The sequence below is a fragment of the Podarcis cretensis genome (assembly GCF_951804945.1).
Source record: "Podarcis cretensis genome assembly, chromosome: 1".
NCBI lineage: Eukaryota > Metazoa > Chordata > Lepidosauria > Squamata > Lacertidae > Podarcis > Podarcis cretensis.
Genome location: NC_137170.1, coordinates 16120412 through 16229471, shown reverse-complemented (window position 1 = coordinate 16229471; position 109060 = coordinate 16120412). Strand labels below are relative to the sequence as shown.

At 45.5% G+C, this 109060-nt stretch overlaps 1 protein-coding gene across 4 annotated transcripts; it reads left to right on the top strand.

Annotated features, from left to right (window-relative positions):
• Window positions 1–23078: 23078 nt before the first annotated feature.
• On the top strand, window positions 23079–108591 carry AMN (amnion associated transmembrane protein). Of its 4 annotated transcripts, none has more exons than XM_079948111.1 (12): window positions 23079–23147; window positions 38505–38623; window positions 38724–38768; window positions 70328–70415; window positions 78426–78661; window positions 79953–80090; window positions 81596–81704; window positions 94289–94371; window positions 96995–97175; window positions 99754–99916; window positions 105965–106085; window positions 108165–108591. In XM_079948111.1, exons 1-12 carry the CDS (start codon window positions 23105–23107, stop codon window positions 108285–108287), a joined length of 1449 nt encoding a protein of 482 aa, XP_079804237.1. In that variant the 5' UTR covers window positions 23079–23104; the 3' UTR covers window positions 108288–108591. The 4 variants fall into 4 exon arrangements, with proteins under 4 accessions (XP_079804237.1, XP_079804239.1, XP_079804238.1 ...); XM_079948113.1 differs by lacking the exon at window positions 23079–23147 and adding an exon at window positions 24703–24852; XM_079948110.1 differs by lacking the exon at window positions 23079–23147 and adding an exon at window positions 24892–25170.
• The last annotated feature ends 469 nt before the right edge of the window (window positions 108592–109060 follow it).

Genomic DNA, 109060 nt, shown 5'->3' with positions numbered 1-109060 from the left:
CGGACAGCCTTGTCGTGTTCCTTTTTCAATTTTAAACTCTTCCGTGACCACATTGTTTACTATCAATTTAGCCTTTTGTTCTGAATATATTGCATCAATCCCATTCTCAAAACCCCGACCCACTCCCATTTCTTTTAAATTTCCCTTCATAAATTTCCAAGAGATATTATCAAAGGCCTTCTCTGCATCTATAAAGATTAGCACTGCTTTTGTATTTATATCAGTTTGCAAAAGTTCCAAAATGTCAATAATGTTCCTTGTATTAGCAAACATGTGTCTACCTGGGAGAAAGCCTGCCTGGTCTTTATGAATTACTTCATTTAAAACTTTTTTAAGTCTACTTGCCAAAACGTCTGCAAATATTTTGTAATCCACATTTAGAAGGGAGATGGGACGGTAGTTCTTAAGTTGTGTCTTTTCAGCTTCCGATTTTGGTATCAATGTGATGAAAGCTTCCTTCCACGACTCCGGCGCCCTCCTCCCCTCCATAATTTCATTGCTAACCTCCTTCAATGGTTGTATCAAATGGTCTTTTAATATCTTATAGTACTTGGAGGTTAGCCCATCTGGTCCTGGAGATTTGCCCAGTTTCATGTTTTGAATGGCTTGTTCAATTTCTTGGCATGTTATTTTACTATTCAGGAGAGATCTATTTTCTTGTGACAACTTTTTAAGTCCATTTTTCTCTAAAAATTGTTTGATCTCGACCTCATTCTGCGGCCCTTGAGTGTATAGTTTTTTGAAGTATTTCCAAAAACACTTTCTAATCTCCATGGGGTTCTGAATATTTCTTCCTTCAATTTCCAAATTTGTAACTGTATTCAATTTTTGTCTCTTCTTCAACTGCCAAGCTAGCAGTTTTCCACATTTATTTGCCGATTCAAAGGTTTTTTGTTTCATTAATTTAATCTTCCACTCTATTTCCTGATTTATCAATTTAGAATACTGTGCTTGGTAGAGTTTGATTTCTCTCAAGGTCGGCAAGGACTTCGGGTTTGATCTTAGCTTCTTCTCTAATTCTTTTATTTTCTCCAAAATCTTATCTTTTCTGTCATTTTGTGTCCTCTTCCTTGCAGCATTCTGTTGTATCAAGAACCCCCTCATCACAGCTTTACTTGCATCCCAAATAATTCTTTTTTCCACCGTAGTGTTCATATTTATCTCAAAGTAGTCCTTCAATGCTTTCTGGGCCTTCTTAATAATCTCCTGATCTCTGAACAAATTGTCATTCATCTTCCATCTAAAGGAGCCGGTTGGTAATAGTGTCATATCCATTCTCAGTGCATTATGGTCGGAGCAAGTTTTTGGGCAGATTTCCACCTTTCTGACCTTCGGTGCCAGACCTCTAGTTATCCATATTTGGTCGATTCTTGTCCACGTCAGCTGAGCTTCAGAGAAAAATGTTCCTTCTTTTCCCAAGGGGTTCTTCGTTCTCCAAATGTCAATCCAGTCCATATTGTCAGTCAGTTCAAAAAAGGTCTTTGGTAGTCTGCCATCTTTTGTAACATTCTGGCTTTGTGACTTATCCATGTTTGTTGATACGACCCCGTTCATATCTCCCATCATGATGATGTTGTCATAATCCAGATATTCCAGCATAGTCTCATGCAACTTCTTGAAAAATTCCGACTTCCCTTCATTTGGTGCATAAATTCCTAATATCAAAATCTTTTCTCCTTGATGTTGTATTTCGATTGCCAAAATTCTTCCATGTTCATCTTTAAATAAAAATTTAGGTGACAGGCTCTCTTTTGCATATATCACCACGCCTCTCTTCTTTACTTTGTCTGAAGATATAAATTCCTGACCAAGTCTTTTGTTTATTAATACTTTCCTGTGGAGCCTAGTCACATGTGTTTCTTGTAAGCAAATAATGTCCAATTGCTCCTTTTTCAATATATGAAAAATTTTCCTTCTTTTTTCCGGAATGTTACAGCCATTTATATTCCAACTCAAAAGTTGCAGAGACATCCTGGATAAGTCTGGTTATTTTTCTAGGGGTAGTACCTTGTTCGCTGGGTCTTCAGAGTCCGAGGGTGCAGGCACCTCTGGTACTACAGGCCCCGAGGGTAGTTCCAGTCCTTTTTGGAGGTCCTCTCCGTACGCAGTCAAAAATTTGTCTCTATCTTCCGGTGATCTAATTTTAATCTTCTTCCCTCTAAAAGTAAAAGATAATCCTTGAGGAAAATCCCACCTGAAGATAATTGTATTACTCCTTAACAATCTTGTTAGTTCCAAATAGTCAGATCTAAGGTCCAACAGTTGTTTAGGAATATCCTTGTAAATTTCGATTCTTTTGTCCAAAATATCCAGTGACTTTCCGTAATGTAGACCCAAAATCTTGTCCCTTTCCTCCTTTGATCTCAGTATTATTAAACAATCTCTGGGCTTCTCTCTCTTTATAAGTCTTCCAAGTCTAAAGGCTGATATGATTTTAAAGTCTTTTTCCTCTAAGTTCCAAAACTTGGAAAATTCTTTGGTCAAAAACTCAGCTAAGTTGCCTTCTTCCACCTCTGGTACCGATCTTATCCTTAAATTGGTCTGTCTATTCTGTAGTTCTATCATAGAAAGATAAGTCTGATGTTCACCTACTTGTTTGCTGAGTGGCCTTACCTCTTTCTCTAAATTTCCCAATCTTTGGCTGGTATCTTCAGCCAATTTCCGATTTTCACCTGCAGTCTCCTTCAATTCTCCAATTGCTTGCACATTCTGTGCAACTTGTCCAGTTAGTCTATTTAAACATTCAGTATTTTGATCAATTTTAGCTGTTTGCTGATCAGCTTTTTTATCCAAAGATTCCACTTTTTTATTCAAAGATTCCAATTTTTCAAGAATTTTCTCTAAAGTAGAACTAATTTCTCCTGAGGCCATCTCTTCCGATTGAAATTCCTCAGTTTCTGCCCGTGGCAGAAAAGCAGCTTCTTTCTCAGAAGTCTGAGTAGGCAGGGTAAGCACAGTAGGCACAGATGATCTGCGTGCCTGGGAGACTGCGGTTAGGGTTGTTTGTCTGGTTCTCAGTCCCTTTTTTCTTGCGCCACTCATTCCAGAGTTATCTAAAATTCAAGGTCAAGCTGAGTTGTTCCCATGAGAAAGCAGCGGCCCAGATGGTAATAGTCAAACAGGAGGCCGGGAAAAGGAAAGTAAAACAATGTCACTGCTATTAATCCCAAATCCTCTAGGAGGAGCTTAAAATGTCTTTAGGAAAGAAGACAATTCCAATAAAAATAATATAGTCCCATTTAATGTCCGAGAACCTTCTATAAGGTAACTTTTAGCAGAGTTAGCATTTAAAAAGTCACAGTATTTCAGACAGTGCTTGCTGGTATTCCAAAAGGTGCTTCAAAGTAACCAGTTCAAACTCCCTCAGATTGTTTCAAAGTTTAAGTTCAAAAGTATCCAGCCCTGCAAACTGGCTGCTCAATTGCTCAGGCAGTTCCAGCACCTGGGTTTCTTGTTTAAATTGTAATCCAAATAGAAGAAAGGTATCACAGTCCACATAAAAGTCATATAATCAATTGCTTAAAGTCCTTATTCTGCTTAAAAATAATTTCCATGGGTGTCCAGATCAGTTAAATTAAAAGTTCACTTTCTGCCTCCACTCCTCCAGCTCTTTGCTTGGTAATTCAATGACAGCGGAAGACGGACTTCCTATTTTTCGTCACTCCGCTTTCAGCCAAATTGAGTACTTTAAGTACTTTAAGTCCCGAAATTTTTAAAGTCCATTTACTCACGGGTTGTTATTTTCCGGGTCTGTAATTTAGGAAGAAAGGACAGCGCTCACCGGCAGCAGCAACGCGGCTTCACTCCGCCGATTGCGGAACGATCCACAGCGCCGCAACCCCCTCCGCGATCCGGAGCCCCTTACGGGGCTCCTTCAACGTTTTGGGGGCTGCTCCTGGCGCCCGCCGGACCCCAAGACCACAGGCTTCTGCTGCCTGTGGTTTTCCTGAATGGGTCCCCGCTTCGCCGCAGCGGGAGACCCTTTTTCGGCGGAGCTTCCCTTCCCCGGCTAGGAACGGGCATCCATTGCCGTTCGCGCCGCCTCCGGAAGTCCCAAACATTGCAAATAACTGACAAGATGGACTGTTTCAAGAAGTGGCAGAAAGATATTTCTAAATTTGTCTGGCAGGGCAAAAAGCCCAGAATAAAATTTAAGATTCTAACAGATGCAAAGGAAAGGGGGCGATTTGCCCTGCCAGACTTTAAATTATATTGAAAGACTGGCTACTTCTGGAAAATACAGACATTTTGGATTTAGAAGGTTTTAATAATGCTTTTGGGTGGCATGCATATTTGTGGTACAACAAGGTGAAAGTCCATAAAGTTTTTAAAAACCATGTTGTCAGGAAAGCATTATATAATGTTTGGGTCAAGTGCAAAGATTTGCTGGAAAATAAAACTCCAAGGTGGCTGTCTCCAATGGAGGCAAAAGCAGTAAAAAAACTTAATATGGAATCCAAATGGCCGAAATATGGGGAGATTCTGGAACAGGAAGGGGATAAATGGAAGTTGCAGAGTTATGAGAAACTGAAAGATAAAGTGCGAGACTGGCTCCATTATTATCAAATAATGGAGGTTTATAAGTTAGACAGGAAAATTGGCTTTCAGGTGGAAAAATCAAAACTGGAGACAGAACTGTTAGAACCCAATGCTAAAATATTATCAAGAATGTATAACTTGCTGTTGAAATGGAATACCCAGGATGAAACGGTTAAATCAACTATGATCAAGTGGGCTCAAGATATTGGTCATAACATTATGTTTGCTGACTGGGAACAGTTGTGGACCACCGGCATGAAATTTACGGCATGTAATGCCCTAAGAGAGAATATTATGAAAATGATTTATAGGTGGTACATGACCCCAGTCAAGCTTGCAAAAATTTACCACTTGTCTGATAATAAATGTTGGAAATGTAAAGAAACTGAAGGTACATTCTTTCACCTTTGGTGGACGTGCCCAAGGATTAAGGTTTTCTGGGAGATGATCTATAATGAAATGAAAAAGGTATTTAAGTATACCTTCTTGAAGAAACCAGAGGCCTTTCTCCTGGGCATGGTCGGCCAATTGGTGCCAAAGAAGGATAGAACATTCTTTATGTACGCTACAACAGCAGCAAGAATACTCATCGCAAAGTATTGGAAGACAGAAGATCTACCCACCGTTGAAGAATGGCAGATGAAAGTTATAGACTATATGGGACTGGCAGAAATGACTGGCAGAATCCGAGACCAGGGAAAAGAGACGGCGGAAGAAGAATGGAAGAAATTTAAGGACTATCTTAAGAAAAATTGTATTGAATGATAGAACGATGTTGATTTAGAAATTAAGGGGTTCTCAGCTGTAATGATTAGGTATCAAGAAAAGAATAGATTAAAAAATTAAATAGAGATTAGGGGAAGGATTTGCTGAATTGAATTAATTAGAGACTGGAGTACAGGAAGGGGAGGTATGAGGAGGTCGGGAAAGTAAGGTTTATGAATATAAGGGATTGAAATTATACTTGTTATTGTATGTGGTTTGTATGTTTTGTATGTATTTCTTCTTTTTTCTTTTTTCTCTTTTTTCTTGTTTTTTCTATCTTAGATAATTCTCTGAAAACTTTAATAAATATTTTATAAAAAAAAAAAAGAAAAGAAAAGAAAATGATTTAAAGGTGGTACATGACACCAGTCAAGCTTGCAAAAATTTACCATTTGCCCGATAATAAATGTTGGAAATGTAATGAGATTGAAGGTACATTCTTTCACCTTTGGTGGACATGCCCAAGGATTAAGACATTCTGGGAGATGATTTATAATGAAATGAAAAAGGTATTCAAATATACCTTCCTGAAGAAACCAGAGGCCTTTCTCCTCGGCATGGTCGGCCAATTGGTGCCAAAGAAGGATAGAACATTTTTTATGTATGCAACAACAGCAGCAAGAATACTCATCGCGAAGTATTGGAAGACACAAGATTTACCCACCCAGGAAGAATAGCAGATGAAGTTGATGGACTATATGGAACTGGCGGAAATGACTGGCAGAATCTGAGACCAGGGAGAAGAGTCGGTGGAAGAAGACTGGAAAAAGTTTAAAGATTATTTACGGAAATACTGTAAAATTAATGAATGCTAGAAAAATGTTGGAATGAAGTTATATGGCTTTAGTAGAAATGTTATAAGGAATTAAGTATAAATAGATTAATATAGTATTAAAGGAAAAAATAAGGTTAGAATGTGCTAAGATAATTATAGGATAGAAAACAGAGGAAGATGGAAAGGAATTGCTGAAACAATTAACAGAAGTGGAATACAAAAATGGAGGTGTGAGGAGGTCACGGAAATAAGTGAATGAAAGATAAGATACTGAAATTATTTGATGTGTTTTAAACTGTTTTTGTTTTGTTAGTTTAATGTGTTAGTGTTATGTAGTGTTTTTGTATTGTATTGTTCTTCTTTTTGTAGTGTTTAAATTGTTGGAAAAGTAATAAATATTATTTAAAAACAAACAAACAAAAGGACAATACGAGTGGACTCTCTGTGCCATTACTACAGCAAAAAGACTGATACTGATGAATTGGAAAAATAAAAATGCGGCTCCTTTCTACGATTGGATTGAAGACTTATACAAACTCACAACATATGAACAACTTGCATATAAATGCTGACTTGCCATGGACAAATTCAGTGATATTTGGAATCCATTCTTACAAATACTGTAATAGGTTAAAATTATTATTATTTTTATATTAATATTATCTGGTGAAGTACAATAACAACTTTGTAAAGTATACAGTTTTGTGTGTCCCCCTCCGGCCCTTTACTTTCCCTTCTACACTGGCGCTGTTTCTCTTTTTTCTCTCTCTCTTTTATTTACGTATAATTATGTACTTTTTAACTTTTAATAAAGATGTCGGGGGGGGGGGAATTAAAAACAACAACAAGCAAACAAATACATATATTGAATGTGTGCCATGAAATGGCTGACATTCTTTCCATGGAGAAAACGGGCAGCTGGTTTGCGCTGTCCTTCTCGGTGGGTGGCTGTCAATCCTGGGAAATAATAGTAGTTTTAAACAATTCATGTCCATTTGTGTCTCCAAGCTGTATCATTATCTCAAATCTTTTTTGCCTTGCTTTTGTTTTTATAGACAGGAAAGGTAAAATAAAGTGAGGTGAAGTGATTCACCTCGAGTCAAGAACAGCAGAGCTGAGCTGTCGCTGCCACACACCTCTCTGTCAGGGAACGACATTTCCATGTTCAGAAAAAAAGGAAAACAGTTGTGGTGGCTGCGGATGCTTGCGGCTCTCAAAGAAATGGTCATGGTGTTCTCCAAGCAAGTCATCTCTCTTTCATCTGTTGCCAGGGCCTTGGAGTCTCTGCTGGGAGGTCACTCTGGGCTGATTCTGCACTGGGGGTGGAGGGGGTGTGTGTGCCAGGATGCAACCTGGGTTTGCAGAAAACATCCAGGCACAGGGAGCAGCTACAGAGATTACAGTTGCGTGAATCGCAATCTCTGAGCGGTTCGTTTTCCTTGAAAGGAAGGTCAATGAAAACTATGGTGCCTGTAGGGTATGTGGTTCTGTTTACCCATATACACAACCAGGGCCATCTTTAGTATATGCACAAATAGCGAGGACTGGGCTTGTTACATCTACCTCCCTGAAGCTCAGCACTGGCACTCACCAGGGATGCGTGCTAAGTCCATACCTGTATTCGTTGTATACATATGATTGCATTTCATCTGACCCATCTACTGCAATTACAGTGGTACCTCAGGTTACATACGCTTCAGGTTACAGACTCCGCTAACCCAGAAATAGTACCTCAGATTAAGAACTTTGCTTCAGGGTGAGAACAGAAATCGTGCTCCGGCAGCGTGGCAGCAGCGGGAGGCCCCATTAGCTAAAGTGGTGCTTCAGGTTAAGAACAGTTTCAGGTTAAGAACGGACCTCCGGAACGAATTAAGTACATAACCAGAGGTACCACTGTATTAAGTTTGCTGATGACACCACCATAATGGGTTTAATTACAGGCGGAGACGAATCTGCGTACGGGGGGAGGTTCAAAAGGTGTCCACATGATGCTCAGAGAATAATCTGCACCTAAACATTGGCAAGACAAAGGAGATAGTGTTGGACTTTCGGAGGAAGAGAGGGGAGCAAGCCCCGTTGTATATCAGGGACGGCTGTGTGGAGAGAGTCTCTTCCTTTAAATTCCTGGGAGGCCATCTTAGTGAAGACCTTACTTGGAAGGTCAACACAGCCCAGGTGGTTAGGAAGGCCCAACAGAGACGTCATTTCCTTAGGGTCTTGCGAAAGAACAATGTTAGACAGCAACTGATGATTTCCTTCTATCGGTCCACGATAGAAAGCGTTCTCTCATACTGTATTACGGTGTGGTACGCTGGTTTGACAGCCATGGACAGAAAGTCCCTACAGAGGGTGGTGAAGACAGCACACGATATCATGGGCTGTCCCCTGAGTCCGCTAGATGTTATCGCAGGAGACCGTTGCCTCAGAAGAGCGAGGAACATTCTCAGGGATGACTCACACCCTGGCCAGCACCTTTTTAATCTCCTGCCCTCAGGCAGGAGATATAGAAGCATGATAAGTCACACCAAGAGGTTAAAGAACAGTTTCTACCCGTGGGCCATGAGGCTGCTGAATGGAAGACAGCAACATTGCAGCTGACGTTCGGGGCTGGTGGTCGTACGACAGCACACAGAGTGTAACAAGGACTGAGAAATTGTGGGGGGGAGGGGGGCTCGTTTAATCTCACTGTAAACAACTGGTACAGTGACAATACAGTATTTCTATTCTATTTCTATTTGCCAAGGTGCAAAGATCCGCCCAGCGCCCCCAAATTTTGTTTAGCCACCCTCAGATTTTTTTAGGGGAGATGAACTCAAAGTTGTTGTGCTTTTTTTTGGGAGGGGGGAAGCCAAAGTTGTTCTGGGGGAGGGAAATCGCTCACCTGTAACAACGACGCAGCGGAAATAACTGGCGATCACACAGGGTCCCTGGACGTTTCACCGTCTATTGATCCCTGTGCCACCACTTTATTTCTCGCTGCCACCACCCAGGCCCTACCTGGCACAATACTGAGTCCAGTCAGGGTTAAATTGGAACATAAACTTCTGTTTATTTATTGCAGTTTAACAAGCGTGTGGTTTCATAAACGGTTTCGGTCAATTACAATCATGGGGTGCCTATTCAGACCTATAACTTCCGCTACCTGCTCTCACTCACTAAACCACCTCTCAGATATTTACTTGTCTTCCTAGCCCCAACTGTTCCTGACTCAGCTTATTTCGCTACACTAACTCAACCTACCCACCGACTCTATCCCAATTCACTCCCACTCCAACCAACCACCCAACTCTCAACTATCTCCCCCCTTCGCCCCTTCCAGAGCTGGTTTTATAGTCCCTCTGACTCCACCCCCTGGGTTCTGATTGGGTAACTTGTTTAACTATTTCACCTCCAGCACTCTCATATGTTAACGTCGCAATAACTGCTTTTGTTTCGTGACTCGTCGGGAATATTTGACGCTACGGAGTAACAGAGCGGCGGTGGAGAGGGGCGGGGGCTTTTGCTCCATTGCTTTTCACTGCGGCCGATTGAGAGTAGGTATACAGTAGGTATACATTTGGCGCCCCCCCGAATTCAGCACCCGGATGCACCGCACCCCTTGCACCCCCGGGTAAAGACGGCCCTGTACACAACCTGAGCATAGGATGGAGAGGCTCACAGCATTAACACTCCTGAAAACCTTGCTTCCCCATTAAGTTTCCAGGGAAGCCCTAGGTCACAGCTTTGGATCCAGCACAGAGCTGGACAAGACAAGCTTCTGTGTCTCCAGCTTCCAGCCAAAACTCTAATGCACATATAAAAACTCATTGGCTTATTGTCCCCCACCCTGGGATGGCATGGCATCTAGCCAGGTCAGGGGCAGTGGAGAAAAGCTCTCCCATCTGCCTCTACGGCATTTGCTTAGGGTATGTAAATGACAGCACATAACTGGTCAGCCAATATCATTACTACCCTAAACAAAGGGACTGGGTTGGCTGGTTTCCTATTATTATTGGGAGTGGCTGCTGAGACCATATAACACCGGTCCTGAAAGACCTACATTGGCTCCCAGTATGTTTCCAAGCACAATTCAAAATGTTGGTGCTGACTTTTAAAACCCTAAATGGCCTCAACCCAGTATACCTGAAGTATACTGGTATACCTCTCCATCCTCATTGTTCAGCCCGGACACTGAGGTCCAGCTCCAAGGGCCTTCTGGCGGTTTCCTCACTGCGAGAAGTGAGGTTACAGGGAACCAGGCAGAGGGCCTTCTCGGTAGTGGCACCCACCCTGTGGAACGCCTTCCCATCAGATGTCAAGGAAATAAAGAACTCTCTGACTTTTAGAAGACATCTGAAGGCAGCCCTGTTCAGGGAAGTTTTTAATGTTCAATGTTTTATTGTGTTTTTAATATTCTGTTGGGAGCTGCCCAGAGTGGCTGGAGAGACCCAGCCAGATGGGCAGGGTATATATGTATGGTATTTATTTATGTATGTATACATAAATAAATAATTTCAGTTTATATGCCACCCCTTATCAGACGATCCCATTAAATGCACATTCCAGAACATCAATGATAAAAGCATAATAAAAAGCATGCTGAACGACAGCGTATTAATAAAGTAGTCATTATAATAACAGCCCTCTCCCCCACAGGCTGTAGATTATTTAATAGCCACAGGCCCCTGGGTAAAGAGGAATGTTTTTGCCTGGCATCTAAAGACATGTAATGATGGTGCCAGGTGAGCGTCTCTGGGGACAGCATTCCACAACCAGGGAGCCACTACAGAAAAGGCCCATTCTCTTTTTCTCTTATACACTGTACCCTCTCAGATACAGGATCGCAGGTTAGGAACTCACCAACATCATCCAGGCTGACCTCCTTGAATCTGCAATATTATGTAGCATATATGATTGCTCTGTCTATTAGGGTTGCCATATTTCAAACAGTGAAAACCCAGACAGAAAAGTTGTTGAGCTTTTTTGGCAAATTCACAAAGAAAATGGAAGTTTTTGAGCTTCTGACTCCTGTGTTCCGGATATGTCTGGGAAATCCTGAACGTATGGCAACCCTGCAGTCTATACCAATGTTTCCTACAGCACTGACACATAAATGAATGCATTTCTTTAAATATCCATACAGATGGTTTGGAGAAAACCCTGGTTTCTGCCTTCCTTATGCATTTGATTCATAAGGTCACTTGCCTTAATGTCAGGCCAACCAAGTGGTGGGAGAGACAACCCCTTTACTCTCTTAAGGCATGAGCTGGCGTCACCTGGGGTGTGAATTTGTGCGTTCCATCTTGTGTGGGAGCCTGAAGTTTTGCTGTTACTTGTTAGAAGCAGCAAGTGTTATATATAGTATTTGTGGAGTGAGGATGAAGCACATGAATTCACATGAATGTGAATTGAGTCCTGCCTGTGAAAGACCTGCATAATAATAATAATAATAATAATAATAATAATAATAATTTATTTATACCCCACCTATCTGGCTGGGTTTCCCTAGCCACTCTGGGCAACTTCCAACAGAATACAGTGGTACCTCGGGTTATATATGCTTCAGGTTACATACACTTCAGGTTACAGACTCAGCTAACCCAGAAATAGTACCTCGGGTTAAGAACTTTGCTTCAGGATGAGAACAGAAATCGTGCTCTAGCGGTGCAGTGGCAGCAGGAGGCCCCATTAGCTAAAGTGGTACCTCAGGTTAAGAACAGTTTCAGGTTAAGTACGGACCTCCGGAACGAATTAAGTACTTAACCCGAGGTACCACTGTATTAAAATACAATAATCTATTAAACATTAAAAGCTTCCCTAAACAGGGCTGCCTTCTTGTGCAACAGGGACCCCCCCCCAACCATTGCCTCCCCAATGCTCCACTTCTCGAGTAAAGCAGAAAATAGTCTGCTCCATTGATTCTGCCTTTCCAAATGGTTATTCCTCACCTGGAGACTTTTAGGACACTGAACCTTCAGCACTGGAAACTTTAATGCCAAAGATCTCAATGAGAAGTGGCGGTGAGACAGTGGAAACACAGCTTGGTGGTTTTTTTTTTATCAAGCTCCTTTATCCTGGTTTCATTAAAAGCAGCCGACTTGACACCAGTGGTTTGATTGCAGCATCCCTTGAGAAGATCTGTGGCCAAAGACAGCGGGGTACTAATAGCCTAGACAAGATATCCCAGCAATCTTCCATCTGAAATGTTCAGTTTGGCTTGCATCGCGTAGAAATAATAACAGCCTGTGTGTTCGTTAACAGGATGAAAGCAGTCAAAGCAAAACAGAAAAGAAATCACTTATGTCTCTCAGTTCTCATATTAAAGGGCCACTTAGGTTGATACACTTACTAATAAGAACAGAGAAATAGTAAATAGGTGGTAGAAGAGATGGGTGGATCTGTCGATTTCAGGTCTCTCAATTTCTCCTTTTTTCCAATCTTACATTCCAATCTCTACATTTCTACACCAAGTGGTGAATTTTCTTTTTTCTTTTTAAATCCTCATGAAAATTTATTCAGCATTTTGGTATGAGTTTCTCCTGATATAACACATTTGTGTTTGCAGTTTTGACCTATGTACACATTTTTTGCATAATACATTTTTGTTATTTTCACCAATTCATTCATTTCAATGCACCCTTTTACCTGATATATGCATTTTTGTGAACACTGGTTGAACGCTTGCAAAATTCAGATAAGTGGGGATTTCGAAGGATGAGCGTGCTTGGATTCCCATATTGTTTTGGAAAGTACAAATTTGATAAATTTGACTTTAAAAGTGAACTGGATTGCTTTCTTTCTCCTCCCATCCCTAATGGGTGGCAATGATTTCTCATGCCTATTTATTGGGGGGGGGCATTACCTGAGTGTGGTAGAGTGAGTACCCTGGCCCAGGTGACTGACTGTGGTCATAATTTAAAAGAAGAGCAAATGGCCAGCTATTTCATCATTTCATTTCTTCACCGGGTATGTCATTTATTAATTTATTATTAGATTGTTGGTGAGTGCAGTTTGCTCAAGCGGTGTTCTTGATGAGGAAGAGCAAGCTGCTAGATTTGGCTTCTGCAAGCCTTGTGTTCGACTCTGGAGGGTGTTGCTTTTGAAAACACTGCCATTTGCTTCTCAGGTGGTTTTTTTTAACAGCACAAGTTTCATAGCAGAAACTTCCCTTTTGGTTCGTGTTTGATTTGCACTCGCAACCCGCCAGTGGATGCAGGGACTTGGCGTTTGCTTTTATATGTGGATATTTGCTAAGATTTAAGGGTTTTCTGGAGAATGCCTAGCTGCACACCAGATACATTGCAGAATGGTAAAACTGGCCATTGTCTCACACTCCAGGCTATGCTGTTGTGATTGCCTCTGAATTAAGCCATTCTTCTTTCCTGAAGCTTTTATGAGCTAGCCTTCCTTTCCAGTGCAACCCACCAATTTCTATGGGCTTATGATAAGGCATACAATTTTACTGCAACCTAGCTCTGCCTTGCACACACAAGAGAGCCTGTCTTTTCACTGTTCATGAAAAGTGGAGCTTGTCCCCTGTTATATCCACCACCCTGAGTCCATGCATGGGAAATAAGTTCAAGGAATTATTCACTATACACTGTGTCCAGGCTAGCCTCCCCCGCTGCACTATTGCTAGCTATCAGCCAGTGGACTGAAGCTCAAGCCAGACAAGATGGATATACTATTGGTGTGGTTTGGTCAATCAGGTGAGCGTTCTTCAACCTGATGTGGACTCCCCTGGAAAGATCAGGTTTGTAGCTCAGAGTGAGTAGGTGGAGGCTCTTAAAACTGACCCTTCTTGGATTCCCATCTCAAACCACTGAACTAAGCAAACTTTTACTGCCTAAGCATTGTGTAACAGCTGTGGCCTCTCATTAACAGTGATAGACTTGTTTATGGATATAAAATTTACAGCATGTTATGGTTTAAGAGAAAATCATATGAAAATGATATATAGTTGGTATCTAACACCGAGTACACTGGCAAAAATGTATAAATCTAAAACAAGCGATGGAAATGTTAAGAGAAAGGAGGTTCTTTTTATCATATGTGTTGGTCTTGTAGTAAGGTTAAAGCATACTGGGAAATGATATACAATGAATTGAAAAGGGTGTTCAAATCAACTTTTCTTTAAAAAAAACCCAGAAGCTTTTCTTTTGGGAATTATAGGGACAGAACTACCTAAATTGTATAGAAATTTGTTTATGTATACTTCTACAGCAACAAGAATGCTACTTGCCTCAAAGTGGAAAGAAGAAGAAGTCCCAGCAAAAGAAGAATGGATACAAAAACTTATAGAATATGCAGAAATGGCGAAACTTACCAGAAGAATAAGAAAGCAAGATAAACAAACTTTTTATAAAAGAATGGAAATGGTTTATTGAATATTTACAGATAAATTGCAAATACATAAAAACATCAGCAGGATTATTGTAATAACCTGCAGTTTCATAAGAGTATATATTTAAAGTAGATAATTAAATGAGCAAATTAAATGAATTTGGATATACAGAAGATATTAAAAATAATAATTAAGGAACTGCAGAAAGAGGAGGAAGGAAGTCAAATTTGGAAATGTTAATGTTGGACAGAGGTAAAGAAAGATCTAGAAATATGGTCGAATTTGAAGCTTTCCTTGTTAGGCCGAATTGCAGTGATTAAAATGAATGTATTGCCTAGAATGTTATTTTTGTTTCAGACATTACAAATTGTGGATAAACTGGATTGCTTCAAGAAGTGGCAGAAAGATATATCTAAATTTATCTGGCAGGGCAAAAAGCCCAGAATAAAATTTAAGATACTTACTGACGTTAAAGAAAGAGGGGGGTTTGCCCTGCCGGATTTGAGACTGTATTATGAATCGGCAGCTTTCTGCTGGTTGAAAGATTGGCTACTTCTTGAGAATGCAGATATTCTGGATTTGGAAGGATTTGATAATAGGTTTGGTTGGCATGCATATTTATGGTACGACAAGGTCAAAGTACATAAGGGTTTTAAAAACCATACTGTTAGGAAAGCATTATATAATGTTTGGATTCGGTACAAAGATTTGTTGGAAAATAAAACTCCTAGGTGGTTATCACCTATGGAGGCTAAGGAGGTGAAGAAACTTAATATGGAATCCAAATGGCCAAAATACTCTGAAATTTTAGAACAAGAAAGCGGTGAATTTAAACTACAGAGTTTTGAGAAATTAAAGCCCAAGGTGCGAGATTGGCTTCATTATTATCAAATAATGGAAACTTTTAAACAAGACAGGAAAATTGGCTTCCAGGTGGAGAAATCGAAATTGGAAACAGAATTGTTAGAACCCAATACTAAGAATGTATCAAGAATGTATAACTTGCTGATGAAGTGGAATACAATAGATGAGACAGTTAAATCAGCCATGATTAAATGGGCACAGGACGTTGGACATGACATTATGTTTGCTGACTGGGAACAGTTATGGACCACCGGTATTAAATTTATGGCATGTAATGCCCTAAGAGAAAATATTATGAAAATGATTTACAGGTGGTACATGACCCCAGTTAAGCTTGCGAAGATTTATCATCTGCCCAACAATAAATGTTGGAAATGTAATGAGACTGAAGGTACCTTCTTTCACCTTTGGTGGACCTGCCCAAAGATTAAAGCCTTCTGGGAAATGATTTATAATGAAATTAAGAAGGTACTTAAATGTACTTTTCACAAGAAACCAGAGGCATTTCTCTTGGGCATGGTCGGCCAATTGGTGTCAAGGAAGGATAGGACTTTTTTTATGTATGCCACTACAGCAGCAAGGATTCTTCTAGCAAAGTATTGGAAGACACAAGAACTCCCCACACTGGAAGAATGGCAGACGAAAGTGATTGACTTTATGGGATTGGCGGAAATGACGGGCAGAATCCGTGACCAAGAGAAGGAGACGGTGGAGGAAGACTGGAAGAAGTTTAAAGCTTATCTCAAGAACTGTTATAATATTGATGAGTGCTAAAATGTCAAGGGGAAGGAAGATGCAGAATTGCAGCTGAAAATGTTATTTAAGGTGAAATTGAGAAAGATAACAAATTTAAATTTAATTGGCTAAAAGGGTTGCTGAAAAATTGTAAAACAAGGATGCAAAAAAGGTGAGGTATGGGGAAGTCCGAGAAAGGAGGCTTATGAAAATGAGGTTAAGAATTTATATTTGTGTGTTTGTTTGTATTGGTGGATGTTTTTATGTCGTTGTTATTGTTTTGTTTTAAAATTGGAAAATTAATAAAAATTATTATAAAAAATAATAATTTGGAAATGTTAAATTGATTGTAAAATTAATGAAATGTATAAACTTGAAAAAACTTTTTTTAAAAACAAAACAAAACATAGTGATAGACTTGCTGCTGTTGTCCTTTCAGGCTAGACTATTGCATTTGGATATATGCGTGGGATCAGTTTGGAGATGTCTTGAAAACTTCAGTTGGTCCAAAATTACTGCAGCATGGCTGCTGGAGCAAGTTGGGTCATACAGAACATATCTTCCTGTTGCTTAAACAGCTGCACTGAGAGCCAGTGTGGTGTAGTGGCTAAGAGCGATGGTCTCGTAATTTGGTGAACTGGGTTCGCTTTCCCGCTCCTCCACATGCAGCTGCTGGGTGACCTTGGGCTAGTCACACTTCTCTGAAGTCTCTCAGCCTCACTCACCTCACAGAGTGTTTGTTGTGGGGGAGGAAGGGAAAGGAGATTGTTAGCCGCTTGGAGACTCCTTCAGGTAGTGATAAAGCGGGATATCAAATCCAAACTCTTCTTCTTCTGCACTGGCTGCTGAGTGCAATTCAAAATGTCAAGAACGTAAGAGGAGTCTGCTGGGTCATGCCAAAGGCCCATCTATTGTGGCACCCTGTTCTCAATGAAGTCAACCCATGGGAAGCTCACAAATAGGACCTTAGTGCTACAGCACTCTGCTCACTTGCGATTCCCAGCAACTGATATTCAGATACAAACTGCCTTTGAAAGTGAAGCTACATGGCGATTGTAGCATGTCCTCCCTGGGTTTGTCTGTGGGGAGTGTGGCTCCTCCCTGGGGAGAGCATTCCACAAACAGGAGACCACTGCGGAAAAGGCCCATTCACAAAAGAGCATATGTTAGGGGAATAGGCGCAAATATATATATATGAATATATTGGTGAAAATAACATACAAGTGCATAGTATTAGAGGAAGTTTCTTGCAAAAATAATGTGTACATTAGTCAAAACTGTTTATTAGGAGAAATTCACACTAACAGGCTGAATAATTTTCTTGAGGGTTTTGGGTTTGTTTGTTTTAATTAAAGAAAATGTAAATTGCTGCAGAAATGTGGAGGACCTCATTTAAGACTGGACAAATAAAAACTGAAATTGGTAGATCTGCCCATCCCTATTCTCAGAACACCACTTTGGCTGTATTTATGCATCCTTTTCACAGTCAGCAAGAAAAAGGGATCAGCACGACTGCAGAAATAGACGCAGGCTGCTCTCCAGCTATAGACACACTCTGTAGCTGTGGCTTCAAATGTGAAACCCTCTTTGGGAATCAGTAGTCATGCTGGGAGGAGTAATTATTCTTCTGTACCCTTGTACCCCTTCCAAAGAACTGGTATGTGTGGCTACTTATTTTTAAAAGATGTCTCCATGTGCACAGCGCTGGCAGAAGGAACAGAAAGAAGCACTGCTCATTAAGCCAACATTTGTGCCTGTGGTCTCCTAGGGAGACATATGTGGAGGCCTGATTCCTCGTGAATTTAGGCCCTAGCTAGATGGCAAACTGGTGCAACCTCAATAAGAAACTGCTGTGATCTGGAATAGTGATTATTATTCTTAATAGTCCCTCTGTGTAATCTAGCTTTTTAGAAATAGAAGCAGATGCACTTGTCCTGGTCTCCCCCAGCTGGGCTCCAACTTGCATCCAGAGAACAAGTTATGTTTGTGGTACATCTTAGAGGAGGGGTAACGGATGCCTTGAGCCATGCTCAGGTGAGGCAAAGTGCCATTCAGGCAAGGGGAGGCAAGGCAAGACCTTTCAGGACCCTGGACAGAGGAATGCAAAAGACCATTGCCTTGTTCTGCCACCACTGACTCCTATGGTGTGGGGGTGATGGAAGCTGTTCTGGGAAAGAGTATTCCAGCAAAGCTATGCCTGGAAGGACTGGGGTGATGTTATGAATATTCTTCCTTTTGAAGAATGGCTGTGCCCGGTACCAGCCCCTCCTCCAACCTGGGGAATTGTAGTTGACCTATCAGCCAGCTATCTGGTCTGCGGCGGCTGTTGCTGAATGCCAGGTCGACTCTGAGTAAGACCTCCGTCATCTATGAGGAGGAGGCTGTGTTGGGATACTGCCAGGGAGACAAAGGCCATGGGGCAGCCTCATCAGGCAGGCCTCCATCGTTGTCTCTGGACGATCTCCAGATTCCCATCGGAACAGCATCAGTCAATTAGCGACACGAGCCTCAGACTAATTCCAGGACTCATGCATGCCCTTGCAGCAGACTCCGCAACAGAAGATGCACCCAGAAGAGCATATTTACAACTTTATTCAGCGTTGGTCAGAACAAAGGAAAAACATGCCTGCCTGCCTTCGTGTCAAGGCATCAGACCAAGAAAACAAAAGCTATATACAAAACAGAAACTTCCTGTGAGCAGGAAGTATGCAGGCTTGTGACACACAACAGCCTGCTCCCTTCTTAAGGAGGAATGGAAATATCCTAACAGGCTGATCTGGAGGCTGAGTAGGCTGATCTGGTGGTCTGTATCACTGAGACCTGGGTGGGTGAGCAGGGTGGAGCTGGTCTTACCCAGATGTGCCCCTGAGTACTCGGTGCATTATCAGGGCAGACTTTAGGGTTGGGAAGGAAGAGTTGCTGTGGTCTATAGATCTCTCTCTCTCTCTCTCTCTCTCTCTCTCTCTCTCTCTCTCTCTCTCTTTCTTTCCAGGCTCTCTCTGCAGTCAAACACTGCTGAGGGCACATCATGGAACCTAACTAGTGGCAGCGAAGGCAGCAAAGAAGGCATACTTTGCTGACTCCATTGCATCTGCATTGTGTCATCTGGTAGAGTTCTACAGGACCTCTTGCAATCTGGCCCAGAGGAGGTGGCAGAGCTGACTGTTTGCAAAGCATTTCGAGGATAAAATAACTTGCACCCACCGGGATCTTGATTCCATTGTTACAGCAGATGAATCTCAAGAGATGTCCAGAGCACCGTCTAGTCCTGTTGTGTTGGACGAGTTTCAGTTCATAAGGCTTGAGGATGTGGACAAGGTGCTTGGATTGGTCAAGGCAACCACTTGTGCTTGGGACTTTCGCCCCTCTGGTGGCTCCCTCTTTGCTGAATGCGCTTTCCAAGGAGGCTCACCTGATGCCTTCATTACAAATCTTTAGCGCCAGGTGAAAACGTTTCTCTATGACCAGTCCTTTGGCTGAATAACATCCTTTTTTAAAAAAAGTTTTTATTAACAATTTCAACATAACAAATCATCAAAACATATCATATTCATTATTTTCCCCCTTGCCCCTTCAAACCCTCCCCCCCAAGACTTCCCTCAGCTCCTCTCTCTGATTTGTGGTTCGAGGACCCGACCCCCGCAATGTGAAATGAATACACAAGGACATGAGATATAAGGTTAATGGGCAAGAAAAGGCCACAACTTTATTGATTACAGCAGTGAAAAAGGTATTGGCTTAGGCATTGGATGTCTAAAACAAGGGGGGTTTATTCACCAGTAGGTGGAGCCTGTTGATGCTCATCCAACTATAGGCTCTCCCCTGATGTCACCGAGGGTCGTGCCATGGCCTCCCGCCAAGCAGGCATCGGACAGAATACACGACCGCCAGATTCCTTTAACGGAATACCCCAAAAATTGAAGGCATAGGCGATGGCCACACCTAGCTCTTCGACTCCACAGCACATTTTTTCCAATGCCTAACCTACCCACCAATACCACGAAAGTTGTGACGATTGCTACGAGGTAGGTGAAAAAACCAAAAAGCCTAATGCCAAATGGAAAAATTCCTACCAGGCCCCCCGGACAACCAGGGCGACCAACCTAAGGTCCATAGCAAGGCCAAGGAAAATTTAAGACCCTGAGCTCAAAGGGAGTGGAGGGTGGGTGACTCGCGACAGGACGAAGGAGAATGAGGCCGAGGAGGGGCTGGCGCTGCAGCATTTAGGATGCTGACAACGCCCCCTCGGAGGCACCTGGTTGGGTGCCTGCCGATGGGGGTGGGCGCCAGCCAGGTGAGTGGGGGAGGCGGAGCTCAGGCTCCCGCCCACAACCACTCCCCTCTCTTTCAGGGAGGAGAGTCTTTCTCAGCACATATTATACTCTGCATGTTATAAAATTATACATATCCTTACATTATCTATTTACCATGTTATCAACCAATAAATTAGTGTATGTTTATTCAAAACCTGCCAAGGAGTCCAATTCATTTTGTTGTCTTTTTAGTATATTGTAAAAAGCTCTCATTCTTCCTTAAAGTCACAGTTGTCCTTGTCCCGCAATTTGTATGTCAATTTAGCTAGCTCTGCGTAGCTCATCAATTTTTCTTGCCACTGTTCTTTCGTTGGGATTTCCTCGTTCTTCCATCCTTGTGCTATCAAGACTCTTGCCGCTTTTGTAGCATACATAAATAAGTTCTTTGTTTTTCTTGGCAGGTCTTGTCCTACAATCCCTAGCAGAAATGCTTCTGTTTCTTTTTTTTTTTTACAAATGTCATTTGAAACATTTTTTTCAATTCATTATATATCATTTCCCAATTTTTTTAAACTTCTCTACATTCCCACCACATATGATAAAAAGTTCCTTCTTTTTCTTTACATTTCCAACATGTGTTTGACCCGGTTTTGTACATTTTTGCTATCTGTACTGGTGTAATATACCATCTATACATCATTTTCATATAATTTTCTTTCAGAAGAGAACGATCTGTAAATTTCAGATTTACTTTCCAGAATTTCCCCTCAAATTGTATATTATGTCCTATATCCTCTGTCCATTTGATCATGACTGATTTGACCTCCTGGCTGAATAACATTCTTTGGTCTTTTAAATGTGTTTGAGGGAGGGGAGTTATTGGTTTGTTCTTGATTTATTATATATTTTGTGTTCTCGTTTTGTATTTTTATGTTGTGAACTGCCCTGTGATATAATAATAATAATAATAATAATAATAATAATGTTGTACTTTGGAGCCTGAACTCCTTGTGAGTTGAACTTTTTGGCTCCCAAACACCGCAAACCCGGAAGTGAGTGTTCCAATTTGTGAATGTTCTTTGGAACCTGAACATCCAACGTGACTTCCGCAACTCCTGATTGGCTGCAGGGACTTCCTGCAGCCAATCGGAAGCCGCGCCCTGTTTTCTGAACATTTTGGAAGTCAAACAGACTTCCGGAATGGATTCTGTTCAACTTCCGAGGTACCACTGAAATGGTTTATCGAAGTAATAAAGATTTCTGTTATGAAATCTCTGTTTTATATAACCAGGAGATGTAGAGGGTAAGCACTCTTGCAGAAAATTGGTGGTATCAGTAAAGCGTTGCTATTTCTCACATGTTGAGAGATCAGGGAAAGTGTTACAAATTTTGCTTCTGAGACTCTGTCCTAATTTTGCCTCCAGGGAGAGAGGGGGGCAAAAACTACAAACAGACATGGTTCTCTTCCTTCTCCATTCGCTCATCTTTTGACCCATCCCTGCCTTGACGTCTCATATGTGGGGTTAGAAAAGGAGCCACAACTGAGTTTGTCGGATAAGAATGAAAAGCCACCCGCTGTCCAAAGGACAATGTGAAGCCATTTCTGCTAGTTGCTTTCTTTCAAGAGCATTAATTAGGAAAGAGAGAGAGTGCCATTTGGCACTATTATTAGTAATTATGAGATAACAAGCATTTCAGAGAAGGAATGAGCAGAAATGGATAAAGCGCGGCAGTTATATAGAATGCTACCATTGTGCAAGCAGGGAATAAAATCCAATTAATTAAGGCTCAAAGATATCTTCCAAATCGTTTTCAGAACTGGGCTCTCATAGTCCTAACCTACAACCCCATTTCCTGAGGAGCAGTTCCATTAATGTTAATAATGCTACTTCGGAGTAAGTGAATTTTGGATTGCAGTCTAACAGCAAGATCCTGGGACCAGCCGTGAAGTCAAATATGTGCTGAAAAGGGTACTAACCATTGCATTTTTTGCTATTTATTTCCTTGCATATGGATATGAGGATAAATGTGTGAAAATTAGGATAAATTCACACTAACATCCTGGTGAATTTTCATGAAGACTTAAAAAAATAAGTCACCAACTGGTGTGGAAATGTGGAAAAATGAGTAACCAAGAGAACTGAAATCGACATATTTGCTAACCCCTAGTTCCAAGGGTTAAAGGTAAAAAGCACCACCTTCTCTCCCCCCCCCCGATTTAGGGGTTCACATGTTGTACAAGCTTGCAATCGTACTCAGGTTCCTTTTCTTGAGGTGCAGGTGTGATTTTCTGAATTGTGGTTTTTTTTAAAAAAAATAATATTTATTACTTTTAAAGCTTACAAAAAAGAAAAGGAAGAAAGAAGACAAAAGAAAAAAAGAACAAAAAAGAGAAAAAACAATACAATACAAAACACAACCTTAACACATTAAACTAACACAATAAACTAAACCAAACCAAACAAAAACAATTTAAAAACATACATCATACCTTTTCCATATTCTATCTTTCATTCCCTTCTATCATTGACCTCCTCTCACCTCCCTCTTTGTATTCCCCTTCCATTAATTGTTTCAGCAATTCCTTTCCATCTTTCTCTGATTTTCTGAATTGTGTTTTGGATGCCACTCTTTTGGTGCAAGGAAACCATGACCCTGATCGTACTATTCATACGCAGCCTATTCTGACGCAAAGAGAAAACTCTGTGTCTTCCTCTCAGCTCCCTGAGACAGGAGCCTCTTCAGTCTCACAAAGTCCCCTTCAAGTTCCCAGGTGTCACGTGACGCTGGAACGCTCCAAAGTTCACTGGGAGTCCAAGAGGAGATAAAGTGCAAACCACAGGCTGCAGAATGAAGCGTCTGCTTTTCTTCTACATTTTCTTACATCTCCTTGGTAAGTAATAGATGGCGAGAGAAGCACCTAAGACTGAAGGATGAGGGAGAAACCAGTCCACCCACACACCCAACTTTTGTGATGAGCAATGGAACTATGAATCTGGTAGTTTTGTGAGTTATTTAAATTTCAAGCAGGGGGAAAAAATAATTTCCAGATGGACAAAGAGATAGCATTGGAGTGGCAATCTACATATCCAGAGCAGTGCAATTATGAAAGTTGGCTATTTTCTGAGTTTTTTGTTCTGTCTTCTACCCCTGAATTCCCGACACCCCACCCCCACCCCATGTAAGGCCTAAAGCGATGCACTGTAAAATGACTTCTGTTGAATATGCATGGCTATTTAGCATTCAAAGACCACAATTCCTTACTGCGGGAACTGAGTAAAGCAGAAGACAGAATATTTATAGAAATGGAAAACTGGAATCAAAACTGGACAGCAGCAGTCCATGCAAAATCAGCAGCAGTAGTAAATACTAGTACAAATAATAATGTAAACAGAAAACTTGATTAAAATCTAGCTCCTGGGGAAGAGGTTTTTAGAATATTTCTTTGAGCATTATTTTCCTTGTGAAAATTGCTTCCCCCTCCCCAGACTATTTTCCAAAACAATACACAAACTGTAACACGGCTATCATTTGAAATTCAGAGTTCTCAAATTCTGTTTTGCAGATCTCTAATGCAAACATGTGTCTGCTAGGGGGGAAATGTGCATATATTCATATAATTCACATATTTTTGAGCATAGCACTACAAAAATGCACTCTGTTAGGGGAAATTGCATAGAAGAGATTGCTTATGATGCCCTAAAACGCTGATGAGTTTACACTGTTGTTGGTCAGTCGTTTAGTCGTGTCTGACTTTTTGTGACCCCCTGGACCAGAGCACGCCAGGCACTCCTGTCTTCCACTGCCTCCCGCAGTTTGGCCAAACTCATGTTTGTCGCTTCAAGAACACTGTCCAACCATCTCGTCCTCTGTCGTCCCCTTCTCCTTGTGTGCCCTCAATCTTTCCCAACATCAGGGTCTTTTCCAGGGAGTCTTCTCTTCTCATGAGGTGGCCAAAGTCTTGGAGCCTCAGCTTCAGGATCTGTCCTTCCAGTGAGCACTCGGGGCTGATTTCCTTCAGAATGGAGAGGTTTGATCTTCTCGTGGACCATGGGACTCTCGAGAGTCTCCTCCAGCACCATAATTCCAAAGCATCATTAGGACTTAAAAAAACAACAACCAAAAAAACAACAACACACTCACAAACTGATGTGGAAATGTAGCAATCTGAGAGAAACCAAAAGTGACAGATTTTGTCCTTCCCTGCCTCCAACAAATATGCTCATCAAATAAATATCAAAGGCCCTGAGAGTATGGAACGACCATTGTTTGGAATCTACGCTGTTCTCTTAATCTCGAGCTGATTGTGAACCATAAAGACATCCCTTCTTACTCACGGCTGCCTCATTAGCCAAAAAGCCCACAATTTCTGTTGCTTCCTTGCTTCGGACAGGTGAGGAATGAAATAGAAGAAGCAGGATAATAAATTGTTCTAAGCTTTTATAGAATGTTCGCTCCAGTCAGATCTTTCATATTGGACGCATCTAAAACAAACCCAGTAACCTTCCTAGAGCCTCGGAGCTTGGAATCCAACTAATTAAACTTGCACCATCGTTGGCCCACAGGGCACCATTTCTTCAGAAAAAGGCTTTATTATCGTGAGCCGTGCTGCCGCCCCCTTATTCAGCCAGCAGCCTTCAGCTTGGTGTGACTTGGCCACTCACAACGCTTGCTAACTAACTCACAATCAATGGACCAAAGGCGCTTAAGTGCCTGGGGGGGGCTGGGGGGGGGGCTTCTCTGTTCAGCTTCAAGCAGGGCTTGGAAGTCATTTGCTCATTTTAGGCTCAGAGCAAGGTTGGGGCGAGAGAAGGATTATTCAAAGGAATTGGAGTCGTCCCCCGCCTGTGTTTTGTTTTGCTTGTTTCTGGCTAGAGCTTCTTGGCTGTTAATAAGCGATTTCTGGAGAGAGGCAGGTATATAGGGGATGCGAGGAACAGACTCTCTGTTTGTGCGTTCCTTTGCCACGTGTCTGTTCCCTACATACGGCCATTTGCCCCTACCCAGCCACCTCCAGCTTCTGCCCCCCAAGCTGGCTTCTTTGCTAGTTCTGAGGAAGGGAGGATGGGAACAGAAAATAAGTGATGGTTGCTTAGCAACCACCAGGCATGGCCTACAACTTGCGAGGGACTGAGAAGTATATCTGGAGATGGGCAGGCAACACTTGCTCCCTCTAAAAAGGCACCCCCCCACCCCCAAAGATACACACACGCCTGCAAGAGAAACTGGCCTTGGCAGAGAAACTGGTAAAGCAGACTTTCCCAAACTTGGGATGGTCGAGGGAACAGGCAGACGTGGGCAGTTCAGACAAGCACACATGCCCTCCTGAGTTTGGTGAGTGGGATATTAAGGTGTACTATTTTAGGGGGGTGATACTTAATTTTTTTGCTATTTTCTTAATGGGGCGGTTCTAAAAATATGTTTTGGGGTGTGAAGAATTCAAATCTGCTCTTATTTTTGTGATTGCACAACATCTCGTTGAGTAAGAAGCACATAAACTGCTTTCGGAAAGCCAAAGAATTTTAATGTTACCTTCTGAAAATGCCAGGTGACGGTAAACAAATAAACAAGCAAAATGAATATATAATATAACTGCAAGTACTCTGCAATCATTTTTCATGGTTTCTGAGCCATTTTACACGCATTTTACTCACCAAGCAAAACTAAATCATATTAATTTAATAAAAATAGCATTGGAATTACCAAGTCAGGCTACAACTTCTTCTTCTTCTTCTTCTTCAGTCGTTTAGTCATGTCCGACTCTTCGTGACCCCATGGACCAGAGCACACCAGGCACTCCTGTCTTCCACTGCCTCCCGCAGTTTGGTCAAACTCATGCTGGTAGCTTCGAGAACACTGTCCAACCATCTCGTCCTCTGTCGTCCCCTTCTCCTTAGCACCCCTCATTTTGGGTAGTTGAAAAATTCAACATGCCCTAGTGGGATATTGCCACTGCCGGCCATGCCCCCAGGCCCTGGAGAGGCCTCCTGGAAGTTGTACATGATTCGGCATGTATGAAAGCTGGCCTAAGTGTTTATTGGTACATGTGGGTACAGGTCCTCCATAGAATGGGAACCCTGATAAGGTGTTTTAACATGCTTCACCCCTCCTCCTTTCATACAGTGGTGCCTCGCAAGATGAAATTAATTCGTTCCGCAAGTTTTTTCTTCTTGCGAGTTTTTCGTCTTGCGAAGCATGGTTTCCCATAGGAATGCATTGAAAATCAATCAATGCGTTCCTATGGAGACCGTCCGGGGACAGAGGGGAAGCGCCGCGCGCCTTCCCCTCTGTCCCCGGACCTGTTTAAAGCAAGGGGCGGCGGGGAGAAGATTGCTTCTCCCCGTTGCCTGCCCCGCAATCTCCGGGGACAGAGGGGAAGGCGCGCGGCGGACCTGTCCCCGGACCTGTTTTAAAGCAAGGGAAGGGGCAGCGGGGAGAATCGCTTCTCCCCGTTGCCACCCCTTGGTTCAAAAGGGGTCCGGGGAGAGAGGGGAAGACGCGCTGTGCTTCCCCGCTATCCCTGGAGCTTGCGGGGCAAGCTTCGTTTTGCGAAGCAAGCCCATAGGGAGATGCGTCTTGCGAAGCGGCTAAGAAAACGAAAAACTCCTTCGTCTAGCGAGTTTTTCGTCTTCCGAGGTGTTCGTCTTGCGGGGCACCACTGTACTTAAGACAAACATATGACTGCATGGGCATGCTAGAAGGTATTGATGATGGATGCATTATTATTATTATTATTATTATTATTATTATTATTATTATCATATTTATATCTCACCTTCCCCCCTTATGGGACTCAAGGTATAAATGACCACTCCTAATGGCTCTGCACCTGGGAAAATACAAATACTGTGTAGGCTATCTTCCCCCTCCACCTTTTGTGGTGAATCAAAGCTTATGGGGCTTATAGCTTTCAAATGAATGGGTCAGGGCCCAATGGTGACCTATAGTGGTCTCCAGCAGTAAGACCACCACCATATAAAAATATGGTGAAAAATTCAAAAGTGGGCTTTGAATCCGTGTCTGGGCTAAATATGGGTCCCTGTTTGTGGGCAGTTGATTTAGATGAGGAGACTGGTGTGCAGAAGATTTAAGCAGCCTCTCCTCCAACGCCACTACTTAAATGGAAGTGAAACTATTGAGGCAACTGTAATTTAAAGAACACATTACAGTTTTGGTTGTTTTTAAAGCAACATATCAGGAGATCTGATCATGGTTGTACCATGTGGTTTTGCTCCCCCTCACCCCCATGACTTAAGAGAAATTCAGTACTTAGACTTACTTTTATAGACTCAAAAAGAAAATTTAAAAAGTAAGTGTGAAACTTGACGTGACATTCATGTCCCCAGGTTTCACCTTCTAAAATAACAGCCGTTGGAGGGGGGAACCCCCTTGGAGGAGACCATTTAGAAGAAGAAAAACTTTAGACGTCTTGAAATGTGTAACACCTTTAACATTATATCTAGTAATTTAGTTTTAAGAGGAGCTCGCCCCATTTTTGTTTAATCACAAGTATTACTATGAGTATTACTAGGGATGGGCGAATTGGTCAGTTTCATTTTCTCTCAGTTGCTCATTTTCCCAATCTTAAATTCAGTTCTCCACATTTCCACAGCACGGTTTACAGTATAAAGCCAGAAAAATACATAACACCATAACAAGCAAAACTATGCCACCACCACCCAACTTAAAAGGCCATAGATTGTTTAATTAATGCAATAATAATATAATAATAAATTTTTATTTATACCCCGCCCTTCCCGATTCAGAAAACCAGGCTCAGGGTAGCTAACAGCAAATTTAAAACACTTAATTGAGACAACAAAAAACAGCAAAAAATACAGTATAAAACGTGAATAACAATAAATTCAGAATTCAAAAATCAATTGGAGGGGGGAATCCATCCAATAAACATTAGATGATCACCAGGGCTAGCTGGCTAAATTAGTCCTATTTGGGCCAATGAGGAGACCAGGGGAGAATTAGCTGTGGGATCCCAGAGTGGGTAATCTTCATAAAAAGGGGAGGGGGAGAGAAGGAAGGGGAATAAAAGATCAGGCTAAGTTCAAATTGAAAGCCAGGCGGAATAGCTCTGTCTTACAGGCCCTGCGGAAGGAAGTTAAATCCCAAGGCCTGGGAGAAGAGGAATGCTTTTGCCTGGCACCTAGATATATGTACTGAAGGAGCCAGGCGAGTCTCCCTGGGGCGAGTGTCCCACCGGGGGGGCGGGCACCACAGAAAAGGCCAATTCTCATGTTATTTATTACATTTATATACCACCTTTTCTCCCAAGAAGGTCAAGGTGTAACACGGTCCTCCTCCTCCCCATTTCAATCACACAACAACCCTGTGAGGTAGGTTAGGCTGAGAGATGATGGCTGGCCCAAGGAGACTGGCCCATAGCCCACCACTCTAGACATCACACCACACTGCCTCTGTGTATCATTGGCTCTCACGCCACCTACTGTCTAGGCTCCCTACCTTCTGTTCAACCACTCCCCATGGGCGCCAGCCATCACTGCAAGCAGTAATATATATATTGGGTTTGTTTTGAGGGGTTGCTGGTGGGGAAAGGCATGGAGTGGATGTCTCTGGCTCGCCATGTTTATCGTCGTGTCCAATGAGGGCAGGTTGGGCAGAAGCAAACACAGGGATCAGAAGGGAGTTTTTGAAGCTGCAGGTTGCAGGGGGCAGGAGGAAGTTCCACCAGAGCAAGGAGCTTAATTGTTGTTGTTTAGTCGTGTCCGACTCTTCGTGACCCCATGGACCAGAGAATGCCAGGCACTCCTGTCTTCCGCTGCCTCCCGCAGCTTGGTCAAACTCATGTTATTAGCTTCGAGAACACTATCCAACCATCTCATCCTCTGTCATCCCCTTCTCCTTGCGCCCTCCATCTTTCCCAACATCAGGGTCTTTTCCAAGGAGTTTTCTCTTCTCATCAGGTGGCCAAAGTATTGGAGCCTCAGCTTCAGGATCTGTCCTTCCAGTGAGCACTCAGGGCTGATTTCCTTAAGAATGGAGAGGTTTGATCTTTTTGCAGTCCATGGGACTCTCAAGAGTCTCCTCCAGCACCATAATTCAAAAGCATCAATTCTTTGTTGATCAGCCTTCTTTATGGTCCAGCTCTCACTTCCATACATCACTACTGGGAAAACCCTAGTTTTAACTATACGGACCTTTGTTGGCAAGGTGATGTCTCTGCTTTTTAAGATGCTCCTCAAAGCAAGCCACACATTATTTGAGCATCAGCCACACAGACAAAAAAAGAAAGATCACATCGTTTGCAAAATTCACCCTACTGGCCCTTAGCGTCACTCACCAATGCAAGTGGGAAGGCAAAGAAGATTCTCAGGCCATGGAGATGACTTAGGCCTCCTAATAAGACATAGCAAGCTCTCTGTGAAGAAGCAAAATACCCTTGGAGGTTTAGAGTAAAGCTCGTGGTGCTCCAATCAGGAGCACTCAGCGTTGTTGCTGGGAAACTGATCGAAATGCATGTCAATACCACAGTCTAAAAGAGAAGGCTGTATGTGGCTGTACTTAAGCTACAGGTGTGATTTTTGGGTTTTGTTTGTCCACCCTAGACTCGCAGAGAACATGCCTAAAATCTGGAAGGGGCAGAAGTCCTGCCAGCATTTGTTATCTGTCATGTTATTATTATTATTTTTAATTAATTTTTATAATGAAATATTTTTAGAATGTGTGATTATTTGATTGTTTGGTTATTTGATTATTGTTAGCCGCCCTGAGCCCGGCTTCGGCTGGGGAGGGCGGGATATAAATAAAATGTATTATTATTATTATTATTATTATTATTATGTGTGCACACATACACACACTGCTTCAGGGGGAGGTAAATCCAGCAGAGACGGACATCTTGCCCAAATATGCTGGATTTTGCCTGTTCAGCAACTCCCTCACCCTCAAAGATGCTGCACCAACTGCCCTTCTGACAGTGATTACTGTAAACATCCTTTTTTGGTTTGGGATTTGTAATGGTTCTAGGGGTTGCTCGTGCGTAAGTCGTCACCACACCTGGCTGAGTTACCTGGGTGAACCCGATTCTGTCCGGACAGCCACTCACCCGTGGCTGTCTCAGTCGCTGGCAGAATCCGTCAGTGGGCGTTTCTTGAACTTCTTCCAGCAAAGAAGCTCTTTGATGCCTAGTCTTCGCCTACTCTCCCTGCGCGGAAGCCTTCTGCGCAGGGAGGGTGTGGGCAGCGGAGGACCCTTACTCTCCCCGCTGGTCCCCGGTGAGGAGTCATGGGACCGCCTCGCCGATTCCCCCATCTGCCCCCCTTCTCCACTGGTGCTACACTGATTTCCCTCCCCAATAGCTGGGCTGCTTCTCTCCCTCCTGGGACGCTCTCCGTAGTCCCTCTGGAGCCCTCCCTCTCCCTCTGGCTCTGATGGCAGTTCTCTGACATCCACCTCCCCCCCAGGACCCCCTCCCCCCGGCGCGATTTTCCGATTCAACCTCGTCTCCTTCCTCGGCCGACGATGCGGGGAATCCCCTGAAGGAGCTGTCACCATCCTCTGAGGATTCAAAACCAGCTTCCCACCCGCTCCGATCTCTTCCCGCAGGGTGGACCTCCCAGTATGATTCTTCTCCCTCTGACACCTCCCCTCCCTCCTCTTCGGAGGCAGGAAAACCCACAAAGTCCTCTTCATTGTCTGTTGTTCCAAATTCTTCCTCCCAGAATCTCGCTAGTGGTTTTGGTTTATCCGGGAACAAGCTGTGGAATTCTCCCACCAGATAGCCGTCATTGATCGACTCAGCGGGGACCCACGTGTTTTCTGACCTGGGTTCTCCCTCCCAAGCTACCAAGTACTCCACCTGGTGACCTCGCCACCTTGAATTGAGTATTTCCATGGCTTGGTTGCGGTGTTCCCTCTCCTCTACCCACAGGTGGGTGGTAACTCCTCCCTCCCACCCCGGAAATTCCCGCCCCTCCCTGTATGGTGAAAGTAGGGACCGGTGGAACACTGGATGTATCTTCATGCTTTCAGGCAACTTGAGCTTGAATGCCACGGGGTTCACCTGCTGTGTTACCTAAAAAGGCCCCAGCCGCCTCGGCTGCAACTTTTTGCACCCTCTCTTTAGGGGTAACCCTTGGGTTGACAACCACACCCGGTCCCCCACCCGTATGGCCTCCCCCTCCCGACGGTGCTTGTCCGCCTGCCTCTTGTAAATCTCCTTGGCCCGCTCCAAGTTCATCTTGAGTTGCTGGTGCAAGGCCTCCATTTCTTCTACAAACTGCTCTGCTGCGGGTACACTCCATCCTTCCTCCCCCCTCCCCGGGAAGGCCCTGGGGTGACACCCATAATTGGCCATGAACGGGCTCATTCCCGTGGACACATGTTCAGCGTTATTGTACGCAAATTCAGCCAACGCTAGTTTCTCTACCCAATCGTTCTGTCTCTTGCTGACGTAGCAGTGTAGGTATTGCTGGAGTATACTGTTTGCTCTTTCTGCTTGTCCGTTGGTCTCCGGGTGCCTCGCTGTTGAGAAGCCCACCTCGACCTGTAGCAAGCTCATGAGCTTCCTCCAGAACCAGGAAGTAAATTGTTTCCCGCGATCCGAGATGACCCTCGAGGGAGCCCCATGCAGCCTGAAGATGTGATCCACAAACAACCTGGCACATTTTGGTCAGTAGATCGACCACTACCATGGCTGCTGTCTTCCCCCTTGACTTGGGCAAATCCGTCATAAAATCAATGGACACCACCTCTCAGGGTCTACCCGGTGTAGGTAAGGGTTCCAATAATCCTGCGGGGGCAGCCCTCTCCCCCTTTGCCCTCTGGCATCGGTTGCACCCCCGTACATATTCCCGTACGTCTTCCCTCACCTTTGGCCACCAGAACTGCCGGGTGACGAGCAGCATGGTCTTGTGCTGTCCAAAGTGCCCAGCTGTTGGGTTGTCGTGGAGTTGTTTGAGTACCTTCCCCCTCAAGGTCTCCCCTGGTACATACAGTCCCCCTTATAGTACAGTAGCCCTTCTTTTTCCTCAAACCCTCCATGGTCTTCCCTTCCATCCCGGAGTTCCCTGATTTTCGCTTGAGCGAACGCATCGTCTCTAGTAAGCCCGGCCAGTTCTCGTTTCCCAACCAACACTCCCCCACACACCCATCGGTCCTCAGGAAACATGTGTCGGATCTCCGGCAGTCCCTCTCCTTCCATGTACTCCGGCTTCCTGGAGAGAGCATCTGCTCTTACATTTTCCTCTCCCGGCACATATCGTATCTCGAAGGAAAACTTGGAGAACTCCTGAGCCCATCGAATCTGTCTCTGGTTGAGTACTCACGCGGTCCGCCAGTATTCCAAGTTCTTGTGGTCAGTACAAACCTGGATCTTGTGCCGCGCCCCTATCAACAGATGTCTCCATTGCCGAAAAGTCGCATAGATCGCAAGCAGTTCGCGGTCATACACGGTATAGTTTTGCTCTGACTTGCTCAGCTTCCTTGAGAAAAAGGCACACGGCCTCCAGCTCTGCTTGGCCCCTGGCTGCAAAAGGACCGCTCCGACGGCTCGGTCAGACGCGTCCGTCTCCAGTCTCATGGGCTTCTCCAGATCAACGTGCAGGAGCTGCTCCTCCGAAGCAAACGCCTTCTTCAGTCTTTCAAAGGATTGCTGGGCACTTTCTGTCCACGCGAACTTCTTTTTGCTACTGAGACAATCTGTGATGGGTGCTGTCAAGTGAGCGAAGTTCTTTATGAACTTCCTGTAGAAGTTGCTGAATCCTAAGAACCTCTGCACATCCTTCCGGGTTTTGGGGGCCTTCCATTCCAGCACTGCCTTCACCTTGCTTGGGTCCATAGCTAGGCCCTTGTCTGACAACTTGTACCCCAGAAACTCGACCTCTCTGGCGTGAAATTGGCATTTTTCCAGCTTGACCCACAACTGGTGCTTCTGCAGTCTCTGTAGTACTTCCCTGACGTCTCTGACGTGTTGCTTCTCATTGTCCAAATAGATTAAGACGTCATCCAAAAAGGCTACGCAATTCTTGTACAACAGGGATCCCAACACGTGGTGCATGAAAGCTTGAAAGCAGGCGGAGCCCGATTGTAATCCAAATGGCATGACTAAGTACTCAAAAGCTCCTAGGGGGGTGAACATGGTAGTTTTCCATTCGTTCCCCCTCCCTTATCCTAATCAAATTGTACGCTCCCCTGAGGTCCAGCTTGGTAAAAAATTTCCCCTGCCTCACCCGTGTTAAAATGTCGTCAATCCTGGGCATTGGGAAGGTCACGAGTTCTGACACCAGATTTAACGCCCAGTAATCCACTACAAGTCTGGGCTGATTAGTCTCTTTTTTGTCCACAAAGAACACCGGACTGCCCCCGACAGCCTTTGATTCCCTTATGAACCCCTGCTTCAGGTTCTTGTCAATAAATTGCCGCAACTCCTGCATCTCCCGTGGGACATGGCATACAGCTTACCCACCAGCAGCTGAGCCCCTGGGAGTAAGTTGATTTGGCAATCAAAGGGCCTGTGGGGGGGTAGTCTATCTGCCTCCTTCTCGCTGAAGACTTCTTTCAGGTCAGCATATTGTGGTGGGACCTCCCCTCTTTGTTCCACGGCCAGCCCAGCCACCCTGGCCACCGTCATTCTTGGGTTCTCCCCTCCCAGACAGTGTTCTAAGCAGTAAGCTGACCCAAAGGTGACTGACCGCTGATGCCATGACACTACTGGATCATGCAGTGCCAGCCAGCTCATCCCCAGTATTATTGGGGGTCCTGCCAGTGTGGCCACGTGAAAGGCAATGGTCTCCATGTGCCTGGACACCCTCATTCGCATTGGCGGGGTCTGGTGTGTCACTTCCCCCCCAGAAGTTCCCTGCCATCGATGGTGGCCACTTGCAAGGGAAAATCTAGGGGCAGCAGGTGGAGTTGGTGCTCCAGAGCGAAGTCCCTGCTGAAGAAATTACATGAGCTGCCCGAATCCAGCAGCCCCTTAACTTTGATGGGGTGCCCATTTGGGAGTTCTAGCACCACTTCTATGGCTATAGCTGCCTTGGGAGGGTCCGGCTGGGGCACTTCTATTGGTTGCTGGCCTGGCTGCTGCCCCTGCTGGTTGGCAGCCAGGCGTTGTTGTTTCCCTGTGCCTGCCCTTCCTCCCCCTTCTCCTCACAGCCAGCAGCCCCCACCATCCCTTGCCAGGCTTTTCTTTGAGGGCAGACCTTAGCAAAATGTCCTGGGCGTTGACAGAGGAAACACTTCTTGGTAGTTTTCCACTCCTTTCCCTCCCTTTTGCAACCTTCACTGGAGTTTGAAACCTCGAGCGCACCATCAATTTCCATTGGCTCCGCCGCCTGGGAAGGCTGTCTCGGTATCTCAGGAATGCGGTAGTCATGGCAATGTTCCCCTCTCCCTTTGCACTTCTCCTGAGCCCGCGCTTCCTGGCGTACGCCAATAGCAAGCACAGCCTTTGTGAGCTCATCCATCGACCGTGGGCGGGGCGCGTGGGACAACTCGTCTTTCACTGCTGGGGACAGACCCTCCTCAAACAACATTTGTATCGGTTCAGAGTCCAGATCCCACCCGAGCCGGTGGATGAGCATCGCAAAACGCGACCAGTAGTCTCTGACAGACTGGCTCCCCTGCCTGCACCCCATCAGTTCCCGCCGAGTCACACTTTGCTCCACTTTGCTGGAGTACATCGCATCTATTGCCTGGAAGAATTTCTTAAGGTCCTTCAAGGCATCATTTTGCGTTGCCATTAGGGGCCTGATCCATTCGTGCGCCCCATCCTGCAGATGCCCCACTATGTAAGCCACCCTCTCCCCGTCATCAGCAAAGTCATCATTCTGCAGTTCCAAAGCTTACTGTACTTCCGTTCGGAAAGCATTGTAGTCCTGGGGTTTCCCACCAAACTTGTGTACCAGCCCCAAACTTGTGTACCAGTCCTTGCGATGGGAGTGGGTCTGACCTGTGCATCCTGAGCCCGTCTTTCGTCCAGCCGTGCTGTCAGGACAGCTACATGCTGTTCCAAGTCTCGGTTCCTCTCTACCAGACTCTGCATTGTAGCTGGTTGCTCCGTCTCTCCGGCTGTCCTTGTTCGGCTCATCGTGCTGCCTCTCTGGGGCTGCGCACAAGCAATGTAAGGGACTGACGGATTGCTGTAATGGTTCTAGGGGTTGCTCGTGCGTAAGTCGTCGCCACACCTGGCTGAGTTACCTGGGTGAACCCGATTCTGTCCGGACAGCCACTCACCCGTGGCTGTCTCAGTCGCTGGCAGAATCCGTCAGTGGGCGTTTCTTGAACTTCTTCCAGCAAAGAAGCTCTTTGATGCCTAGTCTCCGCCTACTCTCCCTGTGCGGAAGCCTTCTGTGCAGGGAGGGTGTGGGCAGCAGAGGACCCGTGCTCTCCCCGCTGGTCTCCGGCGAGGAGTCATGGAGCCACCTCGCCGATTCCCCCATCTGCCCCCCTTCTCCACTGGTGCTACGCTGATTTCCCTCCCCAATAGCTGGGCTGCTTCTCTCCCTCCTGGGACGCTCTCCGTAATCCCTCTGGAACCCTCCCTCTCCCTCTGGCTCCGATGGCAGTTCCCTGACAGGATTTAAGCAACAGGACTCAGGATGCTTCCTCAAGCGTGGCTCTTCTGTGGCCACATTTTGCTTTGTAGATTTTCTTCAACATTTCTAAATAATGGCAGTTGACGATCCTTCGCCATGATGAGCACAAAGCACTTTCTTGGCTGCCCTCTTCTCAGTAGATTGGGAACGGCTTCAGGTGTGAAAGAGGGCTGGGCGGGGGCGGGGGCGGGGGCGGGGAGCAATTGCCAGGCACCCCCTGTTTCTGCAGTTAACAGCTTGTTGCCGTTACCCCTCTGCCATTTCTGCTTTGGATGCTGCAGCGAAAGCAGGAACTGCCTGTCAATCTGTGTGCTGTAGTGCTTGCTGGAGTTTGCCAAAATATATGAAGCCATTCTCTGCCTAGAAATCGCCTGCAGACTCAGCTCTAGTCTTTTGTGAGCTGAACAGTAGAACATTGTGGGAACAGCAGGGCAATCTCTCTCTGGCAAACAGCCATAGTTCTGTGGTACAGTATAGCTCCTGGTTCCAATTCCCTGCATTTTCACTCAGGGCTAGGAATTCACCTAAGCTTCCTGGTGTATATGAGGCTTATTTTGATCAGAATCGAGTATATACTTCTAGAGTTAACACTAAATTTGTTTTTTTCTGGTAAATGAGCCACCGTAGTAGCTAGAGGGCCCTGAAAATTTGTGTCCTGGGCTTTTTAGACTTGTCTACCCATGTGCTATCTGAAACCAAAGGGGCACATTTCAGATGTGAAATATATTGGTATTATTTTCATTTCTCCTATCCCACTACCACTGTTAGCTTTTCCAGTGGGCTTGTTCCACAACAAATCAACACACCTTTACAACATCTGTGCTTTGTTGTTGTTGTTTAGTCATTTAGTCGTGTCTGACTCTTCGTGACCCCATGGACTAGAGCACGCCAGGCACTCCTGTCTTCCACTGCCTCCCGCAGTTTGGTTAAACTCATTGTCAGAGCTGCCCGAGGTCCCAGCTCACAAAGGACCAACGCCAGTCCGTTGTTATATATAAAAGTCTTTATTGAAGTGCAGTTTCGATTTCAAAGCCGCGGCGCGCAGCTCTACGTCTTAAACTCTAGACCGCTGAAGCTCCGTCTGAATCTCCTCCCCCCAGACACCAGTTTAAGACTCTAGCCTTGCTCCACCTCTTCCTTTGCTCTTTCCTCCCCTGGGTCCGCCTGTCCGCTGGGGTGTTGCCCTTTCTAGACTCTTCTGACCCTGAGTCCCCTGAGTCTTCCCCCTGCCTCCGGAGGGCTTTAGGACCTGGTTCCCAATCCGGGTTTTCTGCTGTCCCGCGCGCCTGTACATTCGAACTTGGCGCGCACGTCCAGCCGGCAACCTTTCTCCTGACTGTTACATTGCTCCTGTCACTGCTTCCCCCTTCGGGGAGGCTAGCTGGACCTGACTTCCCCTCCGTTCCCTCACTCTGCGATGGAGGCGTGGCCAGCCCTGATTCATCTTCTCTCCCTGCTGGAGGAGAAGCTGGCCCTGATACATGGGACTCTTCCCCCCCCCACTACGCACTGGTGGAGGAGCTGGTCCTGATCTCCCACTGCTGCTTTGGGAGTCCCCGCTGGCCCCTTGCTTCTGGTGTGTCCCCCCTGGGACCCCCCTTGCCCTGGCCATCGGCGCCCCCCTCTGGGAATCTTCTGATTCGCTGGAGAAGCTCATGGAATCTCTCGGGCCACTTTCATACTCTCCTACGCTGCCCTCAGATTCTTCCCCTTCGCTCTCCATTTCCTCTCTCCCCTGTGCCTCTGCTCCTGAGCCCCTGACACTCATGCTCGTAGTTTCAAGAACACTCCAGCCATCTCATCCTCTGTCGTCCCCTTCTCCTTGTGCCTTCCATCTTTCCCAGCATCAGGGTCTTTTTCAGGGAGTCTTCTCTTCTCATGAGGTGGCCAAAGTATTGGAGCCTCAGCTTCAGGATCTGTCCTTCCAGTGAGCACTCAGGGCTGATTTCCTTAAGAATGGATACGTTTGATCTTCTTGCAGTCCATGGGACTCTCAAGAGTCTCCTCCAGCACCATAATTCAAAGGCATCAATTCTTTGGTGATCAGCCTTCTTTACCGACTCTCAAACTTTGGGGTTGTTGAAATATACACAAGAAAATATACAAAAGAAAATCAATTTGACTCAAATCAATGTGACTCCAATTGGGTCTCTTAGATCCATTTTTTAAAAATAGCAACGTGGAGTAAAGTTGCTTCTGGACCCTCTCTGGGATTAGCTGAAGTTTCATTAGATTCATGGTAGATCTGCCTCTGGCTGAGAGAGACCCAGGCCTGAAGACCTGGAGAATTGCTGTCAGCCAGCAACATGTCTGCCTAACCAAGAAGCCATTTCTGCAACACTTCTGTCCACACAGGCACAGCAGTCCTGTCAAAGCTTATTGTTATTGGTGTTATGTACTGAAGTTCTCACCCTGGGCCAGCAGGGGGATACTGTAGATAGTTCAGGTCCACATATGCAAATAAGGGATCGAAAGTGACGTTCAGTGATTGGATAGTTACAGAAAATGGTTACTGTTGCATTCTAGTGGAGCTCTATATAAGCAGGCTGGCTGAACCTTCAGTTCAGTTCTGTTCTGGCCTGTGAATAAACAAGAGCTGTTTGAAGAATCGCTGTGTCATCTGATATGTTCACCCACAACTTAACAATTAGCTTCTGTGGTTTTTTGGTCATTCTCAGGGACTTCAAGCGCAGTGTACAAACAATGGATTCCAGACACCAATTTTGAAAATGCTTCCAACTGGGATAAGGGCCGAACCCCGTGCGGCAACGATGTCGTCCTTTTTCGGAGCAGTGAGGTACCTTATTTTGTTTCTTTAAAAACACACACACACACATAAAATTTACTGTGGCGAGTTTTTCTGGCAGTTGGTGAAACCATGTCCCTGTTTCTTCCAGGTTGTGTCAGTCTATGTCCAGTCATCCCACTCCTTGACAGACATGGTAAGTGCACCTGAAATCATGGCATGTAGAATCGAACGCAGGGCAGGTGGGGCTTGTCTACCTGGGAAAGGAGCCCGTCTAGGAGAAGGAAAACCCTGGTCCAAAACTCCGCTGCCTTGCAGGACATCTTTGGGAGAAAAAAGGCCAAGACGTAAACCCTACACAAATGCAGAGTGGAGTCCCTAAGACGTTTGGGTAGCTGACTGTATGCCTCCTTTTGGCAACTGCTGCAGCCAAGCTGGTGCCAAATCTAAATAATAATAATAATAATAATAATAATAATAATAATAATTTATTTATACCCCACCCTTCCCGGTTCAAAAACCGGCTCAGAGCGGCTAACAATAAATTTAAAACACTTAATTGATGCAACAAAAAACAGCATAAAATACAATATAAAACGTGAATAACAATAAATTCAGAATCAATTTAGGGGGAAAATCCATCCAATATACATTAGATGATCACCAGGGCTAGCTGGCTAAATTAATCCTATTTGGGCCAGCGAGGAGACTAGGGGAGAAATAGCTGTGGGATCCCAGAGCGGGTAATCTTTATAAAAAGGGGAGGGGAAGGGAAGGGAAGGGAAGGGAAAGAAGGGGAATAAAAGATCAGGCTAAGTTCAAGTTGAAAGCCAGGCGGAATAGCTCTGTCTTACAGGCCCTGCAGAAGGAAGTTAAATCCTGCAGGGCCCTGGTCTCGTGGGACAGAGCATTCCACCAGGTCGGAGCCATCACTGAGAAGGCCCTGGCCCTGGTGGAGGATAATCTAACTTCCTTAGGGCCTGGGACCTCTAAACTATGATTATTCATGGACCTTAAGGTCCTCTGCGGGGCAGACCATGAGAGGTGGTCCTGTAAATACAAGGGCCCTAAGCCCTACTTTCCTTTGGACCACATCAGAGAGGCCAAGAGGGGATGTCTTGTCAACTGGCCAGCCCAGGACCTCCATGCACACTGCCAGGGAGGTCACTTCAGTGCTGCTAACACCGAGGTTTTGACTTCACCCCCAGAGGCGCACTCCATTGTTTGTTGAGCCAGATGGATGAAATCAAATCTCAAACACACTAAGAAACAGGGTAAAGAGTGGGATGCAGGGATTATCTGAAGGAGGGGTGCATTAGGAGCCTAGGGGGCAGCAGGGGTCACTAAGAGGGAAGTGGGTCTCAGGAGGGTGTTGGAGGGAGGGCCTTTGGAGCACATTCACATCTTATTTACAATTGGCCAGGCTAGAGCTCAGAGCGAAACACCTTCCTTGTTTCATATTTAAAGTTTTGCTGCTTGTTTACCGTTCTGGGTCATCACCAGTCACAGGGGGAAGCAATTATTGGCAATAGCTACTAATTTTCTCATAGGTTAGTTACCTGCGAGAAGTGAGTTTTGTGCATGTGTGGTAAGTAGTTCTATATAAATATTTTATGCTATAAATTTCCTTCAGCCTCATGTTTTTGTTACTAAGAACGCATAAACATATTTTTCATGCAACATTCTTTGCTGAATTTTATTGCGTTATTATCTTCCATAGTGGGTTGTGCAAGCCGCTATCCTGAATAATGTTTTTTATAGGGTGGGGAGCCCTGGGGATGAGCTTATGGAACCAAGGGGACGGTGAACTGAAAAAATTTGAGAACCACTGGGTTAGATGAACTAGCTTGTTGACTATGTTGGAGTAGGACTAGGGGTCCATTTTTCTGTAGGTTCTTATTTTGTTGTATTTGTGAGGAGAATCAGAACTTACAGGGTTAAGCAGTTCTGAGTGACGTCTCACATTCTGAGGCATGGCTATGTTCACATAGGGGAGTGTTTCTCTGTGTGTGTGTCTTTCTTTCTTTCGCTTTTGACGGGAAAGCGGAGGGATGGCAGCAAATTCTCCTGGCTGATTTATGTTGTTATGCTACTCATTAAAAACTATTGAAGATAAGAAAAAAGTCTGCTTTGCAGTGCAATTTATTACCCACACAAAGCAACAGCTTTCCCCACTGTGTGATCTCTGCTAAAAGAGCTAAGGGAGCTGGAAGAAGTTTTTGACCGGCACGGACAGCCAGTGACGCAGCAAGGAAACGTGCCGGACGCCATTTTATCTAACAGTATTAGCTGCACGTTTTGCCATGTTGGGGGTATTGAAACAACAACAAAATCAACTTTACAGCCATTTGTTGGATGACATTGATGTCTAGTTTTATAAGAAAGGTATTTTTAAAAAGTAATTTGCATTCACCCTTTAAAAACCACCTGGTTGTTGTTGTTTAGTCGTTTAGTCATGTCCGACTCTTCGTGACCCCATGGACCAGAGCACGCCAGGCACTCCTGTCTTCCACTGCCTCCCGCAGTTTGGTCAAACTCATGTTAGTAGCTTCGAGAACACTGTCCAACCATCTCGTCCTCTGTCGTCCCCTTCTCCTTGTGCCCTCCATCTTTCCCAACATCAGGGTCTTTTCCAGGGAGTCTTTTCTTCTCATGAGGTGGCCAAAGTATTGGAGCCTCAGATTCACGATCTGCCCTTCCAGTGAGCACTCAGGGCTGATTTCCTTCAGAATGGATAGGTTTGATCTTCTTGCACTCCATGGGACTCTCAAAAGCATCCATTCTTTGGCGATCAGCCTTCTTTAAGGTCCAGCTCCCACTTCCATACATCACTACTGGGAAAACCATAGCTTTAACTATACGGAGCTGCCATCAAATAAATTTAATTCTGGTCCGGGAGTGATGTTTTTATAGCATTCATGCACGAATGTCAGTTTTTATAATGTAACAAGAAAGCAGGCTAAATACTAAAGCAGTGGCTTTGAAGCTTTCTACACTCACATTAATTTGTTTGCTAATGGACCTCTTTGTCTCTGATGCCAGGCTTTGTGGCTCACAGTTTGCACTGTGCTTTAATGTTGAGCCATTTACAAAGATATATAATAACTTAAATGTGGAAAGTTGGGAAAGGCTGTGGCTCGGTGATAGAACTTCTGCTTTGCATGTGAAAGGTCTCAGTTTGATCCCCAACATCTCCAGGTATTTGTGTATAGAATATTTGTATTTTTAAAATTTATATCCTGCTATTCTGCCAGTGCGGAACGCAAGGCATCTCAAAGCATAAAATAAAACAGATACAACAACAAACCACAATATAGAAAACCTCACGATTAAATAAATAACCCTGCTGGAATCTGCACTGGAAACACTCACTATTTAAAAGCATGCACACACACACACACACACACACACACCCTCAGAAGACCCTGCTGCTACGACAGCCAGTTCATAGCCAAAGGCCTACTATTTTGCCTGCCTGTGAAAGGAAAGCGGGAGGGGGGGGGAGTCTACCCTCTTGTGGAAGGGAGTTCCAAAATCTAGGAGCAGCCACCAAGAAGGCCCCTTCTGGTGTCCTCACCAAACTCGTCGGTGAAGGTGGCGGAACTGAGAGAAAGGCCTCTGCAGAAGATCTCAAAGCCCAGGCAGGTTCATTCAAGGAGATACAGTCCTTTGTTTCTCCTAAACTGCCAAACATTCAAACCTTAGCTGGAGAAAGCCGTGGCCCTTTCCAAGCTCTGATGGGCCTCTCGTTCAAAACACAAGAGAGACTCCCTGCTACCAGGAGACCATTGCCTAACCATGAACTCCCACTGATAAACAACAACAAACTTCCCAGACTGCTGGTCAGCAGTCCAGCCAAGAAAGAAAGAAGGCCACCCATCAGCCATAACATTTTAGCTGCCCTCCCTTGTCTTTCTTTTCAGTCTATGCTATCTCCGCAGGAGCCCATTTGCAACCATGCAATTAGGGTTGTCATATCCGGAATACTGCAGTTGGCAGCAGTGTCCAGGCAGAAATCGTCAATGTCCAGGAAAATACAGGCGTATGGCAGCCCATGTCGGCAGTGCTGCTTTTCCATAAAAAATAGCTCAAAAACAGCATTTGCCCAAAAAGCTCAACAACTTTGGCCAAAAAAACTCATCAGCTTTTCTGTCCAGATTTTCACTGTTTGAAATATGGCAACCCTGGACGCCACTGACTGAGCAGAGCCTGTTTTCGGGCATGTTCTGGAGGGAACAATTCCACATTTGTGAATCGCTACGTGACTGAGTGGTTTTCTCCTTTCTTCTGTATTTTGTTGCTTCATCCAGGCGCCCGAGCAAGAGAGCGTCTCGCAAGGATGGGAGATGCCGTTTCCCATCCAAGAATATCATTTTTGACTCCCATGCTCGGCCGTTCTCAGAGCACTTAAATAGCCAAGTGAGCACACAGAGACGAAGCAAAACTACTTTGCAGCAAGTAGCCCTTTGTTGCTGCTGTAAACAACGATTGTGTGAAAATATACACCTTTTAATTCTCCCCGCCCTTCTGCTTCCAACAGCGCTTGTTCTGGGAAATGGCAACTGAGGTTGCTACGGTGATTTGGTTTTTTCTCAGCCACTGACTTACCAGCCATTATCTAGCTGAATTCGGGAGTGTTTGTATTCTGCAGTGGCACAGGACAAAATGAAAGGGCTGTCTTGCCCACGCAGGATTCTTCCCACCCGCCCTGGACGTCGGCCCAGCTCTAGGTCCTAACTCCAATGCAAGAGCAGAAGAGCGGGGACATATGACAGGGTCTTGTCAGCTGCTACACCAGGCTGTCGTCCTTTCCACCCTGGGAGACCCAGTTGGCGGTGGAAGCTGGTCTATCGCGTACCCTCCAAGTGTCCTGATTTCTCCAAGGACAGTCCCGGAAATTATGAAAGCCATCCCAGCTTCTGATTTGATCCTGTTTCCCCCGCCACTGCTACCGCTGCTGAGCTCAGGGGTAGGATGTTTGTCCTTAGTGGCAGCTGCAAGGCTCTCCACAACTGCTGCTCCCAGCCTCCTCGTCTGGGCATCTCGTAGCGGCTACTGGAGAGTAGGCAAGGAGGAGGAGATGCTGTACCTGCTGAGACCCAGCCTTGAGTGAGGTGCCGGCTATGAGGTGCCGGCAAAGGGCTGCCCTGGGCAGGAAGAAAGGGGGAATGGAGCAGAGCACAAGGGGCCTTAATTATTATTATTATCAATGCTTTGTGGATTCACGTCTAATCTTGCCCCTTTCTCAAATTTATTTATTGGTGTGTGGCTTTGTCAGAGACTGGTCTGAGGGGGACTGGACTGAGGAGGGATGGTGGAGACCGGGCCCCCCTCCTCTTGAACCTTCCAATTTTGATTTACAGCAGTGGTTAGAGGAAGGGCACAGCCCAGAGACAGGTGAACAGAAGAGTTGGGGGAGACAGAGACAGAGAGCAGCCAGCTGACACGTTGTCACTGGAAAGCATTCCCAATCCCCCTTCTCCCAGAACCCGGCATGCATTGAAAGTGCAAGAGCAAAGAACTCAGAGAGAAATAGCCCCTGGTGGCTGGGGGGAAAGTGTTGTTGCTAGGAAGGGAGGCGGGAGGAGTTCAGTAGGTCCAACGCCATTATCCAATCGGATGCCTTTCTGTTTCTCTCTGTGAATCTTGAATAAATACATTGGCAAGAACGTCTTGTTTTCCCCATTTCTGGCATCCAGCCATGAGGGAGGAGGAACGGATTCCCTTGAAGTCTGACAGTATTGTAAGTCTACCAAAGAATAAAATAAAATAAAATCAGGCTTAAGAGGATTTCTCAGGACAGTGGAGGGTATGTGTGCCGTGTCCTATTGGTGTTGTGGTAGTGACAAATATATTCCGATTGGAAATGCTCTGCTGAGGGGGGGGGGGGACTGACAAGAAAATGGAGGGCCAATGAGGGTCAGTTGGTGGGGAGTGAATAATGTCCCTTCCGCCTGCCCTCAGCCAGTCTCCCCTGCACTTGCTTGCCTATCGATGGCTACAAGCCTTGTGAAGCCAGTGTGGTGTAGTGGTTAAGAGCAGTAGACTCGTAATCTGGTGAACCGGGTTCGCGTCCCCACTCCTCCACATGCGGCTGCTGGGTGACCTTGGGCCAGTCACACTTCTCTGAAGTCTCTCAACCCCACTCACCTCACAGAGTGTTTGTTGTGGGGGAGGAAGGGAAAGGAGATTGTTAGCCGCTTTGAGACTCCTTAGAATAGTGATAAAGCGGGATATCAAATCCAAACTCTTCTTCTTGATGGCTATGCCCGGCGTCTGTAGCTGGAAGCAGCCTTGCTTCTGAATATTTGCTTGTGGGTTACCCACTGGCGTCTGCTTGGTCGCTGTGAGAACAGGAGACTGAACTGGATGGGCCATCGGTCTGATCCAACAGGATTGGCTGTCGATGTGTTTGGAAGTTCTAAGGATCTGTTGTGTGGTCTATGATGAGCTCCTTCCTAGTGTCTGCCACAAATCTGCTCCAAAATACCTCTTTGCATCTTCCAGCAGAGCCTTGCGCAAGTTGAAAATGATTTCTCTTTCTGGGGAGGCAGGCTGCTCAGTCTCTTTCTTGGAAGTCTGGGTCACACCTAAATCACCGCTTCCCTAATTTTTTGCATACAGTGGTACCTTGGGATGCAAACGGGATCCATTCCGGAGCCCTGTTCGCATCCTGAATGGAATGTAAAACGCGATGGTGGGTCTGTGGGCCACATTTTGCCGCTTCCGCTCATCGCGTGATGTCATTTTGAGCATCTGCGCATGCGCGAACCGCAAAACCCGGGAGTAATGCACTCCGTTACTTCCAGGTTGCCGCAGAGCGCAACCCAAAAGTGCTAAACCTGAAGCACATTCAACCCGAGGTATGACTGTATACCGTTTCTCCAAGGCGTTCGGTGTACTAATCTTAGTCCCTTCCATGCCATTGGCTGGATAGCTCAGCTGGTTAGGGGGTGATGCTGGTAACATCAAGGTTGCAGGTTCGATCTCCATAAGGGATAGCTACATATTCCTGAATTGCAGCAGTTTGGATCAGATGTTCCTCAGGATCCCTTCCAACTCTATGATCCACACTTTTTCCTCGCAACAACCCTCTAGGCTAGGCTGACTGGCCCAAGTTCACCTAGTGTGCTTAACGGGAGAATCCTGCTCCCCCCTAGTCCATCAAATACTCTAACCATTAGTGCACGCTCCCCTTTGTTTTTCTCCCCTTTCCTAATGTCCACTGACAGGAAGCAGACAGAACTAAGCTGAAATAATACAGGAAAATTGCGTGGGGGAAGAAGGTCACTTGGCTTTTAGTCATTATGGGGTGTGTGTGTGTGTGTGTGTGTGTGTGTGTGTGTGTGTGGTTTTGCCTCTTACACTGTTTGGAGTGGGTGGGTTGTAAGAAGGTTTGTGTGCAAGTGCCTCTGTTCAAATAGCCACTATAATTTTATGTGCCATAATTTATCCAAGCTGCTTAAACTGCTAATTACTTGGATGTTTTAATAAGACAGCATGCTGTGTTTAACTGGTCTATAAACACCCACATGAGGAATTTTGTATCTCCCTGTGTATGCTCTAAAAAAAAGCAAGCATGAGGAATGTTAGCAGACAGGAAATGGACAGGTGGAATGTTTGGAAATGTGGGCCTTATTATAACGTTAAAGCTGAACAGTTCCAATTCCCGCAGAAGGTTTATGGCTTAATGGTTTGTGGTTATTTCTGGCAAAGCACTTCCCATTCAAAGAGAACTGCAAAGTATCTGATTAGGATGCTGATACAAAGTGTTGGGAATATAGAGACCTGCCATATGCAGAATCAGACCACTGCTCTGTTTAGCTCAGTAGAGTGGACCCTCGGGTTGCGAACGCGGCAAACCCGAAAGTGGGTTTGCTGCTCATGCATGCGCAGAAGCGCTCTGCGCACATGCGCAGAAGCGGTCCTCCGGTTACAAAATCTTTGGGATACGGCCAGGCCTCTGGAACGGATCCTGTTTGTAACCGGAGGTACCACTGTATTGTCAACACTGACTGGCAGCCGCTGTTCAGGGATTTAGGTATGGAACCAAATAACCCAGCCTGAAGCCCTGGAGAGCCAATGCCAGCCTGTGTAGGCAATATTGAGAGAGATGGAGCAATAGTCTGACTCAGTATAAGGGTGTGTCATGTGTCCTCCAGTGAATCTTAACAGTTTGGAGAATCGGGTCCAAACAGATGCAATTCAGTAGAGACAAATGTAAGGTTCTACACTTTATATGTCCAGCTGTCCTTTGTCAACAACAAATTGTCGCTGTTTTTTGTGTTCAATATATGCTACATGGTAATTTGCAACCAGTCCATGCAGAACGTAGGCACCCTATATATAGAAATGAGCAAAGCAGTGATATTTTGGGAGCAGGCTAGCAGGCGGGGCCCATGACTTACATCATAGGCGCCTACACAACACAAAACCCTGTTGCTGTATGTAGGTTTTATTTTATTTGTTTTTTATCTTATACTTTGGAAATGTACATCCAGTTTTTTCCTCTAATTTTTTTGGGGGCCCCCAAGAGAGGGGGGCCCTAAGCTATAGCTTGTTTAGCTTATACATAAATCCGGCACTGACTCAAATGCTCACAAGGGTTCCGAAAGGGTTTTTTCTCCCTGATGGAATTGGTGAGCTCCTTCGGACAACCTGATTATTCAACGTTCATACTGAATTGCTTGTGCAACACTTACGTAGAGATTAGAAAACCTCCAGCCTTTATTGGACATCTGTTCTAATCTGCTTGCTGGAGGGTTATACGACAATGAGCATTCACCCTGATTGCATCCTGATTTGCTTTAACAGTGGATGTGCATTTTCCTCTTAACTGGTCATCCCATATGTTGTAGTGCAATTCCCCATGATTTCCATAACCTCAGAAAGTCCTTTAAAAGAAAAGGGGAAAAAAAGATGATTTGTTGTGCCAGAATGCACAAACCTAAATTTCCAGTATCAGTTCTCAACCTGGGATTCTGGCACTTATAGTTCCATTTCTAGAAGGGAAAGATGATCTCATGGGACGTAGGCAGTGCCCACTGCCAGCACCTGCTCCAAGATAAGCTTTTAGGCCTTGGTATGGCGACAACAGAACATGGGTGGCGCTGTGGGTTAAACCACAGAGCCTAGGGCTTGCCGATCAGAAGGTTGGCGGTTCGAATCCCCGCAACGGGGTGAGCTCCCATTGCTCTGTCCCAGCTCCTGCCAACCTAGCAGTTCGAAAGCACGTCAAAGTGCAAGTAGAGAAATAGGTACCGCTCTGGCGGAAAGGTAAACGGCATTTCCGTGTGCTGCTCTGGTTCGCCAGAAGCGGCTTAGTCATGCTGGCCACATGACCCGAGTTGAGCGCCGCAACCCCAGAGTTGGTCACGACTGGACCTAACGGTCAGGGGTCCCTTTACCTTACTATGGTGACAGCAGAGGGTGCTTGCCCTTTGAGCTTTCTGTGAGCATTTGAATCGGATGCACATTCATGCCTTTGTGAGCATTTAATTGGAATTCTTGCTAGTACTCTGCAACTATGGAGCAAGCAGCAGAATGCTTATTCACCCCCATGTCTGGGTAAGTGTGGCTTGGATTGCAGCCTTAATCAGGCCTCATTAAAAATAATAATAATAATAATACTATTTTGAATTGTAAGTGCTTTGTATTTTATCTTTAAACCATGCTGAGAGCAAGCGCCATCTGAAAATATCCCCCCTTCCCTTTCCCACTGCAGAGACTGCCTTTCCTAAGGTGATCCTAACTGCAGCTCATGCAAACCTTGTCTAAAAGCAAATAATCATTTTTTTCCCTTCCGAACTACTGTTTTTATGCTCGCATGCAAATTGATGCAGACATAATAGATAGAATAATTGGCTAAGGCTCATTCAATTAAATACTTCTTTAACCGAGTGCTTTTATCAGACTTAGGAGAAGGAAACATGGACCATGATAATGGGAGTGTTTCGTGTTTTTGCATAGAAGTCTCTATTTAGGGATCATTAACTGGTCTCAGCTTCACCTCTGCTTACACTGGCTGCAAAAGCAGATATCATAAAGCTTGATGCCATGAGAAGCACAGCCATCAGGGCACACCTCTGGGGCAGATGTCAGACAGGAGCCCTATCTGGAAATGCCAGAAGGAGAGGCTAGTGACCAGGGGTCAGCAAACTTTTTCAGCAGGGGGCCGGTCCACTGTCCCTCAGACCTTGTGGGGGGCCGGACTATATTTTGAAAAACAAATAAATGAACGAATTCCTATGCCCCACAAATAACCCAGAGATGCATTTTAAATAAAATCACACATTCTACTCATGTAAAAACATACTTATCCCGGACCGTCCATGGGCCAGATTTAGAAGGCGATTGGGCTGCATCCGGCCCCCGGGCCTTAGTTTGCCTACCCATTGCCTATCCATAAGGGCAAATACAGGTGAAACTCAGAAAATTATTTCAGTAATTCATCTTAAAAGGTGAAACTAATATATGAGATAGACTCATGACATGTAAAGCGAGATATGTCAAGCCTTTATTTGTTATAATTGTGATGATCATGGGGTACAGCTGCTGAAAACCCCAAATTAACAATCTCAGAAAATTAGAATATTAAATGAAATCAGCAAAACAAGGACTGCAAATAGAGCAATATTGGACCTCTGAGAAGTAGAAGCATGCATATGTACTCAGTACTTGGTTTGGGCCCCTTTTGCATCAATTACTGCCTCAATGCAGCGTGGCATGGATGCTATCAGCCTGTGGCACTGCTGAGGTGTTATGGAAGACCAGGAAGCTTCAATAGTAGCCTTCAGCTCTTCTGCATTGCTTGGTCTCATGTCTCTCATCTTTCTCTTGGCAATGCCCCATAGATTCTCTATGGGGTTCAGGTCAGGTGAGTTCGCTGGCCAATCAAGCACAGTAATCCCATGGGCATTGAACCAGGTTTTGGTATTTTTGGCAGTGTGGGCAGATGCCAAAGTCCTGCTGGAAAATGAAGTCAGCATCCTCATAAAGCTCGTCTGTAGAAGGAAGCATGAAGTGCTCCAAAATCTCCTAGTAGACAGCTGCGTTGACCCTGGACTTAATGAAGCACAGTGGACCAAACCAGCTGATGACATGGCTCCCCAAATCTCTTTTTCTGATGAGAGCAGCTTTTGTATCTCATTTGGAAACCAAGGACCCAGAGTCTGGAGGAAGAATGGGGAGGCACACAATGCCAGATGCTTGAAGTCCAGTGTGAAGTTTCCACAGTCTGTGTTGATTTGGAGCACTTGATGCTGCTATTGAAGCATCCTGAGTACATATGCATGCTTCTGCTTCTCAGAGGTCCAATATTGCTCTATTTGCAATCCTTGTTTTGCTGATTTCATTTAATATTCTAATTTTCTTAGATTGTTAATTTGGGTGCTGTATGGTGCTGTTCCCATCAGCCTCTGTTTACTCTCAGGTAGCCCCCACCTGCCTACCTTCTTACCTGAACGCAGTCCAGAGGGCGGCACCACCTGTCTGCTTCCTTTTCCTTAGCCTCGGTGTTCTCCTTGTTTAACTCAGCAGAGAAGAGACGGGATGAAACGAGAATTAGCCAGCTCTGCTCCAACTGCTTCCACCCCTTCCCACTCCAATAGAAACTGGCCAGTTCTGCATTAAATTTGGGAGCTTCTGCATGGAAAACTCTGCCACTGAGCTGCAAAGTCGAGGGCCTTTGCCAAAGTCGAGGGCCACTCTGCAGAACGAACAGGAGTGCCCCCAAATTGAGCAGGGCTAGCTAACAAACCTTGTAAAATAATCCATGCGGATCGTCTAAACAGTCTCCTCACCCCGCCCCCAAAAGCTGATTAAATCCAGAGTCTAAAACTACCTCACTGCGCTGTTGCTGTCATGGGGCACTAGGTTTAAACTAACCATTGATTCAATTTAAGGTTAATATTATAAGCTAGAAGATGATCTGGAAACCAAATCTTATGAGGTGCAATTGAGGGAGCTGGAGTAGGTTTAGCCTGGAGAAGAAAAGACTGAGAGAAGATATATCCAAAGACAGTGCCGGATTTACGTATAAGCTCTCTTGGGGGGGCGCAAAAAAATTTAAAGGAAAAGAAAAACTGGATGTACATTTCCAAAATATAAGATAAAAAACAAATAAAATAAAACCTACATACAGCAACAGTGTTTTGTGTTGTGTAGGCTCCTATTTGTTATGTGCAAATGGCTTTAGATACCTATTAGGTCCATAAATTACCATATAGCATATATTCAACACAATAAAACAGTGACAATTGGTTGTTGACAAAGGACAGCTGGACATATAAAGGGCTCCATTACCTTCAGTAGCTTAGGGCCTCATCAAACCTAGAGCCAGTGTGGTGTAGTGGTTAAGAGCGGTAGACTCGTAATCTGGGGAACCGGGTTCGCTTCCCCGCTCCTCCACATGCAGCTGCTGGGTGACCTTGAGCCAGTCACACTTCTCTGAAGTCTCTCAGCCCCACTCACCTCACAGAGTGTTTGTTGTGGGGGAGGAAGGGAAAGGAGATTGTTAGCTGCTTTGAGACTCCTTTGGGTAGTGATAAAGCGGGATATCAAATCCAGACTCTTCTTCTTCTTCCTCTTCTAAATCCGGCCCTGTCCAAAGGGCTGTCACATTAAGATGGAGCAAGCTTGTTTTCTGCTGCTGAAGGGGTAGGACCTGAACCGATGGATTCAAATGGCAAGAAAAGAGATTCTAAACATTAGGAGAAACTTTATTATGGTAAGCGCTGTTCAGCAGTGGAATGAGCTCCCTCAGAAGGTGGTGGACTGTCCTCCATGGGAGGTTTTTAAACGGAATTTGGGTGGTCATCTGTCAGGGGTTCCTTAGTTGTTATTCCTCAATGGCCGGGGGTTGGACTAGATGGCTCTTGTGGCCCCTCCCAACCCTACAAGTCTTTGTTTCTATGATTCAAAAATCCTGGTCCCCAATGTGGCCAGGGGCAGCTCCTGATATCATAGACTCATAGAATAGAATTGTAGACTTGGAAGTGACTCCAAAGGTCAAAAATACATTTAAAAAAAAAAAAAAATCAAATGTGGACATTTGTATTCCAATGCCTCCATGCATATGATTTTGTTAAAAGGTGGCTTGGATGAAGCCCACAAGAATGTGTGTTGGGTGACTTTTCTCGTGCTATTTCCCCCCTCTCATTTGCTCATCTGTCATAGGTGCTTAAGCTGAGATTCCAGCATTGCAGGGCATTGGGACTAGATCGCTGTTTCGTACCCTTGGGTTCTCCAGCTTTTTTCGGACTACAACTCCCATCATCCCTAGCTAGCAAGACCAGTGGTGGTTGGGGATGATGGGAATTGTAGTCAAAAAACAGCTGAAGACCCAAGGTTGGGAAACAGTAGACCAGATTACCCTTGGGGTCCCTTCCAATGATTCTATGGTTTTGTACTTGGCCTTATGCCAAGTCCCTATAACAAGAGACAAAGGAAACTTCTACCAGGTTATCTAGTTGCCGTCAGGCGTAGTGTGCTGGGCCTAGGGGTAATCCGAGCAACGCGGTCCAGGTCTGGTCCCAAATCCAAGGGTTCCGCGAGGAGTCAGTCTGACAGGACCAAGGCAGGACACCAGGCTGGATCAGGCACAGGGTCTCAGGCAGGTTCTAGCAAACAGCAATGTTGCTCCCGCAACCTGGGGTGGGGTCCGACAGCCTTTTATCTCTGTTGGGGTAACGACCAGTCCTGATCCCCCAGTTACTCACCTCCCTGTCTCGCCCGAAGGTGAGCACTCCTCCTATGAGTACTCAAGTCTCTCCTTCTCTCAGACCTTAGTCTCTGCAGCTCGTGAGACGTCGGTGGGTTACTAGACCCAGAGGCCGCCTCAGCCTCCCCTGACCCAACTGGTAGTGGAGCAGCTGTAAGTGATTGCCCAGCTGGAGGCAACGAGGTAATCCCCACATCTGGAGCTAGGGCAGGCTCAGGCCCCTGACTCGGCCCAGCTGGTGCTTGGTGCAGGGGAACCTGTGCAGACTGGGACTCTTCAGGATCAGGCCCCAGACTTGGTTCAGACACCGCCTGAGGCAAAGGATCCGGTGCAGACTGAGACTCCTCTGGTTCTGAGTCTGAGTCCGAGTCCCAGGCCATCACACGAAGGGAACAGAGACCTGCATTTATCGCACTAGAATCCTCCGAACTGGAAATCTTTCAAGGTTAAAGTCAGATTTTGGGAGGAGGGGAGAGAATCAGGGCTCTGTTTGGAAGTCTCCTCAGTGCCGAGGCTCCTTTTAAAAATCTCGGCATGTTCACGCAACGCACATAATTCCGTACGCCTGCCACGCTTTCCTGTATTAATCTCGTTCCCATTTTAACAGTGGCCCATAAACCAGCTGCAAGTGGAAATCTAATAGGAACCGTGATGGAGGAACAGGCTGCCAGAACTTGCTTCCCAGCTGACTGGTTCACCCCTCACATTTCCAAGGAGGAGGCCTGGCATTAAACATTTAAACGGCCCTGGTAATTCTGTCCTCTCCTGCAGGGCTTCCTTTTAGAGCTTGAATCCTGCAAGGATTCCAAGTACCTACAGCTCCCCAATCGAACCTAATTTCTGAAACAGGCACAAAGGAGACAATGAGAGCAGCATTAGCCGCCCCCAACTCATTTATTTTTTTTAAGCGTTAAATGGATAGGGCAGGCCAGGAGCAGGGGAGAGTGAAAGAAGCCATTCTTGAAAACCCACACTTCTCTGAATTTTGCAATGCAAGTTCTCCTGCTCAAGTAATACGTACAGAAATGCACATGTTAGTATAAGGTCTGCATATAAGGTATATATTCTTGAAAATAGCATACAAACACTGCATTATATTAGAGAGCATTGCTTTGCAAAAAAAGAGGGAAAAGGTGTATATTAAGCCAAACTGCATACAAAAACGGGTATACGTATGAGCAGAAATCCGGAAAGAAATGCAAATGCAGGGGTTCCAAACTGTGGTCCGCGAGCTTCATCCAGGTGGTATGCAGCATGTCTGTAAGAATAAGCTTAAAAATCGTCCGGCATCCAGCACATTACAATTGCTATGACAGCAGCAAAATTATGAAATGGGTTGCCAAGATCCTCAACAAATTATTTCAAGGGGCAGGAGGGCAGGGGAGTTTGGGAACGACTGTGCAAACGAATTTTCATGAAAATTTCTTTAAAAATAAAATTTAAAAATCACAACCTGTGGAAATGTGGGTAATTGAATTTAAGACTGGAAAAACGAGAACCCGAGGGAAACCATGACTGGCAGATTCAACCACCCTAAGATAGGCTCACCATATATATTTGTTAGCAGATTACAAAGCAAAGCTAGAGTCTGACTTTTGTTTCTTTAGAGCCACAATAGGCAAATTTCAGGCTGGTGGGATCTTTTGGGTTTTGTTTTTTCAACCAACTCCTTCTGATCTGTTAGCTGGAGTGAGATGCAAAAGACATGAAGGAACTCATGAGAGATGGTTGGACAGTGTTCTTGAAGCTACCAGCATGAGTTTGACCAAACTGTGGGAGGCAGTGGAAGACAGGAGTGCCTGGCGTTCTCTGGTCCATGGGGTCACAAAGAGTCGGACACGACTAAACAGCAACAACAACATTCAGCATGTGCAAATGGCTTTAGATACCTATTAGGTCCATAAATTACCATATAGCATATATTCAACACAAAAAATGGCGACAATTTGTTGTTGACAAAGGACAGCTGGACATATAATAAAGGGCCCCATGACCTTCAGCAGCTTAGGGCCTCATCAAACCTAAATCTGGCCCTGGTTGACAACACTAAGTGGTCTGACTCAGTGTAAGGAGGCTTCCTAATAGTGATGCAGAGCATAAGGCATCTGAATGCTGTCCTCAGATTCCCATCGATGAACCTACTGATGTCTTACACTCCTCAACACGGTCGTTACGTTCACAGTTTCTGGTGCACAGCCTTAAGTGCAGCACACCAAGGGAAGGTGGCGTGCGAATCATCCGCACACGAAACCCAGTGGACTTAGACTGCATGTGTGAAGCTGCCTCAGCCGACCTGTGACAAATGAGAGGTCGCAGCCTGGTGCCACAGGGCTTGGCAGCCTTTGTGGATCTAAGCCCTGCCCCGAAGCTGTAATTTCAAAGAGGCTCTTTCGGTGCCCACAACGGCTTCGTTTCACTCTCGCGCAGAAGTTGCTTAAGCAGGGGCAAAAGCCAATTCCGTAGAACAAGCACCATATGGCTGCTGAATGGTGGCGTTATGGAAGAGAAAGCTCTGCAGATGTAAGGACAAGGAGGGGGGGGGCTTTTATAAGCTTGGGCAGCGACTGCCAATATCTGGAGTTGCTTCCGCCTTTGTGCGGCAGATGGGGAGGTGAGAGGCGGTCGTGGCGAGCAACACACAATTCCCTGCTCTTGTTCCGAATTCTCGGGGCTTTGCTTTTGTAGATCACGAACGCCGCATTGACAAATCACGTCCCCCTCTTCCATTATAAATAAAGGGCAAGCGTACCTGTGGCTCCAGCTCATACCTCTGAAGAAAGAGTTGCTGACAGCTGCTCGTCTGGCATTTCTTCGTCTAACCCTCAGGATCAAGATATGGCCAAAGAAAGAAAACAAAGGAGCAAACAAAGGAAAACAAAGGAGCCTGAACTGTTGACCAAAAACATAGAGTCTCTCTCCAGCAACTCTTTCAGCCATTCCACCCCAAACCAGAGACCTAAGGCCTCTGAGTAGCATCTTCAGGGAATGGTCCATTGCACACTGCATCCTTGCTATTTAGGCAGGCAAGGAGGAGAAAAGCAAAGGGAAGAGATGGCTGCCGGGGAAGAGGCAGAAGGTGACAACGTCTAACAAGAGTTTGGGGTCCCGGCGGTTTATTCTTAGCCTCCTAATTGGTATGGGAAGAATGTACCAAACTTCGCTTCAGCATCCTTCAGCTAGCAGGAAGGTTGATCTTGAAATGCCAACTGCTCTCCAGAGAGGCAGCTCCTACCCAGCTGAAATGTTCCACTGAAGCCTTAAGGGCCTCAAATGTTTTCAGCCTTCCCCTTTCCTCTAAAATAGCGGGGATACTGGTTAAAAAGAAGCAGAGATCTGAAAGGGATTATGACAATTCACATTAAGCTGATGAATCCAAACTCGGGCAGAGGCTATTTACCAGTGGGGTGCGGTGGGGGGGTCAGGGATGGGGAAGGAATTTGATGCCGTTTCCCTTTGAAAGCAAACCTGACTATCTCTCATTTTCTGAAACCTGAAGCGAATTGAAACACAGGTATGCCTCAAAATTCACACTTTTTCATTCCCCTTTCTCGAGGCAAGTAACGTGTACAAAACAATTATTTCTTTCAATTAACAAGTTGTATTGATTGCAATAAATCCTATACACGGTGTATAAAAATACATATACAAGGGTAAAATGCACATTCGAAATATACATATTAGTGAAAACAGCATAAAAATGCTTTGTATAAGGAGAAATGGCTTTCAAAAATGTGTTTTAGGGAACACTGCATGTAGAGATGTGTACTGGGAGGAGTCTGCACTGAAATGCTGCTGGGTTTTCGTGAGACTATTTTTTTATTAAAAAAAAAAAATCCCTCACAAACTGATGCAGAAATGTGGAGCCCTGAACTGACAAGTCACCCATCCTTACCTGGAAGTGAAACTTTAATCAGTGACTCCGCCAGAGAGCTGGTGAAATCTGCCTTGACTTTTCCCATGACATGTCCTAGGAAATAATCTAGGTTGTGAATATACCCTGTCAAACATCCCCTCTCTTAGCTTCTACCTCTGGAGACATGTACAGACCCACTCTTATCTCAAAGGGTGAATCGACACTACAAACTTCCATTAGTTTCATATGACTTGAACTGATGCAGTTTCTGTCCAAGGGACCTGGGCAACTAGTTTGTTGTTGTTGCTGCTGGCATCCGTCCACCTCGAGAGACAACACAGTGCACCTCTGGGGGAGAAATCAAACTGAAGTGCGCAAGCCTGGGCAGTGTGTGTGGAGGTCCTAGGCAGCCCAGATGACAAGACCCCCCTCTCTGAGGCTTGCTGATGTGGCACAAAGGAAAGCAAAGCAAAACAAGAGCTTGGCTGCAGGAGTTGCTGGAAGGAGGTCTAAACCACTGAGCCTCTTGGGCTTGCCGATTGGAAGGTTAGCGGTTCGAATCCCTGCAAAGGAGTGAGCGCCCATTGCTGTGTCCCAGCTCCTGCCAACCTAGCAGTTTGAAAGCAGGCCAGTGCAAGTAGATAAATGGATACCGCTGCAGTGGGAAAGTAAACAGCGTTTATGTGCCCTCTGGCTTCCGTCATGGTGTCCTGTTCTACCAGAAGTCATGCTGGCCACATGACCCAGACGTCTGTCTGTGGACAAACGTTGGCTCCCTCGATCTGAAAGTGGAGATGAGCGTCGCATCCCATAGTTGCCTTTGACTGGACTTAACCGTCCAGGGGTCCTTTGTCTTTTACCTACCTACAAGGTGCCATCCAACCATCTTAGAGACTCCACTCTGGATTTGTGTAGGGTTTTTACTCCTTAGCCTTTTCATCTCCCAAAGATATCCCACAAGGTGGTAGTGGTTTAGGATCAGAGTTTTCCTTCTCTTAGATGGGCTAACTTCCAAGGTTGACAAGCCCCACCTGCCCCTCACTTCCCTCTACAGCATGTGCAGAAAATAATAATAATAATAATAATAATAATAATAATAATAATAATAATAATATATTATTTATACCCCAGCCATCTGGCTGGGTTTCCCCAGCTACCCAGGGAGGCTTCCAACAGAATATTAAAATACAATAATCTATTAAACATTAAAAGCTTCCCTAAACAGGGCTGCCTTCAGATGTCTTCTAAAAGTCTGGTGGTTGTTTTTCTCTTTGACATCTGGTGGGAGGGTGTTCCACAGGGTGGGTTCCACCACCAAGAAGGCCCTCTGCCTAGTTCCCTGTAACTTGACTTCTCGCAGCGAGGGAACCGCCAGAAGGCCCTCGGCGCTGGACCTCAGTGTCCAGGAAGAACGATGGGGGTGGAGACGCTCCTTCAGGTATAGTGGGCCGAGGCCAGTATAACTGCCTTCTAAACTGTTGGGCCTGCTGTTGGTCTCGTCTGCTCAATCCTGAGAAGTCTGTCTTCACATGCAGGGGAAGTCACTGATGGTTTGAGACCCATCAGCTACCCTCACCTGGTTTAGCCAGCCAGTCAAACTGGTCCCAGGGTGTGACCGCTGTCACATGCTGACAGCTTCTAGGAGCCACAGGTGAAAGCTAGATGCATGCTGGAGACCAAAGATGGAGAAGCTACCCCAGAAGGAGCACAATATGTCCCCTTAACGGAGGCCCTACCTCCCCTAACACCCCATACACCCCAAATTTTATTTTCTGATATTTAATGCCCCGCTGCGTCACTTGGTGGGACCCTCTCTGTGTTTTACAAATGCAATGAGATATGTAAAAGCCCTGTTAAACAGCTATAGTTTACAAGGTCCTCTTGGAAGAAGGAGATATTATTCAAGGAATCCAAATGCAGATGTTTTAGGCCACAACTCCCATCAGTTCCACTCCCATACAATAGAAATGCAGCACATTTTGGCATAGTGGAAAAGGCTATGACCAGGTGGTCTGTCACCTGCCCTGGTGCTAATGGCTAGTGGGTCACTTCAAGGCCCATCTGCTCTTAAGGGTTCTCGGCCTTTCAAGAGGTCTTGGGCCAGACAGCCCATCAACTAGAGAATGGTCCTCTGCAAAGTAGGGCACATTCCTCCCCCAGCAGTTCATCTGCCCATGTTGTCTCACCCTCCCATCATGTGCAGCTACACCAGAGATCACATCAGAGATAAACAGTGCTGCTTTTGTTGCTTTGTAAAGGACGATTTAAAAAACCGTACTGCCAGCTGCTTAGCAAAGGCAGTGGTGTGCTGGTGTGCATGAAAGGAGGAGGGTATATGGGTTTTTTTCCCCTTTTTTTATTTGCTTCTGAGCAGCAGAAAATTTGGGCATATAAATATAGGGTATTTCTGCTCCAAACCCTTCCTTCCTGAGTTTGATCAATACATCATTTAGCAGCAGTGCTCCCAGCAAAATGAACATCAATTCCACGATTGGCAGCGGCCCAGTGTTGAGAAGATTGCTCCATCAGGTTGCGTAAGAGTAAATGACAGCCAAAAACTGGCTTGGGCTGCCTAATGGTCTATATTTTCAGATGTGCTTTTTTTTGTGGCACTGCAAAGAAGAAGAAAAATTCAGAGGCTTTCAAAGAGAGGCCAAGCCAGGCCAAGCCAAATGAAGGTGCTGCAGAAAGAATGTAGTTGGTCAAGGGAGCCGTGGACTCAAAAACAGTTGAAATCCTCTGGCATATTGAGTACAGATGCATGTTGAATGCAAAGTCAAACAGCACCAGGAGGGGGTCTGGTTGGCGAAGACTGCTGCAGAGCATGAATAAATGAATGAAATATATGGATACAGTGGTACCTCGGGTTAAGTACTTAATTTGTTCCGGAGGTCTGTTCTTAACCTGAAACTGTTCTTAACCTGAAGCACCACTTTAGCTAATGGGGCCTCCTGCTGCCACCGTGCCGCCGGAGCACGATTTCTGTTCTTATCCTGAAGCAAAGTTCTTAACCTGAAGCACTAATTTCTGGCTTAGCGGGGTGTGTAACCTGAAGCGTATGTAACCTGAAGCGTATGTAACCCGAGGTACCACTGTATATACATGCATAGCTATGATACTGATTTCAATCCTGACCTATGTTCCTCATAAGCAGTGCTGTTTCTTTCCTGCTGCAGTCCAGCTTCTGACAAAAACTACATTATTTGCCTTGCAGTCAACTCTGGTGGAATTCGACATAATTATTCATGCAGTTATCGTTACGCTATTCGACACCATCCATTTCAGCGCAAAGGAAACACAATGCAAATTGGACAGGCGACGGGGCAGTGAGTAAGCAATTACGTATCCTCTGTGGACTGAAAACAACAACAGCAATTATTGATCGTAGTTGCTGGATTGATTTCTGTTCTGGACATGGGAGGAGTAAGTGAACACCAGCAGTTTCCACTCCTGTTTCCGCTGAAATTCTACAACATGTCTTCCTGGAAGGGTCCGTTTCTCAAGTGACCGTTCACACTCAGGCACAGACACAGAGTTGCAGAATTCAAACACCTCATTTCTGTTAATGGCATGGAATATAAAGTATGTAGCTAGAAGCAGACACTTCTCAGCAGCCAGCTCTTGGCTGGCAATAAATTAACCACAGTTGTCTTTTCTGGCACTCAGTCCTGGTGGCTCAAAGGGCAGCAAATTGCCACCTGCTCCTCCGGGTCCAGGCACTTTGCTCCTGATGCCGAGCACATGGCTTCTGTGGAATCCCATGACTGACACACCCCGTCAAAGAATTCTGAGCTCTCAGAGAAGGCAGGAGTGTTTCTAGGAAGAAGGCCATCTCATCGCTTCCAGATCTCAAGTGACACCAGAATTTCCTCAGCCTGGCCCTGCTGGTTCTTCGGTCATTTATTGCGCCACCACGGTCTGCAACACATTCCCTGGTCATTTTTATGGAATCTGGCAGGTTGTGCCTGTTTTGCTCATTCAGTAAAAGCCATTAAGCTTCATCATTACTGGGATTTTTTATCTGTTTATTAATGCCTTTCAGTGCGCCCAGCCTCAGCCATGTTTGTGGGGGGGGGGGGGTGGCTGGCTGGCGTCACATAGCTGTGCTACTGGGATTCTAATGGGAATGCCATTAGAGCCATCAGCCACATTCCTGCTAGTGGAAGATTGAAACCTGCCCAAGTGCATTTGCAGAGGTGTACATATCACAGCTCCTGTTTTTACATATCTGAATTCTCTCTTTCTCCTCCAGCCTGCATTGACCTGCAACAATAAGCCAGGCTTTCCGCCATACGGTGGTTTACTGTGAATGAGCGCATTGCTGGTGCTCTTGCTTTGTTCCTTCAATGTTGTTGTTGTTGATGATTGAATTTATATACCCAGAGGTCTCAGGGCAATTCACATGTTGTGAGCAGGGAAAGCAAGCCAGATCCGCACAGCCAGAAGCAAGCCAGGCAGATGCAGGTCAGAGCGAAGAAGCAGAGGCAGTTGCCAGAGAAGTTTACTATTCGAGGAAACGAACGTGCAACCCAGCAACCCTTCCCAGTAGCCCCTATGGGGGGACTTGCCAGTTGCCTTCCACACTTTCTAAGACTCCTCCTCTCCTGGATGTTTCCCAAGCAGTCTCAAACTGTTTCTGGGCACTTCTGGTCTCTGTTCTGCTCCTCATTATTCTATGTGTTCTTGGAGACCCTGGGAAAGAGGGAGCTTGTCACAACAGGAGAGGCAGATGTCCTGGGATTCTGTTTCAGTCTTGAAGTCTGAACAGTGATAGCTGTGGTGTGCTGGGCTCCTTGGAAACGTGATCTCTCTTGGTGAATAGGAGGTGCTGCTGGTCTCCTCCCAGGGAGGAGAAGAAGAAGAAGAAGAAGAAGAAGAAGAAGAAGAAGAAGAAGAAGAAGAAGAAGAATAGTAGTAGTAGTAGTAGTTTGGATTTGATATCCCGCTTTATCACTACCCTAAGGAGTCTCAAAGCGGCTAACATTCTCCTTTCCCTTCCTCCCCCACAACAAACACTCTGTGAGGTGAGTGGGGCTGAGAGACTTCAAAGAAGTGTGACTAGCCCAAGGTCACCCAGCAGCTGCATGCGGAGGAGCAGGGAAGCAAACCTGGTTCACCAGATTACGAGTCCACCGCTCTTAACCACTACACCATAGGAAATGGATGGGGCTGCCCTCTGGCGTCTCCTAGGCTCTGCACCCACGTGGCATGATTCAGAGTAACAGCCTTTGATTCCCACTCCAATCCCCAGGTGAGGTTGATTTGACTCCCCCTGTGTTCCCAATGTAGATCTTCACTCCCTCCTCCTTTCCGATGTATTTATTCTCCTCTTCCTCCTGATGTAGACCTTCACTCGCTCCTTCTTCTCTGGCCAAAGGAGGCGCCATTTTGTGGTTTGCCTCAGGTGCCGAAATGTCTTGGGCCAGCCTTGGAGGCAGAGCATAGCCACCATCGCTAGTGGCAGAAGGGCTTTGCATTGACTGCCAAAGGGAGAATTGAGAGAATTCTGTCATTCTTAAAAAAATATGGAGATCCCTAAAAATAGCACATTCATCCTGGGTAGAACATTCAGCGTGTGCAATAAAACTATCTATATGTTTAAAGTAAACACACTGAATATTTATATGCAGCAATTATGACTATTCATATCTGCTGCATTGCAATTAACTCCAATTAATAATATTCATTAGTGTTCTTCCAAGGCTGTAATTCATGATTTTAAAATAGAGATGCATCTGCAGAATCTTGCAGTGGAATAGAGCATTTTCCTTGGCTATCCACTTCTACTTGCACAGTGTAAATTCAGAATGCTTGTGAATTTGATGGGTCTACTCTTGGGAGACCAGTGAGGAAAGGAACTGGACACAGCAGGAAGGGGGAAGTTTCCTGGCCTCTTCAGCGGGCTGCCTCATCTCTGTCTCCTGGCCCCTCTCTTCTTCTGCCTCTGAGTCTGAACTGTCCTCTATGTTGGGAATCTGAATACGTGCAGCTACGCACACAGAGTCAATTAGGGTTTGGCCGACAGCCAAGGCAATGTGAAGGAGTAAGTCTGCCTGGTGATGCAGAGGCATGGAGACAGCTCCATGATTGGTCAAGCTCTCTCACGGCAATAATGATTAATGGCCTACTAACTGGAATGTGTTAGTATGAGGTTGAGTTCAGGAGTTGAGAGTTGTGTGAGAGAGAGCTAGTCAAGGATCCGTGTTCTGTTCTGTTCCTGTAAATAAAGGTAAAGGTAAAGGTACCCCTGCCCGTAAGGGCCAGTCGTGACCGACTCTAGGGTTGCGCGCTCATCTCGCTCAAGAGGCCGGAAGCCGGCGCCATCCAAAGACACTTCCGGGTCACGTGGCCAGCGTGACGAAGCTGCAACTGGTGAGCCAGCACCAGTGCCGCACACGGAAACGCCGTTTACCTTCCCGCTATAAAGCGGTACCTATTTATCTGCTTGCACTTAGGGGTGCTTTCAAACTGCTAGGTGGGCAGGAGCTGGGACCGAATGACGGCAGCTCACCCCGCCACGGGGATTCGAACCGCCGACCTTACGATCAGCAAGTCCTAGGCACTGAGGTTTTACCCACAGCGCCACCCGCGTCCCGTTCCTGTAAATAGTCCACTGTATATAATAAACACCTAACTACAAGTTCCTGGTTCCTGCTTCGTCCATCCTATCTGCAGCCAAGTTGCCAGTTGCTTTCGTGAACTCTGCATTTGCTCAGCTAGGGCTGGCTAAGGTCCTGCAACTATTCAGAAAGTTGTGAAACACCAATATGTTTTGCCAATACTCTACCCCAGCCTCTCCCTGCTCACTAAACCCTGTTGCCTCTTCAGCTTCCATCACCTCTTTCTCCCAGTCCACTCCCTCTTCTCCCTCAGACCACTCATTGTTGTCCCACCACCAGTGCCCTGGCTCTGAGCCCTCTTCCCTTGCTGGTTCCCCAGCTGGTGCCTGCCACCACTCCTCTGCATCCAGCCAGTCCATGACAGTCATCTGTGCAGGGATCTTTTGCCCAATGTGGGGCTTGAAGCCACAACCCTGAGATTAAGAGCCCCATGCTCTACTAGACAAACCTAGACAGCATCTTAAAAAGCAGAGACATCACCTTGCCAACAAAGGTCCGTGTGATGGCCTGGGATTCAGATTCAGATGCTGAACCTGAGGGATCCCAGCCTGCACAGGATTTCCCGCCTCCAGAACCAGCTGAGCCGGGGCTGGGGCTTGAGCCTGAAGGGTCCTCACCTGTGCTGGATCCTCAGGTGCAGGCACCAGCTGAGTCTGCTCTGGCTCCTGAGGCGATGGAGGACCCATTGCCTTCAGGTGCTCCACTCTCAGCCCCATCAGGGGAAGCTGAGGTTGCCTCTGGGTCCAGTAACCCTCCAGCCTCTCCTGAGCTGCAGAGGCTCAGGGCAGAGAGGCAGAGGGAACTAAGTTCCCACAGGAGGAGTGCTCGCCTCCAGGCCAGGAAAGGCAAGTCACCTGAGGATTGGGGCCACCCTATGCCTCAGGGCATATAAAAGTCAGCCAGCCCCAGTCTTGGAGCAATGTTGGTGGTTTTTCAGCCCCTGCCCAGCACCCAGCTTCAACTTTTACAGACTGCCTTCATATTGCTTCATCGACCACAGACTGGACTTGGACCTTGCCTCTTGATTAACTCCCAGGACTAGCACTGTCCGTATAGTTAAAGCTATGGTTTTCCCAGTAGTGATGTATGGAAGTGAGAGCTGGACCATAAAGAAGGCTGATCGCCGAAGAATTGATGCTTTTGAATTATGGTGCTGGAGGAGACTTTTGAGAGTCCCATGGACTGCAAGAAAATCAAACCTATCCATTCTTCAGGAAATCAGCCCTGAGTGCTCACTGGAAGGACAGATCGTGAAGCTGAGGCTCCAATACTTTGGCCACCTCATGAGAAGAGAAGACTCCCTGGAAAAGACCCTGATGCTGGGAAAGATGGAGGGCACAAGGAGAAGGGGATGACAGAGGACGAGATGGTTAGACAGTGTTCTCGAAGCTACCAGCATGAGTTTGACCAAACTGTGGGAGGCAGTAGAAGACAGGAGTGCCTGGCGTGCTCTGTTCCATGGGGCCACGAAGAGTCGGACACAACTAAACGACTAAACAACAAAAACATGCTCTACTATATATGAAACAGCTGTACATATATGTATTGATGGTTGATGTTCTCATTGTTCAATTCCTGTGAGGTGTTACGTAGGAAGCAATTCGTAAATGAAATAAATTAAGATGTTGCAGTATAAAGAGTAGCTGCAAGAAATGTTTTCAGGGCACACAGGTCCCCGCTGATGAACGAAGACACTACAGCTTTTGAACCTTTCTCCCTATCTTGCTCAACTCCCACCTCCCTGCAGAAATCCAAAATAGTGCCCCTGGGCCACTTTATGTCTTGCTTGCTTCGGAACCTGCTGTCTCCTTATGCCTCTCCAGACAGTTCTGTTCTCTGCAAGAACAGGCTCCCTGCAGCCTGTGGGGTGAGCCCCCTTTCTGGAGCTGTAAAGAACCCAGCAAAGTCTCTCCTTGCCTCTGATCCGTGGAGCTCCTGCTATAAATCACAGGAAGGCAGATTTTTCCTGAAATGCTGGGTCAGTGTTACGGTGTCCTGCGCAGAGATTTATGAGCGCTGCCACGGTCACAGCTATGGACAGCCAACAGAAGGATGCTGACAGCTCAGGGTATCTTAAGACTTCTCAGGAGGACAGAGCAGAATGCATTGCTGCAGTGATTGAAAAACAGCTTAGATAAATTGGATAAAGTTAAGGCTTGGGTCCAGCGCTTGATTTTGGGCTCTGTCATGCTCAGCCAGGTTCTAAGCCCTATGGCAAGCAGCTGGGTCTGGGAGTTACAGTTTTATTCAATTTAAAAATAAAAGAAAAGAAAAGAAAAGAAAAGAAAAGAAATAAAATAAATAAAATAAAATAAAATAAAATAAAATAAAATAAAATAACAATTCCCATACTGTCTTGGAGTAAAGATGGGAATCGGGAGCTGGCTGGCAGGTCAAATCCTTACCTCCACCCTCCAGGGGCCATCTTTGGCAAGTGGGAGGAGCCTCTCACCTGCCAATCACCTGACGTCATTTGGAGATGCTGTTTGCAATCAATGCTACTTGGTAAGGAAGTAAAATTAAGCATGGAAATTGCATATGGAGTCCTCTGGACTTGAAGAGGATGTCACCAGGAATGTCTCGTCTGTGGAAGTCCACAAGCTTGTGTCAGAAAGGAGCAAGAGGCAATGAAGAGAGATGAACAATTTCAGTTTCTTATGGCGTATGCATTTGGGATGGTTACAGTAGCAGAAGAACAATAGACCTAAGTTTTTATTTTATTTAAGAAAGCTATTGCTTTCTTATGTGCAGTTTATGGACAGTTAAGTCCAATGAACTGGCGGTGAAAAAAGACTGTCACTCCACATGCTTTGAGGAAAGAGGTTTTATAAGGACATATGAAATGTTGTGAACTGGCCAAACAGACTGTGTGGTAAAGGTGTAAATCATAAAGAACTGATCTCAATGCCTTTGCTGGAAGAACCTCTTAAGAGGTTTGCAGTTAATATATGAGAATATAATGGACGTTTCTTGGTTGCGGTTGTGTACTGTCAGAAAGTTCTTGCTGATGTTGAATCGGAATCTCATTTCTTGTAACTTGAAGCCATTGATTCGAGTCCCACCCTCCAGAGCAGGAAAAAACAAGCTTTCTCCCTCTTCCATGTGGCTGCCCTTGAGATATTTGGCTATCCTCTCTCCTCTCAGTCCTCCTATTTCCCATGCTGAGCATACCCAGCTTCTTCAGTCCTTCCTCAGAAGGCTTGGTTTCCAGGCCCTTGACCATCTTGGTCACCCTCCTCTGCGCACGTTCCAGGGTGAATATCAGGATGGGGTACCAACTTAGGGCACTCTGGATATTGGTGAACTCTTAACTCCTACCATGAAAAGCAATGACAAACCTAGACAGCATATTAAAAAGCAGAGACATCACCTTGCCAACAAATGTCCGTATAGTTAAAGCTATGGTTTCCCCAGTAGTGATGTATGGAAGTGAGAGCTGGACCATAAAGAAGGCTGATCGCCGAAGAATGGATGCTTCTGAATTATGGTGCTGGAGGAGACTCTTGAGAGTCCCATGAACTGCAAGAAGATCAAACCTCTCCATTCTGAAGGAAATCAGCCCTGAGTGCTCACTGGAAGGACAGATCGTGAAGCTGAGGCTCCAGTACTTTGGCCACCTCATGAGAAGAGAAGACTCCCTGGAAAAGACCCTGATGTTGGGAAAGATGGAGGGCACAAGGAGAAGGGGACGACAGAGGACGAGATGGTTGGACAGTGTTCTCGAAGCTACCAGCATGAGTTTGACCAAACTGCGGGAGGCAGTGGAGGACAGGAGTGCCTGGCGTGCTCTGGTCCATGGGGTCACGAAGAGTCGGACACGAATGAACGACTAAACAACAACAACAGCTCCCACCATCCCAGACCATTGGCCATGCTGGCTCGGGCTGATGGGAGTTGGGGTCCACCGATTTCTGTCGGGCTACAAGTTCTCCATCTCTGACATTCATCACACAGCAAGGATTAAACGTAACCAGAGGAAAGGAGATGCAACGGGGAGCTCAATTGCTTTGCTGCTTTCCCAGCTGCAGGCTGCTGTGTCCGCTATGCTGCTGTTCTAGACGGTTATTAGCAACACACCGTTTCCACTAGCGCAATTGTTGCGTTGGATTTCTCTGTTGCACAACATTAAAACACACGTGCCGGCTAGTGCCAGAGCCCACGAGTGCAGCTTATGGCCTCAGCACCCCTTTCCTTTCTTCCCTTTGATCATGCCCAATTTCCCCTATGTACGAAAAAGGTGTACGGTTTTTCTGAATTGGTAGCCAGAAGACACAGGCCCAGCCTCTTTATCCTTAAATTACCTTTTTTCCTCCCCCAGCTGGAAAGGGAAATTGCGCCTCATTCTAGACAGTACAGATAGCTCTGACCAACTGCTGCCACCTGCAGGTGAGCGCTGGCGAAGGCAGCTGGAAACAGACCGAAAGTAATTAACTGGGTAACAGCAGAATCTACATTTCTTCTTCTTTTCCTTCCCCAGTTTTAATCCCAGAGATGTGGTCCAGGGCAAAGAGACATGCTGGAAGCTTCTATATTAAGAGTCCCACATTCCCCCAAGAGGCACCTTAATCAGTGCCAGGCTAGCTAAATGGCTCTTGCTCTCGCTTTATGGCGGGAGAAGGGAACTCGGGGCCCAATCAGCGCCGTCACAGAGGCTTGATTGCAAATGAGCTCTTTGCAGCACTCCCAAGTGCTTCCAGCATTGCAGAACAGCATGCTCTGATGATGCAGTCTGTGACAGGAGAGCAGGACAGCTCTGGCACGACTGCAGGCGGAGCGAAGCAGAGAGAGCTCTTGGCTCGGAGGAACCAAATTAAAACGACTGCATAGCAGGAGGTATCTGATGGAAAGGCCTCAGCTTTAAGAACTTAATTCTTCCCTGCCCTTTTCCCATCAGCTTTTTTCTGGTGTGGTGTCCTGGATACTTTGGAAACTGGGAAGACTTGGGCTTGAACCCTCCAAGACCTGTGGGTCAGCCTCTCTCTCTCTCTCTCTGATTAGCCTGTTGCCACATTGGGTTGTTATGCAAGGACAAAGTGGGCTCCCTTCGCTCCCCAATTTATGCTGCCCTGCCAAATGTGCTCAATATACAAGCCAACTTTCACCATTCAGATGTTTGGGACTCCAGTTCCCATGGTCAGTAGGCAGCCATGATGGGAGTCATCATCCAGAGACGAGAGCCAGTGTGGTGTAGTGGTTAAGAGTGGTAGACTCGTAATCTGGTGAACCGGGTTCGCTTCCTCGCTCCTCCACATGCAGCTGCTGGGTGACCTTAGGCCAGTCACACTTCTTTGAAGTCTCTCAGCCCCACTCACCTCACAGAGTGTTTGTTGTGGGGGAGAAAGGGAAAGCAGAATGTTATCCGCTTTGAGACTCCTTCGGGTAATGATAAAGCGGGATATCAAATCCAAACTCCACATCCAATGACATCTGACACAAACTATTGCAAACTTTGTGGTAAAAGTAGCCGCCTCGGCCCCTGTGGAGAATTCGAAAATCCATATTAGGTTATTAGGTCAACTAAAATGTCCCCAAACAGTGTGCAAGCTTTTGCCATCTAGAATACAAAAGTTGGTGTGCTGTTTTGTGACACTTTTGGCTGGCCTAATCAAGGTCTTGCCCTATTATGGGTTTTGAAATTTTACAGTGCAGTTGTGGTAGCACTGAGTCTGACCTTTGGAGAAATACTGCCTTGATTCAGACATCGTGCCAAATCACAGTTTGGTGCCACATGAATGATCCTGGGCCTCAGTGACCCAGTCCAGTTCTGTCTAGAAGCTGCCTTCCACCAAAGCAGATAGCTTTTCTATCTAGTTGGGGATTGTCTACCCCAGGGGCCAGCAAACTTTTTCAGCAGGGGGCCTGTCCACTGTCCCTCAGACCTGGGGGTGGGGGGGGCTGGACTATATTTTGAAAAATATATATGAATCAATTCCTATGCCCCACAAATAACCCAGAGATGCATTTTAAATAAAAGCACACATTCTACTCATGTAAAAACACCAGGCAGGCCCCACAAATAACCCAGAGATGCATTTTAAATAAAAGCACACATTCTACTCATGTAAAAACACACTGATTCCTGGACCATCCGTGGGCCAGATTTAGAAGGCAATTGGGCCAGATCCGGCCCCCAGGCCTTAGGCTGCCTATCCATGGTCTAACCTGACAGGCAGGGATCCTCCAGGGTCTTAGGCAAATGGTTTTTCTACCACCTGCTATCTTATTCTTTGAACTGGAGATGCTAAGCCTTGAACTTCTGCATGCACTGGACAGTGCTTCATCACTGAGCTGGTTTGCAAAGCAATAGCAACCTGCCCTTTGCTCCCTAACAGAAAGGAGAGAATCTCAGCACAACAGGAAAGGAGAGAACATGAGACAGGTGAGGAGGGAGCACTGCCCTACTGCTTTCTCCTGGGAAAAGCTGTTCTTTACTGCTGAATCGCAGGAAACGTCCACCGGGTTTTCTGCAAATTGATGGTTGCTCCGGTTTAGCAGTAAAGAGTATGTTTTCCTGGGGAATGCAGCAGGTCAAAAGAAAATCCTCTTGGACCCATGTCTAGAAAGCACAGAACCAGCAGAAAACCTCTTGGACCCATGTTTTCTAAGCATGGGGTAAGCAGAAGAGTGGATGTGCACTCTGACACCCAGACAGCAAAAGTCAACATCATATTTGTGCAAACTTTGAGTCCTCTGGCTTGGTGTGGGACTCTACTGCACTTCAGACTATCTGGGCTGCCTTTGGGAATGAATCAATCCATGAATCTATGGGTTGCACCCAATGGAGTGCCAAGTTGAAGTCACTTAGTGGTACATGAAATGTTTTGCTCCAGGGAACGTTATTGCACAAGAGAAGTGCAAGCAGGTTAACTTTGCTGTGCAATTTGTTGTTGTTTAGTTGTTTAGTCGTGTATGACTCTTAGTGACCCCATGGACCAGAGAACGCCAGGCACTCCTGTCTTCCACTGCCTCCCACAGTTTGGTCAAACTCATGCTGGTAGCTTCGAGAACACTGTCCACCCATCTCGTCCTCTGTCGTCCCCTTCTCCTTGTGCCCTCCATCTTTCCCAACATCAGGGTCTTTTCCAGAGAGTCTTCTCTTCTCATGAGGTGGCCAAAGTATTGGAGCCTCAGCTTCAGGATCTGTCCTTCCAATGAGCACTCAGGGCTGATTTCCTTCAGAATGGAGAGGTTTGATCTTCTTGCAGTCCATGGGACTCTCAAGAGTCTCCTCCAGCACCATAATTCAAAAGCATCAATTCTTCGGCAATCGGCCTTAGAGAGCGCAATCAGTTGCCTAATAGTTTTCTGCTAACGCAGCGGCTGTGTTGGATTCCTTCATTGTACAATAAGCAAATTCTCCCATCCACTAACCCAATAGCCCTTGGGCTAGCGGACAGAGGATTCTAGGTACAGCCCTATATTATTAAAGCTCAACGTGTGTGGAAAGGATTTATGGAGAGGACCCGTGTAAGAATGTTGTTAACGTTGCTCATTTATGAGGCTGGCTCAGACAGAACAGAGCCCCAAGATGCAACCTTTCTTCCTTTTGTTTGTTTTTTCAGTACATCCCACTGGATGGAGAATTCATCCTGGCCCCCAGTGCTGGGTTTGCAGCCTTCGACAGCAGTTTTGATCCAGGTTGTGAGACAGGTATTGTGCTCGACCTACCATTCATTAATCATGCAAATTAAGCGCAGAGAGAATATGCCTTCGTTACGCTGCTGCTCACGAGTCATTCTCCCAGTCATAATTAACTTTCCCCTGGAGCCCCCTCCCCCAAAGTTTCGAAACTAGTCAGAGCTTTCCTTTTCACAATTGGGGGTGGGGGGTAAGAGAGAGAGAGAGGAGGAGGAGGAGGAGGTGGAGGAAATGGTAAGCATTGGTTGCAAGCGTTCCTCCAGGACTGTCTCCGTAGAGGTTCCCACTGAAATGAGTTGTTTTGCTCTTGCCAGAGAGCTGCATTCATTTCGGTGTGGCTTACATGGGGGAATATTCCCAGTGGGATCACGCTCATTGTTTGCCTTTCCATTGCATCTAGTACAAGCATAGTGAGACTGAAATCTACATTCTCTGGATTCAAGAGAACAACAAAAAGGATGCATTGGGCTTAACTTAATCTGGAGCCAAGTCTTGGAACCTATGGGTGGTACCCAACTAAATAACCGAGCAAGCAAACAACTTCCGCTTGTGCAATGGGACTTCCCCCGCCTCTCTTCCCTCTGCTCATCTCCCACACTGTCCAAAGGACTAGCACAACCGAACACTATTTTGGATGCAGTTCATTTTTTTGTGGATACAGGCGACTCCTTATTTCCCCGGGGGTTACGTTCCGAGGCACCGCGTGTTGTTTACGTGAAATTGCATATATTGGGAACACCATCGGAAAAGCCTGGAAACCTTTGGAAAACCCTTTAAAAAACCAGCAGCACTTACCAGATGCCAAACTAGGCCTCAGCGGTCAGTGCAAGGGCTCCTGGTATTGCACTTGCAAAGACTTGTGGGCTTGCCAGGTGCTGCTTTTGTGCTCCTTTTCATCCTTTTCGGTCTCTTCAAGGGCCACTTTTGCTATTTTTATTTTAAGTTTTCCCTTCTTATACAGTAGTTCTGTTTGGCTTCCCACCCAGCATTCCATGACAGTTCTTTTCAGATTGTGATTGGCTGCATATACACCAGTTCATTCACCTTATTTTCCACACACTCGTATCTTTAATATTGTCAGCTGTTGGCCACAAAGTTCCCCTTACCTGGAATTTATATTTTAGGTCGAATTTTTGTAAATATTCCCCCAAGTTGTTCCCACTCACTCCTCATCTGTTTATCATCTTGATTTCTTATTTTAGATGTCATACTGGCTAGTTCTGCATATTGTTAATTTATACGGTCATTGTTCCTTCCCTGGGATCTCTCTCTGTTTCCAGCATCTTGCATATACTATCCTTGCTGCTGTTGTTACATATAGAAACAAGTTGTGGGCTTTCTTTGGTAATTCGTTCCCAATTACACCTAGAAGAAATGCTTCCAGCTGATTGGGGAAAGTAAATTTTAATTTAACTCATTGCACACCATCTCCCAGAACTCCTTTGTCCATTTGCATTTCCACCATAAATGAATAAGCGAACCGGACATTTCCAGCACAATTTTGAACCTCTTTTGTACATTTTGGCCAATTTTTTGACCAATCTATATTGCGTTTTGTTGTTGTTGCATATTTTCTCTTATTTGGTAACATGCCAAGAAGTTCCTTGTTGAGTTCCATAATTTTCCCCACTCAGCAATTCCAGTATTACGCCCAATATCCACAACCCATTTTGTCAGTTTTTAAATGCGCTTCTGGGTGTGGCGCAATGCGCCTGTGCATGATTGCACATCTACTAGATGCACATAAATGTGGAGTTGCCTGTACTAAAATGTCAGTGCTTATGTTGATGACTCCCTCCTGCTAGGTATGTTTGAACTTATGTCAGTAGATGCCTCATAGCCAGTGCCATATTTACGCATAAGCTAAACAAGTTATAGCTTAGGGCCCCACTCTCTTGTGGGTCCCCCCCAAAAAAAATTCCGGGTTAGCGCCATCGGCGAATGGCGGAGTTCCTCCGATCGGAGGAACAGGCTCCGTGGAAATTGGGTCTTCCTGCCGCGGCGAAGGCAGGGACCCGCTAGAAATCTCAGGTGGAGGAAGCCTGGGAATGTGGGGTTCGGCAGAGCACCAGGAGCGCCTCCCCTACTCGCGGGGAACCCCATTTTGGGGCTCCGGAGTGAAGTGGGGTGAGCAGCGCGGTGCTGCGAACTGATTGCTATTTTCACGGAGGGGAGCCGCATTGCCATCGTCGGAGAGCGCTAACTTTTTCCTGTTGACAATTGGGCTCTAAACAAGTACCCGTGAGTAGAAACAGAAAATTGGATCAAGAAATATCCTAATTTGGCATCGAAGTGGGAAGGTTCAAAACAGGAAGTCCGCCTTCCGCTTTTTGTAAATAGACTGAAGCAAAGGCCTTTGCAAGCTAATAGCCTGGAGGATTGTTGTAAAGGTCGAAATTTTCTTCATTTATAACCACTAAAATCCCCAACTGGACTGTTTAAGTCTGCAGGAGAGGGAGTAAAGAAAAATAAGTTTCCACCGTCTCTAGCCTGGGAACGGGGGTCAGAGACAGAAATTGATTCAGACGTCCATTGACTGTGAATGGAACATTTTGACAGATAGCTAAAAAGAGAAACAAATTGATTCCAATGTTGCCTTTTGCATTCTAAAGAAACAAAATATTTGAAAATTGAAAGTAACTTTTCTTTTGTTGGATATGCTTAAAAAGATGGTTACAAATAGAAACTGTCTCCTCTAGAGGGAGCTTGTCAAATTGTTGCTCTGCAGTTTACTTGGGACTTCAGAGCTGCGAGATTAAGATCGTGGAAGCAGACAGTGACCTTGAATAAAAATGTGCTTGGAGGAAGTTTTGGTGCTTGCTTTCTGCAAGACGAGTGCTTTGTTGGAGCAGCTGCACGAGAAGATGGATTTGATGAATGAGAAGTTGGATTTGATGACTGTTGTAGTCAGGGAATGTGAACAAATAGGGAATATTGATGCAGAAATTATACAGAGACCAACTTAGGAAACTGGTTTGACTGTGCAAATGCAGGGGCAGATGATAATGAAAGAGGTTGTGATGGTACCACAAGCAATAAAAATGGAGAGACCTGAGGCCCTGCAGGAGCATAAGCCGTTGTTTAGGAAGATTGAATTTGGAATGGGCTGGTGGGAGTCTGGAGCTGAGGAGGCTTTTAAACTTGGAGGGACTTTGAAATATGCTGTTAAACACTTTCTGGATTGTATTGATGACTGTGGGGAATGGGTTGGTTTGATGAGGGGAGATGGAGATAATTATGGGCTGAAATCCCCCAGAGACCTACTCCTCAATGAGTATAAACAACAAGAAGAAGATTTGCAGAAGGGGCATGGAAGAGATTTAAGAGCCTCGGACGTAAGACTACCAGGTTGATGGACTAAGTGAAATGGACAGTAAGGACTGACATAACCCGAGACCAGGAAAGAGGGACGTTGGATGAAAATTGGAAAGTCTATAAAGAAAAATTTTTAATTTGGGGAATTAGTGTAAAATTAATGAATATTAGGGAAAATGTTGGAATGAAACTGTCTGGCTTTAGTAGAAATGATATAAAGAGTTATGTGTTGGAATGAAGATATGTGGTTTTAGTAGTAATGTTATAAAGGAGTATTTAAAGATGGATTATTAACAGATGAGAATATAAAGTTATAATATATTAAGATAAATTAGTAAGATAAAAGTAAAAATGGAAAGGATTTGCTGAAATAACTAATTGAACTAGAATACAAAAAAGGGAGGTGCGAGGAGGTCAGGGAAACAAGCAAATGAAAGTTAAGGCATTGAAAGGTTGACTTGTTTTTAATTGTTTTTACTTTTTTGTACTTTGTATTTTTTTTTTACTTTTTCTGTTCTTATTCTTGTAACTTTTCTTTTGAAACTTTAATAAATATTATTATAAAAAAAATTAAAGGAAAAAACTGGATGTACATTTCCAAAATATAAGATAAAAAACAAACAAAATCTACATACAACAACAGTGTTTTGTGTAGGCTCCTATGATGTAAGTAAAGGGCCCTGCCTGCTAGCCTGCTCCCTAAAATATCACTGCTTTGCTCATTTCTATATATAGGGTGCCTGCATTCTGCATGGACTGGCTGCATGGCAATATATGCAAATGGTTTTAGATACCTATTAGGTCCATAAATTACCATATAGCATATATTCAACACAAAAAACGGTGACAATTTGTTGTTGACAAAGGACAGCTGGACATATAAAGGGCCCCATTACCTTCAGTAGCTTAGAGCAGCCTTTCTCAACCTGTGGGTCCCCAGATGTTGTTGAACTACAGCTCCCATCACCTCTAGCTAGCAAGGCCAGAGCTCAGGGATGATGGGAGTTGTAGTCCAACAACATCTGGGGACCCACAGGTTGAGAACCGCTGGCTTAGGGCCTCATCAAACCTAAATCCGGCGTTGCTCATGGCGCACGGAATGGGATGGCCCATGAGCAGCAGCCCTCTGCTTAAGTAAACTGGGAATCCCCTTCACCCGCATCTCCTTGTCATATCCAGATGGAACTGCATGGTGCAGGCGGAGCTCCACACAGGGAGATGTGCATGTATGGAGCTCTGTTGTATGGAGACAGAGGCTGAGGCTTTATCTGTAGATGAGTGGGCAGGATGTCTATGGCCCCGTGCCATCTAAGCAGACCAGAAGTCAGACGTAAATTCTACACCAAGGCCCTTGACGTCTTTCGTTCTTACGGGCGTGCTGCGTTATGCGCAAATCTGTGACAGCTTCGTTAATATTGAACGGGAAGAAAGTTGTTAATGAATTAAATATGAGCCTCGGCAAATAGACTGTGTACAGCTGCCCCTGTGTATTGTTTATTTTCATATTAAATTCCCCAACAGAGGAACTATGGGATATAGTTCGTGCATGGCATGTTTACAATTGCACTTGCAGAGAGCCGGGTCTGGGGTGGGGGCGGCGGCAGGCGAACCAGTGGCTGATACATTGCTAATAAAGTTGTTCCGGTTATCGTCATCCACGGCTTTCCCCAGGATTACTCACACTTGATGTTTGTGGAAGATCCTCCCCAGTGACTTCCATAAGATCTGTGCAGCATTCCAGTAATATGTCTGGGATAATAAACCAGAGGATAGCCGCTTGGAATCATAGAACTGTAGAGTTGGAAGGGACCCTGAGGGTCATCTAGTCCAACCCCCTGCAGTGCAGGAATCTTTTGCCCAAGGTGGGGCTCGAACCACCGTCCCTGAGGCTGAGAGTCTCATGCTCTACTGACTGAGAGCTAAACTACTGGATCACACCACACCAATCCAGGCTGCATACACACCATGCATCAATGCACATCACTTTCTCCAAAGAACCCTGGGAAGTGTCTATCCCACACTGAGAGCTATAATTCCCAGCGCCCTTAACAAACTACAGTTCCCAGAATTCTTTGGGGGAGTAGTCATGTGTTTTAGATGGGTGATATGTATGAAGCCACAGTAATCAGCTGTGGACTATCACCTTGATCAGCGGTTCTCAACCTGTGGGTCCCCAGATATTGTAGTCTAACTCCCATCATCCCTGAGCTCTGGCCTTGCTAGCTAGAGGTGATGGGAGTTGTAGTTTAACAACATCTGGGGACCCACAGGTTGAGAAAGGCTGACCTAGATCAAAGGTGCAGTTAATGCACCTTGCTTCCTCTTAAGAGTGGCTGGAGGGGAAGCAAGGCTGAACTTTCTTGGGAACAAGACAGGGATGGACCTCAGCCCCCATTGTGTGCATTCCCACAAGGAAGGGAGAGAGGGAAGATGGAGGGGGTGTGGGAGAAGGAAGCATCTGGAGTGACATCTCCACCTTTGCACAGATAATCATAACATTGTAAAGTTGGAAGGGACCTTCAGGGTCACCTAGTCCAGGTATCTTCAACCTCTTCTGACCCATGACTCACCTTTAAACCAAGCATGCATTTAGGGACCCACCATATATTTGCATGGTGGCAGTGCTCCTGTTGCAACCCATCTTGGATCAAGCTGTGAGCCACTAGGGGGTCTTGACCCACCAATTGAAGACCAGTGATCTAGTCCAGTGTTTCCCAAACTTGGGCCTCCAGCTGTTTTTGGACTACAACTCCCATCATCCCTAGCTAGCAAGACCAGTGGTCAGGGATGATGGGAATTGTAGTTCAAAAACAGCTGGAGGCCCAAGGTTGGGAAACACTGATCTAGTCCAACCCCTTGTACAGTGGGGGATCCTCAACTGTGGCATCCTTGGCAGATGGCTGTCCAGGAACTTCCTCAATACCACCAGGAGAGGCCGATGTCCTCCATGACAGCCTGTTCCATAGCTCTTAACATCAGCGCATTTCTCCTGATGTCCAGGCAAAGTCTGGTTCCTTGCAGTTTCCTTCCTTTGGAACACAGAAAGCTGTCAGACCACTGGCCCATCCACTGGTCCATACTGGTTGACTGAAGCTCTCTGAGGTTTCTGATAGTGGGCATTCCCAGCCCTGCCTTTAGATACTGGGGATTGAGCCTGAGACCTCCGGCATAAAAGCAGATGTTCTACCACTGAGCTATGACCTTTCCCTGATTGTTCTAGGCCTGTTCATTGGCGCCACAGAGAATCAAGTCTGCTCCACCTTCTTCAGATAATTTGAAGACTGCTATTATGTCTGTTGAATGGTTTCTTTAAATGTAAAGGTTCATCATTGTTCCACCTAATGTGTATGTCTTTAAGGGGCCAGAGCAAGGGCCAGAGCAAACTAACGAGACCCAGCTTTACAGCTGTGAAACATAGCAGGCGCTGCTGAGTTGTACTGATTAAGCTGTGTCAGCAATTGGGTGTAGTATATAAGGAGCAGCACCTAGCTCTCCCATTCCCCTGGGGGATGGGTTGGTGGTTGGGTCTGGTTTGTTGTTGATGTATTTAGTGTAAGTGGAGTTTTTGTTTTTCTTATTAAAACCTTGTTTAAGTTATTTTTGAGTCCCTTTTTAATGCATGGTCTCCCCAGCAAGCTCTCTGCAGCGCTACCATACTGCAAATAGCCAACAATGTCTCCCCTTCATCTTCTTGTCTCCAGGAAAGACATAGCTTGCTCATTCAACCTGCTCTCTTAGCGACTTGATTTCCACAACCCTCAAAATCCTGGTTACTGTCCTCTTGGAATACTCAAGTTTGTCAATGTCCCCCTTAAAGTGTGGCTCCCATGATTGTAGACTTCCCTCCATATTATGTAAGGCCAAGCAACACAAATTTTGTTGTAGTTTAGTCGTGTCCGTCTCTTCGTGACCCCATGGACCAGAGCACGCCAGGCACTCCTGTCTTCCACTGCCTCCCGCAGTTTGGTCAAACTCATGTTCGTAGCTTTGAGAACACTGTCCAACCATCTTGTCCTGTCATCCCCTTCTCCTTGGGTCCTGCATCTTTCCCAACATCAGGGTCTTTTCCAGGGAGTCTTCTCTTCTCATGAGGTGGCCAAAGTATTGGAGCCTCAGCTTCACGATCTGTCCTTCCAGTGACCACTCAGGGTTGATTTCCTTAAGAATGGATACGTTTGATCTTCTTGCAGTCCATGGGACTCTCAAGAGTCTCCTCCAGCACCATAATTCAAATGCGTCAATTCTTCAGCGATATATACGGTATATAGATATAGATATAGATATAGATATAGATATAGATATAGATATAGATATAGATATAGATATATGGGGAATTCAATGGAGAACAAAAAATAATACTGGAATATTTGAAATAAGTTAGAAATGTTTATTTGTAATGAAAGCTCAGATGATCGGAATTTCAGTGGATTTATGAGCTTTGGTGTTAAAGGTTCTGTTCTGCAATTTACAATATCAATATGGCATGGATGATTCCCAGGGTCCTTGTTCTCATTTATTTTTAATTATGAAAATCAGAAGTCGCCCATGTGCAGCGGCTGGCCATGCAGATTGGTGAGTTTACCTCATGCACTTGCCACGCTTTAAAAAAGAAATCTTAGCGTTAATTATAAACAAATAAAAAGAATAAATATCAGTGAAGCAGAACAAACTCCACAAGCTTCTCCCTCCCTCCCTCCCTCCTATTAGCTTCAGAAGTCACCTTTGCGGGTGCAGACAATTTCCAGTGGTATGACCCCACCCTGTGGCGTGCTGCAACCTCATTGGACAACCTCCATCAAGGCAAACACATCTTCTCCGTGGATGAAGAAAGAGTCCCGTGCCAGTATGATGATGTTATCTTTCCTCCCGAAACGTCCTTCCGTGTGAACATCGAGTCGTCTGAGCAGGCCATACGGCTCAGGAGCATTTCAGTCATGGGGCAGGTAAAACAGGGCATTTGTGAGATGAAACCGTGGCTGCTTCACCATTTTCTGTTTTGCGATTCCAAAAATAAAATAAAAGATTGCGAGTGGAGATGGGCAACTTCTTCCAGATTCACTGTGAATAGCCTGGGGAGGGGAACAGGTATAGCCCTACTGCTAGATTAAAGCAGCAGCCCACCTCCCCACACCAGCTAAGCTAGGATGCTCTGGGGGAGGGCATTATCCAGTATTCACTATTGAAGGGTCCACTATTGAAGCGAGCCAGTGTGGTTAAGAGCGGTAGACTTGTAATCTGGTGAACCGGGTTCGCTTCCCCACTCCTCCACATGCAGCTGCTGGGTGACCTTGGGCTAGTCACACTTCTCTGAAGTCTCTCAACCCCACTCATCTCACAGTTTGTTGTGGGGGAGGAAGGGAAAGGAGAATGCTAGCTGCTTTGAGACTCCTTTGGGTAGTGATAAAGCGGGATATCAAGTCCAAACTCTTCTAAAGCTCTCCCTTCTCTTTCTCAGGTAATCACTTGCCTGGTTTGGGGGGAGGAGGCAGGAAGACTTTAGGACCTTGACAGAGTCCTCATGCCTCCTTGCTGAAGCCTGGCAAGCACTTACCAGATTTGAAAAGAACACTCTTCAGCTGTGCATCCAGTGCCCCACACCCCTAGTGCTGCCCTAAATCCACTTCTGTTCTTGCATGCACACATGCAAGCAGACACACATATATGCACACACAGAGATACACATCCTCCGGTGCCGCCTTGGAAGGTCAGGAAAAAATTGCTTGTGATCGAGACCTCAAACTGCGAGTTAGCCACCTCTGTATTAAGCGCATTGGTGGTCTGAAACATCCTTTTCTCTGGTACTGTGATAAAGCGACATCACCATGTCAAGCAGCCTTCACACATGAAAAGCCTCCCTGTTTTCAAGCACATTCTCGATTTCAAGTGACCTGATTTGCATGAATCAAGCCTTATCCCTCACTGTTGTTTCGATGCTTATCCAAGGTCACAGGGTCTTCCCTTCCAATAGCAGCTGGTTGCTATTTCAGAATCACAGCAGTTTACAATGCTTAGACATAAAACAGCTGTACTTTTTATCTGATCATGTTGTTGGTGAGACATAAAAACAGCTGTACTTTTTATCTGACCATGTTGTTGGTGAGACATAAAAACAGCTGTACTTCTTATCTGATCATGTTGTTGGTGATTTTGCTTGAGGGAACTGTTGATTTCTGAGTTTTGTTCCCCCCCCCCCTGCCTCCCCATCGCCGCCACTTTCTCCTGAACGGGAATTAGAAGTTCACCAGTGACAACACCCTGGCAGAGTATATGCAGAGCTCCTCTGCAAAGCTACAGTTCCATGGACAAGGGGCATTCCAGCTGTCGAACACCAGGTGCCCAGACAAATCGGGCTGCGAATGTGGAAATGCTGCGGTAAGTTATTGGCCACTGGCATTCTCTGAGGCACTAGGTTCCATTATCAAGAGACTTCAAGATAGGAGTTTGAAGGAGTCTGGCCTATTGAAAACCCACATGATACTGCTAGATTATTGAAGCTGATTCACTGAGAATACTTTGCAGAGATATAAGGATCAGTGCAGCCAGTGAAGTCTTCTGGGGCTCCTTTTCTGCATAACCAGTAATAATAAATAATAATAATTTTTTATTTATACCCCGCCCTTCCCGGTTCAAAAAATTGGGCTCAGGGTGGCTAACAAGAAATTTTAAACACTTAATTGATGCAACAAAAAACAGCATAAAATACATTATAAAACGTGAATAACAATAAATTCAGAAAAGAAAGGAGTAGGGATATTGGAGAATTCTGACAGAAACAGGAGGCATTAGGTGGACAAACTTGTACATGAGGGCGCAAGACTGCTATCCCAACACATGGATCGCCAACATGGCACCTGTGGGGACAGGTGTGCCTGCAGAGATGTTCCTTGCTGGAATTAGACGACGACAACAAACAACAACAACAACAACAACAACAACAACAACAACAACTTTTGCCCTGCCCATCTGAACGGGTTGTCCCAGCCCCTCTGGGCGGCTTTCAACAGAATACACAAAAACAGTACATCAGACAAAGAAATTGAAAGAAAGGCTCCCCCTTCCCTTGGCCTAACTGCTCTGTAGGGGGTGATTTCAGGACAGTTGCAGTTGAGGAGAGGAGTGTGGCAATGATAATGGCTATGTTCTGCCTCCACCGTTTGGGGCAGCAACACTTCTGAATACCAGTTGCTGGAAACCACAGGAGCTATTGCGTTCAAATATTGCTTGTGGGCTTCACACAGGCATCTGGTTGGCCACTGTGAGAACAGGATGCTGGACTAGATGGGCCCTTGGCTGGATCCAGCAGACTCTTCTTATATTCTTCTTACAAGCAGGCAGGCAATAGGTATAGTCAGTGCTTCCCCCCCCCCTTAAAAAATGATTAGGAGTACTCTCATTTGAGAGCCAGTGTGGTGTAGTGGTTAAGAGTGATAGACTCGTAATCTGGTGAACCGGGTTCGCGTCTCCGCTCCTTCACACGTAGCTGCTGGGTGACCTTGGGCTAGTCACACTTCTCTGAAGTCTCTCAGCCTCACTCACCTCACAGAGTGTTTGTTGTGGGGAAGGAAGGGAAAGGAGATTGTTAGCCGCTTTGAGACTCCTTCGGGTAGTGATAAAGCGGGATATCAAATCCAAACTCCTCTTCTTATCATTTTCCTACTCATATTGAAATCCTGCCACTCATTAAGACCGAATTTAGATTAAATGTTATGGGGGGGGTGCGTACTCCTGCGTACCCCCCCCCCTGGAAAAAAAGCACTGGGTATAGTAGTCTTTGTCTGAGCACCTAGGTATCTGCATTGGAGATCTCTGGAAACCAGTTCATTTGTGCAGGCGGAAACCTTTTTCTTCACTGAGTAATCTACCTGCTCTTGTTGAAGGACCACGACAGAATCTGCGCTGCCTTGCTCCAGAAGTCTGGGAATCAATGTCCACAGGTGATGTGCAAGGACCCCCTAAAGCCCGTTGGCCATTGCTGTGAAATGTGCGGTAAGTGAAGACCAGCTTTGTTATAGCTGTTTGCAGGACAGAGGAGCAAATCAGTTCGCCTGCAATTCACTCTGCCAACAGGTGCAATTGCAAGGATTTGGGAAATACAGCATATATTGTATTTTGAATGTAAAAGGCCCTGGGTTCAATCCTTGACATCTCCTGCCTGAGACTCCGAGAGAGTCACTGCCAGTCAATAACTCTAAGCTAGACGAGCCAGTGGTCTGACTCAATACTGAGGTCAGCCTGGATAGCTCAGTTGGTTAGAGCACGGTGGTGATAATGCCAAGGTTGCAGGTTCGAACCCCATATGTGACAGCTGCATATTCCTGCATATCCAACTCCCAAGAGACTGTGATCTACCGTATTTTTCACTCCATAAGACACACTTTTTTCCACCTAAAAAGTAAGGGGAAATGTGAGTGCATCTTATGGAGCGAATGGCGCTGCGCAGAGAGGTAGAGCTGCGCAGTGCCGCTTCAGGAAAGCGGGAGGAGGAACGGTGACCCTTCTGTTCCTCCTCCCGCTTCGCTGAAGGGGCGCTGTGCAACTCTCCCTCTCTGCGCAGCGCCTGTCCAGCGAAGCTGGAGGAGGAACAGAAGGGGCTCCTTCTGTTCCTTCCCCAGCTTCGCTGAAAGGGCGCTGCGCAGCTCTCCCTCTCAGAGAGGGAGAACTGCGCGGCGCCCCTTCAGCGTCGCGCCTGCCCTGGCTTCTGCCTTAGCCGTGCGCAGCCTCTTCGGGCAGGGGGATCCTTCATCCCTCTGCCCTGAAGAGGCTTGGCACGGTTATCTCAGAAGCCAGAACAGCCACACAGTATCCCAGAAGCCAGATCCCTCTTGCTGTTCTGGCTTCTGGGATTCAGAATAATTCTTTCTTGTTTTCCTCCTCCCAAAACTAGGTGTGCCTTATGGTCTGGTGCGTCTTATGGAGTGAAAAATACGGTACTCCCAATATTAAAAAAACTGACATTGATCTACCCATTGGAAAGAGGAGGAGCGTGGGTGGGGTGGGGTGGGTGGAAGGTGGCGGCTAAGTGGAAGCAGGGGGAGGATTGCCTAGAGTTGTTAAGCTTCTTTTGGGGTGGCGACATTCCTAGCCCTCTTCATTTAATACCGTGATTGACCAAGATCACCCACGATTGACCAGGATCACACCGGGGATTTACCTGTCGATCGCAGTCGACTGCTTGAGCATGTCTGGACTAGATATTCAGGGTGCCTTCCAATTCTATGATTTTATGATATAAGGCAGATTCCTATCTTAGGGCTTATCTACATTACCTTTTGTCCCACTGTTTCTAGGCAGAGGTCTGTGCTTTAACGCTCCGTTTCTGAGGTTTTTCCCCCCACCCCAAGCTTTCCCCATGCAAACCCGCTCTTCTAAGCTGAATCGGAGCAAACGCTAGTTGGGGTTTTCTGCAGATTGACGTTTGCTCCAATTGAGGTTTAAAGAGTGGATTTGGGCAGAGAAAGCTTTGGAGAAAAAGGGCGCGGGGGGGGGGGATGGTGTTTGGAGACAGAGCTTTAAACCTCAGACTGTGCCTGGAAAGAGCAGAGGGAAGCTAAGTGTGGATTAGCCCTTTGTGGCAATATGTGTACTGCATCAAAAGTAAAGCTGGAACAGTGGTATGTGTTGAAATTCAGCATAAGTTCAAACTTTTCACAATTTGAACAGTTAAGAAAGAAGGGAGCAGGGCTAAGGGACCTTTGACAATGAGAGTCAATAGTAATAATAATAGTAATTATTATTATTATTATTATTATTATTATTATTATTATTATTATTCAATTTATATACTGCCCTTTATCAGGAGATCCCAGGGTAGTGTAAACATTAAAAACACATTACAGAACATCACTGAGAAAAACAAAATAAAAAGTTGAAGTTGTAGTCCAGCAAAATCTGGCAGGCTACAGGTTCTCCATCCCCGCTTCAGAATATGATCTCTCTTGGTCTGTGTGCAGGCACATTTCATCAGTGGCTACTCTAGTTGGTACCCTCCCTCCTCTCTCTTTTCAGCATCTTTCCTGGGTCCCCATCTATGCACATACCTGGGGTCTCATCAACAGTTAACTCAGGAGGACTTATAAGTGAAAATATTGAGGGGGGGGGATTAGTTAATAATGCAATCCTATCCATGTTTACTCAGAAGTAAGACCCACTGTATGCAGTGGGGCTTACACCCAACTAAGTGTGGATAGCATTGCATCCTGAGTTTGAAATTCCAGCAAACATCTTGCCATAAAAAAAATGGTTTGCATCTTACCCACCCTCCCAAGATGTCATGACAGAATGGCATATTTTAAACACACACAAGTTTATTATCCTGGTAGCCCGTAACACCGTGAATTTATCAGCTTTTAATGGAGATGTGATCCTAGATTTTCCCCATTCTGATACTCAATCCATTACATAACACTCTGCTCTTTTCACATTAGACAACCATCCATCATATGGTAGTTTCTTTGAATTTCTCCAATGGGAGCTCAGACTGCATGGGGAGTCAGTTTATTTGCCAGATGCATTCCTATCTTATCCTTCTTCTTAAAAGCCCCAGCCTGACATTCACAGGATTATCTCATTTTTCCTAAGGAACAATTTTGTGATCTAGGCGAGGGTGAGAGATAAAGGCTATTTCTCCACATTTATCAATATCCTACGCTTTCTCCAAAGAATTCTGGGCATCACACATGGTTCTTTCCCTCTTTTCCTTTCAGCAACAAGTCTGTGGGGTACATTCGGTTGAGATATGATGACTTACCCCAAATCACTCAGTCAGTCAGCTCTGTAGCGGCAGCTAAAAAAGCCAATGCAATTCTAGGCTGCATCAATAGGAGTATAGCATCTAGATCAAGGGAAGTAATAGTGCCACTGTATTCTGCTCTGGTCAGACCTCACCTGGAGTACTGTGTCCAGTTCTGGGCACCACAGTTCAAGAAGGACACTGACAAACTGGAACGTGTCCAGAGGAGGGCACCCAAAATGGTCAAAGGCCTGGAAACGATGCCTTATGAGGAACAGCTAAGGGAGCTGGGCATGTTTAGCCTGGAGAAGAGGAGGTTAAGGGGTGATATGATAGCCATGTTCAAATATATAAAAGGATGTCCCATAGAGGAGGGAGAAAGGTTGTTTTCTGCTGCTCCAGAGAAGCGGACACGGAGCAATGGCTCCAAACTACAAGAAAGAAGATTCCACCTAAACATTAGGAAGAACTTCCTGACAGTAAGAGCTGTTCGACAGTGGAATTTGCTGCCAAGGAGTGTGGTGGAGTCTCCTTCTTTGGAGGTCTTTAAGCAGAGGCTTGACAACCATATGTCAGGAGTGCTCTCATGGTGTTTCCTGCTTGGCAGGGGGTTGGACTCGATGGCCCTTGTGGTCTCTTCCTGTAGCACCCTGCTTGTGGTTAACGCTTAGCTGGAATGAAATATTCAACGCAGCAATAGAGAAATTAAAATAATAATTTATTTGTCAGACAAATAAATGAGAGGCACAGTGGTATATGGTTACCAAGCTCTGGCCTGCTCTCCTGCCATTATGGCCAGCACTTATATTTCCTTAACCCAGCCCCCTTGCTCCTCCTTTGGCTGCCTCTGTCCAATCAGCCTGGTTGAAATTCCTATTGGCTGTTTGCTAGAACCAATCACAAAAGATACACCCATTTCCTTTTGCCTTTTATGGGAAATAAAAACTATATTTATAATTGGCAAACAAGTAGCCATTAACCTCTACAAGGCACCTTAATTACCAGATCACCTTTGCCCCCTTAATTCTAAAATAGAGCAGATGGCTAAAACAGATGATGGCTAATTCTATTTTAAACAAATGTCAGAGATCTTTCGTGTTCACATTCTCAGCATCATCAATGAAAGATCTCCTTCTTTTGGAGGTTCCTTTAAACAAACCATATGTCTAGAGTGCTCTGATGGCGTTTTCCTGCCTGACAGGGAGCTGGGCTGATGGCTGACTTAATTTCAGGATAGTTACAACTCTTACAACTATATGAAATAAGAATCCAACATTTCTTACTTTCTAAATCCTTTGCATAATTACATTTAAGCCAATATATTTAATACATAACATATATAGTTTTTTTATAAGCAAAGACGTTTTCAAAGTAAGAAAAAACTTAAAAACACTTTCTTCAGAGAGAAGCCCCCCTTTCCCTATTTCCATTAGCTCTTGCCCTTAGGAAAATGTGGCTCAAGTCTCTAACGGGAGGCACAATAATTCTTACTATTTACCAACTTAATTGTAGCTTGATTGTACTCTGCAACATGCAAGGTCAGCGACCTCGCTCTCAGCCTTTTATGACCGCAATAAACCAGAGGGCCCCTCTGCCGAAGAGCTTGCCAGCTGCCTGCTGGTTTCCTGCCTCAAAATATTTGTGGATTTTAAGCTAATTTTTAAGATACAATCCTTGATCAAAATATAAGCCTTGATTAAAAATGCAGGCTATGATCAGATGCCTCATTCCAACTCTATGATTCTATGATTCTATGAGGTTTCAAACTCAATTCTCTCCAGTACTCCTCAAGTGAGTTTAATGTAGAGAAATCTGAAAAAAAAAAAAAAACTTAAGTCCAGGAAACGAGGAAACAGTGACTTTGCCCCATGTCTATGATAAAATCCTCAGCCTGGTTTTAGACTACAACTCCCATCTCTCCTGACCATTGGCCGGGGCTGATGGGAGTTGTAGTTGAGGATTTTATCATAGTCCTCCCTCCTGCTGAGGTAGTGCCCAGCTCCTGGTAGTCCAAGGCTGGAGCTAGACACATGAAAGAAATATTTCAGTTAAACGCGTTACAAACTTTGTATGAGAAATCGGGTAAGCAAAAACAGGACTCTGCAGCGCCATCTGGTGTCACAGTGTTAGAATGTATAAACAATGCATATAAAGCGTTTCTTCTTGGCTAATGTAGCGGAGTCCCAAGTCTGGTAGGCTGGGTCATGACAGACAGTACTTCATCTTAAACCTAGAGTTGCTAACTGGCCAGGAGGGAACCGAACTTGGGCTGCTTTTGCGCTATCAGCAACAGCCTGAAATCAGCAGGTGGAAGTTTATCACATCGTGGAGATCACCCAAGGGGCCTGGTGTGTTGTCTATATCTCATTGTCTATACCGTAATTATCTTAGTCCTGAACACAAAAGCAGAAGGTCGCGAATCACCAAATTATTTCAGCCCCTGTTTATTGCTAGGAACACATTCCAGCCTATAGCTGGAAATGAGGCCAACTAAAGACAACTGTTCTGGACCTAAATGTAAATGCAATTTAAAAATGAGACATATATATCCAACAGGTTAGTTCCATTTCTTGTTCTTCTTCCTCGTGGTTTTCGTCTGTTAGTTTACCTTGGAGGCAAACGTGGAGGTTTTCTGTACAGCGTTCCTAATTACCATATGAAAACTGAATGCTTTAGGGTGCCACCATATGCTGCTTAGGCGAGTCTTTTAAAGCAATTAAAATAACATTTTTTCAGAAGCCGCTTTTTTCTTCACCAGGGAAAAACCAATAAACTAATACAGAGCCATGGAGAACATGAAGTTCAGTGGCCTGCCACTGTAGTTCCTCCTGGGTAAAGACATGGCTGGCTGCACCTCTTGAAACCCCCACAATCATCAGTTCTGCGCCAGGAAAATCCAGGTTTACTCAAACCTAAAAGTGGCTGGCAAGCAGGCTTTTTTGTGCTAAGCTTGCACCATGTTTTTAATAATAATAATACATTTTTATTTGTACCCCGCCCTCCCCAGCCAAAGCCGGGCTCAGAGCAGCTAAAATCATAAAAAGAGGTGATTTTGCATGACTTTTTTCCAAGGAAAAAAACCACGGCATGCTGTCTCTCTAGCTGGTGGGGGGGGGTCACCCCTGGTTCTGGTGCAGGTCACATAAATGCACCTCTGCTGCCTCAGAGATTCAGGAGGATGGCTAGAGCAGCTCGGAAAGGCCCTTGCAGAAACGTGTGTGTGTGTGTGTGTGTGTGTGTGTGTGTGTGTGCAACGATAGAGGCCTTGCTGCAAAGCTTAAAGCCTGCCACCGCTACCCGAGATATGGATTGAAGAAAAGGAAATATGAATTGACTCCATCTCACAGCTTGACCAATCAGGGCTGGGAGCGGTTAGGAGCTAGGTGGACTCACAGATCTAAAACAACAACAAGTGTAGACTTGCACAAGCTGACCAGCTTCTGTTTTGACTTGAAATGTTTGTTTTGGGCTTGTCAGAAGTACTTAAAAGCAAGACGCAGGCGGGGGGAGCATCGGCCCGCAATGGCACCCACTTGAGAGGTGCTAGAACTGCACCCCAGCGTTCTCCAGCTGAAAAAGAAGCAGCACTGACTCTTAAGCCATGGATGGGGAATCGTTTTCATCCAGAAAGCCATATGTAAATTTTGGTGGCCACGTTCAAGTGATCGATGGGGCCAGAAGTAATGGAGTAATGAATATACAGTGGTACCTTGGGTTCTCAAACGTAATCCGTTCCAGGAGTCCCTTCGACTCCTGAGACGGTTCCAAAACCAAGGCACAGCTTCCGATTGGCTGCAGTAGCTTCCTGCATTCAATCGGAAGCTGCATCAGTCATTCAGCTTCCGAAAAACGTTGGGAAACCGGAACACTCACTTCCGGGTTTGTGGCGTTCAGGAGCCGATTTGTTCGTGAACCAAACCGTTCGAGTACCAAGGTACCATTGTACAAAGTACAGCAGGCTGGTTTCTGCAACACACCCTTCTCTATCCTTTGTGCAGGCAAGAAAGAGGCATTATCAGAGTTCAAAGATACATTCCACTCAGGGGAAAACATTGAAGGAAGGTGCAAAGTTGGGTTTGTGAGAGCCAAAGCATGGAGAGAAGGGTTGTGGTTTGGAGTCCCAATGGTCTTGGAGGGGCACATTTGGCCCCCCCAGTTTGAGTTTCCGCACCCTTGGTTTAAGCGAACTAAGCGTGGAGGTTCAGTCTGGGCAGAATTTAGCATTTGGGAGCGGGAGCAACGATGTGGTAGGAAGACAGGTCTAATCTGAGAAGTAGTAGTCTGGAGATGTGAAGGGGAAAGAATAAGCCGATGTGAGTTGCTCCAGCTGTCTGTAAAATGGTGCCCCTTGCAGAGAGGAAGCCAAGTCCCATTAGCATTGATAGAGCAGCAAATTAAATGGATCAGAGTCCCTGTAGAACGGATGCAGCAGCATTGACTCTTTCCATGAAAACGGCACATTATAGCTGTCTCGCACATTGCATTGGGTGGTGGCAGAAGACATTGAGACATAGTGTTGGAAACAAAATCTGCCCTTATTCCCTTATGGGGTACACAAGAGTCCTTTGTAGGTTCTCCATCAGTAGGAGAAGGTAACAGAGGCCAACCAGAGAATATTGAGAAGCAAAGCAGCTAGTAAGCCTGATCTTTATTAAAGCTGTTGCAACAGGGTGCTCCCCTCACACACAGCGGAGGAGCAGAGGAGGACCCAGAACAAAGGTGTGCCCGCCTTTATACAGACATTTTAAATTGCCCGCCCTGGGACTTCCGGGTTAGCGCTGTCGACTAATGGCGGATTCCCTCCGAGCTCCGGAGGGAATCGGCTCCGCAGGATCGGGTCTTGTCCGCGCCGGCGACGCGGGGACCCTTAAAAATCACAGGCGCTGATGCCTGTGAGCGTGGTGACTCGGCGGGCACCATTTGCGCCCCCCCAAACCGCGAAGGAGCCTTTTTAAAGGCTCAGGAACGGGGATGGGGGACGGCGCGGTGCTGTGAGTCGATTGCTTCTTCTGCGGAGCGAAGCCGCATGCCATTGTCGGAGAAGCACTGACTTTTTCCTTGGAACAACTGGACTTAAAAATAAGAACCCGTGAGTACATATGGAATTTGGAACTCAAACAAATTTTTGTTGAATTGGGAACGAGCGGGGAAGGGTCAAAAAGGAAGTCGCCCCCCCCCCTTTGAGTAGATATTCTAACGCAAAGAGCTTGCAACTTAAGGTCGAGAGAACTCTTTTTCTTTTATAAAAAAAAAACCTTCACGGCTTGACGCCATAAATTTTACCGGAGGATAAACTTAACGTTAGGAGCTAAAGTTTCACCCCCCCGAACCCGGGGGCGTCCCGCGAGAGAACCTGTTGAGGAACAATTGAAGATTTTGACAGCTGTCAAAATAGCTGTCAAAAGGAAAGGATAAAGGGAACTTTAACTTTGTCGCATCTGCTGGCTACATTTGTTGCAATTTCTGGAAAATAAGGGAGAGCTGCTACAAATTAACTTACTGACTGGTTTTTAAATTGAAAGACATTGAAGGATTAAAATCCCCCTTCTGGGGGACAGAGACATTACAAGAATGGCTGAAAGAAGCAAAAATCAGACTAAACTCAACAGAATACTGGATCTCCTGGGAAAGTTACAAGATCAGACAGATGTTTTGACTACAAATGCGAACACTCTGGCCCTGGCAGTAAACAACATTGTCGAAGCTGACAGGGAGCGGAGGCAAGAAGTTTATACATATCAACAACAAGAGAAATTTGAGAGCCATGAGACAATGGAAGAGACACACGTTGTTTTTGAGGAAAAGGAAGGCGGACTGGTAACTTTGCAGATGTCAAGGGAGAATTACAGTTTGGGGCCTGGCATGCAGATAACAAAGGAGAATAAAAATTTGAGGTGGAAAGTTTGGACTGAGTTGGAAATTGTAAATTTGAGAGTGGAGCACCTCATTAGCATTAATTTTAAATATGGAGGGCTAACTGGAAAAATAATGGATCTTGTTGGGTCAGAGCCCCTTCGAGCCTTGGGGCTTAACCTAAAGGACTATCCAAGAGGCCGGCAGAGAGGAACTGAGGATGACTTGAGAGCCTCGGATGTGAGATCTCCAGGTTAAACAGTATTGACTGATGAATATTTATTGGGGACCAAAACCGGGAAAGGGGGGTTGGAGTTTGGTAATCCAAAGGGTACAGAATTATTATTTACTTTGTTTTAATTTGTTTTGTTATTTGTATGGAAGCTGGGAAAGTCGTGGAAGGGAAATATTGACTGACTTTAAGAAATATGTTAAAGAATAAGAAATGATGCATAAGATGTATAAGATTAGATAAGTTAAAATTGGTGTCTAAAATGGTTAAAATGAAATGAAAATGAGAAATGCAAAAATAATTTAATGGAAGAATGAGGAAAGGTAAAATTATAGTATGTTATAATTATTAAGTTAAGGTTGAGAATTAAGTAATAAGGATTTGCAGGATTAATAACTTGAACTGGAATACAAGAAGGGGAGGGGAGAGGAGGTCTAAGAAAGAAGTTATATGAAAATAAGCAATTGAAATCTCATTTGTTTTTAATTGTGTTTTGTTAAATTTTTCTATTTTTTGTTATTTTTTCTTTTTCTGTGTGTCTATGTTTATTATTGAAATGCTAATAAATATTTATAAAAAAAATAAAATAAATAAATTGCCCGCCCTGGAGTCCAAGACCACCCCCCAGATACATCATACCTACATCACAAAAAGGTGGTCTACAACAGAAATCTGAGTGCGCTGTTTATCTCCTGTCTGGCAAGTTACCTGATTGCCTTTTCTGATTGCCTTTTCTGGTAGTCTGGCCATTCCTTTGAGATGGTAATCACTTAATTCCTGAGACAATGGGAAGGTTCCCTCACCCCCTCCCTCCTGGCAGAGAAACATTTGGTCAGATTGGGAGTCAAAACGGTTTCAGGACTGTCTTCCTGTGCTGCTTCAGACATGTGGTTTATATATTTATGTACGTTTGCTTGGTACATTTATGAACATTTATTATATATATAAGACCTTAAAATTGTTATTATAATAGGAAGGTGGCTGATACAGAGTCCATCTAGCTCAGAATTGTTTGCCCTGATTGGCTGTGGCTCTCCAGGTTTCAAGCAGGGGTCTCTCCCTCCCAGCTTCAGCTGAAGATGCCAGGGGTTGATCTTTTGCCTGCCAGGTGTGCATGCACATTAATTCACCTCACATGAAGCTGCCTGAAGCTTGGGCTGTCCCTTCCTTCTTTTCAACTCTGTGTCCATCTGTCTTGGGCACAGGACTTTGCCAATACCTCCCACCTGATCCATTTACCTGCAGATGCAGTGGAAGCGCACCTGGGACCTTCAAAGCATGTTCATCACATATGAACTGTGGAGGCCTCGGCTTCTGCATAGCTTCTAAGATGGTGGCCTTGTAGGTAATTCGTTTGGATGGTTTTGCAGAAATAGCTTGTATAAGAAGGGCCACCTCTACAAATGTGGGATACGTGTGAGACTGAAGAGTATGCGTGCATGGATCTCAAATGCACACAGCCAGTACGTTTCCAAGCACAATTCAAAGTGTTGGTGCTGACCTTCAAAGCCCTAAATAGCCTCGGTCCAGTATACCTGAAGGAGCGTCTCCACCCCCATTGTTCTGGCTGGACACTGAGGTCCAGTGCCGAGGGCCTTCTGGTGGTTTTCTCACTGCGAGAAGTGAGGTTACAGGGAACCAGGCAGAGGGCCTTCTTGGTAGTGGCACCCGCCCTGTGGAACATCCTCCCACCAGATGTCAAAGAGAAGAACAACTACCAGACTTTTAGAAGACATCTGAAGGCAGCCCTGTTTAGGGAAGTTTTCATGTTTAATAGACTATTGTATTTTAATATTTTGTTGGAAGCCGCCCAGAGTGGCTGGGGAAACCCAGCCAGATGGGCGGGGTGTAAATAATAAATTATTATTATTATATTATAATTAGGTGGAGAGCTCTGGAGAGAGCAAAAGGGTATCTAGTCAACCACCTGGCATGATGTAGAGTGATTTATCCAGCCACTCCTCACGGCTACAGCTCATAATGTGTCACCTGCAAGAGATCAGGTAGAAGAAGAAGAAGAGTTTGGATTTGATATCCCGCTTTATCACTACTCTAAGGAGTCTCAAAGCGGCTAACATTCTCCTTTCCCTTCCTCCCCCACAACAAACACTCTGTGAGGTGAGCGGGGCTGAGAGACTTCAGAGAAGTGTGACTAGCCCAAGGTCACCCAGCAGCTGCATGTGGAGGAGCGAGGAAGCGAACCCGGTTCACCAGATTACAAGTCCACTGCTCTTAACCACTACACCACACTGGCTCACTGGTAAACTATATAGAATTGCAGAAGAGTTAAGAACTGCAGCAAGTGAGATATGCTACCTGCTACAGGGCCAAGGGTACTCCAGGCCCCAGGAAGTCTACCTTGGGTTTTAAAAATAAGATTGGTGTATATAGCAGAGTTAAAAGCTAGAGAGGTGGAGCTACCAGTCCCACCAGCCCCCGTTCTGCCAAATTCACACATCAAACACACAGAAGTCCCATTGGTAACGAAGAAAAGGTTCTTGCAGTTTCTTCAACATTACGAGGATGGAATTGGATTCTAAGTCTACAAGGTGGGAGTTGGTTAATCATGGCTGCATCGTGAGAAAGAGAGAGGGCAGGGAGAGGGGGAATTTGGCCAGAATGTGTATTTTCCCTGACTGGCTGTTAGCCTCAACCCTGCCCTCTGCTGGGCTTAAGCTTGCAGCTTACGCATATTTAACTTGTGCACATTCAGTTTTATGCGTTTGGGGGGAATATAATTAAAAATGGTTCTGAAAAGTGCACACATCTGGGGGGGAGGAAAGGCTTTGGCAATCCCACCTGCCACTGGACCCAATGTGTCTTGTCTACAGTGGAACCTCATAGAATCATAGAATCATAGAGTTGGAAGAGACCACAAGGGCCATCGAGTCCAACCCCTTGCCAAGCAGGAAACACCATCAGAGCACTCCTGACATATGGTTGTCAAGCCTCTGCTTAAAGACCTCCAAAGAAGGAGACTCCACCACACTCCTTGGCAGCAAATTCCACTGTCGAACAGCTCTTACTGTCAGGAAGTTCTTCCTAATGTTTAGCTGGAATCTTCTTTCTTGTAGTTTGGAGCCATTGCTCCGTGTCCGCTTCTCTGGAGCAGCAGAAAACAACCTTTCTCCCTCCTCTATGTGACATCCTTTTATATATTTGAACATGGCTATCATATTCAGCAGTGTAAATAAGTTTTGATGGATGCAATAATGGAATACTGCATGGTTTAGTTTTTTGTAAAATATGCACCTTGTGTTATGTACCGTCCTCCTTGCGAACACTGCGGGTTACGAGCTCTGCTAACCCGGAAGTAGATGCTCCCAGTTGCAACTTTCGCCCCGGGATGCAAGCGGAAGTCGCATGCCAGCAGCGCGGCAGCAGCGTGAGGCTCCATTACTGAAAGCGCGCCTCATGTTACGAGCGGTTTCGGGTTACAAACGGACCTCCGGAATGGATTCAGTTCGTAACCAGAGGTACCACTGCGTACACAATTTGGGCTTTAGGTGCAATCCCCGGAACATAACCCCTGTGTAAGTTGCTGGCTTACTGTATGCAACGATCTAGAAGTGCCAATTAGGATTGTAGGATTGTTCTGGGATTCACAGGGTCATCTTAAAACATGCACCACCCTGCAGCAACCAACTCAGCTGCTAGAGCTATAAATGGCCACCTATAGGTTGGAGGTTCATAGCAATTGCTAAAACAATGGTTATGTTTTCTTGCCTTCTTTCTTTTTTATATAAAAAACTGCAGGAGCCATCGTTTCCTTGGACTATTCTGCTGGTTTTGAGATCGAGGTGTATCAGAACAGAATACTCCACACATTTCTCAGTTTGGTATGTTGTTCTTAGAGCTGCACATGGTTTAAGTGGGGCTGGAGGCCCTCAGTCCACCTGGGAGAAATCAGTATTGCCACTACAAAACAACAACTTGAGAATGGGAAGAGACAGTTTGGAGGCCAGAGTCATATGCAACTGACTGATATGCATCCAGCTAACTGCCCCAGCTGACCCACAATTGTTGGTTCTGACTGACTTTGTATATTACCCGTCAACAGTACCCTCAGGACACAGAAATGACAAAACATACAACGGAAGTATAACAGCTTCAAAATATAGCTAAAGATAAGCAATTAGCAAACATCAAGAATCCATCTCAGATATAATAATAGGGGATAATATTTCCGAGGCCACACCATCTCCTCTCAGGCCACACCTCTTTCCCAGGCCACATCCTCTCCCCTCGGGTCATGCCTCTTTCCCAGGCCACACCCTCTCCCCTCAGGCCACACCTCTTTCCTAGGCCACACCCTCTCCCCTCAGGCCACACCTCTTTCCCAGGCCACACCCTCTCCCCATAGGCCACACCTCTTTCCCAGGCCACACCCTCTCCCCTCAGGCCATACCTCTTTCCCAGGCTACACCCTCTCCCCATAGGCCACACCTCTTTCCCAGGCCACACCCTCTCCACTCAGGCCACACCTCTTTCCCAGGCCACACCCTCACTAGTCACACCCTCTTTCCCAGGCCACACCCCTCGCCAGCCTTGCATTGCATCCTTCCCAAGTGTTTTTGCCTGGCTGGAATGTGTCCTTGAGCTCTGATCGCGTCTTGCTTGTCTGGATGGAGGTTAGAGAGGGTTGTGTGAATGCATGTAGAAACTACTAGGCTACCTTAGAAAGATTAAAATTTATATTGGTTTCTCTGCCCACTTTCCCCCCTGGCTCTTCCTACCTCTGACACGTGGCCCCCAGAATGTTGTCCATGATGGAATGCAGCCCTTCAGCTGAAAAGGTTTCCCAGCTCCTGCTGCAGAGGCTGGGGAAGGAGAGCTGCTTTTGATATGAGGGCAACCAGCCATGCTTCTTGCTTTTCAGATGGAAGGCAAGAGGTAATGTAGTATTCTACAACTGCAATTATTTGTTTTGCTGAAAGGCAATGGGTAAGGGTAGATCTCATCACGGCCTGCCAACATGCGGACAATATGATTATCAGCTTCAACGACACATTAAAGGGCTAAAAAGACTAGTGCATTTCTTGCAGTGTCCAGATTGCAAGAATCCGTTCTATATTTGGACCACCCTCACCTGGAGTCCTGTGTGTCCAGTTCTGGGCAGCCCAGTTTAAGGAGGATATTGGAAGGTGTCTTAGAGGAGGAGGAAAGAGATGGCTAGGAAACCACAGCTGAAGGACCTGGGTATATTTAACCTGGCGAGGAGATGATTAAGAGGTGATGTGATGGCCATCTACAAATATCTGAAGGGCTGTGACATAGAAGATGCAGGAATAGATCATTTCTGCTCCTCTGGAGCGCAAGACCCAAAACTACAAGTAAAGGGGTGAGGGTGTTCAATAGTGGAATAGACTATTTGAGAAGGTGGTGGAATTTCCTCCATTTTTAAGCAGATGCACAATGAACACATTTTCAGTAGTGGACTTCCTAGTCCAGCAGAGCTTTTATGCCTCTGCCAACTTTATGACTGTGTGGTGAAGGTTTAGGTATGGGACTTAATCCAATACCCAGGATTCCTGAGATGAGGAGCAGATGAGATGGGGTGATACTTGCTTTCCGTGCCAAACAATTCCCGAGTTCATCTCTTGCCACCTCCAATTAAACTCGCTGGGAAAGACCTTTGTCCAAGACTGGTGAATGTGGCCAGTCAGGGAAGAAGACAATGGAGGTGTAAGTAGACCACTGTCCTCACTCAATCGCCTTCCTATTACAGTGGTACCTTGGTTCTCAAACTTAATCCTTTCCGGAGGTCTGCTCCAAAACCAAAGAGTTCCAAAACCAAGGCGCGCTTTCCCATAGAAAGTAATGCAAAACAGATTGCAGACTTTTAAAAACAACCCCTAAAACAGCAATTTAACATGAATTTTGCTATCTAATAAGACCACTGATCCATAAAATGAAAGCAATAATCAATTCACTGTACTATAAAATAAAACAGTATTGTAGATGATAAAAAATAAAATTGCACTGCACTGATGATAGTCATTGTTTGGATGGGGGGCTTTTATCCATTTTCACAGTCACACAATCTATCAATCAATCAATCAATCAATCAGTAGCTGAACTGGAATCCACGCAGTCACAAAATCAAATTAACTGAAAAAGTCTCAAAACAAAAAACACAAAATAAATAGCAAAAAGAAAGCACCAAATATAATCTCCAAATATCACCTCAGAACACTGTAATCGGAAATGGAAGGCTTGAATTACAATGGGGGGACACAAATTATCAGGAAACATAAGGGGGACTCAAAATGGAGCACGTTTGGCTTCCGAAAAAGGGTTTGAAAACTGGAACATCTACTTCCAGTTTTGCAGCGTTTGGGTTCCAAGTTGTTCGTGAACTAAGCTGTTTGAAAACTCAGGTTCCACTGTACAGAGATTCTACCCGGCACACCACAGCAGACATGGTGACTGTGTTCCGTGTGTTGTTTGTGTTTTGCAAAGCCCAAGAATGCAGGAATTCAGGCGGCCGTGTCAAAGGTGCGTGAGCGGCAGACTTACCTGGGAACGCGTAGCTCAGCCTCGTTCATCCAGATTGTACTGGTCGACAACAGAACCGGATCTGAGACTGGGACTCAAGCCGAGCAACTGGCCCAGGACATCGTGAAGGATATAGCAGAGCATGGTAAGGCTTGCCAGCCCCTTGCTGCTTCAGATCCTGGTTCCGTTGGTCTTGTGTGAAGCCTCCAACACTAGGGTAAAGCATTTTGCCGTAGGCAGCAATCTGTGCCTTGACGGTGTGGCAGGGATGTGCGGATTTGTGGCTTTCTGATTCTCTCAAGTTCAGTTTTTCACATTTCTGCATGACTTACAATAATAATTTATAATAATAATTTTGTTATTTATGCCCCACCAATCTGGCTGGGTTTCCTCAGCCACTCTGGCCGGCTTACAGTACATATAAAAACATAGTAAAATGTAAACATAAAAAACTTCCTGATACTGGACTGCCTTCAGATGTCTTCTAGAAGTTGTGTAGTTCTTTATCTCCTTGGCCTCTGCTGGGAGGGCATTCCACAGGGAGGGCGTCACTGCCGAGAAGGCCCTCTGCCTCGTTCCCTGTAACCTCACTTTTCACAGTGAGGGAACCACCAGAAGACCCTCAGAAGAGGACCTCAGTGTCCAGGCTGAGTGATGGGGGTGGAGATGCTCCTTCAAGTATACTGGGCTGAGGTATGAAATGAGCAAAACAGCAGTGACCCTTTACATGTATTACAAGCCAGGAGAGAGAACTCACTGCAGGAAAATGGTTCCATGCTATTATCATGTTTCTGTCCCTTCATGTCTCTCTATTAAAACACAGGCCGCACTTCACAAAAGAACCCTTGTTTGTTTCCTCATGAAAACCCACCAGGTGTGAATTTCTCCTTTGGAATATTGTTTTGGTTGCATAACCATTTTTGCAAGCAGTTTCCCCTAAAATAATGCATTGTGTGTGTGATTTTTAGCTAGTCTATGTTTGGGGTTTGGGGTTTTTTTGGCACACTGTCCCTTAATATACACATTTTTTAGTGTACACATTATTTCATCAGGGAACTGCATCATGACATTCAGAGATGTGTGAATCTTGAAGCATGGCTGTGTTTCGGTTCAGACATTGTTACAGGAAGTGTGAATTAGGTAAAATGCTAACCAAATTGGGTTTATCCACCATAGCTGTGGAGGGGTTATAGCAGGAGGTCTCAGGATCAATTCCTGGCGTCTCCAGGTTAAAGCATCAGGTAACAGGTGATGGGAAAGTCCTTTTGCCAAAGATCTGGGTGAGTGGCTGTGTGCTGGTCCTGGGTTGGGGGGGGGGTTACCGTGCAGCGTGGTCTGAGTCTGGTTCTGGGTCGAGGGTCTAGAGGCTGTCCGTCAAGGGCAAAGCGGGGTCCAAGGCAAGAAGCCGGGTGTGGTCAGGAACTCTGGAAGAGCAGGACAGGGTGCTGGCAGGAACAGGTTACCAACGATGTTGCTCCCGCAACCTGGGACTGGGCTGACTGGCCTTTATGTCCTCTGAGGCATAGGGCAGCCCCGGTCCACAGGTGACTTGCCTCTCCTGGCCTGGAGGCGAGCACTCCTCCTGTGGGAACTTAGTTCCCTCCGCCTCCCTGCCCTGAGCCTCTGCAGTTCCGGAGAGGCTGGAGGGTTACTGGACAAAGAGGCAACCTCACCTTCCCCTGACAGGGCTGGGAGAGGAGCACCTGCAGGCAATGGATCCTTGATCACCTCCGGAGCCAGAGCGGATTCAGCTGGTGTCTGCTCCTGAGGATCTGGCACAGGTGAGGGCCCTTCAGGTTCAAGCCGCTGCCCCAGCTCAGCTGGTCCTGGAGGCGGGGACTCCTGTGCAGGCTGGGATTCCTCAGGTTCAGCCTCTGAATCGGATTCCCAGGCCATCACAGGCTGCCTTGTAGCAGGTCAAATCTAGCCCAGTGCTCTTTATCTGAGCAATACTAGGTGTGATGAACAAAATATTCTGGTTTGTTTTGAGGCAGCCTTCTGCACATCTCCTTCAAGGCCATACACTGAGAGACCACCACAACAGCTGTATGTGCATAGGAGCATTTCCTGACTCTGGGTTTGCTCATGCAAAGCTGAGCATGCCAGAGGCAGTACATAAAATATTACTCGAGGCACTGCTTCAAATGGACTGTGCAGTGGATATGTCAAGCATCGCTTCTCAGTTTTACCCTGCCTCCACATCATTTACACACAGCTGGGTTTTGGAACCTAAAAACACAGGGAGCAACTGCCTTAGACCATGGGTAGGCAAACTAAGTCCCGAGAGCCGTATGCGGCCCAGTCGCCTTCTAAATCCAGCCCACGAACCGTCCAGGAATCAGCATCTTTTTACATGAGTAGAATGTGTCCTTTTATTTAAAATGCATCTCTGGGTTATTTGTGGGGCATAGGAATTCATTCAATTCCCCCCCCCCCAAAAAATAAATATATAGTCCAGCCCCCCACAAGGTCTGAGGGACAGTGGACCGGCCCCCTGCTAAAAAAGTTTGCTGGCCCCTGCCTTAGACCATTGGTCCAGCCAGCCTCATATTGTCAACTCTGGGGATGCCAAAGATTGAAGCTGAGATCCTTCCCAAATTGGGCAACTTCATTCTCATGGGGGAAAGATGTACTAAAGTACTGTGAAAGGAAGCGGGTTGAAGCTCCATGCAAACTAATTGGACGCCTCATCAGGGCGGTAACATTTTGCTTGGCTTTTGCAGGAGTGCCATTTCGTATTGCGGTAAGGACCCTGCATGCAGCCACTGGCAGGAACCGGAGTACACAAGAGGGTGGTGCTACAATTGCTGGGACAGTCGTTGTTCTCTTCCTTGTCTTGCTCCTCTTGGCAGCTGTCCTGCTACTCTACAGAAAAGGGACCTTAAGGTAACAGGACTGGGCTACATATTCAGTATGTGGTATGGTATTTCGGGAACCGTATGTACCATGGGAGAGCACATATAAATGCTCCTCTGCAAATTTTTTATTTTTTTAAAAAAAAAATCCTTGCATGCAGAAAACAAGCATGTCAGGAAGAAGGCGAGGTTGGAATTTTGCCCCTTGGCATGCTAGGTTTTGATAGGTTCTCAGGCCCACCCAGACACACAATGCAAAGTAGTGGCCAGCATTCTCCAGCAGTCATCAGATCTGTTGCTCTCCCGTGTTGGTACGAAAGTTCATCATTCAGTATGAAAACAAAAACTCCCATGGAGCTGGCCTTGTGTCAGGGGTGAGCCAGCAATAAATCACAAGGACTAAGTGAAGTTAACTCATTATAAAAAGAAACAAGGCCTGCTCAGGAGTGTCAGGCCTAACGAGCTCAGCAACTCTTATTCATAAGTCTTGCCCCTATGAGGCAGTTGTGGAGGCCGAAGATCCCTGCCTTCCCTGAGCTGCCGAAGTCTCTTCTTCCCCTGAGTCCTTCCCAAGTCATCTGAGACTATGCCAGCGTGCCTGTCTCTGCTTCTCCCTCTTCATACTTCTTCTGGTCCTGGGAGACCAGGGGAGAGGGAAGCCTTCTAAACTAAAAATTCCCAAACGGTATAACATTCCTCATAGGGAAGTTACTCCAACCTCAGAGTGGCTGGGGAAACCCAGTCAAATGGGTGGGGTACAAATAAGAAACATTATTATTGTTGTTGTTGTTGCTACTGCTGCTGCTCTTTTGTGAACCTCTTCCAGCTCTGCAATATCCTCATTGAGTTGACCAGAACTATACACAGTATTCCAAGTGAGATCACACATGGATCTCTATAATGGTATTCTGGCATTGGCAGTTTTGCGCATATATAATTAAATTTTCTAATTTACATTTCAAAATATTTATTTAAACAACCTTAAATCAATGACTTCCCTTCTTCTCTTTCCGTGGTTCATTTTGCAAACCATGTTGTTGTTTAGTCGTTTAGTTGTGTCTGACTCTTCGTGACTCCATGGACTAGAGCACGCCAGGCACTCCTGTCTTCCACTGCCTCCTGCAGTTTGGTCAAACTCATGCTGGTAGCTTTGAGAACACTGTCCAACCATCTCGTCCTCTGTCGTCCCCTTCTCCTTTTGCCCTCAATCTTTCCCAACATCAGGGTCTTTTCCAGGGAGTCTTCTCTTCTCATGAGGGGGCCAATTTCCTTCAGAATGGAGAGGTTTGATCTTCTTGCAGTCCATAGGACTTTCAAGAGTCTCCTCCAACACCATAATTCAAAAGCATCAATTCTTTGGCAACCAGCCTTCTTTATGGTCCAGCTCTCACTTCCATACATCACTACTGGGAAAACCATAACTTTAACTATACGGACCTTTGTCTCTGCTTTTTAAGATGCTGTCTAGGTTTTCCATAACTTTTCTCCCAAAAAGCAGGCATCTTTTAATTTCGTGACTGCTGTCACCATCTGCAGTGATCATGAAACCCAAGAAAGTAAAATCTCTCACTGCCTCCATTTCTTCCCCTTCTATTTGCCAGGAGGTGATGGGCCCAGTGCCCATGATCTTAGTTTTTTGATGTTGAGCTTCAGGCTATATTTTGCTCTCCTCTTTCACCCTCATTAAAAGGTTCTTTAATTCCTCCTCACTTTCTGCCATCAAAGTTGCGTCATCTGCATATCTGAGGTTGTTGATATTTCTTCCGGCGATCTTAATTCCGGCTTAATTGCATACCATACATCCCTGCATATTTTGCATGAATTAAACCATTCCATAATCCATTGTTACATCCACCAAAACTTATTTACACTGTTGAATTTGTCTTAATGCTTCCAGTGTTTTTAAATGGAACACAATTTTCACCCATATATTCAGTAAACATTTTCCAGTCTTCTTTGAACATACAGTGGTACCTCGGGTTAAGTACTTAATTTGTTCCGGAGGTCTGTTCTTAACCTGAAACTGTTCTTAACATGAAGCACCACTTTTGCTAATGGGGCCTCCTGCTGCCGCCGCGCCGCTGGAGCCTGATTTCTGTTCTTATCCTGAAGCAAAGTTCTTAACCTGAAGCACTATTTCTGGGTTAGCGGAGTCTGTAACCTGAAGTGTATGTAACCTGAAGCGTATGTAACCCGAGGTACCACTGTACATTCTTCTTGTTCTCTTTGTTGTTGTTTAGTCGTTTAGTCGTGTCCGACTCTTCGTGAGCCCATGGACCAGAGCACGCCAGGCACTCCTGTCTTCCACTGCCTCCCGCAGTTTGGTCAAACTCATGCTGGTAGCTTCGAGAACACTGTCCAACCATCTCGTCCTCTGTCATCCCCTTCTCCTTGTGCCCTCCATCTTTCCCAACATCAGGGTCTTTTCCAGGGAGTCTTCTCTGCTCATGAGGTGGCCAAAGTACTGGAGCCTCAGCTTCATGATCTGTCCTTCCAGTGAGCACTCAGGGCTGATTTCCTTAAGAATGGATAGGTTTGATCTTCATGCAGTCCATGGGACTCTCAAGAATCTCCTCCAGCACCATAATTCAAAAGCATCAATTCTTCGGCGATCAGCCTTCTTTATGGTCCAGCTCTCACTTCCATACATCACTACTGGGAAAACCATGGCTTTAACTATACGGACCTTTGTTGGCAAGGTGATGTCTCTGCTTTTTAAGATGCTGTCTAGGTTTGCCATCGCCTTTCTCACAAGGAGCATGCGTCTTTTAATTTTGTGGCTGCTGTCACCATCTGCAGTGATCATGGAGCCCAAGAAAGTAAAATCTCTCACTGCCTCCATTTCTTCCCCTTCTATTTGCCAGGAGGTGATGGGACCAGTGGCCATGATCTTCGTTTTCTTGATGTTGAGCTTCAGACCATATTTTGCGCTCTCCTCTTTCACCCTCATTAAAAGGTTCTTTAATTCCTCCTCACTTTCTGCCATCAAGGTTGTGTCATCTGCATATCTGAGGTTGTTGATATTCTTGTTCTCTTATTCCATGTTAAATCTTCAAGCTCTACATATTCCATCAGTTTATGTTGCCATTCTTCTTTGCTTGGGACCTCGCTCATTTTCCTGGGAGTTTTGCTTTCCGTCCTTTCCTAACCATCCGTAGCATGGAATTGGACCCCTTTTCGCAGCTTCTGCACAACTCAGTATTGTCTACATGGGCAGTGGCTCTCCAGGATCTCAGGCAGGGATCTCTCCCTTCCCTGGAGATAACTCAGATTGAACCTGGGACCTCCTACATGCAGAGTAGACATGCTAACCATGGACAGACCCCAGATCTTCCTATGCCTATGCTATAGGCAGGAGGCGGGTGGGTGGAGAGAGCTTGCCAGGCAGCCCTTTCCTCTGCCCTAGACTGACCCGCTTGCTCATCGCCATTCTGCCGTTTCAGTAGACTATATAAACACATGCTGCAGATATCCAGTGGGCGTAGTGGTTGGTCATGGTGCGTGCGTGCCCTTGGCAAGCTTCCAGCTGAAGTCCCAAATGCTCCTTCTATGCGCTCTCAGGGGTAATCTCCGTTCTCGGTGTGTTCCACCAGCTGGCAAACCAATGCGCCATGCTCTGTGCGCTTGGGCTGTTCCTGTTCATTAGTGCTAGCCGTTCGCCCCCCCCCCCACACACACACACCAGGCAGCAAAGCTCCTGGGCCTTGCTTGTTTTCCCTGCTAGTGTCAAGCTGATTAGCATTTCCCAGCAATAAAACAGGAGCTTCGTTTAATTTCTAAATAAAACTCCAAACTTCCGTTGCTGACAATATAGCATGCATTTCCCTGTGGTGCGGATTTGGAAACTGGGTTTTCTATTGAGACAAAATGTCCTCTCTCTCTCCCTCTCCCTCCTTTTTTTTAAAGGCAGGAGGTGTTTGGAGGAAATCTTTTTGTAAATAGAGGATCAGAGCAACCAGGCAAGGAACCTTCCTGTTCTGTGCCTATTTGCATTATCGGTTGTCCTGGGAAAATGTTCTTTGAAATCACTACAGCCTGTTGGTTTGTGACTATAATCAGGTGGTGAGTAAGAGGGTGGGTTGAGTTTGAAATGGTCAACAACTCGAGACAAGACAAGGGTCTCTTGACTCATTTCTCCTGATCCCAGGTTAAGCAATCATGTAAGTTATGCGACTGTCGTCATCAACGGTGTTTCAGTTTCATGGTCACTTGTTCAAACATACACACTATATATACACCCAGTGCTTTTTGGGGGGAGGGGGTTGCTCAAGGGTACGCATACCCCTAAACATTTTGTGAATCTAACGGGAGAAGAATCTAAAAAAAATATTTTTTTTAGTTTCTTTTATATATATATATATATATATATATATATATATATAATATTTATTCAAAATTTAAAAATAACAAAAAGAAGAAAAGAAAATTACAAAATACAAAAAACAAAATACAAAATACAAAATACAAAAAGACATAACAACACCAAAAAAAGAAAGATAAAAATAGAAAAAACGAATTAATCCTTTGCATAACTTTCTTCCTTTACTTATTTTCTTGACCTCCTCTCACCTCCCAATTTTGTATTCTAATTCAGATCGTTGTTTCAGCAAATCCTTCCAACCTTATTTTCATTTAAGTAGTTTAACATAACATATTGCAATTTAACATCCTCTCTTTTCATCAAATTCTCAACTCATCTTTACTTAGTCCTTTATGTCATTTCAACCAAAACCATCTAATTTTCTTTTTCCAACATCTTTCTAACAGTCCTTAATTTTACAATATTTTTGAAGATATACTTAAAAAATTTTCCAATCTTCTTCCACTGACTCTTCTCCCTGGTCCCGGATTCTGCCGGTCATCTCAGCCAATTCCATATAGTCCATTTAGTTTCTTCTCTAGCACTTTGAATCGTCAGGTCTACAGAGCCTTGGGGGGGGGGAGCAATAGCCAAGAAGCAACTTGACATGAGGGTGGCATGATCAGGTGCAGTAAAGGTGAAGCAGATGCAAGAGGCAGGGGTTAGGACAGGGCAAGCTTGCCAGGGAAGGAGTTCTTTTGTAGGGGAAGTGGAAGGGTCAAGACTTCTCACATGACCTCTGTTGGCCTACTGGTGATCAAGAGGTAAGGTAAAGGTAAAGGACCCCTAAACGGTTAAGTCCAGTCAGAGGTGACTATGGGGTTGTGGCGTTCATCTGGCTTTCAGGCTGAGGGAGTTTGTCCACAGACAGCTTTCTGGGTCATGTAGCCAGCAGGACTAAACCGCTTCTGGCACAACAGAACACCGTGACGGAAACCAGAACACACGGAAATGCCGTTTACCTTCCTGCCACAGTGGTACCTATTCATCTACTTGCACTGGCATGCTTTCTTTTTTTCTTTTTTTCAATAATATTTATTCAAATTTTAAAAGGTTACAAAGAAAAACACAACATATAAAAACAAAACATATCCAAGTAAAAAGAAAAATAGGAAAATAAAAAAGCAAAAACAGCTAAAAAGGAAAAAAGAATACAAATAAAAAAAGAACAAATTAAACCTTAATCTAACTCCCTTTCTTAACTTAACTCCTTGACCTCCTCACATCTCCCTTCTTTGCATTTTAATTCATATAGATATTTCAGCAAATCCTTCACCTTATTTTTATCCTTATATCTTATCTTATTATACTGTAATTTCCCATTCTTTCTTTCACCAATTAACCATCCACTTTTACTTTATTTAATCTTATTTCTCATTAAAACTTATATATCTGAACTTATTCTTAAAACGTTTCCCCTAGGGTCAGGAAAAAAAAATTCCATTCCACGATTTTCCCACTGGCATGCTTTCGAACTGCAAGGTTGGCAGGAGCTGGAACAGAGCAACAGGAACTCACTATGTTGTGGGGATTCAAACCGCTGGCCTCAAGAAGCCTCTCTTGTATTCGGCCAGTGTTCAGTGATGGTGCATAGCTTAAATCTTTGACCATTCCCTGAGTTCAGGTCCTCCAAATGAAACCTCTTATGAGATCAACACAGAATTATAGTATTTCATGGCTGTTGTTTGTGCTGATTTCCAGTCATTTCTCCTTCTACAGATCTCTCGCGTCCGTTCATTTTACCTCCTTGTGGAGCCGAAAAAGGGACCTGGATCTTTCAGGAGAAACAGCCGACAAGGGGTTTGATAATCCCATTTTCGACACACCATGTGACCCAGTGGTAATAATTCCACCTTTATGTAAATCATCATCTTGCAACAGTAGCTCCTTCTGCATCATCTTAGCACAGAGAGAAGTCTGCTGTGCAAGTCAATGGATCCCAAAAATGAACGGCTATGAAGCTGCACGAATGCCCAGTTGCAGCTTATGTTCATAGCGTAGCTTGCAGTAAAGCCAGGGGATTCTTTCAAATGGCAGCGGGGTGGGGGGTGGTTAGATAGTAACCCCCCTCAGGGCAGGGGTCAGCCCCCTTGTATGGTGCAAAGCACATTTCATGGCAATGTAGAAATAAATAATGAAATTGTTAAGGCAGGAGAAGAAAGGAGGATTTATATTCCAAGTGCTCAACAAAGATCCTTCTGTGCACCTGGAGGCTTCCCCCCAACCACCCCCTTCCTCCTGATTCAGAGACTCCAGAATCCTATAGACTCATTTCAGTCACTGGGCAAGATGCTAAAATATTTTCTGGTATTTTAGCTAATAGATTGGCAAATATATTACCGTATTTTTTGCTCCGTAAGACGCACTTTTCCCCTCCTAAAAAGTAAGAGGAAATGTGTGTGCGTCTTATGGAGCAAATGCAGGTGGGAGGCTCTGCTCAGCGCTCCCTTTAAAGAGCCGCATGGAGCTGTGTGCGGCTCTTGGGGGCTTTTCCCCAAGGAGGGAGAAGGGCAGCCCATGAGTCCCTTCTCCCTCCTCCGGGAAAAGCCCCCAAGAGCCACACACACACTCTACACGGCTTGTGAAAGGGAGCGCTGAGCAGAGCCTGTATGCATCCCAGGCTCTGCTCAGCGCTCCCTTTCACGAGCCGTGTGGAGCATGTGTGCAGGTTTTTCCCCGAGGAGGGAGAAGGGCAGCCCGTCACAGCCAGGTACCTAGTATTATCCATGCAGGTCAAGCAGGTTTCATTAAGCATAGGCATATAGCAGTTCCTGCATGTAAGATGCCGAATGCAGTATATTACAGAAAACTGTCGAGAAATTCATGTGCGATTGCTTCATTAGATGCTCATAAAGCTTTTGATAAAATGCATGGGAATTATTTGTACCTACTCCTTTCTCAAAAGAACTTCGGTGATGGTTTTATATTAGCATCACAAACTTTATATACTAATAGCGAGGCAGTAGTTTGGCTTAATGTACCTGACTCTTCCACTCTGTAGATGTACAGAGAGTTACAAAGCAAGGCTGGCCTCTGTCCCTGCTACCTTTCATGTTTGCAATGGAGCCACTCGCAAACACTGTTCAAAATAATAATGAAATCAACGGCGTTATATGTAACGGTCAATCGTATCCACTCAATTTGCTTGCTGATGATATAGCACTGGTGGTCTCTGATCCAGAGGTGTCGCTAATGGAGGCCATTGGGGAAATTAAAGCGTTTGTTAGATTTGACCGGATTGAGAAATAATAAAACAAAATCAGAATGGTTGCATCTGAATGTACCAGTTGAATTAAGAGATTAATTAAGAGAGAAGACAGGCTTTCAGATCTGTCCATGATATATTAAATGTCTTGGAATTCACCACCACATCACCACCCTTCCACATTCTTCGTTCCAGCAGTCCAGTCTGGAATATTCCAAAACCCACCAAGCTGTAGATTTAGGACTAAACCACATGTAACGTTGAGCACATCAGCAGCACACCCCCATTTGTTAAAAAGCAGCAATCAGGATCAGGAGGTAGCTTTGATTTAACCATTTACATGCACCACAGTTGCTTTCTGGATTGAACTCCCCAAGCCAAGAAAGAGTGCAGTTGTGAACAGCATGCTTAACACAGCATGCAGTTTGGTCCGTAGAATAAAGCAAAGATAGGGAAAAGGTTTTGTGCAGTATAAGCAACTTTGCATATATATATATATATCCCCAGATATCCAGCTTTTCTAAGTGCAGAAGTGGGTTATCATGTGCACAGCAAACGAACAGCCTTGAGCATTGCTTTGTGAAACGTAAGTGCTGCGTTGACAATATGGATTCATCTCAACCCATAAGATCGACTTTCTCTTCAAAGGATTTAAGCTCTAGAGTTATATTTTGCACCAGCCGCATTAAACACTCTGGTCTCTCTCTCTTCTAGGCTTTAGCTGGTGCGTGCTCCATGGAGGAGGAGGAGGAGGAGGCACCGAAGGAGATGGCGAGCAAAAATAGCGAGCTCTATTACATTAATCCTTTATATGATGAAACGGAACTTTGTGCTTAACTTCAAAGCTGTCAGAGGAAGACAATCCTGTCATCCTGTACTTTGCTTGCCGTTTCAACAGCCTCAGCCACTGTGGAGACCATCTCACCAATGCACAGATCCTGCTCACTTCAGTGGGGACAGTGCAGAAGAATTCCCTGGTGATCGGCCCCCAAAGTTATTTTGACGCCGCCTTGTTTGCTTAATTTTCAAATGCTAGAGCATATCAAATTGCTGGGTGGTCCTCATGAAAATCAGAAAGGGTCTGCAAATCTTTTTCTCATCAGTAGTGGAATATGTATCGTCACTGAATTTCAATAAAGAATGCCTATCGCACTAAAGCAATTAGAGCCTATTTCGTATCATTTGTGCATTGCTATTCCCTCCCATCCTTAAGGGAGAGCGATGAGTGGGATGGCATCACCGAAGAACTTCTCCACCTGCCTGGTGACTGTGGAACGCCCTCCCACCAGATGTCAAAGAGACAAACAACTACCAGACTTTTAGAAGACATCTGAAGGCAGCCCTGTTTAGGGAAGCTTTTAATGTTTGATGCATTACTGTATTTTAATATTTTGCTGGAAGCCGCCCAGAGTGGCTGGGGAAGCCCAGCCAGATGGGCAGGGTATAAATAATAAATTATTATTATTATTATTCCCCGACAGCTCGGGGTAGGCTTGGGAGTTGCGGGTGGGTGGCACACCGAATGGCACCCCCCTCAGTGAGGGCACCCGGGGAGGTCGGCCTCCCACCCACATTCCTACGCCCCTGCTTGCATGCAGAACATCCCACGT

Bases quoted from the DNA above. Each gene is read 5' to 3' on its own strand.
- AMN (XM_079948110.1), top strand. From the start codon at position 24,945: ATGGACCAAAGGCGCTTAAGTGCCTGGGGGGGGCTGGGGGGGGGGCTT. The intron at 38,624-38,723 runs GTACCTTATTTT...TGTTTCTTCCAG, and splicing joins TCCTTTTTCGGAGCAGTGAG to GTTGTGTCAGTCTATGTCCA. The intron at 99,917-105,964 runs GTAACAGGACTG...CTCCTTCTACAG, and splicing joins TACAGAAAAGGGACCTTAAG to ATCTCTCGCGTCCGTTCATT.